The sequence below is a fragment of the Lygodium microphyllum genome, chromosome 16 (genome assembly GCF_053477565.2).
Source record: "Lygodium microphyllum isolate KBCC chromosome 16, Lygodium_microphyllum_v1.1.10, whole genome shotgun sequence".
In the NCBI taxonomy this organism is placed as follows: domain Eukaryota; kingdom Viridiplantae; phylum Streptophyta; class Polypodiopsida; order Schizaeales; family Lygodiaceae; genus Lygodium; species Lygodium microphyllum.
Genome location: NC_141150.1, coordinates 57,611,080 through 57,755,258, shown reverse-complemented (window position 1 = coordinate 57,755,258; position 144,179 = coordinate 57,611,080). Strand labels below are relative to the sequence as shown.

The 144,179-nt window shown below is 44.4% G+C and overlaps 1 protein-coding gene and 1 pseudogene across 2 annotated transcripts; one reads left to right on the top strand and one right to left on the bottom strand.

The window, feature by feature from the left end:
* Positions 1–59,614: 59,614 nt before the first annotated feature.
* On the top strand, positions 59,615–139,491 carry LOC148022866 (Sodium Bile acid symporter family). 2 transcript variants are annotated; one of them, XM_087695146.1, is made up of 8 exons: positions 59,615–60,201; positions 60,769–60,857; positions 87,121–87,214; positions 132,673–132,706; positions 132,820–132,874; positions 133,445–133,528; positions 138,407–138,694; positions 138,819–139,490. In XM_087695146.1, the coding sequence occupies exons 1-8, from the start codon at positions 59,676–59,678 to the stop codon at positions 138,984–138,986; spliced, it is 1,338 nt and encodes a 445-aa protein (XP_087551272.1). In that variant the 5' UTR covers positions 59,615–59,675; the 3' UTR covers positions 138,987–139,490. The 2 variants fall into 2 exon arrangements, with proteins under 2 accessions (XP_087551272.1, XP_087551273.1); XM_087695147.1 differs by lacking the exon at positions 59,615–60,201 and adding an exon at positions 60,582–60,666 and having other exon boundaries at positions 138,819–139,491.
* LOC148022867 (small ribosomal subunit protein eS19z pseudogene) lies at positions 87,499–88,046 on the bottom strand (annotated as a pseudogene).
* Positions 139,492–144,179: the final 4,688 nt, after the last annotated feature.

Here is a 144,179-nt window from a genome sequence, read left to right as displayed (position 1 = left end):
GGTGGGATTCCTTGACAAATAGATGGCACTCTAACTATCACTATGCAAAGAAGGTACCTCTCCTATAATACCCAAGTCTTCCACTAGATGAATAAGCCATGGGGCTTCATTACATGCCTCAATGGCTATAATATATTTATCCTTAGTGGTAGATAAAGTTGTACATGGTTACAACCAAGAGACCATGAGAGTGCACCTCCCATGAATGCAAAGATAGAACTTATTGTAGACTTCCTAGAGTCCACATTCCCTATAAAATCAACACATGCATAGCCAAGGACATATGCACCCTTCCTTTCAAATTAAGTACACATACCTCTAGTCCCATTCTTAAGTATCTCATGATACTCTTCACTTCTTCCCAATCCTCCATTTTTTAGTATCTCATGATACTCTTCACTACTTTCCAATGTTTCTTGCTAGGGTTTTCTGTAAATTTGCTAACTGCTCTTGCTACATGAGCAGTGTCTAGATGTGTAGCTACTATAGCATTAATCAAGGTACTAAAAAGAGATGCATAAGATATCTTGGCTATTTCAACTTTCTTACCATCTAACTTAAGGTTGTCCTCTTGGCAGTTTCAAATATGAAGACAATGGAACATTGATAACCTTACCTCTTCCCATATTGAAATGCTCAAGTACCTTCCCAATGTGCTCGTTTTGACATAGAAGGAGAACCTTCTTATGTCTGCCTCTCATAATCAGCATGCTAAGAATGTTACTTTCATTCATCAAGCCCTCGATGTCAAAGGATTTATGCAACATTTTCTTTAGTGCATCCACATTTATGAGTGACTTCCCAACAATAAGCATGTCATCCAAAAAAAGGATCAAGATCATAAGGCTACCATCCATAGCCTTATGTGTGCATAGATAGCAATTTGTTTCACTTTGTGTATAGCCTCGAGACCTCATAAAATTATCAAACATATGATACGATTCCTTGAGATCTTGCTTCGATTATTTTAGACTCTTATGAAGCTTATATATCATCTATTCCTCACCTTGCACAAACAATATCTTCTAGTTGTTGCATGCAAATTCCCTCATACAAATCCCCATACAAAAAAGCTAGCTTTACATCCATTTGGGCAAGTTCTATGTCTTCTTTTGCAACTAATGTAAGTGTTATACAAAGAGTGGTCAAAAGAGGTCATCAAAGTCTATACAAATTCTCTTGCCTAAAGGCCTTAGCTACCAATCTTGCCTTGAACTAATGCATCAGATAGAGACATTTTTAACTTATAAACCCATTTTCATGGTAACATATACTTGCTCTTAGGCAAAGGAACCAACACCCAAGAAGTATTCTTCTATACTCATTCTCCCACCTAAAGGCCTTGGCTATCAATCTTGCCTTGAACTAATGTATTAGATGGAGACATTTTTAACTTATAAACCCATTTGCATGGTAATGTATACCTGCTCTTAGACAAAGGAACCAACTCCCAAGAAGCATTATTAACTAAAGATTACATAGCCTTAGTCGACTTTGACTATCATCATTGATCATAGCATCATCGTAACATCAAGGCTCCATGCAATCTATCATCACCATGACATCAGAAGAGATAGATTGTGTCTCTCTAATGGTCTAGAGACTCTCACATATTATCTTAATACCTACTCAGCCTAAGCACCTTGCTATCTTGACTGATTACCTTGCTATATGTGAGGTTGGCCACCTTTCTATGGTATCCCTACCTCAACATTTTCTAGTATCCTAGCCTTGCATCATATGGGATAGGTCATACATGTTACTCATATGGTGGTTATCCATCATCGTAGAATACCACCATGTATATGTCAATAGTCTTTATGGTTGTTTATGCATCTTCTCCTTGTTGATGATGGCATCATGGTTGTGCACTATCTTTTTAGCCTTTAGATCCCATTGACAGTATCCCATCTCTCCTAAATATGCATATAGGCCTCACAATCAAACATACATAAGTGTTCATAAGAGGGTTTCTTTCCAAACCACACCTCCTTAATAAATTTTCCATCCGATGGCTTGATAGGTGATTGATTGATAAAGTGAAGCAATGTATTAATAACTTTAACTTAAAATCCATAAGTTGGACCCACATTAGATAACACACTCTGAGCTCTTTCTTTTGTAGACTTATTTATCTTTTCTGCAACCCCATTATAAGCTATCTTTTTAGGAGTAGCCAGCTCCCTCTTGATATCATGCATCTCATTAAATTTCTAGAATACATGAGAGGTATACTTCCCAAATTATCAGTTCTCAAGCACTTAAGTTTCTTTCTTGAAAGATTTTCCACATAAGCTAAGAGCTTTTGAAATGCATCAAATTTTCACCCACTCTTTTTGCAAATAGGATAAGCCCACACTTTTCTTGTAGCATGATCAATGTGTTGGGGGTAAAGGCACATGTGCCTAACCGCCATTGTATTCATTAGACTGATAGTATCTGCACACCTCTACACTACATGTGGCAGGCACCCATCACTATCACTTCATTCTTTATTCTTTCAGTGACGTTTGAATAAGGGAAGGTCAATCATACATTGTAATTGTTAGAGTTTTCACATACATTGTCTCTCTCTCTTTCTCTCTTACTCCATCAGCCATAGCTCTTGCTTTAGCTTGTGTGCTTCCACTGGAGCTCTACCTTTCAATTGGTATCAGAGTCAACCATTAGAGGAGCTTCTTCATCCTTTGCTTCAGTTCGGATTCAAAACTTCAACTTAAGGTTTCATGGCAACTAATGTTTCTTCCTCTTGAGGTATGTATTGAGTCTTTCCTTGTTTTAGCTTGCTACTCTACACTTGTCTAGGAGCTTCCCAAGGCTTAGCTGAGCCTTGTTGAGTGCTTATTGAGCTAAGAAGCAGCCATTTTATCCATTTTGACTGGATATAGAGCACGGTAAAGAAATCATGGATAACTATGGTAGCTTGATAGCAATGTTGTATTTTGGCCATAAGTTATGTGAACGTTATCAAATTTAAGTATTCTATAGCTAGAAATAAAGAGTGTGATGAGAGCTATAGATTTGGACACTCATAGAGCTGATTCTATGTAGTTTTTATTTGTGTGTTTTCACATAGAATAGAACAGTTCTAGTTTGGATAGCAAACTATAAATTCCATCATGCATATTTGATGCTTCAAGGATGCTATTTTGATGCTCGAATGGTGTGGTTATGCCTTTGGGACTGATTTGAGCTTGAAATAGCTTAGATTTCACTGTCATTTCAATGCTATAATAGCAAGGCAACAAACATTTATAAGTAAAAAGCTTATGTCTAATGTTCATTGATGCTTTATGGGATCATTAGTGGATGTACTGCTACTTCGATTGCTACGCATACTTTTCGATATGCTATGGCATGCTTTTGAGTTGAGATTTGGGCTCTGTCACATTGATATTGGTTAGGGTTACATGCCTTGCTTACTTTAGTAGCTTATACAATTACATGCTTGAAGAATCTAATGAGTTTTATGCTCCCACCAACTTATGCTTCATGTATCTTGGATACTCAGATATCATGTACTTGATGTTTTTAGCTTGTATTGCTCATTTGGCATTCAATTTTGTTCTAGTGGGAGTTACATGTGCTACTTTGGATGTTACATAGAGCTTTGGATTTATGTAGTTGAGCTTGAGCTTACTTTCTTTGAGATAGTGCAATACTTACTTCATGTACATGCTCTCTTGATATGTGTTGGATGTGGTTACCCTACAGTGGGCTAATTTGATCACTCAATTTGGACTTGGCACTTATGTTTGTCAGCGTGTTGTCAATTATATTTATATGCTTCTGAGTTATATATTGAGCTTTGCTCAGTGGATTATGCATTTGGCAATTCTCTTCTCTTTACCCTAAGATCTCCTATGTACATGATGTCTATGCCTACCATATGCATGGTTACAGACACACTACAATTGTGATAGCTTCAATGACGGTAGTTGTTTTCCTAGCATTTTTTTATTGGTTGCTCACACCTAGTTGTTGGCATATTGTTTCAGTTTATTACAGTAGCTTATCCTTCCAATTTTATGCATTGATTTATCTCTTCCATGGGAAAGAGAGAAATATTCTCCTCAAAATCAAGTATAGAGCCACCTCTCAATGAAATATAAGTATCCAAGGACTTGTATGTAGATCCAAGTCCATTTAGAGTGACTAAAACCAAGTCATCATCCTCAACTAGTGCATTAATTGAAGCTAGATCTTCTACAATCTAGTTAATCTCTGCAATATGATCACTGCTTTGATTACCATACCATACACCATGTAATCTTTGCTTCAATTATATCTTTCTTACCTATATACAAGTGCCATATATCTTTTCTATGATCTCCCATGCATCCTTACAAGTATATCTTTGCTTCAATTGTATCTTTCTTAACTATGTACAAGTGCCATATCTTTTCTATGATCTCCCGTGCATCCTTTCAAGTCCTTGCCTTCTTTGTGTGTGGAATCACGGTCTTCGATATACATATGGAGAACTAATGTAGCATATCCCTTTTTTTTATTGTCCTATCCTTGTAGGTCTTTTTCTAATATTCTGTTGGCTCATTAGGGATCTCAATTCATGCATCTTCACTTGCTATGAGGTCCCAAATATCTCTCTCCATCAAGACATGCATTTTCACATGCTATGAGGTCCCAAAGATCTCTCACCACTTCAAAAAGGGGGCCTCAAACCCTGTGGCTGAGCCAGGTACACCTCCTCCTTGAGGTCACCATTTAAGAACGTTGACATAACATCCATTTGGTAAACTGGCCACTGCAAGTACTATGCGAGGTCATTCTGGTAATTGGGGCAAATGACTCTTGAAAATCAAACCCTTCAATCTGTGAAAATCCTTATGCAACTAGTCTAGCTTTATACTTTTCTAAGGTACCATCAGCCTTATACTTTATCTTCCAGAGCCACTTGGTGCCAATAACCTTCCACTTTGCTGGCCGATGCACTAGCTCCCAAGTGTCATTCTTCATTATGCTATCATACTCGGCTTGCATAGTTGCCTTCCATGCTAGATAGGCAAGTGCTTCTTCTAAGTCAGTTGGCTCCTTTACTTCTCTCATAATCTCAGCCATCAAGGCCATATTGACTATGTGAGTAGAAGTCCTCCTTTGCTCCTCTATTCTCTGAGACCTCCTTGGTCTGTCTACCTTCTCCGATGTGGGCATAGGATTATTGTGGTCATAGAGCTACTTCACCCAACACAGCAATGGCTTTTCCGGTGGGGTGATGTCAGGTTGGTGAACTTTTTCCTCATCATCTGAAGATGATGCTTCCTCCTCCTTAAGGATAGGGACAGCTCTTGGGACATGTTCATAGTGGACTACTTCTTTGCTTGATGACAAAGTGGAAGAACTTGCCTTCTCCTCCTCCATTGTATGTAGCTACTCCTTGAACACCACATCACGGCTCGCGATGATCTTCTTTGCCTCTTGGTCATATAATTTGTAAGTCTTCTACTCATCACTATAACCCAAGAAGATACATTTTTTGCTTTATGGTTGTAAGTTGTTTCTCTTCTCATCTGGAATATGTGCATAACATTCACATCCAAAAATTCTGAAGTGTGAGACAGATGGTTTCTTACCAGTGTAATCCTCATGAGGTTTTTTCCCCTTGAGAGCCTTTGTATAGCTTCGATTTAAAATGTAGACTACAGTATTAATAGCTTCAACCCAAAAATGGTTAGGCAATCCCTTGCCCTTTAGCATGCATCTTGCCATCTCCACAATAGTGCGATTCCTGCATTCCACAACACCTGCTGAGGTGTGTGAGGCATCGTCAATTGACGCTTGATCCCTTTGCTCTTGCAAAAGTCTTCAAACTCCTTTGAGTTGAACTCACCACCACCATCTGTTCTAAATTTCTTCACACTTTTCCCTATTTCATTCTCAACAAGTGTTAGCCATTCTTTAAACTTACCAAAAGCTTGAGCCTTATCACGAAGAAAGTACACCCACATCTTCCTACTGTAGTCGTCGACAATTAACATAAAATAAGAAGATCCCCCCAAGGCCCATGTAGGCATCTTTTTGCACAAGTCGGCATGCACCAACTCTAGAGAAGCATGTGCTCTATTCTTGCTTTCTTGTGGAAATGCCTTTCTCTATTGCTTGCCCATCATACAAGATTCACATGGTTCCTTCAATTCAGTCATTGCAGGTAGGTGAGCAACCATACCTTGCTTGTGCATCTCCTTCAACACTGCAAATCCAATATGTCCAAACCTTTCATGCCAAAGCTTACTTGTACCCACTCCAACGGTGGCTGTAAGAGCACTTAGCTCATATAGGTTATTCCTTCTTTGTCCTTTGCCAACAACTTTGCCATCACTGTTAAAAATTTCTGCACCTGTCTTCTTTAACCTCACTTCATAACCCAGATCAGTTATGGCAGATTGATAACAGATTGCTCCTAATTTCGAGAACATACAACACATTTGAAAGTTTTTTGACATCACCATTTATAGCAACAAATGAAATAGTACCTATGCCCATAACAAGGCATTTTGCATCATTTCCAACCGTCACAATGATGGATTCTTGTAGAGGCTACATAGAACTTTATAGACCTTTCTTGTTGGTCATGTGATGGGAGGCCCCACTATCCAACATCCATGAGTCAATGGTAGATTCTTCTTGCGTCGAGAATCACACCTCCTCAATGGTCACCATGAATAACTCCAACTCTGCTTCAGCCGTATTGGCTGTCTCTTTTCCTTTAATTTTAAGGGTACCATTATTTTCATCTGTCTTCTTGACATGACAATCTGCGATTGCATGTCCTTTCTTCATGCGGTAGAAGCACTCTCCTTGAAACTTCTTCTTATTGCCCTTCTTCTTTTTGTCACCATCATTTTTGGTGGAGGAACCATGTTTGCCTTTTGCATTGGCAGAGAATGCAGCATCTCCATTGTTGCTTCCTTCTTGGGCTTTCAGCCTCAACTCCTCCTCCAGCAAGAATGCACAAAACTCCTCAAAACTCAAAGCTTGAGATCTCACCTGAGTATTAAGGGGAGTTACAAGTCCATCAAACTTTTGTGGACAAATCTGAAGACACCTCTGAGCTAACTCCTCGCTAGTCTTTTGTATCCCAGAACCAGCCATCTGGTTGCACAAATTCTTAATCCGAGTGATGAATGCTTCAGCTGTCTCTCCTTCACCAAACTTCTCCGTTTCTAGTTGATTCTCCAAGTTTTGAATCCTTGTTTGGTTTCACATTTCATATTGACTCCTCAGTACATTCCAAGCCTTTGATGCTTTGGTTATATGCTAAATCAAATTCAAAACACTGCCAGAACAACTTGTAATTAAGGCACACAATGCATCAGCATTCCTTTGTTTCCAAGCTCATAGAAGATCTGCATTTGGAGGAATCATCACATTAGGATTTTATGGGTTGGGGGTAGGCTGTGGTTCTACATCAGCCCCCATCACAATCTCCAAAAGCTCATAAGAATCAAGGATAGTTGTAATTTTGAACTTCCACAAGGTATAGTTTCTACCATCTAACCTTCCTTTGCTAAAGGCTAGTGGACGAATCCTCAGTGTTTCAATAGCTGGTACAACAGCACACCTCCTGCACCGCTTCCTGATGCGCCAGAACCACTAGACATTGTTCCTCTTTGCTGTTGAAGCCTTTGCCTCTTGTGCACTCTTCGATCCCTAGAGCCATGTAACTGATACAGAGATGGCTCTATCCACCCGTGCGCTTCCACAGTGAAGCTTAGATGGCGATCTAGACAGAAGATAGGTGAAGAGCTTAAGGCTAGCTAGAATAGCTCTGACTGGGTGAAAGATCGATGATCGATGGCTGTGAAGGGTTTTAGCTTTTATAGCCCATGAAGGCGGTTAGGTCGCATGACCGACCTACCATATGAGCCTCCACTAGTCGGCCAAGGAATATTCCCTTTACCGTTGGGTCCCCCGCTAGGGAGGCCGCTGGTCCCCTTGGGACCCCCTAGCCAAGGGCTGCTTCCGTGGCCCCCAGACCCCAAAATAGAGGCCCCTTTTAACTCCCTTACCCCGCAACTCAATGCAATGTGCCTCGAGTTGCTACCAACTTAGCTACTCAATCCAACCCAAAGATTAGACCCACAATGGTCACCTTTTTGCCATCCAGTCACATAGACCTTGTCTAATATACAAGTCGGGACTCAACCGATGTTCGGGCTCACATTTGTCTTCTCCTCACAATGGGGGCCTCACAACTTTGAGCACCATGGATCATTGGTGGCACCTTATGAGGGTGAGACATTGAGTATATCTAACATAAAATCGAGTCTCCTCATTCGGTAGCTTCATAACAAGATTTAACAACTACCATGGTCCAACATTAATAGCCACATGCAACTACTTATAGCTAATGGTGAAACTACTACAACAACCAATCATGCCATGTGAATTGGTTTATTGTCCCTCTTCTTTGATGTGAATGGAGGAATTGATCACATTGCCATGATGTATCTACACCTTTGAGCACTACTCTTACCATTTTATTGTACAACCATCTTAGAAGATATGGTTGACAATAGATTTGCTATGTATACACATATTTTCTTCCCAAAGTCTTCCACAAAATTGTGAGACTTTGTGAAGGAAGCAAAGCCTACATAGAACACTATGACCCCTCCCTAAGCCATAAACTTATTTTAAAAAATAAGAGAGAGAATCATACACAATCGCTACACCTAGAGGTCCTCAACTTCTGGCCCCTTTCCCCCACTACAAACCTTAGAGTATATTAAGGGTAGGACATCTTGGGCTTGCTTAAATGACCTATCACCCTAAGCATTGCATTGCACCAACCACTTTCCACCAACTGTAAAGCAATATCATCTACCACTAGCTACCTCTTTATCAAGGGGATGCGATTACCAATAACCACTCTCTAGAATACTACTAGCAAAAATCTTGTCTTAACCATAGCCTTTTCCTTAGTGTCAATGACAATCATTGCTCATCTAATAGGACCACTTCAGTGACAACCATCCTAGTATCTCATGTCCTTAGTGCAACCTATCACTTGTTGCTTTGGATGCGAGTGCCATGGGATTGGTGTGGGAGATCTCTCTTGACTGCCAAAATCCACAGACCGCCTATTGTTTCAAATGTTCCAAGCGAGCTCTAATGGCTACCTCTCACCTAGCTGACGTGCCTCCAAACCTATGAATGTAGTGAGCTTACCTTGATGCCGAAATTAGTTGCCTCCTCCTTTGCACACACTGGCAACTCCACGATCCTAGATGCTAGCTCAAGCATCCTCAAGCCTCCTCCTTCAAGCTCCATCCACCATAGCCATGCACGAGCGAGAAAAGAGAAGAGAAGAGAAAAAGAGAAGGGGGAATGGTGAAGAGCTTCACCATCTTGATCCCTCACTCCCACATGCTCACTCCCTCACCCTCTCAAACTCCCCCTCTCTATATCACACACACACACAAACAAGAGAAGAAAAGAAGACAAGGAGAGAGGTCTCTTGTTAGCCACACACCAAAGAATGAGCTTCCATTCACTTCTTGAACTTTATATACAAGCTCTAAAATCCCATGGGCACCCATCCCTTTTTACATGACCGACCTTTGTGGCAGGGTCTTTTTTCATATTTCCCTTTTCTTGCCTCATGCGTTAAGCCTACACCTGTCTATTCTTTTACAAATGGCACAAGAGGGAGCTCGGTGCTCTTTTACAAGAGTTTTTAGAGTTTTTTTAGATGCCTTCTATTTAAAATTATGTTTTTGCCTCAACTTAGCTTTTAGGGGCTACCTTTGCTCTTTTTTTATTCTTTTTCTACTTTTTACTTCATATTTCTACCATATCGAACTGAGGTTATTTCTACCATCTCGAACTGAGGTTAACATTACCACCCTTCGAGATGGCTGCCAGTCCCATGGCACTTCGAGGTCTTTGTTGTGGAAGAGTGGGGTCTAGGCCAGTGGCTGGTGGAGGGGTGATAGGGCCGCATGTGGACTCATTTGATTGGGAAGCTTTAGTAATGATTAGGATGGAGAACCCAAGGTGTGTTGAGTGGATGATGGGGGCCTTTGAAGTTGGTGGTTTGTAGCATCCTGTTGTACTTGGAAGGAGAAAGTGCTCGACCTAAGGGGAGTGTCTACCTTACCATGCGGTGCTCTGTGCTCGTGCTAGTGGAATAGGGAGTTGGGTTTAACCCTAGGTAAGCATGGGTGATGTCCCACACTTGAGGACCTTATTTGTGCAAAGGGAGGTGCGGTGTGTGTAGCTTAGGTTGACATGTCTAACCATAGGCAAGTGTTATCTCCTTAGGTATGTCCTACCCAGGGGGTCCATTAAGCGTGAAGTGGGGAGGCAAAAAAGGTTAGGGGATTAGGAACGAAGCCAACCGATTGAGGCCATCGAAGGTGCCTAGCTTGAGGACCCCTAGGTGCAGTGACTGTGAGCTATGTGCCGCAACTTGCGTTTGGACATGTCGCAGGGTCCTTTCATTGTTAGTTGTTTATATTTTTTTTAAACCTTGCTGAGGTACAAGATTCAGGCATGAGCTAATTGCTAGTTCTCATCATTAGAAGGTGGTGGTGAGGGGGATTTAATGGAGTGACTCAAAATTTTCTAGCTTTGCATGAAACCCTTAAGGTTCAACCAAACCTGGAGAGAGGTGGTGGAGAGGAATGGGTGGCTACAGCGGGTAAATTCGTTGTCACTCATATCCTCAAGAATAGCAAGGCAGAAGAAAGGTAGAAGGTTGGCTCGCATCATTTGGCAGGTCATTGCGCAGCTATCAATGGCGTTAGAGTCAAAAAAGAGTGGGGAGAGACCACGTTCTGTCGAGGTGGGGTCCTGCCTAAGCAAGATTTTTAATAGCCTAAGATAGTTGCATGTGGTAATGAATGTGGGATTGAGACAGGAGGAGAAATCAACAATAAAGCGGGTCATGGTGGCATCTAGGCTATCGAAGGTGAAAGTAAGGGCCTGGGCTAAGGTGGTAGTACAGGGGCTATATATGATAGGGAAGTCGTAATAGCCATGGGTTTTTGCATCAAACTCTACTCCTACCCTACGAGGATACTCCATAAAGGTGGGTTGTTTCTCTCAGAAGGAAGGGTATTACAAAAAGCCATCCATGAGAACACATTGTCGTCGCAGATGCGTCTCTGCCACAGTGGCTGGCACTCATATCCAGGCATGGCAGACTGAGGCACTTCAAAAACCTTATTTTGCCAGTACTCCGCATCCTCGATACCCCAAAGGATGGGATTATTCTCTCTTTCTTCCAGCCATTATTGGCTTAGCCGGATTCCGACGCTGATCACCTCGTCCACTATTTTAGGGGGAAGGACTCTATGCAGGCCATTAGAGATGAGGAAGCTGAAGTTGAAAGGTTGTTTTTCTTTTTCTTGTCTCTCCTAGACTACGAGCTCCGCATGGAAACTGGCCGGCATGTCACTTGGGCATGGTGGAAGGGGTACAGATGGTTGTGCCATAGGGTTAGTCCTTAATCTTTGTCTGGCTTCTTCTACCATTTTCCTTCTCTTCTCCCTCAAGGTGGTTTTTCTTTCCACAGATGTGTCTGTTGGCTGCCGCTACTCTTCAGAATGGGGTGAAGGGGGTTGTGGGATCACTTCTTCTTCAAATTTGCCCATGTCAAATTGCAGTTCAGCTTCACTTCCTGGGAAATCTTTCCCGTTGTACATCCTCTACAAGCCCCAGTGCATCAATCTCCTGGGGGGTTAGGCTGCCCAACAACATGTATCTACATTGTTCATCAAGGCTCAACCCAATTGCAATGGGCTGTGGGGGCATGCGTAGCCCTGCTCGAAGAGCTCTGCGTCCTATGATCGGCTTCTTCTTTACCACCTCCAGGGACTCCCCTTCCTCCACATGAGTGGAATCCATTAGAGTATTCAGGAAGACTCGTTGTTGAGTATTGAAACCCACTTGGGCTGCCTCTGCTCTGCTTTCTGCTAGGACTTTCTCTTTTTCCACGAGAGCCAGGCGATGCGCCAAGGTCTTCACTCTTTGTTCATTTTGGCCTGCCCACTCTTTGACTCTCTTTTTCATTCCTCCATACCTTCTCCTTGTCTTTGTACCAGGGCCATGAGTCTTTGTTCTTGGTCTTCCATTTCCCTGCTCATTCTCTCCTACTCCTCTCTTTCAAGACTCAGCTTTTCGGTCATGGTTTCCATTTCTATGTGGAGTTGTTCCCCTTCTTGCTTCCTTCCTTCTTCCCTTGTGGCAAACTCTTTCATGCCCCATTCGATTCAACCTATTTTTGCTACCAGATCCTCATGTTGCACGATTAGAAGCTTATACTCTCTCTACATTTTCACTAGCTCTTGATTTTCATCTACGAGCTGTTGTTGCAAGCTTTCCTCCTTTTCATCTTTGGCCTTTAGTTCCCACTTCAAATCAAGGATTTCCTTTTGTTGCATAGCCATTTGCCTTGTCTTTTCAAGTTGGAAGGCTTCCACCGACTCCTTTTCTGCTTCCAACCTGGCCACCACTATCTTTCTTTCCTCCTTTGCCTTCTCTAACTGAGAGAGCAATTCAGCAACATTTTCATCACAGTTTGCTGGTGTCATCATAGTAGTAGGGATTGGGGTGGTTGAAGCTTCCATATTTTGGCGTTTTGGATCTTGCCTAGACTTGGCATCTGTGGCCGGCCTTTTCTGCCTAGTGATCATAGTCTCCACACTCCTTCCTTGTGCTAGTTCCTTATTGATGAAGTACTGCATCCGGGCCACAAAATTGTTTACATCGGCATGTTGACCAGGATGCTTGGAGTGAAAGTGGTTGCTTCATTGGCAGGCACCAAGAGGGACAGGATGGGATGGATGGTAGCCTTACCCTTGCCTTCAATGACCATAGGTGGCATGACTTCGGGTACGCGAGTGCTTGAGCTGGGTCTGTTATCCCTGGGCAGACTTAAAGCCCCTAGGCCATCAAGTTAGCTTTGTTGTTCTATGGACCCAGCGAGTTGCTTCAACCATGTCTTCCTCCTCCTTTCTCCTCAACTCTACCTCCTTTTCCACACCTCTTCTTTCTCTCTCTTCCTATGTTTTCCTTGATTCTTTGGCCAGCTTTCCAGCTTATTCCTTCTCCTTCTTCTTCCTCTTCGCAGCCTCTCTTAGGGATTCCCTTTTGGCTCTCTCTAGATCTCAGCGTCGGGGATATCCTATATGTTGATGTCGTTGTTTGTCAAAAAATTCCCCCTCTTCATCTTTAGCATAGCATAAACATCTCTCTTATGTTCCTTCTCCACCTTAGGTTCAAGCCCCTGTGCCTTCTCCACCAAGGCCTGGTTCAATGGCACCTGCACCTGTCGAGCATTCTCCCCTCTTCCCACAGTCAACGTTGCACATTCTTGATCAGGGTTGTATGTTCTCAGAAATTCCACACACTTCGTGTGGTCAAGTTCCTATGCAAACTTCTCTAGATACTTCAAGAGGTTACACTGTTCCACTACTCTCCTTGTGGCCTCCTCCTTGGCTATCACCTTCTCAAGGTTGTGGATGCGGCGGAATTTCAATTGATTATAAGCACAATTTTCTAAGCCGATGCCGTACTGCATCCTCTCCTCCTCCGTGAAAGGGAGTCTATGAACGCAATCTTGATGCGACATCTTTCATTCCTGTCATGAGCCATCATTCCCATTAGTGCTTCCAAAATAGTTATTTGCTGAAAAGAAAGGCTTCATGTTTGTTGAATGAAAATATTTAAGCTCCAACATAAACTTTCCTTTCAGACTTTTTACCCTTTATTTCAACATTTTTGTGACATTTTTTCTCAATCGCAAATTAACGTGTTTCTTTTCTTTCTGTGTTTAAATGTCGATTGTGGTTTTCACAGCGGTGTGTTTTTTCTTATGTGTTTATGTGTTTGCTTGATTTTGATTGGTTCCGATTTGACTCACTCACCTTATCTCACTCACCTTATCCCCTCCCCTTCTGGATTTGGGGAGAATCCTTCCTAGGATTGAAGGCTAGTGAGCCAAGGCATTCAGCGTACGGGTTTGAGTGTTACTTTCGCATGAGCCAAGAATAAAAGTCTGGATTGTAGTCCAACTAAGCGTCGCGGTCCAAATCGAAGGGTCGGCTACTTACGTGTGTGATGTAAGTAAGTACATCTATCAAGACGCCATTGGAATCGATACAACTAGCAATATGTAACTCTTCCTCAATCAAGAGGTGATCAAGGTAAGGGTGTCCTTTGATGTGCTCTTCTAGGGGTCGATTACAAATAGTTGTTAACACCCTATACTGGAGAGACATAAATTGAGTCATATTCCAATGTCTTGATGGCACGTCGCTGCTCAGCATTGGTCATCATTTGGCATCCTTTGAGTTCCCAATGCAATCGAAGAGCATACCAGTTTTGTAAAAATGGGGATTTGATTTCAGCAAGCTATTGCAACTCCTTGAATTATCGATCAGTGATAGGAGAAGAGGCTCGCTTATCATATGACATAATGAGACATTGTTCGATGGCTTTCTCTGTAGATATCTTAGTGCGGAGCAAATCTACAATTGAGTGGGGTGCTTTGACAAATGAAAATTCGAGTGTGTCCCATGAACAAGGCATTGTTCGAACTTCTGGCAAAGGGCTCTTACAATGGGTCCAAGTCCAAGCTGTCATAGCTCAAAGCCAGCGACATGAATGTAGCATCTAAGCATCTGAGGCAAGCAATCATGTCATCCCCTATGTCTTCGACTAGATCTGTAGCCAATGTCAAGAATCATTTCCGCTCATAGGAGGGTCTAAGGCCTACGGCGAGTGGTTGACATTTGACAGAACTAGAGAGCTTAGCAGCAGATAGTTGCGGGCTTGGTTGTTTCGTGAGATTGTAGCTGGGTCCCTTGCACATCGGGTTGGGACAACTGGACTGTGAATGGGGCACCACTACTTGCGAATGAGGCCTCTTGAGTCTTGGTTGAGTTACGTGGTATTGGTTCAGGAGTAGCATGCTAAGATTTGGGCCGGTAGACCTAGTCGGTCTTTATGAGCATAATCAGTTGTGAGTCGATGGGCTTGGTGTCTCGAGGCTTCTGCGGATGTAGGCATTGACACGTCGTTTGGTTGGGTATGGGTATGCGGGAGGGTGGTATTTGATCAGTGCTCTTGGCTATTTTAGACTTAGGAATCCATATCTGAGCATTACCCTCATAATAACCTTGCACCTGCAATAGGGTCTTAGGAACCCATCGCGGCTTGACCACACATCACTGTTTGTAGCTTTGTTTTGGCCTCCTAGGTTTTGAGGTTAAGTTTTTAGCCTTGCGAAGGCGTGGCCGATTGCTTTTCAATGGCAGGCTCTGACGTTTAGATACCCACCTTAATTAGGGCTCATGGGCATTGATCTTGGCTTTAGCAGGTTGCTGGCATAGAGACTTGGGAGGGTGTAACAAATCACAACCCTCCTCCTTGGACTTAGCTGAATGTGTGTTTACAGGTGGCGTTGCGGGTTTGGTGGGAGTCGCGCAGCCCTTGCTGAAAGCTGCCACTATGTGGACATTTCCAATGGCTAAGTGGATATGCTGTGCAACTCATAATCGACATTGCAGTGAGCTTGCTTTTTAAAGGTTCAACCTAGAAGCAATTTGGTACCTGCATTTTCAGTGTTTTGCAACACATAAAATGTCATTGGTATGCTCTCAAACTTGATAGAAACTATGGCCCTGCATTTCCCTAGGAGTGCGTATGATCGGCTCCCCATATGGGCTTAGTTTGGCGGTAGTGGACTGTAGTTCTGGTTTGCCAATATGGGTCCAATGATCATGGGTTAAGACATTGAAGTCTGCTCCCTCATCAATCAAGGCATTGACAATGCATGTTTGCTTGGCAGTGACCATGATGCAGAGGTAGACAGGTTCTATAGTTTCCTCATCTTCATCGTCAATCTCCGTGATTGTGGCTACTCGTACTTTGACTGGAGGTTCTAACATTGGTGATTCGTGCAAAGGATGCATGGGAGGATAATACTTCTTGATACAACTGCCATTGAAGAAGCCTATGCCCTCGCTTTCCAAAGTCTCGAGTTTGACATTATCGGTTCGGTTGATGACATGAACCTTGAAGGGCCCTAGACCTTTAAACTTCATTTTCTGTTTATGCCCCTTAACGGAGTACAGGAGCACTAAGGAAGTGTGTGCCTTGGTCACTAACCAGTTCGATGGGGCAGTCAAATCATGAGATCACCTGCTTCCGTAGGAACTTGGCAGTCGTTTCCGCCTCATGCTTTCTGTAGCCCTTGCTTCTGCCCATTTCGTTAGATAGTCAATGGCTACGTTAACCCTCAAACGAACAAGGTGCAAAAGCTGGAAAATCTAAAGCAAAAGACAAGGCCAAGGCAAAAGTGAAACAGAAGACGAAGGCACGCCAATAAGAATCTAGAAACACAAGAAGTGCAGAAAAGTCCTACATCAAGGAAAAGACGCATGAGAAAAAGAGCGAGTCTATACTATTGTAAAAAAGCGCAAGACGCACCATGATTTATTTTAAGAGTGCCAAGCTCTCACTCGTGCAATTTGTAAATGTAGACAGGCGGTGAAAAGGAAGCTAGGAAGATAGGAGGACAATGGGAAAAAGGGCCGGCCATGTAAAAAAGGGGATAAGGGGATGATTGCCCAAAATTGATTTAGGGTTTTGTATATATAGTTGAAAAGTGAATGAGAAGCTCATTCTTTGGTGTGTGGCTAACAAGAGTCCTCTCTTCTTCTCTTCTTCTCTTCTTCTCTTCACCTTGCTTGTGTGTGTGCACTTGAGAGAGGGAATGTGAGAGTGTGAGGGAGTGAGTGAGTGTGTGGGAGTGAAGGATCGAGAGGGTGAAGCTCTTCACCATCTCCTCTTCTCTCTTCTCTTCTCTTCTCTTTTCTCGCGCATGCAGCTATGGTGGATGGAGCTTGGAGATGGAGGAGGCTTGAGTATGCTTGAGCTAGCATCTACGATCGTGGAGCTACCGGCATGTGCGAGAGAGGAGGCAACTGATTTCGGCATCAAGGTAAGCTCATTACACCCCTAGAGGATCGATGGTGCGTCGGCTAGGTGAGAGATAGCCATGAGAGCTCTCTTGAAATGCTTGAAACAATAAGCAATCCGTGGGTCTTGGCGGTTGAGCGTGAGCTCCCACTACATTTTGGATCCGTTTGCAACCAACGGATTCAAGCTTGAGCACTTGCGCACCTCATATTGAGCATCAAAGTAAGGGATTCATCCCCGAAATAGAGCCTGAGATAGGTAAGAAGTTTGGGTTTTCTTATCTTCAAAATAAGTAAGTATTTTGGGTTATTTTGTTGATTTGATGATTGGAAAAGATGGAGAAATCATTTCAGTTTTTTGCCTTTGATCTTTGATGCATTTAGAGTAGGTTAAGATTAGGAAATCGGATCGAAAAAGTGTAGGGTTTGATGTTGTAAAACAGGGCAAAACAAGGCACAAATCATGCAAAAATGGGAAAAAAGAGTGCTTGGGAGGTTTAATGTCGACAAGTGAGTGATTGGGGACATCAAAACCTTACTAGGGAAGGGATTTAAGAGCCAAGAGTCAAGGAAGAGCTCATTTCATACCCTGACATTGAGAAAGAGAGAGAGAGAGCTGTTGGAGATTCGATTTGATCTTGCCGCCAGGGAATCTACCGCGCGTTCCAGGTATATCAATCCCTTCCCCTTATGCCTTGGTACTGATCTGGAAAATCTTGTGTGAAAAGATTACATGTGTCGCAAGATTTGAGCAAATTAGTGTCTTCGCTGCCGTTGTCGCGCGTCGTTCGGCCTATCCGAGTGGCCGGTTCCTGGGCCAAGTCCCAAAATCCACCCTCGGTCCACTTATCTCAGTCAACTTAGCCCACTAGTCAATTCGGCCCATCCAAGCATATCACTTGGCCCACTCGCAACTTGGCCCTCGGCCAATCTACCCCATTCGGCACTCGGCGGTTCAAACCAACTCGGCGAAAAGTTCACTCAGCCATATCGAAACTCAACCCTCGATCCACATGCCTCGGCCCATCTGAATAGACCACCTCGGCCTATCCGAGTGAATCTCCTCGGCCCGTCCGAATAGACCTCCTCAGCCTGTCCAAATCAACCCATCCGAGTCACCCTGTCCGAGCTTCCCATTCGGCCCTCAGCCACGACAACTCGGCCCACAATTCCATTCGGCCCTTAGCCCCATCTAAATCCATCACTCGGTCCCTGCAATTCCGACGAGTTGGGCTGAGTTAGAATTTTTCCAAATTTTCAGGAAATTAGATAGACCGGCCGCGTAAACCTTCGTGATCCCTCCTCACGTGAAAAACTCGATTCTGGTGCAGGGAATAGGCAAATTCGTAGGATGCAACCACTTAGCAGCTCGAGTAGGCTATTGCGAGACCCATAGTCCTAGCGACATCCAACTGAGCCAAAGACCCTGAACAAACCTAAAACGGGTAAGACAACATAGTGAGAAACCCTAAAACCTAACAAGACAGCTAAAAGTGGGTCAACAAGCCTATCATGCCTAAAACAAAGTGAGAGTGCATAAGCTGCTTAAATACTTGTTTTTTGCACTCACCCTGAATTTTTGCACTTGAAATACACTTAAGGAGAGCTGAAAGCCTGATTAAGCACAAGTACATGGGAAAGAACACACACACACTGAGTAGAGATAATTTGAGGATTGGATGCAATAAGTCAACGAACTCACTCAAATAAACACCTCAAGGAACCCACCAATATATGAGAAGATCCCACGACATAGACGGACAACCAAAGCACAGAGTAGGACCAAGCAAGCGGCACTAGAGAAGTGGATCTGACCAACTTGCTCAACCTGATCGACAGCTTGGTGGAGCACTAGAACGTGATCATGACAGAGGAAACCTCAAACCATAGGCCAAATGAGAAACTCGACTTAGGATTTTTTCCAGAGGCAATTCAGCTGTGCTAGTGAGCAGCTACAATGCGCACACTAGGTATGAGCGCCGCGACAGAATGGCAAAGGCCATCATAACAGACTTGGAAGAGGAACAGAAGCTAGCCCACAAGGCGCTGCAAGGCATAATGAGATACAACCAAGACCAGCGTGCTAGGAGCTTCAGACAGAACGCAAAATTGCACAAGGTATAGCGGATGCTGAACCTAGCAGGTGGGAATCGGACGACCGACCAATCATGAGAGAGTCCTGGAAGGAGACTTGACAATGAGTGAGCTTCTCATGAAGTGACTGCTCGACAACACAGTAGTGGAGCAGAGTGCTGCAACACTAGCGACATCATTACTAGTAGGATTAGGAGCAAACCAAGGCTCTAAGGGCTAGTCTAAAATCCGAATTGTTGCAAAGCAACTCGACAAGTACCAACCCCACGATGATCCATACAGCTTTGTAGAGCAATTCGAGCAAGTCTGCGAGGCCAACAGCCTCACCGACTTGACTCAACGCTCTCAAGCATTCGGGCTTTGCTTAGGCAACAAGGGTAGGACTTGGTACACGAGTCTAGATGCCGGAGAACGAGCGGACTTTAATGGCCTCAAAAACCTCTTCATCAAGAGATTCTCCGAGCCCGGATACTCTGACAATCTGCTAGTAAGACTGATGAATGTCAAGTAGAAAGAGAAAGAGGACATCCACGACTATGTCACCCATGTGAGGATCCTCTTCAAGAGAATCCCCATGGGCAAACGACCTACCAAAAGAACGGTGTCCACCATGTTTATCAGTGGAATATGGAGGAGGAGCTGTATAAGGCATTGGTAGGCAGCTTGAGCTTGCAGTGAGACTCACTAGCTAGGGTGTTTGAAGCGGCCATTCAAGTAGAAGACCAGCTGAAAGAGCGGAGCTCCAGGAGCTCAAATTCAGAAGAGACCAACTTGTGGAGTTTAGAGAGAGCGTCAACCTCTAGTGAACGATGAGGTCCAATGGCTGAAGACAAAGGAAAAGCCATTGAGACAAACCAAGACTTGGCAGAGGTAAAAATGGAGATAGCCAAACTATAGGATATGTTGAGATGACCAATGTGCCCACACGTCTAATGCGTGTACTATGGCAGAAACCACTTGCCGGCCAAGTGTCAAGACCCTAGGTCACGACCTTGCGCTAATTGTGATAGATTCGGTCACGACTTTGTGCATTGCAGATTACCGAGAAGACTTCAGTACTCACAACCATATGGCCAGCCATATCTAGCGAGCAAACCCCAACAATTCTTCAAAAGGGGAGCTCCATTGGGCCTTCCTGTACCTAATCACGTTAAACCGGATGTTCCTAGAATGGACATAAACCCTACAAGCATACCTAGACCACCTAGTCCCTACGTGACCCATCCACTGAGTGATGCTCCAGTCCACTACGTGGAGGAGCCAAATGAGAAAGAGACTTACGTATACCCATACGTCTTGCACGACAACGAGGGCAACATAGTCCTTATGGACTATCGACTAGTACCAGTGATGGCGTTAGGAAGAGGCCGAGGTAGAGGCCTAGGAGAGCAAGCGCATGATCCAATCATATATTGGACTTGCAGTCATCCAGGGCATGTCTCATCATGTTGTCCTGAAAGGGAGTAACCAAATAGAAACAAGGCAGACCTAAGGTGCCTTGAGTGCGGAATCACTCATCTCTTCATTCACTGTCCCAAGCAAAAGCCATCCTCAAGTTCAGCCAACGTCCCATCTGTCCCATTGGGGCTATTCGGCATCGAGAACCTTGATGAGGAGGCCACATCTATCCCATTGCGTGTCATGACCCAAGCAAAAACGAAGTAGGCCAACATATCGTTGCCATGTCCTAGCAACCTCGATGTAGCCTCGATTGGGAAGAAGAGCCATAGATGGAGAAAGAAGAAACTTGAAGTTAAGATCATGCTAAAAACTGAGAGTGCCATGACTCTGCCTATTGGAAAGAAGGTGACTGACGCAGAGGCAGAAACCTCAGCTCCTAAGATGTCCAAAAAGGGAAGTGCTAAGGTAGGGGAATACCCGCATCCGAAGCGCCAACTAGAGGCTATCAAGAAAGTGAAGGAATGGGTAAAAGAGGCCCAAGAGCACCTAAAAGATGTTGAGCCCATCCTAGAGGACGAGATCAAAGATCTCTCTAGCATAAGCATGCTAGTCTCACCCCTTCGAACAAAATCGAGAGATGCGACTGCGCCGCAAGCGGTACCACTTGGGCAAAGCCTTGATGCTACAGGCCAGCAAATCAGTCAAGGCCATTGGCTAGGATAATGCGAAATAGGAGAAAGATGAGCAACCAACGACCTCCTTACCACGCTAGTGACCACCCCTGTGACGATGAGCCTGGGAGAGCTACTTAGGCAACATTCCACCCTATGGCAAGACCTGAAGCAGTGGATTGAAGGATCACGAGAGCAAGCTGCTGCAGACCTGCATGACCATGATGCAGAGACACAAATATCAAGTCTGAAGCTACACTCTGTGCCTAAGTCCTTGCACGTTAATGCTTTCTGGGAACACACCGAGATGCATGTGGTCTTACTTGTCTTAGCCATAGGTGACACAACGAGAAAGGGGATTGTAGACACAAGAATGGGGGTTTGTGTACTGAGCCATGCAGTGCTTCAAACTTGGGGAAACCCATCTATCAAGACCGCCAGGTTCAATGCCACACTAGCAAACGGTATGAGAGTGAAACCATTCGAGGTACTTAAAAATTGGTTTGTGAAAATCGGAGGTGTCCAGTTCTCGGTTGACTTTATAGTCATGAAGGGAGTGGACTACAATATCCTATTAGGCCAACATTGGATGTGCAATGCCAGAGTCATCAAAGATTGGGGTAACGGCTTAATCTTCCTTGGCAATAGAATAGAAGATGTGAGGGTAGAGATGGACACTTGGAAGACCTCATCAATCAACTTGGATGCCATCTCCGCGATACTTAAAGGTAACGCTCAAGTTAAGAAGTCATATGGGCCCTTGACCAAGTATATCCCATGCCCGGAGGATGAGCGAGACTGGATGCATGTCCTTGCTACGATCGACTTGTCATTCTCGGATCATGAGGAGGCATACAAGCAAGCCATCAAGATAGTTGGCAAGTAAAAAGACACACCCTCCATACTAGTCTGCATGATGGTAGGAACCCTTCATGGGTGACCTAAACCTGTCACATTCCAAGTGTCAAATAACAAGAGGAAACTCCAAGAGATTCTGGAGTATTTGACTGGCAAGCTAGCTGGCAATCCAGCAACAAACTTCAACCCACTCCAAGATCTGTTTGACGAACCAAGGTGGCAATGGACCAGGGTGCATGACTTAAACCTCATGTACAATTGGGCCCTAGTCCCCGATCAGAGACAAGAGATATACCAAAACCTAGGAGACAATGAGCAGTCGGACGAAGATGACTCCAATGATGAGTACAAAGACTGTCATTCTTTTAGTGACGAAAGTGAGGGTGAGATAGACATGGTGGAATGTGACACTGAGAGATGAGAAATAGAATAGATACGAGCAGACTCCAAGCCACAGAAAAAGAGTGTCTTTAAGATAGAGTGAGGGGTCATGCGCATGGATTGTGACCACACTTGGTTGGAACACATAGGAGCCATAGATTTCGAACAACCAAGCCTAACCCAACTAGGTATGACACCAGTGCTTAGAACAAAGTCACCCTTTGAGCTGTGACCACAAGGAGAAACCACCTCTTCTAGCAAAAACGGCGAGTTTGATTTTGAGTCAGAAGTAAGCTCAGATAGTGACCCAAAAATACGTAGAACCTCAGTAGGCCAATCTAGCCAACAAGGAAAAAAAGGATACACCGCAAAAACACATATGTATTGCATTCGGACTACATCTAGTCAAAGCGAAAAGCAACAACATCAAGCTACAACTATGAGGATGACTAGATATGACAGTCCTGACAATAGATGCACCTTGAGTAGCACTATACTAATGATCCAAGACATCAGTGGAGAATCCACATCTAGTCGTGCAGTTGGGAACTCAAGGGCATTTGTTAGAAGGCTTAAATTTATAAGCCAAGACCCAGAAGATGAAGACATAGTATCACCTGCTTATCTTAGGGTCAAACTCACCACAAAAAGAGAGCATAGTGTCGATGCTCTCATCGATGAAGGGGTATATTTTAATATCCTGACCTATGAAGCATGGACTCTACTAGGCCAACCAGAGCTCACACTGACTAATGCAACTATTAGTCTATACGAGGGACACCCACAAGCACTCATAAGAAAGTGCAAAATCCTTATAACTATTGAAACTAAAAGCTTGCCTAACCTATTCCATGTCCCTCCAAATAATGCTAGTTGTGGAAAAGAAACCCTCCTTGGACGACCCTTCAAAAGGGTGACCAAGTGTGAAGCCAAATATGTAGCACAAAGGATACACTTGACACTACCAAGGGTGAGGATAATCACAACCTTTCAGTAAGGGTGACCTCATCAAACCTCGAGGGAAAGATAAGGAACATTTTGGCATACCAGGAAAGTCTAGTAACAAGAGCAAGGACTTGTTGGAGGAGTTGATACAAGGATAGGTTGAACAACGAGAACCAGTGAGTGAGGCCATGCTTTAAACAAGAAGGTTAGGAGACAATGCCAAGGACGGGATTTGGACTTACAAATATTGTAAAGAAGCCCAAGCCTTATAGACGAAGGTATCGATGGAGAGCCATCACAATGCCAAGATGGATATCCTAAGCATTGCTACGTGCTCAAGGGTATTGCGTAGGTAACCAATGGATTTGGATACCAAAACCCCCTGCTAAACCTCCTCTATCTCTGAAGGCCACACCGTATCAAGAGCAAAGAAGCGTAGGAGGAAATCTAAACAAAAAGCCAAGTCTCGAGTCAAAAACATTGGAGTGACCAAGCCCCTCATGATTGAAATCAAGAAACCAAACGGGAATATGCAAAGGGTAGATCCTCAGCCTAGCGTGCTTGACAAGCAAATATTAGATGTAATTGTTGAGGATAAGAAAAAGCCACTAGTGCCTAAGGAGCCTTTGATTTCCCAAGAGGATAACATGCAACATAGGCACAACATTGCTCATGGCAAGGTTAAATGCTCAACAAAGAAAATGGCAAAATCATCTAACAACCACGAGCAAATCTTCCAGTTGTGTCAAAGCCACGTAGGAGTTCCAAGTTTCCTACACCCTCTTTCCCGAAATGGACAACACAGGAAGCACAATAGCAGTCGTCGAGTGCAGCTGCTCAATCCCAATCTCTATCTCCATCTAAGCTTCCAAATGTCCAAGAGGTGGGACATGACACCACCCACAGCTCTCGCCCCAAGGATATGCCTCTGCAATCTAATGTGACTAGATCAACTGAGGCTCGATCTGCACAAGTGAATGCTCAAAGGGCAACAAAAGACACACCCACTTCCGATCTGCCTGAGGACCTGACACTGCAATCTACTAAGAGTATCCAGTCCACTGAACTAGCCGTTACTACTTCCAATCAGGAATCACAGCAGTCACAACCTTTGGCCGTGACGATGCCCCTTGCGGAACATGTCCTTAGCAATTCAACCGTGGAAGAGGTGTCGCAACCAACATCCTTGACACCTTCAGCATTGCCAAAGCACCTAAAACCTAGGCTTGAGGAGAAACCTCTCGAAGATGTGGCCAAGGAGATGGCACATCTGACCAATCAACCTAGCAAGGCTGTTCAGCAGGTCGCAGTTAAGTCCCATGAGAACAGACCTGAGAAAGAAATGCTAAGGCCCAACCAAGCATACCAATGGGTTGACCTAGTTCAGGATCTTGAGTCTTTGAGAAAGACACTTTCATTGCCCACAAATAAGAGGAGAACACAACGAACACAATGGCAATTACAAGTCATTGTGAACACCAAGAAGATTGAGACCAAGAGCAAGGAAGAACTTGGGAATAAAGCATTGAGTCCACCCACTAAGGAACCCATTGCCATCTCCCCTAATAGCGGTGAAACCTCATAAACATCAGTGAGTTTTGATAAGTCAGATCAACCATCACCATTAGCGATTGCTTGCAACACTCAATCTATCGACAACAGAACTTGCATTGACCAATCAAGAGTGGATACAACACTGTCACAACAAGGTGACAAATCTATACCAATCGCATCCAAGGAGAACCATGACGCAATAACAACAAAGCCTCAGGAGACACATGAAAACCACGAGAACATAAGCAATCCTAGAGTTGACCAATCTTGCTCATCTAGGCGTGAGCTCCCAGCTATGCTAAAGCCTAGGAAAACTCCTAGAACCTTGCATGAGATAGCAATCGAGGAAGCCCTCATTGAACATAGAAGTGTCACAGAATACTTAACTAAGTTGGATACTAAACTCAAAGTATTCGCACGTATCTATGTCCTTACCGATATGGGTGTATTCCCCAAGAAGCACCTTGGGGAATACTTTCCATTTTCCCTATCCTGGGAAGAGCAAGAACATCTTGACGAGCACTATGATAAGCTCCTACATGAACGCATGCGACTCATCTCTGACGAGGAAGCCAACGACCTACACTTAAATGTGGCATTCAATGATGTGCTCTGCCAACCAAATCTCTTAGAGATGGAGCAACTAAAGCGACAATTGGAGGGTTAAAGTCAATTCAAAAAATGTTGGTTTGAAAACCGCGTTACAATGGCCACGAACTGGGAGCCCAAATTATGACGATCTTAGAGGAGTGATTGGCCACCCAACCTATGTGGCACTAACTTTCTTTCGAGTAATAATTGCCATTCGGGGTATGGACTTAGCCGGAACTAGCCAAGAGAACTCTCTGGATGATAAGGTTCTCACTGAGGAGGAGTTACATGTTGCCAATAGACTCGGACAAGGTACTATGCTACTCGATGTTGCAAAATATCTATTGCTATTAAGTAAGCTGCCACGAGCATTGGATGCGTGTGCCACACTCCAACACAATCCTGAGTTCTACAATTGGTTTTTATCCTCACGAAGTGACATGGATTCGTAAATATGTACATAAATAAACAATGAGTTTTGTGACCCTGTATAGATAATATCATCAACACAAGCAATGATAGTCAAGCGCAGGGAGAAGAGTTGGGTTTGATAGGCTGAGCTCCTCAGGTCCTCCTCTCACCACACATCTAGAAGTTGTGTGACCATTCCCGCCTCTAGGTGGAGGGCATGCAACCCTCATTACCGCCATAGGAAGCCCTGACCAACATCTCTGATGGCATATACGGGGCACCGTCCCGTTCTATACACTTTCCTCTTTTCGGTTTATCCTTCCAGGGGGATGAGACCTGCTCCACTCCATGACAACCAATCCACGCAACTTAGCATAAGCCAAGATCTGCTAATGGTTGGAATACACCCCACAGTCTAGGCAAGATGAACATCATCACAGGGGCCGTCCCTCTACAACAAACATTGCATGCCTCACATCACCCCTCCTCCTCATATGCGCTTGATAATCGATAGTTTAATCCCTTTCATTCAAATAATTCTATCCTACCTCAAAGCCTAACCTTGATTCACATTTTGCAAATTTCCCCACAGTAGCCATCATGGAGCACACAATGCAGCTGGAATGCAAGGAAACTCTCCTCCGTAGAAGGGAGCATAAGGCACAAGCGCCTCCACCAGAGCGATATGTGCCTACCCTTAAGAGGTACACACCAAAAAGAGGCCCTAAGAAACACCGCCCCAGACGCAGGCCAAAGACTTCCCAGGCCAGGAGAACAAAGGCTCAAGGGCATGCCCGGGGGGTGGAAACCCCGACCATGCAGGCCCTCACTAGATGCTTGGGCACCAAGTGCTCAAAAGAGGAGAAGGCAGCTAGAAACAAGAGGGAATTTGACGAATTATTTAAAAGTATTCTTGAAAAAACTACGGCCAAGGACTACACCATTTGGGTCCCGATCGATATCTTCCTCGCCCAGCCTGACAATTGACAAGAGCCCACCACGGCACAACCCCAGTCATCTGATCACCCAAATTCACCCCGCCTCATACAAATAGAATAGGCCCTATGTTGTATAAACTACTTGCCAAATGGCATATTGTCATAACTTTTTGTCCTTAAGTGGTTAAAGGGGTAGGTTCCCCCAACTGTACAAACTTCCCTTACTACTAATCCATGGCATGTCTTTAACAAGCGCCAATGATATGCATCGCAGCCAACACCATAGGACTTTGATAAAGTAATATCTTTTTGTGTTGCATCTGTTCATTCTAATTGATGCATGTGACTTGAATATACTCTCACGAAGTGTCAAGTGGATGCAGGATGACATAGGTCTCTGTACAAAAGTGTTCAATGCCCAAGTCACCGCAAGACTACCAACCTCACAAAGAGCCATGACGAAGTCACACTGCTGAAAGTGAAAATCACCCTTGCCAATCGCCCACATCGCATAGCCCAAAGCATGATCAGTGGCCACTTTCTCTTTCTGGGTTAAACTCTACACCTAGCACTCAAGGCAACTATTACCTCAATTGTACTAACATCGCACGTTACAAAGAGGTTTTGCAAAATCTCCAGTGTATCTCTCCGTCTCAACAACTGTTCCTCTAGCAACAAGGTTGGGATACAATCATTGCTATAATATCTAGTTTCGCAGCCTTTGAATCTTGACATTTCCTGATCCAATTGAAAGGCTGATAGCCTCAATGTATTACAATGGTTGTACTTATGTTATTCTTTTTTTTTTAGTAGAAAAGAAAATAAAAAAGAAAAAAGAAAAAAGTACTCACAATTACAACACGACGCCTAGCATTAGGGGAGCTTTGAGGTCTCAAAAATGCCCTGTAAGAGATCCTAGAGAGAGAAAACAATTTAAGAAATAAAATCATTTTATAGAATTTTTAAAAGGTTTATATTTTGGTAAGTTAAAATATCAAAATTCGTTAATAAGTCATTGTCGTGATATTCTCGTGGTCACATCAAACCTAGAAATCTAGGTCGCCATAAAGTTGGCAAGGTTGTCATAATGAAGATCTTACCTCTCCTCATTAAAGTGAAAAGTAATATTCAATTTGAATTTTGGTGGATACTCGATTGCCTCCCTCCATCGTTTCTCTCTTCTTTTTTTCTCCTCCTTAGTAGTCTCTTCTTTGTTTTCGTTCTTGCTTCTAATCATATCCTTAGCTATGGATCAATCATCCAATGATCTCTGTAACTCAGCTATAGATCAATCATCCAATAATCTATGTAGCTCTCATAAAAGACCTCTCTGTCATCTTCATATTGAGTTGGATAGTGAGTATGAACCAATAAGAAAGAGAACAAAATCTATCACGGTTACAGAGTCTATGAAACATATACTGAGGTTTGAAGGAACGAAGAATATTGATCTTTGGTTAGATGGAAAGCTATATCCCAAATATCCTAGCAAAAATAGCACTCCTCCTTTCTATAATAGCTCATCATTAATGAGGTTTATTGGTGATGGCTACAATGGATTTTTAGATTATACACTTAACCTTGTTGCAGAAAAGGATATCCTTGGACTAGAGAATCATCTTTTGATGAAACACAATATAGAGTTGTTGCAGAAGCTAGAGGATTATTGACAAAAAATTCATTCATTGGAAAAGCGTAGCAAAGCTTATCAACGAAAGCAAACTTTATTAGGCCTTCGAAATCGACAAAGAGCTCTTAAAAATATTGAGAATCTCAAACAAGGACGAGGAGGCTATGGTAAAAGAATCCAAGCAACAATGTATATTTTTTTTCAATTGAAAAATCTTAAATATGGCTTTATTTAAATTATTTGCATTGATTTGTGATGTTAATTTTGCTTAGATCTCTTCTACAACCAAATGCAAGTGAAAGAGATTCTTTAAAAGCAGCTTAGTTTTATTATCATCTTCTTCCTTCTGTAGTTTCAAAGGATATTTTGGAGAAGAAGAAATTTAAAAAGGCAAAGAAACAATGCTTGGAGTCATTTGTAAAGGATCATTCTTTGGATTCTGAGTTAGTATAGAAGACACTGGATAGTATTGGTATCAGTCGAGATGCTTATATGCAATTTTTCCAGCTTTTACAATCAAATATGAAGCAAGGACAGGTACACAATTACATACTTCCGAAGCCATTTGTGGTTAGGACTATCAAACAGAGAGTTAATAACAAAGTGATGGGGATTCTAGGTGAGCCTTTTCATATCAAGGCGACCTTCAAGGGCAAGAAAAAGGAGGTTACATTCAATGATTTTAACAATATTTTCCTTGACTTGCCCACCCTACAATGCTTAATGATCAAATTTTATGACTTGTCAGTAGCAGAGGCACAGGGAGTGGCTAGATTTGTGAATAAACTTGATGAAAGTGAGATTCCGAAATGTAAAAAATTGGAGAGAATCTCTATCACCTTGATGAATAGACCACTTTCGTCACGTCATTGCAATCACTCAACATCATTTAGTATTCAATCTGAATATAACATCTGGTGGCTAGGAGCATTTGAGGTAGATACTGAGAATTTTGATATATTATATTGAGTTTTTCATCAAACATCAATACCTAATGTTATTCAAAGGCAACAAGCAGGACAAGAGCTATTTTTTGAAGGATTTGGGAACTACAGATGGAGTGGCACATAGCTGGTGACCTAAAGACACTCAAATGTATGTATAATGTATCAAAGGGAACCAACTCGAGATCTCCTTGCTTATACTGCCTGTCACCAGCTGCAGAGTTAAACTCAAGCAATTGGAATAGAGCTCCCTCTAGGCACAATAAGGATCCACAGTTTAAACCAGTCTTGGAAATTCCTTTAGCGAATGCCCATATTTGTACACTTCATGCACTTTGCAGGATAATTGAAAAGCTTGTTCATCTCTATATAGGATTTGCATGGAAGCTGAAGCCATTATCAACTAGAACAGATGCTATAACAAAGGTTGAAAAAGTTCTCTCTACAATTGGTTTGCATGGTGGCAATGTTGTTATTGAACCAGATCTTCAGAAGTCTAAGGATAGTAATTGTGTCCCAAAAAAACCATCTATTGGTGGAGTGAAGGCTAGAAGGTTTCTAGGCTTTCATGGGAAACTTGGCAAGATAAACTCGAGAAATGGTGGCTCGACTATTAAATTTAATCAGTGGAAATCCCTACATAATGCAATTAAGGATCACACTGATAATGGACAAGCTCGGAATAGAAAAGCTAAAGTTTGGGAAACACTAGACAAAGTGTTTTTTTATTGTGATAAGACTGAATGGAATGATGATGATCTCAAAGACTTTAAAAACCAATTGAACCTTTTCAAAAAGGCGATGATAGAAGCTTGGGGTGATCAACACTTTACTCACTATATGGTAAGAAGTTTGTATATGTTTGTTTCTTCATTATCGAACTCATATAATGTTTTTTAATAACTTTCTTTATTTGTTGACTATGCAGCATATTCTATACAACCATGCTCCATACTTTATTTAAAAATATGGATCTCTATCTATCTGTTCAACCCAAGGTATGAAAAAATCACATTATCAAGCAAGAACAAAATATTTCAGACACACAAGACATGGAGGTGGAAGACACAAAGCCAACAGTTTATTAGAGGTCTTTCAATGGTTCTATCGACAAATCTAGCATAAATTCAAGCTTAAAGATACAACCACATCAAGCAATACAGCATCTTTAGCAAGGACTATACAAATTATTACCCAAAGAAGAAAAGATAGATATTTAAATTCTTGCGCAAAGCAAAGATTTACAGAATGGTTACAAACCAAACAAAGAGTTGGGAAAATATGGGTTTCAAAGAAACCCTTGATCTTTGGCATCTTCTAGTCTGATTGTGTTGCAGAAGAGTCCTTAGTTTCAGGCACCTCGACAAGGCCTCCAGAGGAGTCCTTAGTTTCAAGCACCTCAACAAGGCCTTCAGAGGAGTCCTTGGTTTCAGGTAGCTCGACAGGGCCTCTAGAGGAATCTTTTGTTTCATCCCACTCAATAAGACCTATGTATTTCAAAAACTCTTGTTTCCAATAGCTTGGAAGAAGCTTCAAATTCTTACTATCTCCTACATAAGAGAGCAAATAGGAGCCAAGAACTCCAAAATATCCAACTTTAGATCCATTGTATCCAAGCATGAAGCCAAAAACTCTTATGCCTTCTTCCTTCTCCACTAAAATGATCTTGTCCAAACCTCTGTTGAAAACTTGAGATCCAATTACCTTTGAGATAGCTCTCAAAGCCATCAAGACTTGGAGAGCTTGACAATCTACTATGATATATTACAATTGTTTGATTGTTTAAGTTTCTAATATAATGGCCAAGGCTTTGATTTTTCCCAAGCTTCATTGGCCTAGAGCCCTTGGCCCTTCCAAGAAAGTTGTCCCCAGATCTTCAATCTCAATCTACACAACAAACCACAACAATATAAGATATAAGATATTTATCTATAATGCATAATAAAGTCTAACATAAACTCAATGGGTAACTTCGAATTATATTTCGTACCTTAGGGTGTTGGTCTTCTTTGAGAAGACTATCATCATAAAGATTTATTGAACTCTTGGGTTTCTCATCTGATGGAGACTTCAATCTCTCTTCATACCCTACATCATCAATATGAAGTTTCTTCTGGACCTGCAAGAACTCTTCTTCTGTAGGTAGCCCCCCCTTTTCGTATTCTACGATCTGATTAATACATGTATGTAAGGCTATAGAGCTGTCTTGGAAATTCTCTCCCTCAACATCAAAACTTGCTAGTGGTTCTTGTTCATAACCTATAAAATTCGTGTCATTTTGGTCCCAACTTGCAAGGATTGCTAAGCAATAATCTTCTCTAAGATCAAAAAGATGTTGAATATCATTTAGCAACACATATCTCTTCTTGTTGATAAGATAAGTGGGAAATGTTGGAACACATGCAAGAGGACCTTCTTCATCAACCTGTGCACTTGGCTCGATCTCCTATTCTTCCACCATTGTGATATTGTCATTCTTGAACAAACCTACATCAAAACCTTGGACAAGTTGATTCTCAATATCTTCTTGGAACATCTCCTCCTTCTCTTCGACCTCCTTATCCATACTTGCAATATCCTCTAGCTTTCCCTGTTGGTCTATATCTGGAGAAGAATTTTCCATGTACTAAAGATACACAATAAATCCAACGTCCTTGTGGATCAGAAGGCATTGGTGTTGATACCTGTGGAAAGGGCAACATGTTTCTCTCTTCCTGAATTCCTCATCAATGAGGTTGAACCTGCCTAGCAAAGTTGACCTGGATGTACCGGTGGCTCCCATGACATCACTATAATGAAAAAATCCATTGACTTCTAAATCTTGCACATGTCTATCATAAAAATATATGTACTCCTTAAGTTTATCTTCAAGATCCTCCAATAACTCCTTCAAATCAAAAGGAACATTGAAAATTTCCCTGATATAGCTAAACTTGGAAGAATTTTCAGTTGTGTGTAAGAAATCAAAGAGCCTATCATCAGAAGTCTCCATTAGCTCCTCCTCATCCATTCCTTCCAGAGATAGCTTTCTCTTTGTCATCTTGACCAACAAAAGATTTATCCCTGAAAACAAAGCAGAATGGCAACAATGTCCAATAAAACATGATGGAACCATGGAAAAAGGCCCCAAAATTGCATTTTTAAAGACAAAAAATCAAAAAATGAGAAATTTTTTTAAGTGACCAATGAAACGCAAAAACAAGGTGTCCAGAGGCAAAAGCCGTGAAGAAATCGCGTTTCACCGGACACTACTTGAAAACGAAAGTTATTTCAAAATTTCACCAATGAAACGCGATAGTCAGCAAAATACCATTAAAACCAGAGACATTATTTCGCGTTTCACCGGTCAAAAGATGCAAAATAAGAAGAGAAACATGAACTATGAATTAATTCTATTAAAACACAGAAATTTATGATAAAATCCTTTCTGAAAGTGCCATGCTCCTTTTAAAACACACAAAGCACATGACATCTGTAATTTTTCAAGTTTGAAGCAGCTAATCCAAAAGGATTCAATGTGTTTTGTTTCTTACCTAGGAACTTAGGCAAACGAACTGAGATTATCTCCTTTAATGATGCATGTGTTCAGATTCTTAAGGATAAAAGAAGAGAAATGAATGACAGTATTATTCTTGCTAGCCTAAGGTATATCCACCCATAATTACTTCTACTTTTTTATATTTTTTTAACAATAAGATTTTTCTTGTTTATACTCACTATTTCTATGCCTTTTCTAGGTGTGTAATGCATGAGTTTCCTTTAGATATGCAACAAAAAATTGAGGTTCTAGATCCATCTATCTCATTCTTTATGAGGAACGAGCTTGATACAAGTTTTGTTTAGCAGTGGTTCAATCTAATTGACTTCGATACTTTGGAGCTCCTTATAATTCCATATAATGAAAAGTAAGTGATTCAATATTCTATTAGAGTTTTTGAGATTTTATCCTACTAATTTGTTGAGATATGATTGCTTTCAATTCTCATTGGAGCTTGATTGCAATAGACTGTGTGGATAAGCAATGTTTTTTAATCAACTCTATGAAAGGAAGCCATGGAAATGCTAAATTGTAAGTTATATTATCCAAGGGCTCCTTGATATTTCAATTCTTTTTTTTTTAAGTACTCTAAATTTCAATATATTTTATATATAGAGGTGCAAAAAGATTAATTGAAGAGCTAGAGAAAGGCCCCCTATGCCATCTGATTTGCTTGCAACAATGCAATATAGACAAGTTGCGGTAAGTTATTGAAACATAAGTTTATTCTATGAACTACCATCCGTAAATTTTATAGTTTTACTTTGTGTTGGTGGTTGCAGTGTCCTCATCAGGATGATAGCCATTCTTGTTGGGCTGGAGGGTGATTGCAAATGCTAGAAGAATGGTTAACTTTGTTTATCTTAATGATGATAAACATGTAAAGGTAATATGAAAGATGCTAAACTTTAAGATAGAATTTCACCCATTTGCATGATTCCTTTTTGCACTTTGCCTTAGTATCATTGCAATCGATCGTGGTAAGCACCGCACGAATGGCCATGAAAAGTACGCCATACTCATCGAGCAAACCCAATAGCTTCCAGCGAATGAAAGTGTGGTGTCAATGTGTTCAATTATGCTACATCGTGTTGTCACAATGCAAAGGATGTCTCATACATCTTCATGTGTACTTCTCCTCAACATGGACAACTTTGCTTCATCCACACATTGTTACAAGGAACTAGACCCGTGGTCTTCTTACTACATAATATCTAAGTATGCACGAGCACTCACATCATATCTGCACCAAAATATATATACAGTTTGGGTCCTCAAGTGCAGGACAATACTCTCAGCTTGCTTAGAGTTTGACCTATCTCCCAAACTAATCAAACTACATCTTATGCACGATAAGAAGACTAGCACTGCCCCCAGGGAGAGACCACATATGAGAGGTTTTCAATCGCAGGTACTAAAGACTCCATCAAATGCGTCGTCAACTCTTCATCATCACTCAATTATAACCTCTTGACCATTCCTATCATGCAAGCCCACCAAACAATCGGCCTGTGTAGAATCCCCACAAACCACCACCTATGCCAGTCCCCAATGCAATTCCCAACAACGAACAGCCCTACCCTCAACTCCAACCAACCTACCACCAGCCACCCACGCCAACAATGTGGCCCCAACAACCTTCATCTTCCCACCACCAAAAATCCTTCAAGGCAACCACAGACATCCTTACCACCCACGACTTCGGTGCATGCTAAAGCCTGCTACCTACGACTGTGAGTGCCATGGGACTGGCACTCATCTAGGAGGGGGCAATGTTAACCCTCAAACAAACAAGGTGGAAAAGCTAGAAAATCTAAAGCAGAAGACAAGACCAAGGCAAAAGTGAAACAAAAGACGAAGGCGTACCAAGAAGAATCTGGAAACACAAAAAGTGCAGAAAAGTCCTACATCAAGGAAAAGATGCGTTAAAAAAAGCGCAAGTCTATACTGTTGTAAAAAAGTGTAAGGTGCACCATGATTTATTTTAAGAGTGCCGGGCACTCACCCGTGCAATTTGTAAATGTAGACAGGCGGTGGAAAGGAAGCTAGGAAGATAAGAGAACAATGGGAAAAATGGCCTAGGCCATGGCTGGCTATGTAAAAAAGGGGATAAGGAGATGACCGCCCAAAATGGATTTAGGATTTTGTATATAAAGTTGAAAAGTGAATGAGAAGCTCATTCTTTGGTGTGTGGCTAACAAGAGTTCTCTCTTCTTCTCTTCTTCTCTTCACCTTGCTTGTGTGTGTGCTCTTAAGAGAGGGAGTGTGAGAGTGTGAGGGAGTGAGTGAGTGTGTAATAGTGAGGGATCAAGAGGGTGAAGCTCTTCACCATCTCCTCTTCTCTCTTCTCTTCTCTTTTTCTCGCACACGCGGCTATGGTGGATGGAGCTTGGAGATGGAGGAGGCTTGAGGATGCTTGAGCTAGCATCTAGGATCGTGAAGCTATCGACGTGTGCGAGAGAGAAGGCAACTGATTTCGATATCAAGATAAGCTCACTACACCCCGAGAGGATCAACGGTACGTTGGCTAGGTGAGAGATAGCCATGAGAGCTCGCTTGAAGAAACACTGAAATAATAAGTGGTCCCTGGGTCTTGGTGGTTGAGCGTGAGCTCCCACTACAGGCTACAATGATATACTTGGCTTGAGAGTATTGTGCCACAGGACTAATAGGTCCTATGAAGTCAATTTTCCACTTCTCGAAGGGTTATTGTGTAATTATCAGGGTTAGCTCCATTTGATCCTTGCGAATTGGGACCTTTGTCCATTGACACTTGTCATAGTGCTTAACGACCATGCAGCATCGCAAAAAAGCGTGGGCCACCACAGTTGAGACTATAGCACCTTGCGAGATATTGTCTCTCCGCTAAAGTATCCTCCATTGATTCTGCTGTGTGCTTCTGAGAGCACTTCATGCATCTCGTACTCGCATATGCCTCTACTCAACATTCTGTCTTGCCCTAGCCTATACAACTGACTTGCTATCAACTGATAGGGTTGGATCTTGAGGATGAGCTGTCTAAGCCAGGCTATCTCTATTGGTCATTCAGGTAGTCCATGCTCAAGCACTTGGACTATGTCATCTGCCCAATATGGCATGAAGTCGGCTCGAAATAAATCTCTCTTGCTAGACAGGCTAAGCAAGTGCGCATCTGGCAAATCATCTACGATGCCTTGTCCAGCCGTCTCTCCCATGGGAATGTGTGACATGTGGTCGGCCATGTAGTGCTATTTTCCTTTTCGTACAACCACCGAGAAGTCGAATTCTAAAAGCATAAGAAGCCATCAAGCTATGCGGCATGTAGCACAAGGTTTGTTTACTAAATATAGCAAGACTTGATGATCCACAAAGAAGGTGAAAGGAGTGGCTAACAAATAATGCAGAAATTTCTTCACGATAAATACCATGGCTAGACCTTCTCTTTCTATCATCGAGTAGTTCATCTCGGTCTCAGTGAGTTGTATGCTAGCAGAGCTCACTAGATAGTCGAGATTGTGTTCGCCAAGCTGGCACAACATTGCCCCCACAACAAATTTTGAAGCATCAACATGCACGTGGAAGGTAATGATCCAATCTAGGGCTTGTAGAATCGGTGCTGTGGTCAGAGCTTTTTTTAGTTCGTCATATCCGTGTAGGCATTCTTCAGTCCATTCGAATATAATCAATAGTTTGTACAAAGGTCTAGCAATCAATGCATAATTCAGCACAAACCGCCGATAATACCCCATATGGCCTAAGATGCATCGCACTCCCTTATAGTTGATTGGAGGTGGAAGATCAACAATGACTCTGACTTTCGAAAAGTCCGTGGCAATGCCATTTTTTGACACCACGTGCCCTAGGATGCATCTGTGCTTTACCCTGAACTGGCATTTTAAGGGATTTAGAGAGAGGCAATATAGGCGACACCGTTCAAAGACCGCTCGGAGTGTGTCTAAGTGCTCTCTCCAGGTTGAGTGAACACACAAGTTGTCTATGAAGACTTCTAACTCTTTCCTAAGCATGTCTTTAAATATAGTGGACATAAGGTATTGAAATGTGGCTGGAGCATTAGTCAACCCTAAAGGCATGACTATGTAGGTAAAGACACCCCACTCAGTGGCGAATGCAGCCTTATGCCTATCGTCAGGATGCACCTGCACTTGATTGTATCCAGAGAAGCCATCCAAAAAACTGTAGGCCTCTTTTCCTGCCACTCTCTCGAGCATGTGCTCAATGTACAACAATGAGTAGTTGTCCCTCTTAGTGGCAGCATTCACCTTCTTGTAATCGATGCACACCCTAATCTTTTCGTTTTTCTTCATTACAGTGACTATGGGTGATACCCAATCTCTGTGCTCGATTTCATAGATGAATCCTGCTCTCATCAGCTTGTCGATCTCTTCCTTGATCGCTTGAGCGTGTTTTGGATTTATAAGGTATGGTTGCTGCTTGGCCGGCATTGCATCTAGCATCATGGGTATATTATGAGTCACTACACTTAGATCTACTCCCTTGAGTTCTTCTAAGAACCAAGCAAACAAGTCTATATACTCTCGTAAGAGGACAATGAGACGTGTCTCCTCTTCCTCCGTTAGGTCATCCGCAATAAAGACAAGTCGAGGTGTCTCCCCTTCCTAGGCTAGGTTCACGTCCTTGACCTTGGCAGGTCTCTCGATGGGTTCACTTGTTTGCCCTTGACGTTTGGCACCCAACAGGATCACTACCCTATCACCCTTTTTAAACTTTGTAAATCAGTTAGGGAGATCATTTGGTTTTCGTTGTTCGTCCGCTCTTGCATCCTTAGACTGTTCTGCCCTTTCTTCTTTCAAGTGTTTGTGCCTCAGGTGGACGGCAGGTCCCCCTTGGTACGTCTAGTCTTGGAATGCCTCAGTATTTCTGGGTCACTCTCTGAACTCACTTCCAACTCGGAATCGAACTCCCCGTCTTCACTAAATGAGGTAGTCTCCCCCAGTGGTCGTAGCTCAGAGGGTGACTCTGTTCTAAGTAGTGGCGTGTTACCTGGTTGGGTTAGGCCTACTTGCTCAAGATCTATGGCTCTTATACGTTCCAACCAAGCGCGGTCACAATCCATGCGCATGACCCTTTGCTCTATCCTGAAGGTGTTCTTTCTCTGTGGTTTGGGGTTTGCTCGTATATATTCTATCACTCGTCTTTCGGTGTCGTATTCTATGATATCTATCTCATCCTCACTCTCGTCATTGAAGAAGCAACATTCCTTGCATTCGTCATCAGAAGCATCTTCATCGCTCATCATCTCCTAGGTCTTGGTATGTCTCGTGTGTTTGGTAGGGACTAGGACCCAATTGTGGGATATACTTAGTTAGGGGCCCATAGGATTCCTTGATCTGGGTATCACCCTTGATCATAGCGGAGATGGTGTCAAGGTCGACTGGCGCAGTTTTCCAAGAGTCCATTTCTACCCTTACGGCTTCTGTTCTATTGCGTAGGAAGATGAGGCCATTCCCCCAATCTTCGATCACTCTGGCAATTATAAAGTCAACTAAGAATTGGACTTCGACGATTTTCACCGGCTATTTTTTTAGCACCCCAAATGGCTTCACTTTCATTCTGTTAGCTAATGTGACATTGAACCTAGGAGTCTCGACAAGTGGGTTTCCCCAAGTCTGGAGCACTGCATGGCTCGGTACACTAACTCCCGCCCCTATGTCTACAATCCCTTTCCTTGTTGTGTTGCCTAGGGATGAGACTGGTAAGGCTGCGTGCATCTCGTTGCCTTCCCAAAAAGCATTAACGTGCAAGGATTTAGGCATGGACTGCAATGTCAAACTTGGTATCTGTGTCTCTGCATGTTGTTCTTGTAGTCCTACATCAGCAGCTTACTCTTGTGACCCTTCAACCCACAGCTTCAAGTCCTGCCATAGGATCGGATGCTCCCTAAGCAGATCTCCTAGGCTTAACATCACCGGGGTGGTCACTAGAGTGGTAAGGAGGTTGTTGGCTACTCCTCTTTCTCCTGTTCTGGATTGTCCTGGCGAGTGGCCCTGATTGGGTTGCTAACCTATAGAGTTAAGGCTTTGCCTAAGCGGTACTGCTTGTGGCACAGTCGCACCTCTTGGTTTCGGTGGGAGGGGTGAGAGTGGCGTGTTGATGCTGGAGAGATCCTCGATCTCACCTCTAAGATGGGCTCCGCGTCTTCTAGGTGTTTTTGAGTCTCATTTACCCACTCCTTCATCTTCTCGATAGCCTCTAGTTTGTGCTTCGAGTTTGGGTACTCCCCTACCTTAGCAGTTCCCTTTTCAGTAGTCTTTGGGGCTAATGTCTCTGCCTCAGCGTCAATGACTTTCTTTCCAATAGGTAGCATTGTGGCACTCTCAGTTTTGAGCGCGACTTTAGCTTCGGGTCTCTTCTTCCTTTTCTTGTGGCTCTTCTTCCCTATTGAGGTTGCGTCAAGATTGCTAGAACCTGGTAGTGACATGCCGTCCTGCTTCACTTGTGCACGGGTCATGACATGCAATGGGATAGGTGTAGCCTCCCTGTCAAGATTCTTGACAGAAACAGCCCCAATGGGATGGATGTCATGTTAGCTGAATTTGAGGATGGCTTTCGCTTTGGACAGTCAACAAAGAGATGAGTGATTCCACACTGAGGACACCTTGGGTCAGCCTTGTCTCTATTTTGTTTCTCCCTTTCAGGATAGCGTGATGAGATGTGTCCCGGGTAACTGCAAGTCCAACACATGATTGGATCTTGGGTTTGCCTTCCTAAGCCTCTACCTCGTCCCCTACCTAATGCCATCACCGGTACTGGTCGATAGTCCATAAGGACTATGTTGCCCTCATCATCATGCGAGACGTAAGGGTATACGTAAGGCTCTTCCTCATTTGGCTCTTCCATGTAGTGGATTGGAGCGTCACTCAGTGAATGTGTCACATAGGGATCAAGTGGTCTGGGTATTCCAATAGGATTTATATCCATTCTAGGAATAGTCGGATTAGCATCGTTTGGCGCAAGAAGGGCCAATGGCACTCCCCTTCCAAAGAATTGTTGTGGCCTATTCACTAGGTAAGGTTGACTATACGATTGTGAGTACGAAAGTCTTCTAGGCAACCTACAATATGTGCACTATCATGACCAAACCTTTCGCAATTAGCATAAGGTCGTGACCTGGGGTATTGACACTCAGCTACTAGCAAGTGGTTCCCACCACGGTACATGCATTGGATGTGTGATCGCGTTGGTCGTCTTAGCATTTCCTACATCTTGGCTATTTCCATTTTCATGTCAGCCAATTCCTGGTTGGTGTCCACAGCCTTTCCCTTATCTTGGGTACTTATGTATGAGCACTCGCTGGATGCTGAAGCTCTCTCCAAACTTCTAGAGTTGGTCTCTTCTTGGTTCGAGTTCCTAGATCTCCTCTCCTTCAATTGGTCATTTACTCGAATGGCCTCTTCAAACACCCTTGCTAGTGTGTCTCGCTGCAAGCTCGAGTTGCCTGCCAAGGCTTTATAAAGCTCCTCATTTTGTATTCCACTAATGAATACCATCGACATTGCTCTTTCGGTCAGTCGTTTGCCCATCGGGATTCTCTTGAAGAGACTCCTTACGTGGGTCACATAGTTGCGAATGTCCTCTTTTTCCTTCTGCTTGATGTTCATAAGTCGTACTAGTAGGTTGTCTAAGTATCCAGGCTCAGAAAATCTGTTAATGAAGAGGTTTTTGAGTCCATTGAAGTTTGCTCACTCTGCGGCATCTAGACTTGTGTACCAAGTCCACAACCCTTGTCGCCTAAGCAAAGCCCAAATGCTTGAGAGCATTGAGTCAAGTCGGTGAGATTGTTGGCCACGCTGACCTGCTTGAACTGCTCTATAAAGCTGTACGGATCATCTTGGGGCTAGCACTTATCAAGCTGCTTAGTAATGACTGGTATCTAAGGCTGGCTCTTAGAGCCTTGGTTCACCCCTAACCCTGCTTGTAGTGGTGTGGCTAATGCTACAACACTCTACTCTGCTACTGTGTTGTCTAGCAATCACTTCATGAGAATCTCACTTAGCATCAAGTCTCCTTCTAGCTCTCTCTCATGGTCAATTCGATTCCTTCCTGCTAGGTCCAGTACTTGCTGTATCTCTCTCATCTTTGCGTTCTACCTCAGGCTCCTAGTTTGCTGGTCTCGGTTATATTCCACTATGCCTTGCAGTGCTTTATGGGCTAGTTTCCTTTCCTCCTCTAGGTCAGCTATGATGGCTTCTGTCATTCTATTACAGTGCTCATACTGAGCGTGAGAATCATAGCTACTCACCAAACTGCTGCATCGCTTCTGGGAAAGCTCCTAAGTTGAATTCCTTGTTCAGCCTACGGTCTAAGCTTTCTTCTAACATGGTTGTCTTCTCGTGCTCCACCAAGCTATTGATAAGGTTAAGGAGGTCGAGTAGATCCACATCTCTATTGCTATTCGCTTAGTCCTACACTAGGCTCCGATTGCCCATCTATGTCTTAGGATCTTCTCTTATTGGTGGGTTCCTTCACGTTCTTTTATATGATTGAGCTTCTTAATTATTGCACACAATCCTCAAGTTACCTCCACTTAGCGAGTGTGTTCTTTTTCGTGCATTTGTGTGCTCAATCAAACTTTCGATTGTTCTTAGGTGTACTTCAAGTGTTGGAAGTCAAGGTGAGTGCGAAGAGCAAGTGTCTAAGCGGCTTGCACACTCTCGTCTCGTCTTAGGCCTGATAGGCTTGTTCGATCAATTTCTGGCCATCTTGGTAGGTTTTAGGGTTTCTTGTTGCGCCATCTTACTCAATTTAGGTTCGCTTGGGGTCTATGTCTCCACTAGCTACCATTAAGGCACTGACTCTCTCGACAAACTACTCAAGCTGCTAAGTACTCGCGTCTTGCGAATTTGTCTATTCCTTGCACCAAAATCGAGTTATGGGTGTAGGGATGGCTCACAAAGGTTGGCACCATTGAGATCTAGCTGGATTTGGTGCAAACTTCCACAAAATTTTCAAAAGTTTGACTCGGCCCACTCGTCCGAATTGCAGGGGCTGATTGGTAGACTTGGACAGCCCAAGGGCCGAATAGGAACATCGGCCGAACTTATAGCTCGAATGGCCAAACAAATGTGGCCGAGGGCCGAGTCACATTAGTGGGTCATGTCGATTGTTCGAACGGGCCAAGTCACAAAGGGCCGAGTGGGTTGGTCTGAGTCAAGTAGGCCGAGGGCCAAATATCGATTTTGTCAGAATGGTTGACTCAGACGGGCCGAGCGATACATGTCCGAGTCGAGTGGTCTGAGTGGTCCGAGGACTGAGTGGCCGAGTGGTCCGATCCTGGGACTCAACCCAAATCCAAGCCACTTGGACAGGCCGAGTCACGCACGATGACGACTGCACTGAGGATGATCTTGTTGAATACGATGATACACGCAATCATCAAGCATGCCGACTTCCAAATCACAACAAATACATAGTAGGAAGGTTCTGATATACCTAAATTGTGCGAAGAACTCCCTGATGGCAAGATTGAACCAAATCACTAATGGAAACTTTCTCCCTCTCTCACCCTCTCTCTCTCACTGCTAGGGTAAAAGATGAGCTCGTCTATGGTCTCCTGGCCCTTAAACCCCTTCCGAGCAAGGTCTTAATATCCCCAATCACTCCCTTGTTGGGATTAATCATTCCAAGCACTCTTTTTTTCCATTTACCCCGATTTGTGCATGTTTTACCCTGTTTTACAGCAGTAAACCCTACACCTCTCCAATCTGATTTCTTAATCCTAACCTACGCTAAATGCAACAAGAATCAAAAGCAAATAATTGAAGTGATTTTCCCTTCTTTCCCAATCATTGAACAACCAAAACAATAAAAATACTTACTTGTATGGAAGATCAAAAGCCCCAACTTCCTACCTATCTCAAGCTCCAGTTCGGAGATGAATCCTTTACTTCGATGCTCGATATGAGGCACGTATGTGCTCAAGCTTGAATTCGATGGTCCCGATAGCAACGGAACCAAAATGTGGGAGATCTCTCTCGACCGCCAAGACCCACAGACCGCTTATTGTTTCAAGCATTCCAAGCAAGCTCTAATGGCTACCTCTCACCTAGCCGACGCGCCTCCAAACCTATGAATGTAGTGAGCTTACCTCAATGCTGAAATGAGTTGCCTCCTTCTTCACACACACCGGCATCTCCACGATCCTAGATGCTAGATCAAGCATCCTCAAGCTTCCTCCTTCAAGCTCCATCCACCATAGCCGTGCGCGAGTGAGAAAAGAGAAGAGAAGAGAAGAAGAGAAGGGGGAATGGTGAAGAGCTTCACCCTCTTGATCCCTCACTCCCATGTGCTCACTCCCTCACCCTTTCAATCTCCCTATCTCTATATTACAAACACATACAAACAAGAGAAGAGAAGAAGACAAGGAAACAAGTCTCTTGTTAGCTACGCACCAAAGAATGAGCTTCCATTCACTTTTTGAACTTTATATACAAGCCCTAAAATCCCATGGGCACCCATTCCTTTTTACGTGACCAACTTTTGTGGCAAGGTCCTTTTTCCTATTTCCATTTTCTTGCCTCATGCCTTAAGCCTACACCCATCTATTCTTTTACAAATGGCACAAGAGGGAGCCTGGAGCTCTTTTACAAGAGTTTTTAGAGTTTTTTGAGGTGCCTTCTATTTAAAATTGCGCTTTTGCCTCAGCTTAGCTTTTAGAGGCCGCCTCTGCGCCTTTGCTCTTTTTCTGGTCTTTTTTCACTTTTTGCTTCATATTTCTGCCATCTCGAACTGAGGTTAACAATTGGCACTTTTGACGAGGAGGGGGCTAATATTAATACTCAATAGAAAAAAGCAACTCTCAAAGCTCCACGTCTAATTTTTCTACAAACTTTGTATGTTATCAAAATTATAATTATAATTATTGGAAAATAAGATAATGATTTAATTTATTATTGTGAATCTTCAATATTATTTAATTATCGCATATATGTAACTTGCGTGGATAGGTCTACATGTGACACTAGTTGCTCATGCTTAGTAGTTAAATGGGAGGGACTAATGTGATTTGTGCTTGGTGCAACAGATTATAAAGTGAAGATATTATTCTTCAAAGAGCACTTTGGTGTGCAAGGGATATTTTTTTATTGGATACTCGAGTAGCATAAAATTATTATATTTTTTATGCATGCTCTTTAGCATGATGGTTATATGCACACAAGTGATAGTGATTATTTGTGGGATAAATTATAAAAGCCTAGAATTGTTATTTTATTGATGTGTGTCTTGAATAGATTATGATTAATGTTTTTAGATCTTATTTTTAGGAAAGATAGGCTACTTTTGAGAATGAATTTGAAAGAAGAACCATACAAGGAAGAGAAATGTATGGTCTATTTTGAGATGTCTTTTGTACTTTGAACACAAAGATAATAAAATCAAATAAATACATGCACGGGAAATGTACTCACCCATGCATGGGGGGAAAATTGTACCCAATTGGTCTCTCATGCATCCTTATCTCTCAACTCTATTCTCTTAGAATTAGCAGTTCTTTCAAATTTTTTAAAATCTATGGTGAGTTCTTGCAACATTGATATCAAAGCATAATGATCGGTTTATGTGTCACTATCAAGGTCAATAACAAGATCAAGGCATCCATCCATCATCAAGGTCTCCTCCATCTTCGCCATCAAACGTCATTGAAGAGTCTGCGGGATAAAGCTTTTATACAGTGGTTTCTTATCTTGGGCATGGGCAATGTCAATTTCCCTCTTTCAATGTGAAATAGACCTTACCAAAGATTCCTTTCACAAGCTTTTTTTCTCGCTTAGTCAAGTTTTCTTCAAATCCACCCATAAGTGGTTTTCCATCACTAATGTGGTTTTTGACAAGGAGAGAAAGGGTCAAGTATGTCCATAGAGGAGTTGTGCTATTGACATGGCACCTCTCAAACCACTATGGGCATTTCTTATTGCTTGAGTTCAACCACCAAGCTATTGACATCAACATGCACATCATCTAGGCATGGAACTTTCACAATTCGCATGGGGAGTAGCCACCATTTTTCTATACTAGGCTATAATGCCAATTGAACCATAAAGAAAAGCTTAGCTTTTTAATCTATAAAGCTTTGTTTTTTTTTAACTTTAAAAAAGGCAACACAATCTAGAAGAGGCTGTTTATGAGAGGGAGGTCCATAATGTAAAACTCATTTTCCATTGAGCACCTCTTACATTGTCTTCTTGCATCCTCAAGGCACAGTTCCTACACAGAACCTTGGCAATTATTTCTTAGCACGTAGGAAGATCTCTTCAAGATCATGTTTCCATGCAGTAAAGAACTAACAATAACCAACAACCACAACCTTGTTCACACACAGAGAATCTCATTTTTCATAGGCTATCTTAAAGGTTGTTCCTGCTCATATTTTTCCCCTTTCACTCAGGGTTCAACTATGAAGAATTATTTTCTAAGAACTTCATCGACAAATTGTGTTCAAGAACATTGTGGGAAGGCACTAAAGCATGGAAAAATTACTTGCTTGAGTTGGAATGATTGACTAAAACATGACAATTGACCACTCATATCCTACTTGCAGAGAAGGTGAGACGAAAAGCCTAGTTTGGCAAGCATGCCAAGCAATGCTCTTTCAATAGGGAAACCTTGTCCTACTTTGTAATTTTACTTATGTATGCACTTTTGTAGTGTTGGTATATTAGGATGTAATTGCAAAACATGCTGATGCCATGAGGCATATTCGACGGTGAATTCCATGAGTTTTTTATTCCACGGTGGATTTCGTGAGGTTTTACAGTGGATTTCGTAAAACTATATTTATTTGTCGGGCCTCGTACACAATGTGGATTCCTTGTGCGAGAAGTTGACGAGGACGCCTGTCCTTTTAGGGTATCAAATTAATTAATGTGCACATGGGTGATTTTGCAAAATACATATTTAAATTAATGGACATTTATGAGTTTAGAGTGCACTCTTATTAAATGAAGGTTAGGACAGAGTTCCAACCTATTTATTTATTTTATAGCTGAAGACTGCTAGGTGTTCGCTTTTGATAGTTTAAGTTTATTATTTTCTAACAATTGTGAATGCTTCAGTTGATGTGTAGAGCAGGTAACGGTGGCGTTGGGAAGCACCGGGTGATGGCGTGTATTCAAATTACCTAGAAGAAATTATTATTTTTGATGGGCGCGTGCCTTATTATTAAAGGCATGGCACTGATATTTATTTGGAATCACTTATTTATTGAAGCACTTGACAAATATTTATTATTTTGTATGCACATAGACATTCATTTTAAATATTTCATTATTGGACATTGTATTTGGACACAACCTGACTTTTGGGATGCCCAACCACTTTATTCTTTATTTGGGAAAAAGCAAACACAAAAGCCAAAGCATGCTAAATTGTAAATTTGGTTATTTTTTAGCTTGGAGATTAATAAATTTATAAATACATACCTTATGGAGCACTCACACAAGGCATAGGGGAAGATTGTACCCAATTTGTCTTTTTGCTTCATGTTGTGCAAAACCTTCTTTTTACTTTATGAGTTTTAGTAGAGTTCTTTATTCTTGGGAACCTTCAAGGGTTCACTATGCGTGCATACATCATCAGACTTGCGCAGCAGTGGTATCAGAGCGAAGCTGAGATCAAGAGCTTCCAATCGCTTACAATCTCGCACGAAGGCGAAGCTCCTGGAACGAACGGGCTCTACAGGCAGTCATGCGATGAGTCTTGCGACGAATCGTTAATACCAGCGTGTTCTTGGTCGTGAAGAACCCCCTAATGTGTTGTCAGATCATGAAGGACCACTATCTACAGAGGTAGAGAACCACTCGGGAAGCTCCTTCATAAAAATATTTTTTTCTCAAAGAAGCAGATAAGAAATTTTCATTAAGTTTGAGATTACAAAGATTAATAAAGCTTTAAGAGAAAAGTTTAAGCCCCAAATTCAATTATTAATAGTGGGAGTATGTACTGATCGTTGCTGAATTTGACATTGACATCCTCTTGTCCTACGCACTGCCAAAACGATTTGATTTAAGCTTTTTTCTTAAAAGCCTACGCTTAAGGTTTTTAAGCTTTTCTAAAGCTTCAAAATTTCAATCTTAAACCTTCCCATAGCAGTTGTTTACATGGAGCTAATCTCGTGAACCTGTTTCTAATCTTCAACAAGCCTTTGTTCGTACCTGCACCTTGGTAGAGTTGATTTCCAGTAAGTAGACTATCACCGCAATCTATTTTCCACTTGGAAGAATATCTTCATCAATTGCCGTACCCGCAAAAGAAGCAATATCGCAAAAAGTAAAATTTTTTTTTAAGCAAGCCTTGTAAACCCAAACTTTAGCTACTCTCATCCCTCTAATAATATTTCGAGTGCGTGAGATTGTTTGAGATTTTGCAGAATATTCGATCAAACCATGGAAGATTTTATGGCCAAGATGATTTTTTGGAACCAACGATGGAGCAAAAATTAGACCTAATTATGATGCAACTTCAAGAGAAATAAAGAGCACGTCAAAATTTGCAAGTTCAACTGGCTACTCTTCAATGATCCACTGTTGATTAAGATGGAGCACAACCTGAAGATGTTATTTGACGTACGATCGATGCGACACTCAAAGCACAATCTCTCAGGAAAGAAGCCAAGATAAGTAAAAGAAATTTTAAATTCTATACTTTTAATGGGCAACGTGACGGAAAAAGTGTTCTCGCTTTTATCAGTCAGTTTGATTATTATTTCCATGAGGAGCAGTATGTTGAAAAAGATAAACTCAAATGTGTCACTAACCATCTAGTAGATAGAGCATCATTATGATGGACTATTGTCCACAAGAGTATTGATTGTCTTACTACTTGGGAGGCCTTTCAAAATAAATTTTTGCATAATTTTCTTCCACCTCAATTCCATGAAAAAGCAATCAAACAGTGGGATCTTCTGCAACAAAGAGATCGTGAATCCATTCCGCAATACACTGAGCGTTTCTGGAGTGCCTTACTGTAACTTTGAATGCTTGAATATGTTCCTAAGGCAATCCATAAGCACAAGTATATATCCAGTTTGCTTGGTCACTTCTATGCGAAAGTGAACATATTCAAGCCAAAGACTTTGGAGGATGCGATTTCTTTGGCCCATGATGCTGAAGACAAAATTGGTGGACGAGAAAAGTGATTGCAATAATTTCCAACTAACGGTAAAATTGGTACAAAGCAATTCAATTCTAACTTTTGAAGATTCAATCAAAATCTCTTTGTTCCTTCTTTTTTCTGTAAATCTTGGACTCAACCTCTTCTTTTACCATCAAACACAAATTCAAATCCTAAGCCTTCTCTCCAATCAAATCCCAACATATCCAAACTTCTAGCCATTACCAATAATGTTTCCAAAGCAAAGTATGTAGTTTGCTACAAGTGCCATCAATCTGAACACTTAGCAATAAACTATCAATCCAAGAAGCCAATTGTTCAAATCAATAACTTGGGAGCAAGTGAAGACAAAGACCATGAAGCTATGATAGATTTTATTAAAGATGATGAAGATATCGGTGATGCTTCAGATACTTTACCAGGTATGCCAAATCCTCATTCATCATTAACAATAAAATGTCTTGTAGATGGTCACAAAAAGATTATTTTGCATGATGATGGAAGCACACATGATTTTATTTCTGTAAAGTTGGTCAAAGAATTGAATTTACATACTGTTCCAACTCATCATCACATAAAAATTATATTCTTAGGTACTAAATATAATGGTACACAAGAATTTCATGATATAGAAATTAAAATTGGCAAATATGTTGAGCGCAGAAATTTCTTAGTTGTGCCTTTGCAAGCTAATGACATTATTTTAGGAATGCCTTGATGTCACAAATATAATCCCGACATAAATTATTCCACACATTCCATGAAAATTCATTCTAATGGAAAACAAATTATATTACATGAAACACACACCTTTGATAATTTTTCATTGCTTAGTCACACACATGCTAAACATGCATTGAGAAAATATAACAAATTATACTTAATATGGGGAAATGAAACTAAAGCTAAGGAAAATCAGATGCATCCTAGGCACACACAAATTCTTTCACAATTTAAAGATTGTTTTGTTGCTGATTTACCCCCTGGTTTACAACCTACACGTCCTAAAGACCATAAAATAGACTTAATCCTAGGTTCTCAATCACATGTAAAGTACCTTATAGACACAATTAGATTGAACAGAAAGAAATCCAAGCCCAAGTTCAAGAACTATTAACTCGAGGACTTATTAGGCTCGGTAGTTCTCCTTTTGGTGCACTTGTCATATTAGTTAAGAAGAAAAATAATGCCTATAGGATGTGCATTGACTATCTTACCCTAAATAAGATCACTGTTAAGAATATATATGCGATCCCTAGGGTAGACGACCTCATGGATAAACTACAAGGAGCCACTATTTTTAATAAGATAGATCTTAAATCTAGATATCATCAAGTATGATTAGATACACCTGACATTTTCAAGACTACATTTAGAACTCAATTTGGTCATTATGAATTCCTTATTATGTCTTTTGGTTTGACTAATGTACCAGCTACATTTAGTTGTATGATGAATCGAATATTTTTGAAGTATTAGCATTGTGTAATTGTTTTCTTTGATGACATATTGGTTTTCAATAAGAATGAGAATGAGCAGTATGAACATTAATCTTTGGTTTTTTAATTATTGAAAGAGAATCAATTATATGCTAACCTTAACAAGAGTGAATTTTTCCAAACCCAAATTGAATGCTTAGGTCATATTGTTTCTTCCGATGGTATTCAAGTTGATCCTAAAAAGATAGAAGCAATTTTGAATTGGCCAAATCCTAAAAATGTGCATGAGTTACATTCTTTCTTAGGTCTTGCTAGCTTTTACAAAAAATTTGTAAGAAATTTTTCATTGTTTGCATTGGTCTCATAATCAACAAAAGCCTTTTGATTTATTGAAACATGCTTTAACACATGCACATGTTTTGCAATTACCTGATTTGAATCGATCATTCTTTCTAGTAGTCACTGATGCTAGAGAATCAGGAATAGGAGCTGTCCTTATGCAAGATTCACATCCCATAGCCTATTCGAGTTGCAAACTTAAACCCTCTAAACTGAAGTATTCTACCTATGATAAGAAATTGTTAGTTGTAGTACAAGCCTTACATCAATGGAAACACTATCTAATGGGATCTAAATTCATGATCAAAACTAACCAACAAAGTATCAAACATCTTCTTAGTCAGCCATAAATTTCTGACCGTCATATTAAATGGGTTGCTTTTATTCAAAGTTTTCATCCACTTATCCAATATCAACCCGGAAGAGAGAATGTTGTTGCTGATGCATTAAGTAGAAGACCAAGTATCCATAATATTTCTGTTATATCTTTTGATTCCCTTATCATTGTGAAAGACACCTATGACCATGATCCCAGTTTTTAAACTGATTGAAATAAATTAGCTACTAATAACTAGATTCCAATTGATTCTTTGTCTTACTCTGATGGATTTATGTTTTATGAGAAAAGATTGTGTGTCACTGTTCCATTTAGATCATTTGTGTTGTACGAAATTCATTGTCTCCCATATCAACGCCATAGATGTATTATTTCTACTTTACGTACATTGGTTGAAGATTTTTACTGGCCACAAATGGAATTTGATGTTTCTAACTTTGTTTCTGAATGTTTAATTTGTCAAAGAGTCAAGCGACACCATGGTAAGCAATATGGTTTGTTAATGCCTTTACCAATTCCTGAACAACCATGGGAACAGATTTCAATGGATTTTATAACTGGTTTGCCTAACACACAAGCTAATCATAATATGATTTGGACTACTGTAGATCGATTTAACAAACATACGTATTTTCTTCCATGCAAGAAAACATTAACTACATCTCAAGCTGCTCAATTGTTTTTGAAGATTGTTTTCATTAACCATGGTTTGCCACAAGTTATTATTTCATATCATGATTCTAGATTTTGTAATAATTTTTGGACTACTTTGTTTGATAATTTAGGTACTAAGATTGATTTCTCATTTGCATTTTCATCCTAAAACCAATGGGCAAACAAAAGCTACTAACAATACAATTCTAGATCTTTTGTGTGCATACACAATCTCAAAACTACAAACATGGGATACACACTTGCATCTACTTCAATTTGCATACAATAATACACCACACACATCCACACAAAAAGCACATTTTGAAATCATTTATGGACATAGATTGCCTACACCTGTTATATCATAGTCAAACAAAGTTAAAGCTGCTAATGATATTGCCAATATGTATGCTACTATTTTTACTGAAGTTAAAGACATGATTGTGAAAGGCCAACAATCATACACTATACAAGCTAACAAGAAAATAAAAACCATGAGTTTCAAAGTTGATGATTGCGTTTGGTTACTCATTGAAAAGATAAGATTGCACAGTGTTGAGAAACACCATGTTGATAAATTAGCACCTAGATTTTATAGATCTTTCAAAATCATTCACAAAATCAATGACAATGTATTTAAATTAGAACCACCTCCACATTGAAAAATCCACAATACTTTTCATATCAGTTTACTACGACCTTTTAGAGGCCAATTACCCCCATTCACCTTGTATATGAAAACCCTCCTTTGTTAGAAGAAGAAACTGGAATACTTGAACCTCAAACTATTCTAGATACACACTTTATGACCACCAAAACTGACCATAGATACTCTAGACATTTGGTTAAGTTAAAAAATCATCTTGTTGAAGAGGCCCAATGGATGCACGCCCGCGACCTAAGTACTTACCTTTCACTGCTCGCTCCACATTGAACTAATAGCAATTGAGGACAATTGCTATCCCACCCCAGGGGTATAATGCCATGAGTCATATTCCATGGTGGATTCCATGAGACCAATGTGGATTCTGTGAGGTTTTATTCCATGGTGGATTCCGTGAGGTTTTACAGTGGATTTCGTAAAACTATATTTATTTGTCGAGCTCGTACACAATGTGGATTCCTTGTGCGAGAAGTTGACGGGGACGTCTATCCTTTTCGAGTGTCAGATTAATTTAATATGCACGTGGGTGATTCCATAAAATACATATTTAAATTAATGGACATTTATGAGTTTAGAGTGCACTCGTATTAAATGAAAGTTAGGACAGAGTTCTAACCTATTTATTTATTTTGTAACTGAAGACTACTAAATATTTACTTTTATTGATTTAATTTTATTATTTTCTAACAATTGTGAATGCCTTAGTTGATGTGTAGAGCCGGTAGCGGTGGCGTTGGGAAGCACCGGGTGATGGGGTGTATTCAAATTACTTAGAAGAAATTATCATTTTTTATGGGCGTGCACCTTATCATTAAAGTGTGGCGCTAATATTTATTTAGGCGCGCTTATTTATTGAAGCTCTTGACAAACATTTATTATTTTATATGTGCATAGGTACTCGATTTAAATATTTAATTATTGAACATTGTATTTGGGCACAACCTGACTTTTGGAATGCCCAACCGCTTTATTCTTTATTTGGGCAAAAGCAAACACAAAAGCCAAAGCATACTAAATTGTAATTTGGGCTATTTTTGAGCTTGAAGATTAATAAATTTATAAATACATACCTTATGGAGCGCTCACACAAGGCATAGAGGGAGATTGTACCCAATTTGTCTTTTTGCTTCATGTCGTGCAAAATCTTCTTCTTACTTTATAAGTTTTAGTAGAGTTCTTTATTCTTGAGGACCTTCAAGCATTCACTACACGCACATACAGCATCCGATTTGCACACCACATGCACATAAAGAATGAGGTACATGAATGTATATATGCATGTGAAAGTAACAATGCGATATTCTTTTTGCCCTAATATTAACTACTAAAAGTGTCAAAGACAATGGATCTCATACAAACCCTTGATCCTTACAAAATTAAGAGGATTGCGAAAAATGGATACATAACGTCAATTTGTATCAGAGACTAAGGAAATGAGGATAAGAGAGATCAAGAGAAAAAGAGAGAGAGACAAAGATTGCAATGGGAAAAAGAAAAAGAGAGGGAGAGAGTGTGTGTGTTTGTGACTGTGAGAGAAAGAGAGAGAGATGTGTGTGTGTGTGTGCGTGCGCGCGCGCGTGGAAAAGAGAGGGGGAGAGGGAGAGAGAGTGTGTGTGTCTTTGTGAGTGACACAAAATGAGAGAGAGAGAGAGAGAGAGAGAGAGAGAGTTAATTAACATGGGTGGGGACAATGGTGATGGAAGCAGTGGAGATGGCGACAATGGAGGTGGTAGTGGCAACGACGATGGAGGTAGTGGCAACGGTGGTGGAGGTAGTGATGGAGGAGGAGGTGGTGGTGGTGGTAGTGGTGGAGATGGTGGTGGTAGTGGAGAAGCAATAGCGGTACTTGATATATGCCTAGGAAAAGAGGAGGAATAAGTGGACTATGTAGAATAAGAAATTGAGGTTGCCCAAAAAAGCTTTCTTAAATGCTTGCTCAAAAAGCTCACTGTTCACATGCACTTGAGAATTTGGGTGAGTTTAGGGACTTTTTTAGTATTGAGCTGATCAAATGTGCAGATGGTTTATGGTTGTCCCAAAGACAACGTGGCTTATTTATGTTATACAAGTATGGTATGATGGCATATAAGCCTCTTTTAGTGCCATTGGAACAAAATGTAAAGTTGATTATTGATGTTGGGAATGAGATAGAAGACCCTACTATGTTCTGGAAGATAGTAGGAAGTTCAATCTATATGACTATCACAAGGCCAGACTATGTTATTGGACTTGTGAGTCAGTTTATGCAAGTACTTAAGAAGCCTCATTTGAATGCAAACATATACATATTGAGGTATGTGAATTCCACCTCGCATTATGGATCTTTAAATGAGGTAGATAAGGATATACTAGTGTTTGGGTACAAAGATGTAGATTAGGCTAGTAGCAAGTCTTATCAAAAATCTACTAATGGATTCATGTTTTTCCTAAGGGCAATGCAGCAATTACTTGGAGTAGCAAAAATCAACCAATGGTTGCTTTATCAAGTACAAAGGCTGAGTATAGAGGTGCTATTATCGTAGCATGTGAGGTGGTATGGTTGTAAAAATTATTGGGTAATTTGGATGTGCATAGAGATGATCTAGTTATCATTTATTACAATAGCATGAGTAGTATACAGTTGGCTAGGAACTAGTGTTCTATGCTAGGACAAAACACATTGAGGTGCATTATCATTTTGTAAGGGAGAAGGGATTTGAAAGTGAGATGACTTATGTCAACACACAGAACCAAGTAGCTGACATTTTCACAAAGGCATTGGGTGTAAAGAAGCTTTGAGAATTTCAAAGCTCACTTGGAGTTATAGAGATGCAATTGAGCTTAAGGGGGATGTGAGATGGCAAGATCAACATGTATGGATATTGATGATGGACCACTTGGTTAGATAGTATGCACTTCTATACTTAGCACATCGATGGTCATTATGATCCTCACATTACCAATGAATTGCCACTTATTATCTTTGGTTAGTTACACCTACTTATAACTGGTATAGTTATAGCACCAATCGATTAGTATAGTGAGTTATACATTGTTTAACTTAGTAGACCACTTTTCCTTTATATTGAACGTTATCTGTACTTTTTGTACATTCTATTGTGTGAGGAAGAAAGAAAAAAAGTCAACAAGACAATGTTTTTGCCTCCATCTTTCTTCTTGTGTTCTTGAATGAGCTTTCTCTTGTGTGTATTGTGTATATTCAACATAGTAGCTAAAGTAAAACTCCCCACCACACAATTTGTGACAGAGGAATAGTTTGACAGGAAGCAAAAGATAGTATGATTGACATATGGGCATTTGTGCATTCTACCTTAGTACACTTTGATGTGCCAATCTCTAACAAGCATAGTCAATGCTCTAGACTAGCAGTGGAGGGAGACTTAGGATGTCTTGTTTGATCAGTGGAGGTGGTGGTTGTGATGGATGCCTTGGGGAGCCATAGAATTTCTCAACTCCTTGTTTTAGGGGTGGTTCTAGGGGATGTTGTTGAGATACAAATGTTGTGACCCCATGACCGGTTGCTAGTCCTTGCTTCCATGTTGGTTCTAGAGAGGGTGGCTTAGGTGCATGCTACAAAGACACTAATGTTGTGTTCCCCTTATGTTAGTCAAGTGAACACTTATCACCTCTAGGATTTGCTACACCTATAGGCGCATCCACTCTCATGACGCCAAATTTTACTCAATTGTCTACGGGTGGCACTCCTATGGGCGCTACTCCAAGAAGTGACACCCCTGTAGGCACATAAGATATATAGGGATCTCCTCGTTATGCCCAAGAGCATAGTTGCAGGTGGAAGAGGACACACCTTAGATGCACCTCACCAGGGTGCAGGTACTTAGTGGATGTTAAAATCGATGTTGTACTCATGAATCATGAGGGGAGGAGGGTGCTTGCACATATGAGGGAGTTGTACCAACCAGTTTTTAGGCACAACATACTAGATCATTGGGATGAGTATATCAAAGGCAAGCAAGGATTATGTGATAGCATCCTTACACAAAGATTTATCAATATCTACAATAGTTGATTGATTCTCCACTAGATAGATGATGGATTGTATGTGTGCCTATATGTCACAAAGATAGTCAAATACTTACAGTCAAGGTAGTCAAGAGTGGTGTACCAAAGTCCGAGTGGTTTGACCCAAAGGATTGGAGGAGACTCGTGGGCAAGGCTCTAGACTCTCCTAGGTGATGGTAGCAGTTGTAGCGAGAGACAGCAAGAACATGACTAAAGACAAGAGTTATGCACTTATTTGGAAAATAGTGGTCACATGACTTATTTGGAGGTATTTGTAAGTTTTCTATTAGTTATGCTCACTTTCTTATTTTATATACTATTTTTACTAATAACCTTATTTCTAACAATCCTACTTTGTCTTTTTTATTATAGCACTCCATTACAAATCACAACCGTGCAAGGTTGAAGACTCGATATGCAGAAAGACGCGGTCTTATTATACTTATCAAAAGATTATGTGCATGGTGATTTGGTAGGTCATGCCTCTTTCATGTTTTAAGTTTTTAGTTATTGTGATACATTGTGCACTCTAGATTAATCTTTGGTTGTTTATATTGCAGAGTCCACTCACCAACAATTCGTTGCATCAAGACGAGCTCTTAGATAATAAGGAGTTGTAGCAACCACTTGGATTCATGGGGTGTATATCCCTCTCTTTTTTAGCACTATGCTCCATACAGACTCTTTTTATGCCAGGAATAATTTTTTGCATAAATAATTGTCACTTCGAATGTCGATATGGGACCTATATATTATAATGATATCATTTATGAGATCTAAAGGCTAAAAAGATAGTGCATAATAATGGTATAATCTTCAATTATTAGAATATATATAAACTGTCCATAAAGACCATTGAGATGTGCAAGATGGTATTCTTGGAGAATGGTTATCCACCATATGAGAAGCATATATGACCTATTCCACATGACTTGCGGCTAGGAGAGCCAGTAAATGTTAAAGTGGGGGTGCCATAGCCAAGTGGCCAACCTCACATACAAAAGTATAAACATTTGAGACAACCAAATGCTTAGATTGTGCAAGCATTGAGATGATCCATAAGAGTCTCTAGACCACCACAGAGATACACTTCATCTATTGATTATGTCATGTGTAGAGAGCCTTTACATTATGATGGTGCTATGACCAAGGATGATAGTCTTTGATCAAGAAGGCTACTTAGAAGTTGGTTCCTTTGCCTAAGGGTAACCATGCATTACCATGAAAATGGGTTTATAAGCTGAAAATCTCTTCACAAAATACATTTCCTAAGTATACATAACAAGCTAGGTAATCAAGGGGTATAAACTAGAGAAATATACATACTTTGATAAGATCTTCTCACCAATAATCAAGATAATACCCTTTGTATCATGCTTGCATTGGTTGCCAAGAAAGACATGGATCTTGTCCAAATGGATGCTAAGACAACTTTCTTATATGAGGATAGCTATTGGTTGTTGTGCAAGGCAAGGAATAGTTGTTATGTAAGCTCCACAAGAGCTTATATGGATTGAAGCAAGCTTTCAAGAAATGGTATCATAAGTTCAATGCTTTCATGAGGTCTTAATGCTATACAAGGAGTGAGATAGATTATTATCTATACACATGAAATGCTATGGATGGTATCCTCATGCTCTTGATCCTTTATATGGATGACATGCTTATTGTCGAGAAGTTGCTATTTGAGATGGATGCATTGAACAAAAGCTTACATGAAACTTTTGATATAAAGGACTTGAGGAATGCAATGCATATCCTTGGCATGTGGATTATGAGAGACAAATATAAACATGTTCTCTTCCTATCTCAAAATGAGTACATTGGAAAGGTACTTGAGTATTTCAATATGAAGAGGGTAAAGGCTATCAATGTTCCTTCCATTGTCCCCATATATGAAGCTTAGCTAAGATGATATCCTTGAGTTAATGTGGAGAAAGATGAAATGGTCAAGATACCTTATGCATCCCCAATCAATAGCTTAGTGTATGCTATTGTAGCTACATATTTAGACATTGCTTATGCAGTGGGAGTGCAATGGAAGTGGTCAGCACGTTTATGGCAAACCCTAGCAAGAAGCATTGGAAAGTTGTAAAGAGTATGGTGAAATACTTAAATGGAACTATAATTATGTGTTTTTACTTTCCTTGGCTATGGAGGTGTTGATTTTGTAGAGAATGCAGACTCTAAGAAGTCTATGATATATAATGTCTTCACATTCACAGGTGGTGTAGTGTCATGGGTCTCTTAATTGCAACTATGTATAAGGTTGTATACTACTAAGGACAAATATATTGCATCCACTAAGGTATGCAAGGGAGCTATATGGATTACCCATTCAGTGGGACATTTGGGTATTGTAGAAGAGGTATCCAATTTGCATAGTGATAGTCAGAGTACGACATCCAATTGGCACAAAATCTTGTCTTTTGTATGAAGTGAAGTGTAGTGTTGACTATATTGATAAGCATATTCACTTGCTATTTCAAAGAGAAAGGATTGTCTAATATTTTCATTTTGAAATTTTATTGGAAAGAAAAAAGAAAGATTTTTTTTTTCTCTATCAGCTACAACTTTAGTTAGCAATGTTGAGATGCCGAGCTCCACATGAGCTAGCATCCACTACACACCTTGGTGATGTATTAGGATTTTACTTCTTCACATATTAGGTGACCAACATAAATGATATAGTAGTGATGGTATAATGAGACTACACTCACATAGTCCACTCTTGGTTATGGCACATTCATGGTGCCACCTCATCTATCCTTAGCATGTTTACACTTAGTGACCGCATGCACAAACATTTTAGTGCTTTCACATTAGCCTTTTATCATGTTGTTTACCAAGTCATGTTGTGTGAGAATGAGAAATAAGAAGAAGAATAAGATTTTAGCTCTACTTCTCTATGTGCTCAAGTCTCCGTTGTGTGTGTTCTCTTGGTTACTTCACCTCTCTATCGTCTTGTCAGTTTACATGGTATCAAAGCTATCCCATGGATATGTGGAGCTGGATTAAAGACTAAGATGAATGTAACAAGGTGCAAATGTAAGCAAGCAAGCAACGAGTAATAAGCTTTTTTATCTTGTTCAATTTGCCTTGGACTTTAGTTGAAGGAAGCTCCTCTAGTAGGGCTATAGTCTTTTGATTGTAGTAAAACTTAGTGAGCATAAAGAGCAACGTATATACTAAAGATTAGTCCCTCAAGGTTATTCTACAGTGATTTTTTCCACCTGAGACTATTTTGGCCTTGTGAGCTCATTGAAAGCAATTTCTAAGTATATTGTAATTTTGGCTATATTTGTTATTTTCACATGTAAATGTTGCTGATTCTAAGTATGTAAAGTTTCACTTGTTTGCTAGGTTGCCATTTACATCTGCAAATGCAGCAAGTTTGATCATGTTTTCTATTTACAAGTGCAAAGGATATACATTCTGAATATGTAAGATTTCAATTATTTTTTAGGTTAGATACAAAGGGCATCTACATATAGATTGTAGATCACAATTTTTGATGTGTAATTAGTGAAAAAGGTTGCATGTTTTGGTTGCAGTGCACCTAATATTGACTTGGTTTTATAGATTGCAGTTTTGCAAGGTTGTTTATCTTACTAAATGTCTAACACTTTCAACCAAATTGACAATGAGAAGCTTAATAAGAATAATTATCCTACATGGAAGTTCAAGATGATAAACTTTTACAAAGCAAAGGCGTATGAAATTGGATTAAACAAGGCATGGCAATGGCACTTGAAGTTCCTCTGTGAAATAACTATGCATTAAAGATTAAGAGTATTATAGGAGGTCTTTAATTTATCAATGTAATTGTTGATGATGATGACATGCGTGCATGTTTAGATGGACTTGAAGATAAGTATGAGAGCTTTAGGTCATTTATGGATACCAAGGATGATATCATTGACTTTGTAGATTTAATTTATGAATACCAAGGATGATATCATTGACTTTGTAAATTTAATTTCTATTTATAATGTGGAAATAAGAAATAGTGGGAATTTGCCAAACTTGTGGCTCTTTGTTTAATTTTAATAATAAATAATTGTATTAATTACGAACAAATACAAGTAGAAGGTCGCAAGATGGCTGTAGTCTCTAGTCCATGGTGCATAAAAAAATACAAAGTCAGGGCAAAGGAACAGAGGAGATTGCCATATGCCAAGCAAGTAGATGATCTCTCGCCAAAGATATTGGCATGCATTAGAACGTCAAGCTGAACTTGTGACTGACTCTCTCTCTCTCGAGCGAGCGCGCCAGCCTCCCGCAATGGTGGCTCCCCATGCAGTCAGCTCGTCTGTCTCTCCTCCTCCTTCTTCACCGCTCTTCTCTGATCCCCTCCATCGCCAAGCTGGTACATTGTCCCTATCGAGGCAACTATCCACTCGCGACGTATGCCATCCAAACCTCTCGCGCAATTCTCTCTCTCTCTGCTCTCACAGCTCTTCTTCTCCTCGCCTGCTGCGGCGAGCTAGGGCTTCTGCGGCCTCCCCCCCCTCCGACGGTGAAATTCCGGATGGCGCGAGCTCCGAGCTTGGAGATGCAGATGGCGCCTGGTGGCTGCCTCTGTTGGAGCTCCTTTCAACCGCATTTCCCGTCTGGGTGGCCCTTGGCTGTGCGATGGGCATTGCAAAGCCCCAGGCATTTTATTGGATCAAAGGAGGCTGGCAGGTCTTGGGCCTTGCCATCACCATGTTGGGTATGTGTCCTTGTATTTACTCACAAGAAGTTTTTGGTATTTTCCCATGTGAGAAAGGGGCAGTTTTCCCTTGCTTTTCTTTATAATGTTCAACATCATTAGCATCACGAGCTTCTGCCCTTGCTTTTCTTTATAATGTTCAACATCATTAGCATCACGAGCTTCTGCCCTGGAGGCACCCCATTGCCCCTTCCCCCAACTGCACCTATCTAGGTATGCGATCCCTCCCTTGCAAAAGCTCATGATGTTGTCATAATTCACAATGTGGTGGGCTGGCAGCCCCTTGCCTCCCGCTGCATCTAGCTAGGTATACAGTCCCTCGTTCAACTTCACAATGTGGATTTATAATGAACTTATCTAAAACTTCTTGTGAGTAAAGGGGGAGGGGGGAGGAACCTTGACCCTTGTTAACAAAAAGTTAGCGCCCAATCAAGGAAACGTATGCGGACTCCTACGTATGGCAGGGTAAACAAATCACTGATCTTTGTGTGACAAGGAGCCAGATAGCTCCGATTGCTTCCAATTTCAGTCTTAATTGCCAATATTTTCTTTGGGCTGCATGTGTAGGCATGGGAATGACGCTCTCGGTCAAGGATTTTGGAGCTGCTTTTGCAATGCCAAAGGAGCTACTAGCCGGTGTCATCCTTCAGTACACGGTAACTGAAATAATAACTTTAGCCAACCTCAGTTATCAACCAAAGAACTGTTTAAATACATTTAAGTTTAAATCACTGCAGTAAGTGAACATTATCCCAACTTGCTACCTCAGCCAAGACTTGGCAAACAGCTCAACTTAGCAAGAAAAAGAAAACTAAACGAGTTCATTATCGAAATCCTTCTCTTAGAGATCTCTCTTTGTAAGGTCAAAAGTCCAAAAGTTTTGTTTGATCACAAGTGTCAGATGCGTTTCATTAGAGATCTCTCTTTGTAAGGTCAAAAGTCACAAGTGTCAGATGCGTTTCATTATTGGCACATTGAGAATAATCCACATCCTGAAAGTAAGAATATGATTGGCTAGATGTACTATTGCTATATTCAACATGCACAAATTGTGACTTTTAGGAGTGACATGTGTTCTTTATTGGTTGATGGGAAGCTCACTATTGCGTTGTCTATGGATGCCATTAGCAATTGGTCAAACTTGTAAAGCTGTAGCAAAATAGGAGGTTTTATAATCAATTATGTGAATATGTGAATGCAATTGACATCCCGTTTTAGGCTTTCTACTGTAGCAAAGCTCTTTGAGTGGGACCATGTTCTCAGATGTATATCATCATCATGCTAGGGGCTGACTTAGACCAGCCGTGTATCATTCAGATATCTATCAGCGTTGTTCCTTCAGTTTAGTGCGTTCCTTTTTTCTCCTTCTCTTTCACTCCATTGTTAATTTCCATTTTGCACTCTCACATGGTTTCATTTGCTTTGGTTGGAGGAGGTGTTCACTGTAGAGGAGCCTTCTTCTTGCTTGTGGATGGACACCTCCTGGACAGGCAGACAGTGTGGCCAGGGTCGATGCCAGTTTTAGGCAGGCTGGGCAGGGTAGCATTGCAGGCAGTATCAGACATATTGGGCAGCATGTGGGCAGGCAGATCGTGGGCAGCAGGGTAGGTCTGACCAGGGCAGGCCACATTGCCATGTGGCAGTTTGGCTGGCATGCCCTAGTCAGCTGATTTTGGGCAGGCTGACTTGCACATTTTCCAGCCCCTTTTGCAGCTTATTTATAGGTGCTTGCATACTAGTCATAGTCAATTAGTTGTACACAGAGTGTGTGAGGTTCTGGCTGTCAGCATATACGCGTAACCTTTTGTACATATTGTGCCCAATTTATTCACCTTCAGTGCTCAGCATTCTTAGTGTTCTTTTGTTTCTTTCTCTCTCTCCTCTTTGTGCTCATCATCTATGATCACTCCATGCATATGCTTCTGCATCCTTCCACTCTAACGTGGCATTAGAGCAATGTTAGGGATGTCAGAAAAAATGACGGGATGGTATGCACTCATACCATATCAAAGAGAGATTAGGGTTTGCAGGGAGAAACACAAGGATATGGCAAACAGTGAGAGAAGATAGTGAAGGGAGCGAAACACAATCTTCTAGGTAGTAGGGTATAGAAAGTGTTGAATGGTGAAGAATAGTTGTATAGGGAGCGCAAAGTAGTCCTTAGGCGCCATTAGAGTTGAGGAAGAAGAAAATTTGCAACCACTAGCTTTGGACGATGTAGGATAGTAGGGTGGCCTGCAGGAAGCTGAAAACGCAACCTCAAGATGATCACTAGCTGAAATACAGGTCAACCCTTGTCCAAAAGCCACGTGTTGTTGGACAAGGGAACAGTTGTAAAAATGCTGAGTGAAGAGAAGAATGATGGATGAAAAGAGCGATTTGATAGATGTGAATGAGAACGTGTGAGTCTGTGCCATATTTATAGGCACTAGGCAGTCTCGGGTGGCACCCCAAAATGTGTGCGCCTACCCCTTTTTGGGGTCGTAAGTTTGAAACCAAAAGGAATTAAGGAAAAGAAATGAACATAATGAATGCATTTTTCAACAAGGGATTGATCAACCGTGGAAAGACCTGAAGTGGAGGAATTGGTGCAACACAAAGGCTGCATTTTTAGTGTGTGGGTGGGAGTGCAAGGGCTGCACATCAATACATGGCTGGAATGAGCGGAGATGCATGCACTGGAGACTTGTTTGTTGTTTGTTTTTGCAAGAACAATTGTGAAAGTGTGGAAAAAACTATGTTTTGAGGTTTTCAGAAAAGATTTGAGCTTTTATCACCCTCATTGATCAAGTCCTTTAGTGAATGGGTGAAGTAAGTCCTAGTCGGCTACCTTTTTGGAGCGAGAGGGGGGACTACCCAGCACATGCGAAGTCCGGCATGGCACAACATAGCGACAACCGCGCCACCACACCTTCACCCCAACATTGCAATAACTTGGGATCGCACCTACAAAGCTTGGCATACAAAGCCATAGCTCATCCAGAAGTTTCTCTTGGATGAAGTGGTACTGGATCTCTATGTGCTTCGTCCGGGCATGAAAAACAGGGTTCCTTGCCAAGGCAATGCAACTCTCATTGTCACATCGCAGCAATGTAGGACGAGTCTGGGGGCACCCAAGCTCCTCCAATAATCTCCGAAGCCACACAACCTCGCACGTGGTGGAAGACGCGGCCCGATACTCCGCCTCAGTAGACGAAAGGGCTACCGTGGGCTGCTTTTTGCTACTCCATGAAATAACACCTGCACCCAAAGTAAAACAGTAACCTGTAGTAGACCGCCTGTGGTCCACATCACCGGCCCAATCCGAGTCGCTCCAACCTGCAAGTACAAGATCTGACCCATCTGTCCCTGCGGGGTAATGGATCCCTAAATCAGACGTCCCCCTCAGATACCGAAGTATCCTCTGAGCAGCCTGCCAATGCACCATCTTAGGTTCACTCATGAACCCTGCCAAGAGCCCAACAGCAAAACATAGATCAACCCTGGTGTTGAGAACCCAAATCAAAGACCCAATCAACTGTCGATAGCGGGACGCATCCGCCAAAGGAGAAGCGGAATGGGAAGTGGCCTTCCAATTCGGATCCATAGGAGTAGATAGGGCCCGACAATCCTCCATCTCAAAAGACACTAAGAGCTCCTGTACATATCTCTGTTGAGAGATAAAGATCCCCCTCTGAGACTGATAAATCTCATGGCCCAAAAAGAAATGGAGTAGACCCAAGTCCGTCATCTCGAACGTCCGATGTAAAGCTGACTTCGTCTCTTGGACCTGCTGTGCATCATCACCTGTGACAATCAAATCATCAACATATAAGACAAACAACACACAACCATCCTCGGAAGTGTGAACATACAGCTGCGGATCGGCCTTGGACCGCCGATATCCCAACTGAGATTGGAGGAACGAATCAATCTTCTCGTTCCATGCACGCGGAGCCTGCTTGAGGCCATACAAGGCCTTCTTCAACCTGTAGACTTTCCCATCTAAAGATCCAAAGCCAGGAGGCTGCTCAACATAGATCTCCTCCTTCAAATCACCATTGAGGAAGGCCAACTTCACATCCAACTGATAAACAGGCCATCTCCTATGGCCAGCCAAAGCAAGAACAGCTCTAATGGTCGCCATACGAGCTGTGGGGGCAAAAGTGTCATGACAGTCAATCCCGGGGCGCTGTGCAAAACCTTTAGCAACAAGGCGAGCCTTGTGCTTATCCAAAGTACCATCGCTGAGGTATTTGGTCTTGAAGACCCACTTGACTCCAATCACCTTCTTCTTCGGGGGGGCGAGGCACGAGTGACCAAGTGCCATTCCTCTCAATAGTCTCCAACTCGGCTTCCATAGCTTTCTTCCATGGGGCGGACTGTAAAGCCTCCTTCACGGAGGTGGGCTCTCGATCCTGCATAACACGGGTCATCAAACAATAGTTGGAGCAAACAAGCTCCGTAGAATGTGCCTGGTGCCTCCGTGACCGCCGCGGACCATCCTGCGGTCCCCACTCCTCAGGATCCCCCTCGATCCCTGAATCACGGAGTGTGTCACGGGCCCAGCGAGGAGGAGGCCGAACCTCCCCTCGTCGTTCTCCATCAGCAGAAGACTTTGGAATATCCACCGGTAGTAACTCCTCAGAGGTGTCCGATGGAACAGTAGACTCTGTGTCAGAAACAGAATCATAATCAAAAGGCACGGGCTCCAGTGGAATTGTAGAAGGAGCCCAACTCTCCCCTGGATCTCCAAGAACGGGATGCTCCTCACCCGTTGAAGTAGCCGGAACCTCCACAAACCGCACATCACGGCTAGTGTACACATCCCGCTTGACGGGATCATACAGTCGGTAGCCTTGGGACTGGGAGCTGTAGCCAACAAATACCTGTTTTCGGGAAGCTGCTTCAAATTTATCACGGTGAGCCTTGGGAATGTGAACATAGGCATCACACCCAAAGACCCGAAAGTAAGAAACATCTGGCTTCATCCCAAAATAAGCCTCAAATGGGGTCATCCCTTCCACGGCCGAAGTAGGGGATCGATTAAGGATGTGAACTGCAGTAGCCACAGCCTCGGCCCACAGAACCTGAGGGGTCTGTCGGTGCTCCATCATGGTGCGCGCCATCTTGATCACACTGCGGTTCTTCCGTTCAAGAATACCATTTTCTTGAGGAGTGTTGGTATTGGCAAACTCCTGGTGAATTCCTCTATCTACACAAAACCGAGCAAACTCATTAGAAACAAATTCACCTCCCTTGTCGGATCGCAAGGTCTTCAACTTCCGGCGCGATCGGTTCTCCTCAAAGAGAAGCCAATCCTTGAAGTGCGAGAAAGCTTCTGACTTTAGTGCCAAAAAATAGGCCCATGTCATCCTGCTGTAGTCATCCACGATCAGCATGAAGTAGAGCTTCCACGCAGGGACTCATTCCTCATAGGGCCACATAGATCCGTAGATACTAGCTCCATCGGTGTAGTAGACCGCCGCGAAGCTGTGTGGGGAATGGCATCCCTATGCTGCTTCCCCTGTATGCAGGAGACACATGGCTGCTGGCTCACCACTATATTCGGCAACCCTCGAACAAGCTGTCCACGTGACGCCCTCCGAAGATAGTCATAGTTTAGGTGACCAAACCGAGCATGCCATAACTCTGACTGTGACTGAGCGGTAAGAAGAAGAGTAGAGAGGGCAGTGGAAGACTTCAGTTTGTAAATGCCGTTCTCCTCATATCCGGATGAGAGAACCTTCCTCGATCCACGATCAAGGACACGCACCGTAGTACTGTCAAACTCCACCAAAAGGCCAAGGGAGCAAATCTTATGAACTGAAAGAAGATGGTACCCTAGTCCTGGTACATGCAAAACCTCTGAGGTATGGGTACCACCTCGACCATCGGGAATAAGTTGCATCTTACCCCGACCTGCAATAGATACTGAAGAGCTGTCTCCAATGAGAATCTGCCCACGTGAGGGTCGCAACTGGGCAACACCATCTGATGAAGGAGTCATGTGCCGTGAGGCACCACTATCAACAATCCACTCTCGAGCCTGGGGAGCCATCATCGCAGCATCAGAAGCATTCGGTGAAGCGTCCTCAATGACAGCTAGATGAAGAAATGCAGCTGATGAGGGTGCAACCACCGCTCCAGAATCCTTGGTGTCCTTCTTCTTGGTGTCCTTCGTGTCTTTGTCAGGGCAATCCTTCTTCCAATGGCCAATCTTTCCACAAATATGGCATGTGGAGTCTTTGTCCTTGTCCTTCTCCTTGTCCTTCTTAGACTTGTTATCCCCCTTCTTCTTCTTTTGGTCCTTCCCCTTCTTCTGAGAGGCTTGACCTGTCAGTGCCTCCGACTTGGAAGCATTCTGTCCCTTTAACTGTTCCTCTTGGTCCAAGACCATAGGAACCAACTCTTCCCACCGAAGAGTAGACTCTCGCCCCGAAGCAATAAGGGCAGAGTAAAATGTATCAAATCGTGGCGGCAACTGGGACAATAGTGTGATCGCCATGTCTTCGGAGGAAATCGGCTTCCCCGCATTCTGAACCTGCATCTGTAGCTGCCTTAGCTTGTTAATATGCTCCCGTAGCGAAGAAGACTTATTTACGGACAAGGTCCGCATCTATACCTCCAAAGAAACCCGCTTCATTAGGGTCATCCGATTGTACATCTGATCAAGCTCCAGCCATATCTCCCGAGCCACCGTCAGGTGCTCGATGTGAGCGATCACGGCTGTAGTGCATGATAGAAAGAGAAAGGATCGAATCCTGGCATTCAGTTTGTCCCAATGAGACTGGGCCTTGGCCAGCTCCGCACGAGCATCGGAAGAGAGTTTGGACTCATCTCTTACCGAGGGCCGGTCAATCTCCTCCTGTACCAACTCCGCCAAATCATAGGACTCAAGGATGGCCAACATCATGACGCGCCAAATGCGGTAGTTGTCGCCGTCGAGCTTCTGATCTGCAGGAAGAGCCGGTAATACAGGCACCTTCCGGTCCATAATCGCCTGGAACTCCAAGTCAATCTCTGTAGACATCTTCACCTGCAATGCCCTCACAAACGCAAAAGCAGCCCCCTCTGACTGGGAAAACTCAGCCTACTAAGGCTCTTCCGCGTCCTGAACCTTCTTCACCCGCCGGAGGCGATGAAAAAGCAAAACCTGCACTTGTAGGCTGAAAACTCAAACTTCCTCCGCGTCAAACAGCAGTAAACAGCAGCAAATCCACCACCTGTACTCCTTTCCTGTGCGCCCACACTCGTTTCAGCCTTGTTCCAAGGCGCAGCCCTCCTGTCTGCCCTTAAACGCAAAAAACGCAAATTTGTGTCGCGATGGAAACTCCTCTTCAGGTTGATTCTGCACTCAGTCAGCCCTCAAACACTGCTCTGATACCATGTCAGAGTGCAGCGGTGCGGAAGCGTAGGACTGAGAGAGAGAGAACGCAGAGAAAGAAGAGAGAGAAAGAGACAGTGGACGATGAAGATCTGCTGTATAAAGAGTGCTGAATACAAAGATATGCAGATATATACACGGGCGCAGTGCGCTGGACTGCGTGTCTCCACCTCGACGATGCAACCTGCTGTCCACCTCGAAGTCCGCTGCAGTCTGCACTGTTTGCTGTCTGAAATCTGCGAACAGAGACGGAATCTGCGCGTGTCACCGGTCTGTAATCTGCGAGCAGAGAAGTGTATCAGACTGCTGAAAGTGTCGGGTATAAATAGCCGAAAAACGGGGCAAAAGAGGGCGCCAGAAATGCCCAGTCGGCTGCATTAAATGCAGCCGACTGCCTACTGCAGGTCGGACTGCCACGTGGCAGTCCGACTATGCAGTCCGACTGCACCAGGCCACCTGCTGCCCTGATCTGATCTGATCTCTAACACAACTTGCCATTTCACATTGAAGGTGTAGTCTTGGTGTATGGCACCTCTTTGGCTCTTCTTAGCTTCATGTGGAGTTGAAGTTCTTTGGGGAGAATGGACTAAGTCATCACACTTCGACTAGATTTGGGGTAGTGGAAGAAGAGGTATCACACTCTCTTGTCTAAGTTTGCTCCTTTGCCTTTTTCTACTTGCTCATCCTTCTTTCTAACTTTCTTCTTCTTGTCTTCTTCTACTTGTTTCTTTTTATCTTGCTCTATCATTTCTTTCTCTTCCATCTTCATCCTAGCTAACTCTACTTGCTCTTCTATCTTTTTTCTTCTCTTTGCTTGTCTTCTCTTTTCTTCTATATTCACTATGGCTCCATCTAGCAATTTTTTCTGTTCTTCTTTCCTATCATCTCCTTCTATCTCTTCCCATATTCTTATGATTCTCTCCTTCAACTATCTTTCTAGTCTATTATTATGGAACTTGGTTGGGCTAGTTTCTTGTTAGGGTTCGGGTTGTTGGGAACAAGGTGTTCCAAGATCGGGATCAAGCTCATCCTCTCCCTTCTCTTCTTCTTTGAGTTGTCAGGGATGAGGTATTCTAAGATCACGATGGAGCTCATAGTCTCCCTTCTCTTTTTCTTTGCATGACTCTTCTACTTCTTCTAACTCTTCTATCTTCTCTTTTTCTTTTTCTTGTACTTCACCTATCTCCACTTTAAAGCTTGTCGGGGTTTCACCCTTGCACAATGAAGTTTTGGCTCGGTGTAGAGGATTCCCTGCCCAAGGTGCTTTCACCCTACCATCTTCATGTTCTAAGTCTATCTCCTCATGTATATTCTCGTCATCCTCATCATCAAAGGCATCCTTTGTCTCAAAGGAGGGTGCTATCCTAGTCTCACCCTCAATCTCAATAGGTGGTGTTTCTTGATTGGTATTGGGCATCCCCTCCTCCTCAAACTCTTATCTCTTCCAACACTGGTTCTTCTTCAAGTTGGGCTGCAATTTGTGGGTGTGAGGGCTCATCCTTCTCACATGTCCACCTATCTTTATCTTCTTTATTGTAGCCTAACTCCTTCATGATGTTTTCTAACTTTGAGCATTTGAAGGTGGCTCAGGAGATATGGTTGGAGCTTGATCAGATGTATAATCGTATGACCGTCATGAAGTGAGTTTCTTTGGAAGTGTAGATGCGGACCATGAGTGTCAACAAGTCATCTTCTATGCGGGAGCATATTAACAAGTTGAGGCAGCTTCAGATGTAGGTACAAAATGCAGGGAAGGTGCTCACTTCTAAAGACATGGTGATAACTCTTCTTTCATAGCTACCGCCCCGTTTCAGTGGTTTTTATTCCGCCTTGATTGCTTTAGGGTGGTTTGAGACTCTTTGGTGGGAAGAGTTGGTTCTTATGGTCTTGGACCAAGAGCAGTAATTGAAAGGGACCAATGCTTTTAAATGTGAGGCTTTGGTTGGTCAACCCTATCAGAAGAAGGGGAAGGACCGAAAGAAGAAGAAGAAGGACAAATCCAAGAAGGACAAAGAAAAGGAGTCTACTTGTTACATCTATAGCAAAATAGGTCACTAGAAGAAGGATTTCCCTGACAAGGAGAAGAAAGACAAGGAGAAGAAGGAGAAATCTTCAAAGGATTCCGGAGGGGTGGTTTCTAATGAGCTTACTCGTTTTTGTGCAGATCGTGGTATTCATTAGGAGTTTGCCAATACAAACACCCCTCAGGAGAATGGCATATTGGAGTAGAAGAATTGTAGTGTGATCGAGATGGCCTATACCATGACAGAGTATCGTCAGACACCTCAGTGTCTATGGGCTGAGGCTGTGGCTACTGCAGTTCACATCCTTAATCGTTCCCTTCCTTCCGTTGTTGGTATGATCCCCTATGAGGCGTACTTTGGTCTAAGCCAGATGTTTCTTATTTTAGGGTTTTTGGGTGTGAACATAGGCATCACATCCTGAAGACAGAGCATGACAAATTTGAAGTAGCTTCCAAAAGACAGGTGTTTGTGGGCTATAGCTCGTAGTCTTAAGGCTACCAATTGTATGATCCCGTTAAGTGGGATGTCTATACAAGCCGTGATGTTAGGTTCATGGACATGCCAGCCTCAGAGGGGGGTGAGGAACACCCTCTTCTCGAAGATCCCGGTGATAAAGTGAATGTAGAGAATCAGAGTTTTGTTGGCACCGATAAACCAACCCAAAATCTTTATGCCTTTCAAATACTTCAAAACTCGTTTAGTTGGAGTCCAATGTTTAAGGCATGGAGAACTAAGATGTTGTCCAAGAAAATTTGCAGCAAAAAGAATGTCAAGGTGAGAATTTAAGCCAACAAATTGAAGACATTCAACAAGATTAGCATAAGGTTGATGTAATGATAATTGCCCATCATTTTGTAGAAAGTGAAGAGTTTTTGGTAGAGCTCACAAGACAAGGAGTACTAATACGATGTGCAGAACCCAAACCAAACTTTAAATAATATCTTCAATGAACTTTGTTTGCGCAGTAATAAAACACCCTTTTCTCGATAGTGTTGAATCTGAACACCAAGACATGAGTGTATGTCTCCAAGATCGACCATGTCAAATGCAGAAGATAAAATCTTCTTTACTTGTTGGAGGAAGTTGAGATTGTTAGAATCAAGTATGGTATTATCCACATATAGAGTAAGAATAACAAAACTATCATTGTAGTGCTTGACATATAAGTTAGGATTGGAAGAACAAGAGATAAAACCTTGTTTTGTAAGGAAGAGATTAATCTTTTGATACCAAGCTCGTGAAGATTGTTTGAGACCATAGAGTGCCCGATGAAGTCTGCAAGCAAGATTTTCCTTGTTTGACTACAAATCCCTGTGGTTGCTCCATGTATATCTCTTCCTTTAAATCACCATTAAGAAAAACAGTTCTCACATCCATTTGGTGAACCTCCAAATCAAACTCAACAGCAAAAACTAACAAGACTCGAATATTGGTAATACGGACAACAGGTAATTAAGTTTCTTGATAATCAACTCCTGCAATTTGTGAGAAATCTTTGGCAACTAGCCTTGCTTTGAATTTGTCAAATGTTCCATCTGCTTTTGTTTTAGTCTTATAAACCCACTTGCATTTAAGAGCAGTACATCCAGGTCGTAGCTTAGTTAGAATCCATGTACCTTTAGAGAGGAGATTCATACTTAGCTTCCATGGCATCTTGCCATTGTTCCTTTTGTAGGGATAACATGGCATCACTATAAGAGACAGGGTCTTCACAAATATTGAGAGCATTCTCAAGAATATCAACATCATAAACATGACAAGTACAATGCTCATTATCAATTGGAAGATCAACATAAAGATCAATACCAAGGTCATCATCAATAATAATAGGTGTAGGTTGTGAATCCTGATTTGAAGAGTCAATATTATCTTGTAAAGGAGGTTCATCATCATATAGAAAAGGAAAAGAAGTGAGCAATGACTTTGTATCATCAACGTTCTCTAGTGACTACGTCCGCCCAACATCCTCCTGAGACCATGTGCTGCCCATAAGTTGCTAATTGAAAATAGCATCGCGACTTGTGAAAGTTTTCTGCGAGTCTCTTTGGGTACATAAATATAAGCAATACATTCAAAAGTTTGAAAATATGAAACAGGGGGAGTTTTACTTGTCCAATTAGTAATTGGTATTTTATTAGAAGGAGCAGTTATAGGAATATGATTTTGCACAAATACTACTATTAAGACTGCTGCAGCCTAGAAACATCGAGATAAGCTAGAATGAATGAGCATACATCTCATGGTATTGAGAATAGTCTTGTTTTTACGTTTAGGAGTATCATTCTATTGAGGAGAGCAGGGAACCGTATATTCATGATGAATACCCTGATCATTACAATAATCATCAAAATCATTTGAAATGTATTCTCCATCATTATCACTACAAAGTTTCTTGATGCGACGACGAGTATGAAGTTCTGTAGCTTTTTGATATTACTTAAAAGATAATAAAACTTCTGATTTGTGTCGCAAGAGAAAAACAGTGGTGTGTCTTGATAAGTCATCAATAAATGTCATGAAATACCGATATTGAGATTTTGATAGGAAAAGGTCCACAAGTATCAGTGTAAATACCTTGCCACCAATATCTTTCTTTGATCTTTGCAAAAGTACCCCTAACACCTCTATGACCAAGCCATAAGCTTTCATGAAATTCTTGCATAACATTTACTTGTAAAGCTCTGTCACCCAAAACTCGCAATGGCATACCCTGTTTCTTTTTAGCATGTTTGCATAAGTATCCATCTTTTAAGAAAAACCCATAGGCTTTCCTCTTGATCTTCTTAAACTCCTAATCTGACCATTCATCTCTCTTTGTTAATGTACTGAGGTATTGACCAATTCTCAGCTACTCTCCTGTATATTTGTTTTCCAGAAACACTTCTACACAAGATGCAAAACATCTAAAGTGTCTTCTCTTTGTTGTCCAAGCTTCTGTTAATGCTGTAGCAACACCTTGCATTGCTAAATTCACTCTTGCAACATCATTTTCAGCCACGAGAAAGTCATCTTCTTCCTCCTCATCCATCATCCCATCTTCATTCTCATAGTGTGCCCGAGATAATATGTCTACCACTGGGTTATCTCTTCCTGCAATATGCTGAAATTCAGGGTTCAAAGAATTGATGTATGTAATCCATCGGAGAATAGCAATGTCCGGGGTAGCACAACTAGTAATCATACCCAATATCGGCAAACAATCGGTCTCAATGACTACATGAGCATCCATAAAATACTCCTTATCATATTTAAGGGCTGTCACAATTCCCCATAATCCTCTTTTTACATGTGGATATCTTCTCTGCCGTTCAGTCAATACTTTAGCACCAAAGCGAAATCAATAATAAAAAGAGATCCATCACGAACATGAAGTTTCCTTTCTGGAGAGATAGAATAACTTACAGAATTTACTTCTTTAGTAGTGTTGTCATGTGTAGCAGCATATGCTCTATTATGATCTAAATCAAAACGCCTCTTGAAACATAGGTACGGTACGATAAAATACGGTACTAAATGGTACCTTAAGATTTTATAAGGTACGGTACGATATTAGTACGAAAAAAAAAGTTAACTTCATTATTTTGAACTATAGATGATAGAACAGATGTTTACAATCTAAATAGCAATGCTATTGGAGTATATAAGATGAATACTTGAGGGTACCACGCCAAAACCTCTATGGCATATGCCGCATGCGCAACATGCGCTACAACTTACAAGTACATACATAGGAGTGGATACATCATACACGAATGATCATACAGATAAGAGGCATATATGCTTGAGAGAGAAGGTTGAGAGAGAGAGAGAGAGAGAGAGAGAGAGAGAGAGAGAGAGGCAGTGGATTTCCCTTCTACCTCTAAAGCAGGTCGCCAGAATTCGTTTGCAGTATTGGCTGATTTTCTGGATGAGGGTGTCCTGGATGCTCTCGCGGAAAAGGTGAAATCGAGGCAGCAGGCGCCTCGTTCCTGACTTCCTTCTTTGAGGATACATGAAGATCGCCACGTGGAATGTGCGAGGCATTTGCTCTCGCCATAAGCAACATGCCATGTGGACCGTCTTGCATGAGAACCAGTGGGATGTATTGTGTGCAGTTGAGCACAAAAGTCACGGTGAAGCAGGAAAAGTGATGGACTGTCATGGATTCCGTCTGTTTTATGCAGGGACCCATGCTACGCACTATTCGGGCGTGCTGATGATTGTCCATGAGAAATATCAGCCTGTCCTTGTTAAAAATGATGTGCAGGGCCGCTTTCTGGTGATCGAAGTCTTATTTGAAGGAGAGATTTTATGGCTGTTGGGCCTCTATGCTCCGAATGATCCCGCATCCCGACGGGATCTTTGGTCCACTTTGCAGGGCTCCATGTCACTCGGCCGAAGGGGGTTTTTGATGGGAGATTTCAATATGTGTGTTGACTCTTCTCAGTCCACTTCAGGGCATTCGGTAATGGATACGCCGGAAAGCCGGGTGTGGAGTTCCTTTGCTTTGCACGTACTCAAGCAAGATCTTTGGTCGTGGCTTCACCCTTCTTTTTCAGGGTTTACTTTTCATTCCGCACAATATGCAACTACCTGGTCGCGACTGGACAGAATGTATATCATGCAGGGGGATGATTTTCTTCCCGAGATGCTGGAAATGAAGGTCTTGCAGCAATATGCGTTGTCAGACCATTTTCCCCTCCAGCTTGAGATGCGGGCACAATCTATTGCACCTTTTGTGCAATTGCTGGATAGGCTCCCTTTACGTTTCAACTCCTCTTATTTGAAGCATTCAATTTTCCAGGGCTATATGCAGCAGTTGATTGAGAGGTTCTTATTGGACTTCGCCTCTGAGGGCTTGCCTTCATTTGCACGGCTGCTCTCTAATGTGCAGCGGGTTGCTCGACAGTATGGGATCCATCATGCCTCGCTTTGTCGCCGACGTCGACATGCAGCAGAAGACTTACTGGCTTTGGTCCGTTCCTTGCTTCTGGATTCCCCAGATGATGATTTTCTGCTGTCACTGGAGAGGCGTTTGGCCCATCTTATTCAAGTATTTCAGTTGAAATCTTACCAACAGGCCAAGCTGCACAACTTGACTGACACATTGCAAGATAGTGCCTGCCCGTCTCATAAGTTCTTTCGCGCCTTGCATGCGTCTCCGGCTCGCGAAAATATGACCAGACTCCAGGATTCGGAAGGTCGAATGGTCACTGATCCGCAGACCATTGTCACTATGTGCAGAAATTATTTTATGGAACTTCTTGGTTCTTCTTCCTCGCCTTCTAGCCCGGTTACGCATGCCCGCTCGGTCTTCTATCATCTGGTCCGCCAGCAGGTTCCAGTTGATATGCAAGCCACTTTGGAGGCGGATATTTGCGAGGAGGAGGTTATGGATGTTTTGTTGCACCTGCCGAAGGATAAAAGTCCTGGCTGGGATGGTCTCACTAATGAATTCTTTCAGACCTCCGCCACGCAGTTGGTGAAGCCATTGGTGGTCATGTTTCAGCAGGTTTGGGAAACAGGGGTCATGCCCTCCTCATGGAAAGAAGGCCTTATCAAACTAATTCAAAAGGTCCCTTCGCCGTCAAAGCTGCAACACTGGTGACCAATCTCTTTGATGGGCTCCATGTATAAAATCTACTCCAAAGTGCTGGCGAATCGGCTCCACACGCACCTTCCAGCTATTGTGCATCCTCTTTAATATGGTTTCATTAAGGGCCGCAACATTCTGCATAATATCTTAAATGTGCAAATGGCTATTGATTATGCGCGGCACTCCGGTCAGGAAGTGATATTGATTCAATTGGACTTGGAAAAGGCGTTTGATTATGTTGGACTGGTCTTTCATTGCAGATCTCATGTCTGCTATGGGCTTTGGTACCCGGATGTCCCGATTGATCTACACCATTAGTGCTGCGGCTTCCTCTAGAGTTATGCTTAATGGTGGGGTTACAGAGCCATTTGTCCTTGCACGCTCGGTCAGACAGGGTTGTCCTTTGAGCCCTCTCTTCTTTGCCCTGGCGACTCACCCGGTCCTTTCAATGTTATCCTCCATGGCAGCCTCTGCTCAGCTGGCCGGCCTGTCTCTTCCGTTGGGTCAGCACTTCGTTAGTCAATCTTTGGCTGATGACACCTTTATGATTTTGCAGGCGGACAGGGACAACATTCGAAGGGCATTAGATGTCTGGACACTCTTTGGTCAGGCCTCAGGGCTTCGCATCAATGCCTTTAAGTCAGCCATTCTCAGTTGTACGGAGCCTGATTTACAGTCATTAGGCTGGCAAGGCTAGGTGGTTTCCCGTGGCTCCATTGTCAGGCATCTTGGATACCCATTGGGGGTGGATGTACGGCCAAAAGACCTGCTGGAGTGGATTTCACAAAAACTGGCGGCGAAGTTTATGTATTGGAAGTCGCAAGCGTGGCCATTCCATGTCCGCCTCAAAGTGGCCCAGACAATCATGCTACCAATGCTAACGTATTTTCTGCCTTTGTTGCCATGGACGCCTACTACTTTGAAGGCTCTCACTCATCCCATCCGTTTCATGCTATGGAAGAAGGATTCACTGCAGGCAGGCATTTCGTGGATTTCATGGTCACATGCATGTACCCCTAAGCGCATGGGTGGTGGAGCTATTTTGGATGCACAAACTCATATGCTAGCTCTCCGTTGGTCCCTTTTTCGTGCCATGTGTGTGGATCATCACCCGTGGACCATCATAGCCCGTTATTTTCTTGAGGACAGCGGGCTCCGCCATGGTAACACACGGCTTCGGGCCTCCTGGTGGCATGTCCTTAATGCTGACTCTCGTTTTTCCAGTCCCTCTTCCTCTTTGTTACTGCACTTGGTCGGCTCTTGGAAAGTGGTGCTCCAAAAGGCCGGTTGGCACCCAGTAGGGGACCGCTTGCAGACTAATTCCTTTCAGCTGGAATTGTTGGCAGTATCGAGACTCCTTTCATGGGAAGATAAACATCAGCTCAGACCAAGATTTAACCGCATGGCCCGTTTAGGTGTGACGTCGGTTGCGGATGCTACCCTTGCCACTCGCAATGTCCTCGTATCGTTTCGGACTGCTAGGCGACTCTTCAAGATCCCGCGTGGATACCGTGATTTATGGGAAAAGCTTTCGTCGGAGCTTCAGGGTAGGCAACCCTTTCCTGCCCTGGCCATGGATCGCCCTTGGCAGGACTGGGACCTTGCAGGCCAGCTGAGTCTGGAAAAGGCCTCTACTAATCAGGTGTATCATCTTCTCATTCAAGATCACCAATGGCTGGGTGAGAAAGCTAATACTGTTTGGGGACTGCGGAAATCGCTGTCATGGTGGCAGACAACGCTGATGGAGGGCTGGCTGAATAAGACACCTTTCAAATGCAAGGTCTTTCTTTGGCGGGTGATGATTTGTGGTCTTCCTCTGGCCTCGGCCCTTGCCAAGCGTCGCATCTCGAATGGCAATTGTTTCTTCTGTACCACACCGGCGGAATCGGCCCGACATCGTTTTCTCTCTTGCCCGCTCGCCAAGAATATCTGGTCACTCTTGTCGCACATTTGGCGCGCGGTGGTGGGGTCCTCGCTAACTCCTTTCGACTGGGTTTTTGTGCGCCCGAAGTATCCCACACCGCCACAGTTGCATGTGAAGATCTTATTTCATTTTTTCAGATATTGGGGATGCTGGCACATTTGGACCACGCGCAATGCTTTTCTCTTTGATTCGGCCTCTAATGTACCGCGACATATTGCCAGGCTTAAAGGGCTCTTGCATTGGCAGCTAGATCTCATCCGACACTTCGACTTGCTCCCTCCGGAGGATTTGCATCCGTGGCATATGGCAATTGCCTCTGGGTCGTTGCCATGATTGGTGTAACTTTTTTAGTGCATTACTATGGGGATTCCCCACACGTTGGCCTAGGGCCCTCGTGTCTCTTGTAATCAGAAAAAAGAGAGAGAGAAAGAGAGAGAGAACCTCTTCACATGATGGCTTTGTGTCATCATGTATCTTGTAATCAAGTAATCTTGTATTTTTTTCGTAATTAATACAATTACCTTTTACGAAAAAAAAAGAGAGAGAGAGAGAGAGAAGAAAGAAAGAAAGAAAGAAAGAAAGTTATATTGACGTCTACAACAAGCCAAGTTGGCCTATGAGACCAAAATGTTGCATACAAAATGTCTGGGAGGTTTCAAAAGTCCCAGTGAAGCTAACGTTTATGCTATGTTGAACTAAATTGAGTAGGTACAAAATGATATCTAGACTAGATACAATCTAGAGGTACTCCCAGTGCGGTGTGGAACTGCTCCTGGGGTGTTCATCCTAGGATGTCCCGCATGGGTCGGTCTAGCATGGAGAGACTAAAGCGGCGGGGCAGGGCCCTCCGATGGCGGCGTAGTATCCCTTGTATCTTCGACATGTGTCTTCTGCGGGGATGGGGGCCGGCGGGGCGTGGGCGCCAGGCTTTGCCTCTCGCTGTGGCTATTTCTAAGGTGGTCCCCCGGGGTCGGGAGGCCGGTTGGGCTGGTGGGGGCTCGGTGGTGGGGAGGGTAGCTGGTATTTGGTAGAATTCGTTGAGTGTGCGTTGGTTAGAGAGAGAGATGAAATGACATGAGATGCTTGATTAACGTCTACAAGAGACCAAAATGACCTGTGAGACCACCAGTTACCAAACAAACCATCAAAGGTTTTGGTAAAAGATTTATGAATTTTGTTATGGTTTTGTTTGGCATTGCTAAGGCTAAAGTAGCTATCGATGGTACATTCACTAATTCGTGTATTCTCAGAAGGTACATTAGGCCAAGCTATGCTCTGGCCTAGTTTTATTAGCAATGTGTACTAATGCTTTGGGTTGGGTGGTGCAAAATGAGTTGTGAACAAAGGTAAAATCAATAGGATTAAGCTACTTGATGATTCTCAAATGGTGCTGAATTTATTTATTGATGATGCTAACATATTGTGAAAAATGATGGGACATCAATTAGAAACATTTGGAACTGCTTGAATACCTTATGTATGGCCTTTGGCTCTAGGATAAATCATAACAAAACATGTATGAGGAGTCTAATCAAGCTTCCACCCCTTTCTTGGTTGATCGATCAAGGCTACAAAATCACCACCACCACCACAACAACAACAGTCAACAACCCAAACCACCACCACCAACAACAACCACGCATAAAAAAAAGAAAAAAAAAGAACTTGTTCTTTGGTACGAATTCGTACGGTACGGTACAATACGAACCGTCTAGTACAAACCAGTTCGTACTATGTACGAGTGCAACTATGATTACTAGCAGTAGCAAGTTGATTGATAATGTTCTTGAATGATTCGATATGTGTTGTCCTAGAAGTTCCGATGCTGCATTGTAACTCAGTGAGCTGACTACGAAGATAAAGTATTTCTGTAATAGATTTCTTCTTAAAAAACTGCTATCAAATACTCCCATTTAGCTTGTGAGGTTGAAAGATTACATATATCAAGCATAAGAGATTCTTGAAGAGCACAAAGAACATACTCGTTATAAATAATTTGCCATTCTTCAAAGATAGGTCATTCAGTTACAAGGGTATTATCATGAGCCTGATCAATTGGTTGAGGTGGACATTCATAATTACTAAGAATAATATCATGCAAGTCATCACCTTCAAGAATTAGCAATATCTTTACTTTCAACCGAAGTAATCCTTGTCCTTGAAAGTAAGGAACAGAACGTTGTCCAAAAGGAAATCTGTAATATTTCCGTAATGAAATATTAGTGACCCTAGACCCCGCACACCACGCGCAAAAAGCGGTTCAAAATAATCTCCCGCATCGATAAATGCTGGTGGCTAAGTACTCCCTCCATACGCATTAATAAACTCCAGCTCTATGTCGTGTATGAAAGACCGTGGCTTGAAACCGCAAGCCCACACGGGAACACCCTTCACGGGAAAAGCAAAAGGGATAATAAATAAATTTGTGCAATTTTTTTATTAATAACCCCCTCCCCCTCAGCCGATGCATGGCGGGGAGAGGGAGTGTGGGAAGAATATGAGCTAAGTGGAGCAGAGAGGAGCATGGGGAGGGGATCATGCCACCCTCCACGTGTGTGGCTACCCCCCCCTTCAAAGCCTTTAAGAATCCCCCCAAGCTAGAGGGAGGGGAGAGAGAGAGGAAGGATCGTGTAGGCCGCTGCCGCCATTATCGCCAGGACCGCCACGTCACGGGCTGCTGCCGCTGGGCTGCCACGCCCCCCTGCCATCATCGCCATCATCATTGCCATCATCATCATAATCATCATCCTCTTCCTCTCCTTCATCGTCATCCTCATCATCCTCTCCATCATTTTCTCTCTCCACGTCATCCACTGTGGACAGAAGCTTAGAAGCTTCTTTGGAAGCTTCCATTAAAGGCTTCCATAAGCCTTGTTTACACGTGCCTTCTCCGGTTTCTAAAAACCGGTTTTGTAAGTCCCAGTTTTTGGGCGGGGAAAGAAATTATTAACCTAATAGGCAGTTTCAGAGATCGGGAAAAAGGGCAAGGAGAATTCGCGGAGTCCAAGTCCACTAGTCATCGATGGCTCCAAAGCAAAAGTCGCGAGGTGCACATGCGGGAGCTTCCAACCCGAGTTCACGCGTGGACAACGTTCCGAGTCCTAATGCCCAAGTTCCATTAATAAACCCGCATGGAAATAATGCATTTAAGCATGTTTAATTTTCGTAGGGAAGTTATAAATGCATTTATTCATCCGATTTACAAGATTTAGCTGCATGTCGTGCATTTGAAATTGTTTGCACTTCCATGGTCAAGTTGCAATCGTCTTGAACGAATAATGCATAACTTAGAAGATGATATCGTACTAAGAAGGATAGAGCTTATGTCGCATGATGCACTTATGAAGTAAATTCATGGTCGTGGTTTATATAGAGGATATTCTTAGACGCCCATTGAATGTTGTCCAAAATAGTCGCAATGCATGGAAAGGAATTTATGAATTTGTAAATTGCATGCGATGATAGTTCATTTTGAGACGGGTTAAGTGCTAAAGGAAGGATTAATTTAATGTTGGACTCATGGTATTCGCTCATGCATGGAGTCCTTTTGCCAAATTTCGAACGCATCTTCATAAAAAATATTAAAGCCTTAATTTTGTTGCATCAACGTAGGTTTTATACGAGATAGCTCGGAATGTCAATCATTATAGTTTAGGCAAGGAAAAGTAACGATCATTGTAGAACTTATAGCTGCATAGAAGGAAAAAGTCTATGAATCGCATATTTGCATGGAATGTTATATCTTGCAATTATTTACATCTTTTAGGAAAAGTATTTTGCATCTCTAAGGAAAGATCACCTCTTGTCGCAAGACAAGTGGATCAATTAGGTAAATCGCTTGTAATGGTGTAACTCAAATGATGATCACCTCAATGCGCTAGGTAGAGCTAAGCCGCGATAAAATTCTGCTTAGTATCGCACTCGGGAAACCGACTTAGTATTTCCGACCTCAAAGGTCCTACCCACATTCATGGAATGTTAGGGTTAGTTAAACGCCCATGCAAGAACGATCTAGGGTTCTTACCCTAAGGATCAATTGGCCATATACTAGACTTCCGCAAGGAAATTAGGAACCCTAGGGCCAAGACGTTATCGGCCTAGTAGGGTTAGGGTTGGGTTGGGTCAAGAGGACTCCCAAACCCTATGTCTTGACCAAAGGTATTCTTGACCAAGGAATACCGTGTGATGGGAGAAATAATCCCACAAGTTAGGCGCGACACTTATCTCGTGCAACAAGTTGCAACGTCGCACGGTTTTGTGACTAAATCACAAAACAGTATTGCCACTCCTTAGAACAAGGTTGGCGAGTTCCAAGTGCAAGTCTAACTTGCAAGAGGATGAGTGGTCATCTTGCTACATCACCCTTCCTTGGGCTGATTTGCCAAGTTAGGGAAATTATGAATTGCCTAGCAAGCAATTGACCAATCAAGTTAGGGCGATGAGGTTGCCCAGGATTTATTGTCTTTAATTTAAGGAAACGTAAGGTGGAAACAATTTGGGTTAACTGGGTATAAACCCTAACCCAAGGATAAAAGGGTAAACAAGCAACTTAGCTTATGAAACCCTTGGGATCTTGCCAAGTCGCAATTGATCCCGGATAGAATGCTGGATGCATTCGGAGAGAAGGATTCACACCTTAGCAGTTGGCCGTACAAACGACCATTGGAATGCTTGTGTTTGTACACTTAGGAGCACTGTTTGTACTTCTTGCTCAAGGAATTAATGCTGGAAAAATAATTAATACTTCACGTTGAAGGCCTAGAGGGAGAGGCAGCATCAGTTACCCTCGATTGTCTATCCAAGGGGGTTGTTAGCCGTGCCGGGTACGTGGACCGAACCCGCCGCGAGAGGTCTCTCCGTGGGTGTTACTTGGTGCAGGAGGATGCTTGGATGCTTGGGTGCCAGGGGGAGGATGCTTGGGTGCCAGGGGTGACTCGAGATTGGATCTCGAGGCCCGTATACTAGTCTACGGGCGGAAACTTGGAATAGCGATCCTTGAGGATTGCTAGAATTGCCTTCGGGCGGATTATGGAATAGGCTTCGGGTTGGATTATATGATGTATTCCAAAGACTGATAATAAGATCAATTGTTGAAAAGGAACTTGCTTGACATTGTTTTTCTATGTCAATGCTTAAGTTACGTGAAGGAACCGGTGATTAATTGGTTAATTAAGGAAGCTGTTTTTGCTTGTCAAACTAAATGTGGTAGGTAACTAGATAACTAAAGCATCCTGAGGAAAGTGCGGTGGATGTGACCATGGGTCCGTCCTACGGAAGGGTGGTCCCGGTTGGCCGGGAACTTTTCTCAACGGAATTGATAGCAAGGTAACGATGACCTAGAATCTAGAAAGCTAGAGTCCCGATTTATACTGTTTTAGGGGAACGGAATGGGACTATGCCTTATGGGCAGAGAGGTCGAGCTTCGCATCCCTCTCGTTTTCCATTCTCCTTGGTTAGTTTAGAAACAGTGAAAATTATTGAATTAATCAGATTATTGAATTAATCAAGAAACCCTGATTCAGGTCAATTCTAAGTGGGAATGGCCAGAATGCTTCCGCTTCGTAGCAAACTCAGGAGGACCTAGATCACAAACCCCGTGACATTCCGTGGGAGTGCCGGGCGGCGCTTTCTGAACTCTCTTCCCGATGGGCTGCTAAGACATGTTCTACAAGTGGACAGGTGGACACGTTACAAAATCCGTTGACAATTATATAATTTGACATAGTTGACTAAGAGAATACGTACAATATGAGATCATAGAATCTGCACACCATATACGAAATGATGAGATGAAAGTGCAGCACAACAAATCGTACGCAAAAGCTATTTTGTGAGGAAAGACGTTTAGTTCAAAAAGCATACTTCAAAATAAAGAGACCCAAGATAAATGAAATGTGGGCAAGAATAAAGTGACCCAAAATAGACAAAACATGTGAGAAGAAATCGGTTCAACATAGACGAGAAATATGAACAATGCTCAAAACGTTATTGCTTTACTTTTTGGCGAAGAATAGATGACGATCCGGCTAATTTTGACAGAAATGCAGAAACGCAAGAGTGAGTAATTGTGACGAAACCTATGTCGTAGAAGTGTGCACAAAAAGCTATTGTCCTGTTCGTTTTTCTGTTTCAAGTCCATTTTACTTGAACTGACATAACTTTTGACATAGACAACCAAATTGAGCATGGATTTGATAGGAAGAAAGCTTGTGAGTCCTAGCACATCATAAAAACCAGTTTTCTTGAGAAAGGCGTTTCCTTAAGAGGTTTTCAAATAGAAACTTTTAGGATATCCAAGCAAGGCATATCTACAATTCAACATATCTACAATCTAAATGATGATCAATGATAATCGAGTGAACTTCTTCTATGCTTAAAATTCATAACATGCTCATAACATACATAGTACATCAAAATTAAGCATTAAAAAAACATGAATCAAGAATAGAAGAGATACTACATAGGTAAATTTCCTAATTGTCTTCTTTAAGGAATTGATTACAGTCAATCGTGATAGCTCTGATACCATGTTGAAATGTAGAGAGAGAAGATATGTAGAGACGCGATAGAGAGAGAGGAGACACAGCATATACACTCCCAAAGACTATATCATATTGATCACAATCTACATATATATAGGTGAGACCTAGTCTAGATAGGTAAGCTATATATAGCTCCAAGACCAAATTCTCTACAGACAAAGTATCGGCATGCTGAATAAGATCAAGCTGCCATTGAAGAAGTCCTTTAAGCTTGGCCACATAATTTATGCATTGCCCATGACCCAAATATGCCAACAGCCCTAGAATTTGAGAAAGTGAAATAGAATCGTCATGTGAGGTTGTAGTGGATCATGATGCTTAGGCTTACCAAAAACCCAATCAAAAGGATGCATCTTGGCGCCTACCACGACATGCCAAATGTAAGAAAGGAGAAGCCAAATTTTCGAGACAAAAGGACAAGAGAGAAATTGGTGATGGGAAGATTCCATTGCAGTAGTACAGACAAAATAGTTGCTATTGGAAATACCCTAGCGACGAAGAGTTGAAGCTAGGGAAAGACCACCCACCAACATGTGCCAAATGAATACCTTGCATTTGAACGGTGTCTTGTTATGCCATCCTCCCATGATTGTGAGCTTTCACTAGGCTTTAGTTTTGTGCAGTCCCCAAAGTGCACTAGCTTTAATGGTCAACCATGAATGATCTTTGATCATGAGGTGGTAAATCTGATTAACTGAGGAAGATTGGAGACTCAAGCGGCCTGCAAGGTTCCAATCCTGCCAGGGAGAGGCAGAAATCTAGGATAGGAAAAGGTCGGCAGGTTTGTAAAAGCCCGGAGACCTTGCCCCAAAGGGCGCCGCAGCCATGAGGGACCTGGAAAACCTGCCTAATTGTGCGAAAAGACACGAGTGTGTATCGAGGCAGGATAGTGGCATCAGCCACTGAGGCCAGAGCCATGCAATTAAACTTAGGTTTGTCCTCTGATTTGTCCTCCGATGAGAGTAGACGAGAAACTGTGAGAATTTCCATTGGAAAGAATTAGTGGCCAATCTATCCTCGGTCGGGGTGCCATTGTACCTTACAAAGCACCATTTTCCATCAACATACCAAGTGATTGAGAAGTACTAAAGTAGATGTAGAGAAGTGAGTGTCAACATTAAGGACATGCCACCAAGAACCTTGAATCTTCGTATTACCTTGCAAAAGGCCGTGATCTTGAAGAAAATAATGGGCAATAACTATCTAGGGTTGTTGACCAACACACATGAACTCCAAAGCGAGTAGTAAAAGGCTATCATATGGGTATGCACATCCAAAACAGCCCCACTCCCCATGGATTTCGGTGTACAAACACGATTCCAAGATATCCATGATATACCAGCATGCACTGAGTCTTTCTTCCATAGCATAAAGCGGAGTGCCAGGTGATATCCATCTGAGCCACATTAGTCTAGGGCAGCAATGGCAAAAAGTAAGTGAGCATGGGAAGTAGAATGATCTGTGCCACTTTTAAGACATACACGAAAGGGACAAGCTTGTGATTTCCAATAAACAAATTTGGCTTCTAATTTGTGCGAGATCCATTTGAGCAAGTGTTTGGGCTGCACATCGACACCTAAGGGATAACCAAGATGCCTCATGATATCTCCTTGGGGAACAAGCACACCCTGCCATCCCAAATTTGACAAATTGGAGCTCGTGGAAGCAATGGCAAAAAGTAAGTGAGCATGGGAAGCAGAATGATCTGTGCCACTTTTAAGACATACACGAAAGGGACGAGCTTGTGATTTCCAATAAACAAATTTGGCTTCTAATTTGTGCGAGATCCATTTGAGCAAGTGTTTGGGCTGCACATCGACACCTAAGGGATAACCAAGATGCCTCATGATATCTCCTTGGGGAACAAGCACACCCTGCCATCCCAAATCTGACAAATTGGAGCTCGTGGAAGCAATAAGGGATGATTTGGCGGCATTAATAGGGAGACCCGATGCATGTCCAAATAGATCCCAAACATCCAAGGCTTTGTGAAGTTAGTGGCATAGGGCATCTTTATTTCCTAGCATAAATATATCTCCAAGCTTGTTTCAGAGTTTGATATGCCAAGATGCAAGCCCATAATATGCCCCTTGCGAAGAACCCTGTGTTTCATGCTCTTGCAAGGCACATAGAAGCTATGTACTATTTTGTACGGCAGCGGATTGTGGATTCCGAGTTAGTGGTGACCTCAACAATAAGGGAAAATAAAAGTTGTGGCAGCCATAAGGGTCAAATGCAAAGGGTAAGACAGCCCCATCTTTTGACTTCTGTGTCAGTAGGGACGATTGTAAGAAGAAGAAATGATGTAATTATTGCTGAAAAAATTGCATGTCTCAGAGAAATGCCAAAAGTGCATCATAGCCTGTGAAAAGAATAAGCAATCAGACATGACTATTGCTGAAAATACAGCCAATGAGAAGGATGCAGATTCCAAAAGCACATATGGCTTATGTGGATATATGCCCAATTTATGTATTTGTTGCTAGATGCTCAGATGATACTTCATTACACATGCAATGACTATCAGTGGCTGAAGCCAAAGATACATGTTATTTGTGCTTCCAAGCGCATTACCTCATTTCACGGGTTGTTTGTCTCATTGCGGGATGCATGCAAGGGGGGTCTGTCATTTGTGGCAATGATGCTTCTTATGCAATCGATGGCATGGGTGAAATTCCTGTTATTGTAGTAAGTGTGAGTACAATAATGTTTAAGGTTGTATTGCATGTGCCTGGAATAAAGAAGAATCTGCTTTCAGTCTCAGCCATTGCATGTGCCAGTTTTCACAGGCAAGTTGTGCAATGGACTCTATTGTAGGGCTGATCTATGTCTTTGCGTCGACTAGGAGAACTGTAGCTCTTGTTTGCGAGCATTCAATTTGCTGAATTTACTGTGAATGTTGCAATTTAAGGTTTACTGCCCTTTGAGTTATCAAAGGTCAGTTTCATTGTCTTACCTAACATAAATACTTATATAGACCTAGGACTCCCTGCATCTAAAGTGAGCTTCTCAGACTGTGTAATACAATTTACATTCAAAGTCTGAACGGGGACTAGAGGTCTTACATACATCACCTTAGTGATGTTAAGGGATATCAAAGAAGGTCAATTTCACTTTGTCTTACATAACATGAATACTTGTGTAGACCTCGGACTCCCTGTATGTAAAGCAAGCTTCTCAGACTGTGTGATACAATTGACATTTTTAATTCAGAGTGTTAATGGAGTATAACTGTCTTACATACATCACCTTAGTGATGTTAAGGGATATCAAAGAAGCTCATTGGTTAGCTACTCCAACAATCAATGTTTTCAACTTGTGCTAGTTTTCTGAATACATACAACATAAGAGCTCTATTTAGTTGTAGAAGCATGGTTCTGTTCTTAATTATGTAGCTACCATGAAAGAGTTTTTCAATAGAAAAGACTTGAGTGCACAAATGAACTTGCAGAGTCAGCTGGTTTGGTGATATATACATGTTTTTGCAGGTCATGCCGACTGCTGGAGCACTTATTAGTCGATTGATGCAATTGCCAGCCTACTATGCTGCTGGTTTAGTTCTTGTGTCTTGCTGTCCTGGAGGTTCTCTCTCTGTCTTTTTTTTTGAACAAGAGACAATCCTGATATTTCTTAAAGACTCAGACAAATGTTCAAAGAGTTAACATGAAAGCAATTAAGCATTCATCAAACCATGTTACAAGAGCCTTAGAATATATACTCTTAGACTACTCAAAATCTCTCAACAACTGAACTGGAGGTTCATCTAGTTTGCTCCTTGACTAGCCCTCAACACAGACTTCCAAAAAAAATGTTGACCCAAAATCCCTATAGGGGCCCATTTGCTGGAAAAGCCATTAACTAACAGCATGACAGCCTTCCAGTCAATTCAGCAGTAAAGCAGCAGGTACAGCAATACGTCCAGCTACTTGATCCAAGTCCCGTTGACCATTAGATGTAATTCTTCGTCCCCCTTTTGGGTCTTTCTCAACAATGTCGATTCAAGCTGCTTTAGCACGTCTCTAGCTATTGACCCACTGCTCTTACCAAAATGAGAAGGTCTGCTTCCAGTCCCCTTCCTACCTCCATAAATCTTTCGGAAAGCCCCAACTCCTACACCCCCTCGAAGGTAGATCTTATGAGCCATTGATGCTGCTCGCACATAGTACCAATCAGGATCATAGGGTGCAAGTTCCTTAAAGGTAGCTGTTTTAACTATGTCAACCCAGGCAGGCACCTCAATCTTGCCAGAGCGCTTGAGATGTGCAGCGTAAGCGCGGACGAACTCGTGAGACGACACGTCCTTCACTGTCTTGGCTGTCGCCATGGCCACCGTGAACTACCGGCGCACCAGATAGGGCAAGATGGAGAGCTCCCTGCGCGCCTGAGCCTGAGATACACTTACGCCTCGCTGCTGCCAAAGTTCTCTCTCTGTCTCTCTCTTTTTTTTTCGTAAATCCGTCTCTCTCTCTCTGTCTGTCTCTGTCTCTTTCATTATCCTGTATTGTATACCTTTGTAGTTTCTCTTGGCACTGCATATCACCATCACAGGTCACATCTTTCCATCACAGATGACATCTCAATATGTCACACTTTGATACTCAGTGGTGATCATCATTGTACATGGTTATGTCTCATAGGCCGATTTTGGCCTCACTAGTCCTCTCTCTCTCTCTCTGGCCTTTATAGCCCAAGCTTTGTTTTGCTAATTTTTTGTTTCTCTATTGTTGTGATCCTATAAACTTGTTGTGATTGTTTAGCTGTATTTTCGGCATGTCCAACTTTTTCCAGGGCACCCAACTGTTTTACACATATTGTGCACATTGATACACAAGTGGTGCCCGTCATTATCTATTTATGCTACTCAGATGTATCGTACAGATTGGTCAGTTAGTACATTAGTTAGTTGAGACTTTGTTGTGCATATTCATCTCTCTCCACATCTTTGTGAACTAAGTCTTAGTGAGTGTTCTTGCTTTTAGTCTGTCTCATGAAATCAGAGTACGTGTGCATCCTCTTCTGTTTGTAAGTGAGAAAAAGTCCAGCAAGATTGACACACAAATTACCTAGCTATAAGAAGTGTCTCAAAGAGTACCAAGAGAATTCACTAAAATAGAGTGCCGCTCTTTATGATGGCCTCCTAACTCAATAGCTATAACTTTCCAGGGCTATCCTACCCCAACGGATAGGCTTGCATTACATAGGATTCTTAGCCCAATGGTGGTTATGTTTCTATAATAATCAAGCAAACACTAATCTAATTATCTTCAAAGAATTGCTAAATAACCCCACATAGAAATGGACAATAAGACATGGAGGAGATACCAAGCAAACAAATAATTATGTGACATTGCATGCCCTTTAGGCAGCAATGACAAGAACAACGATAGGCTTTTGTGATGTGGAGCTGAAGTCTTGGTGAAGTCAACACTGAAGGCAGGCAACATCCAATACACTTGCAAGTGTGCTATTGGTGATGATAGTTCGGCTTTTTCCCACATGCATGTATTTTCTCAGACAATGCCAGTTAATCCATCAACTTGATCCCGTATTGTACTCAGCAAGACAAGTTATACAATAAGTCACTTTGGACCAGACAAGAATTATGCAATTTGCAACTTCTGTGATTTTGGTGACCTATTACTAAGATGACATATGTGACTTGTGTGACTGAGATAACTTGATAAATAAAGAAGGTGGATGTTTGGCATGTGGCATCCACACAATTCAGTTTTGTGGCATTTTGAGGTGACTTATCCATGGTTTCATGAGAGGAGTATTTGTGTAGAGTTTGTTAAGTTTTTTGGAGGGTCCACTTAGTGTAGCAAAAGGGAAGCTGCTTGAGAGATTTGGAGGAGCAAGACAGCACTGTAGGAGCCAGAGGAGCTCCAATGTGATAGTTTTGTTAGATATGATCAATGCCCCACCCTCATTAGGTGCTACCAATGATCCATGGTGCTCAAAGTTGTAAGGCCCCCATTATGAGGAGAAGCCAAATGTGAGCCCGGACATTGGTTGAGTCCTGACTTGTATATCAGATGAGGTCTATGTGACCGGATGGCAAAAAGGTGACTGTTGTGGGTCTAATCTTTGGGTTAGACGGAGTGGTTAAGCTGGTAGCAACTCGAGGCACATTGCATTGAGTTGCGTGGTAAGGGAGTTAAAAGGGGCCCCTATTGTGGGGTCCGGGGGCAGCGCCCCCGGCCCGATGGTAAAGGGAATATTCCCTGGAATATTCCCTGGCCGACTAGTGGAGGCTCATATGGTAGGTCGGTCAGCAGGCCGACCTAACGACCTTCGCGGGCTATAAAAGCTAAACCCCTTCGCAGCCATCTCACACTCATCTTTCACCCAGTCAGAGTTGTTGTTCCAGCTAGCCTTAAGCTCTTCACCTATCTTCTGTCTAGATCGCCATCTAAGCTTCACACAGTGGAAGCGCACGGGTGGACAGAGCCATCTTTGTATCAGTTGTTTGGAGTTAAAGAATTTTACTGATTCTCCTCTTATCTGTTGTGTACTCTCTATCTCTTTCTCAGATTCTGTTCGCTGCGCCGTGTAATATTTTACATGGTATCAGAGCCCAGGAGGCTCTAGAGATCGGAGAGAGTGCAAGAGGCAAAGGCTTCAACAGCAAAGAGAAACGATGTCGACTCCGGGAAGCAGTTCTGGCGCATCAGGAAGCGGTGCAGGAGGTGGTGCTGCTGTACCGGCTATTCAAACACTGAGGATTCGTCCACCAACCTTCAGCGAAGGCAAGTTAGATGGTACAAACTACACCTTGTGGAAGTTCAAAATTACTACTATCCTTGATTCTTATGAGCTTCTGGAGACTGTGCTGGGGACTGACGCAGAACCACAGCCTACCCCCGACCCATCAAATCCTAGTGTGATGATTCCTCCGAATGCAGATCTTCTACGAGCTTGGAAACGAAGGAATGCAGATGCATTGTGTGCCTTAGTTACAAGCTGTTCTGACAGTGTTTTGACTCTGATTCAGCATACAACCAAAGCGTCAGAGGCTTGGAATGTACTAAGGAGTCAATATGAAACACGAAACCAAACAAGGATTCAAAACTTGGAGAATCAACTAGCAGCGGAGAAGTTTGCTGAAGGAGAGACGGTTGAAGCATTCATCACTCGGATTAAGAATCTGCGCGACCAGATGGCTGGCGCTGGGATACAAAAGACTAGCGAAGAGCTAGCTCGGAGGTGTCTTCGGATTTGTCCACAAAAGTTTGATGGACTAGTAACTGCCCTTAATACTCAGGTGAGACCTCAAGCTTTGACTTTTGAGGAGTTTTGTGCATTATTAATGGAGGAGGAGTTGAGGCTGAAAGCCCGAGAAGGAAGCAACAATGGAGATGCTGCATTCTCTGCCAATGCAAAAGGCAAAGGTGTTTTCTCCACCAAAAATGATGGTGACAAAAAGAAGAAGGGCGGCAAGAAGAAGTTTCAAGGAGAGTGCTTCTACTGTAAGAAGAAAGGACATGCAATTGCAGATTGTCGTGTCAAGAAGGCAGATGAAAAGAATGGTACCCTTAAAAGTAAAGGGAAAGAGACAGCCAATACGGCTGAAGCAGAGTTGGAATTATTCATGGCGACCATTGAGGAAGTGTGCTCCTCGGCGCAAGAAGAATCTACCACTGACTCTTGGGTGTTGGATAGTGGGGCCTCCCGTCACATGACCAACAAGAAAGGTCTATACAGTTCTATGCAGCCTCTACAAGAATCCATCACTGTGACGGTTGGAAATGATGCTAAATGCCCTGCTGCGGGCACAGGTACTATTTCTTTTGTTGCTGCAAATGGTGAAGTCAAAAAGCTTTCAAATGTGTTGTATGTTCCCGAAATCAGAAGAAATCTCTTATCAGTTGCTGCCATAACTGATCTTGGTCATGAAGTGAGGTTCAAGAAGACAGGTGCAGAAATTATTGATAGTGCTGGCACAATTGTTGGCAAAGGAGAAAGGAGGAACAACCTGTATGAGCTAAGTGCTCTTACAGCCACCGCTGGAGTGGGCACAAGTAAGCTTTGGCATGAAAGGTTTGGACACATCGGATTTGCAGTATTGAAGGAGATGCAAAAGCAAGGTATGGTTGCTCACCTACCTACAATAACTGAATTGAAGGAACCATGTGAAGCTTGTATGATGGGCAAGCAACAGAGAAAGGCATTTCCACAAGAAAGCAAGAATAGAGCACATGCTCCTCTAGAGTTGGTGCATGCTGACTTGTGTGGTAAGATGCCTACACAGGCCTTGGGGGGATCTTCTTATTTTATGTTGATTGTCGACGACTACAGTAGGAAGATGTGGGTGTACTTCCTTCGTGATAAGGCTCAAGCTTTTGGTAAGTTTAAAGAATGGCTAATACTTGTTGAGAATGAAACAGGGAAAAGTGTGAAGAAATTTAGAATAGATGGTGGTGGTGAGTTCAACTCAAAGGAGTTTGAAGGCTTTTGCAAGAGCAAAGGGATCAAGCGTCAATTGACGACGCCTCACACACCTCAGCAGAATGGTGTTGTGGAACGCAGGAATCGTACCATTGTGGAGATGGCAAGATGCATGCTAAAGGGCAAGGGATTGCCTAACCATTTTTGGGCTGAAGCTGTTAATACTGCAGTCTACATTCTAAATCGGAGCTACATAAAGGCTCTCAAGGGAAAAACACCTCATGAGGCTTACACTGGTAAGAAACCATCTGTTTCACATTTCAGAATTTTTGGATGTGAATGTTATGCACATGTTCCAGATGAGAAGAGAAACAAGTTACAACCAAAAAGCAGAAAATGTATCTTCTTGGGTTATAGTGATGAGCAGAAGGCTTACAAGTTATATGACCAAGAGGCAAAGAAGATCATCGCGAGCCGTGATGTGGTGTTCAAGGAGGAGCCGCATACAGTGGAGGAGGAGAAGGCAAGGTCTTCCACTTTATCATCAAGCGAAGAAGTAGTCCACTATGAACCTGTCCCGAGAGCTATCCCTATCCTTAAGGAGGAGGAAGCATCATCTTCAGATGATGAGGAAAAAGTTCACCAACCTGACATCACCCCACCGGAAAAGCCATTGCCGCGCTGGGTGAAGCAGCTCTATGACCACAATAATCCTATGCCTGCATCTGTTGAGGAGAAGGCAGACGGACCAAGGAGGTCTCAGAGAATAGAGGAGCAAAGGAGGGCTTCTGCTCACATAGTCAACATGGCCTTGATGGTTGAGATTATGAGAGAAGTAAAGGAGCCAACTGACTTAGAAGAAGCACTTGCAGATCCATCATGGAAGGCTGCTATGCAGGCGGAGTATGACAGCATAATGAAGAATGACACTTGGGAGCTAGTGGATCAGCCAGCAAAGTGGAAGATTATTGGCACCAAGTGGATCTGGAAGGTAAAGTACAAGGCTGATGGTACCTTAGAAAAGTACAAAGCTAGACTGGTTGCCCAAGGATTTTCACAAGTTGAAGGGTTTGATTTTCAAGAGTCATTTGCCCCAACTGCCAAAATGACCACTATTCGCACGGTACTTGCAGTGGCTGCCCACAAGAAGTGGCCAGTGTACCAAATGGATGTTAAGTCAGCGTTCTTAAATGGTGACCTCAAGGAGGAGGTGTACGTGGCTCAGCCACCAGGGTTTGAGGCCCCCCATTCTGAGAACAAAGTGTGTAAACTGAAGAAGGCATTGTATGGGCTGAAACAAGCCCCCAGAGCATGGTACCAGCGGATAGATAGGTTCTTTTTAAACCTAAACTTCAAAAGATGTGCCTCAGATGCTAACTTGTATGTTTACAGGGATGGTAAAAAGTCTGCAGTGATTGTCCTATATGTGGACGACCTTCTTATTACAGGTGACTATGAAGATATGATCAACCAAACTCGAAAGGCTTTGAGTTTTGAGTTTGAAATGACAGACTTGGGCTTGCTGCACTATTGTTTGGGGATTGAAGTCTGGCAAGAGCCAGGAAAGATCTTCATCTCTCAGAAGAAGTATGCATGGGAGATCTTGAAGGCATTTGGCATGACCGAGTGCAAGGAGATAGCTACACCTATGGAGGTGAATGTAAAGTTATCCGTTGAGGATACATCAGCACTAGCAGACATTGGGAGGTATAGGAGGTTGGTCGGCAGTCTAATCTACTTGTGTAACACCAGACCAGATATCAGTTTTGCTGTTGGTGTTTTGAGCAGGTTCTCAAACAAACCTCATGAGAGTCATTGGAAGGCTGGGATGCGGGTGCTCAGATACTTGAAGAAAACTCTTGACTATGGTATCACATACAGTTTCGGAACTTCTCTTGTGGGGAACTGTGACTCAGATTGGGCAGGAGACATTGATTCCAGGAAGTCAGTTTCTGGTTATTGCTTCTCTTTGGGTTCATGAATTTTCTCTTGGATTAGTAAGAAGCAACCAACAGTGGCATTGTCTTCTACCGAAGCAGAGTACAAGGCAGCTTGTTTTGCTGCATGTGAGGCCGTATGGTTGAGAAGGATTCTATGGCATATGGGAGTGCAGGATGAAGAACCAACTGTGCTGAGATGTGACAATCAGAGTTGCATCGCCATTGCCAAAAATCCAGTGTTTCATGCACGCACCAAACATATAGAGATCCAGTATCACTATGTGCGTGATTTGATGGAGGATGGGATAGTGGAATTGGTCTACTGTCCAACAGAGGAGAATGGAGCAGATATCTTCACCAAAGCACTTACGAAGGATCTGCTTCAAGTTCATCTTCAGAGACTCGGCATTGGGCCGAGGAGATAGTTCACCTATGGGTGGACATTGAGGGGGGGTGTTAGATATGATCAATGCCCCACCCTCATTAGGTGCTACCAATGATCCATGGTGCTCAAAGTTGTAAGGCCCCCATTATGAGGAGAAGCCAAATGTGAGCCCGGACATTGGTTGAGTCCTGACTTGTATATCAGATGAGGTCTATGTGACCGGATGGCAAAAAGGTGACTGTTGTGGGTCTAATCTTTGGGTTAGACGGAGTGGTTAAGCTGGTAGCAACTCGAGGCACATTGCATTGAGTTGCGTGGTAAGGGAGTTAAAAGGGGCCCCTATTGTGGGGTCCGGGGGCAGCGCCCCCGGCCCGATGGTAAAGGGAATATTCCCTGGAATATTCCCTGGCCGACTAGTGGAGGCTCATATGGTAGGTCGGTCAGCAGGCCGACCTAACGACCTTCGCGGGCTATAAAAGCTAAACCCCTTCGCAGCCATCTCACACTCATCTTTCACCCAGTCAGAGTTGTTGTTCCAGCTAGCCTTAAGCTCTTCACCTATCTTCTGTCTAGATCGCCATCTAAGCTTCACACAGTGGAAGCGCACGGGTGGACAGAGCCATCTTTGTATCAGTTGTTTGGAGTTAAAGAATTTTACTGATTCTCCTCTTATCTGTTGTGTACTCTCTATCTCTTTCTCAGATTCTGTTCGCTGCGCCGTGTAATATTTTACAAGTTTGAGTCATTTGCACATTGCGATAGCTAAGAGAGGGTAACACAGTAGTAGAGGAGCTGCATCTTTATGGATGGGATAGTTTGAGTTTGTTCTAGGTTGTGGCAATATTCTAGAGGCAACTAGACTTGGACCAAGTGAGCCATTGCGCATGGTCAAGATCTGGAGGCTCGTGAGGATGGGCTCTGCTGGTTTTTGAAGCAGATACCCTGCTCCCTTAGAGGTGGAAAATTTGTTCGTGTGGAAGTGGTGTATGTTTGTATATGGTAGCCCCCCATTTGTAGAGACTGTATGTGATGATATGATTACAGGAACACTGATATACATGTATATCTTTGAGGCCACTTTATAATTTTTTTTCAGATGCAGGGGGTGCAATTCAGATGGGGAGAAATTGCCTCTAGTTTAGAAGAGAAGGCATTGCTTTTGTTGAGGTGCCTATTTCTAGTCACCATCAAATATAGATGTTATGTGGAATATATTAAAGATTGTATTTGGTAGTCACATGCTAGTACAAGATGATATTGCTCATGATGATTTGGAGATTGATTCATTGGTTGAGGCCAGTCGTATCAGTCATATGTTTGGGGCTGTTGGCACCTGTGATCTGATGTCTTCATCTCTTTGGGGTGGGGCCTTTTGGCTTGGACTAAGAGCATGCTTCTCATAGTCTTCTTTAACACTTTTTGGGATGGAGAGGGGGTGTTAAGAACCTAGGAAGGGGCATGAATTTGTGACATTTTTCTGACATTGTTTTGGCTCTCGAAATAGTCCCAAAAAGGACTATCGAGTTAAACACAAGATCTAGAACTTTGGTAGGCCAATTGGCCCAGAAAACTCTATAAAAGGGGATCAGTATCATTGCCATTTTCATCCCTATCCATCTCACATTAGTACTTGCTCTCCTACCTCTCCCTATTGATATCATCATCATTTCCATCATAGCTTCTTGGTGCTGTTGTTCAACTAGTCTTGGTCTCTCCCTACCATCACCAGCCCTCCAGCTGCTGTGTCCAACTGTGTTTTGCTTTTTTCTTGCCATCCTCTACATCCATGGGATGTCGCCATACTATACATTGCTGTGTTTTCTTCTAGCCTACAATTCCAATCAGTTTTATTTTGTGAAGGGTCACTATTTATGTGAGAAACAGTTGGCAAAGGCTTAGGCAACTGGGACTGATTAGAGGGAATACCGATTTGTTTTGTTGCTTGATAGGTCACTGTCTGTAGAAGACGTGGGATGAATTTGGAAGAAGATGCATTAATGAGGACTGATTTACTGCCATAAATCATGGTTTTTCAGCATTGTTTTGATGCTGAATTACTTAGGGATTACATGGCTTTTTCAAATGTCGAAGATGTGGTATGGAGTGTGTGATTGCTAGGGGACTTCTTATAGCAACCTTTGGATGGCTGCCAAATCTTGTTGCAAGGCCCTCTCCTCCTAACCTTGCTGCCTCGCATGGAGAGCTGCTTAGTGACAAATCTTACTTGGCTCTCCCGAGGCTTGTGCCACCTCTGCAACCCCTCCATGCTGCACCCAATTCCTAATCCAGAGCTATCTAATTTGTCTCCGCATCTCCTTGCACTGGTAGGCTGAATTTGGGATGTGGCATGAGCTGGGGTCAAGGGCTGAAGCAAGTGCATCTAGAGAGAGGAGGATTGAAGCATGGTTTGACAATATGGTCCTTGCCAACTGTCTAGTTTGCCCTCCTCATGAATTGTCCACTCCCCCACATAGAGCTTGCCTAGCCACTCTAGGAGAATGCCACCTAATTGCTTGTAGCCCCACGAGAAGTCTAATGAGCTAATGTGTTTGCATAAAATTGGGACTCCCTCGAGACATCACAAGCTCCTACTATGAAGATCAAAGCCTATGAGGCCTCTTGCTCATCATTTGCTATGTCGTGGAAGTCTATACCTCTATTGATGATCCTCAAAGGTCTCCAAGTTGTTGAGATATCCTCAAGGAATCCAAGAGTCCACATCAGGCAATCCATCCACAATCTCCATCGAAAAACTAGCATGTGCTTAGACCTTTGTAGATGCACGGACATTGAGGATTCCAATGCATGAAGCCCAATATCTAGCTTCACCCATAAGGGTCTATTGCAATGATTTTTACTTCTTGAATCATTGCATGCGCTTCCAAGTGCCATGCTTCAGGTGAGCCTTTGAGATCTAATAAAATCAATCGGCCTAGGCTAGGAGCCACTAGATCACATCCAGTGGTAGGCGTCAGTATGATGTGGTGTAAATATGGATGCGGAGGTGAGGAAGGTCGACACTAGATCACCAATTGATCTCCATCATGCATGTGGGCCATTGCTCTGAGAGTAGCTTTATCCCTACCTCTCTCAGTCATTATGAAACATGCTTCGTCACTTGGTCTCATATGACCTCCACTTTAGCCTCTAACCATTCGCCAGAGTGGGAAGCTTGGAGGAAGGAGTAGTTCAGCGCATCTGGAGGGGCCAATGTGCACCTTACATTCCGTGACTTCCACCTCTAGTGAAAGTGGAAACTCCTCATGACCCGCAACTTTCTTGCATGGCCAAGGCCCACATCGATAGAAGTCGTGTGGCAAACACTAGGCATGGTGGGGAAAGATACGATGTACTCTTGAGGTAGGGGTGCTACCTTTGGGGGGGACAAGGGCTACTTGGCTATTGCTGATTGGAAGACATCGGGGTGTGGGGCTTGTCACTACCTATATGGGAGGGCCAAGGGTTTTGGTCGGGGGATGGGAGGGAGTTGTGTTAGAGGTGTGAAGTGTTTGGGGATAGTCCATTGCTGTGGATGTTGTGAAGGGTTGGGGGAGGAGGTGAAGGTGGTGGTGAGAGAGGGAGGGGGGGGAGGGGACTATTGCTGTATGGGCCCCATTGGCAGGGGTGTCCAATGGGAACGTTTGCCCTCGGCTTAGGGCTGTTGGGGCCCTAGTTCCCCTACCTCAGCATTGTTGAACTCTAGTGAAGTTGTCCTCATCCATTGATGGGTGTGTCTTTAATTGATGGACAGTTTCTTATTGAGAGGCCTTAACCCCGAATCATGTGTACTCGAGGGCATGGTGTTGGAAAGCATGGCATTTGAGGCATTGCCCAGGCTGTCCTGTGACTATGACATGCTGACTGAAATGTGTTCTTCCTACCTCAAATCTCCAAAACTTGAGGTATTTCCTTGATGTTTGTTATTGCCACATGCACCTTTGGCATCCTTGCTTTTGTTGCCACATTAGGAAACAAGGTCGAGAGCACTTGCCAAAGAGCTGCTTGAAGTCCTCCACCAGGGGGTGTACTCAATTGTGAGACTTGGGAAGAGGATTGTGAAAGGATGTCTGGGGAAGCAGTGGAGAAGCCCAAAATTTGAGACAGCGAACCCACTATACCATGGAACTATGAAAATAACTCCCGTAGTAGACACAATTGGAGAGCTGTTGGTAAGCTCTTGTGCTGCATCCATTGAGGCGAGATGTAGCATGATTATGCCTTGGCCCATCAGCACCACCATTGCTATCCGTGAGGTACTGATGTGCAAGGTACAAAGCCAATCCTGAAGCCATGCTTTGGAGGGGGAGTGATCCATGACCTGTCCAAAGATGACAATCTCCTCCATTTCCTTCATTGTAGTGCAAACTGTTTGAAGCTATTCTTGGGGAGGACAACTTGTGAGGCATGTGACTAGGGGGTACCTGAAGAGTGCCAACATTGGACAAGTGGTTTCCATTGTGTGTGTTCTCTGAAGACCACTTGGGTGAGGTGTTGAATGTCCAGTGGAATGTTGCTGCAAAGGGAGGAAGCAGCTGATAATGAGCTTCTTATTCAGTTGAGAGAGAAAGAGGGGGGGTAGGGAGAGGCAAATTGGGGGGGAAGAGGTGCTGGCTGGGGCAGCTGGAGGGTTGGCAGGCTGGAAATGTAGACCAGGAAGGTCTGGGCAGCATGGGGTGGAGCAAAGGCGGTGGCAGGAGGTCTAGTGGGTGGGCAACAACAAGGTAGGTGGTAGGATGGCCGATGTGTGCAGTGGCAACAAGTTAGTCTTTAGAGCCTGTTCTAATGCACTCCCTGCATTCATTAATTGTACCTGAAGCATTGCATTTGCATCATCTTTCTTGTATGACTTAGAAGTTCCACTAAAAGGAGACACATTCGTATGTATACCATTGGTTGCATTAGTGCGCTGCTGTCCAACCTGGACATAACCTTCAACTGAACTTGCACCATGCAAGGACTGCTGCTCAGCAGAGGAGAATAAATTGTCTCGTTCCCTTTGACACATCTCTGCTGAAAGGCTCCAATATTGGGCATGGATAGACCAGAATAAGACCATCTTGACCAAATTGATAAGCCTGGCCCTCTTGATCCAATAGAAGGGAGAACTAACTAAGTCTTAGCATCACCACGCTCCCTGCCCATTGCGTCGCGACTGCTGCCCCTGCCCCCGCCTATACCCTCGTGCTAACCTCCGCCTAGCACCCGCCCCGCGTGCTCCTGCCCATAGCCTGCCTGTACCCTCGTGTCAAACTCCGCTTGGCGCCTGCCCCGCCTGCTTCTGCCTGTAGCCCGCCCTGCCTGCTCCTGCCCGCCTCGCTTGCTCCTGCCCACCCCACCTACTCGCGCCCTGCTTGATCATCCCCGCCCCACCTGCTCCTGCCCAGCCCCCTCGCGTTGCCAACCCCCCGTGCCACCCCCGCCTTACCCAATCCCGCCTTGTCCCCCCCCCCCAGCAAGGCTCTGCACCCGCCCTGCTGACCCCCCCGTGCGCTGCCCCGCCTCCTTTGCCTTGCGGCCCCAGCCCTGGCCCCGTCCGGCAAGACCCACCACTTGCGCAAAAAACAACAATTCCCCCTCCTCGCTAGTTGCTCCCTTCCTTTGTAGCAACTTTCTCCCCCCGGTAGCATAGCAATGTGATTGGTAGGTTCTTAACAGGGACGCGCAATGGAAACCTCTAGTTAGACGCCGGTGCATTCTGTGAGTGCCCCTTAGTCAAACAGCTTGTGCATTGTCCTCTCTAAGGAACAACCCTTAGCTGTCCGTGCCATAGAGCTGGAGCTAAAAGAAACGACGATTTTGGCTAGGTTGTAGGACACCTTATCTAGGGCCTAGCTTCGGGCCTGGCTGCACTCCACCCTGCGCAGATCGCGGAGGCGGTTCTCACAGGTCAAGGGATCTTCATGGTACAACTCACCTCGGCAAGCACAACCGGTGAGCTATTGGATAGCTCACCCTCTGCTTCCACGAAGGGGGTCATATATATGGTTCCCTAGTACAGTGGCTTCATAATGGAGGCATTCGCGTTCCATAACAGGTTCCTTAGACATCCAATCACCCTACTCTTCCCCGGATTGGCGGTAGAGTACTCGCTAGTTAGTGGAGGACCTTGGACAGCTCTTCGGCATTGTCCTTCCTGCCTCCTTCGTGGATGTGGTGACAGTTGCAGGAGTCCCAAAGGTACGGGTGGCAGTGAAAGATACAAAGAATATACCACAGTTCCTAGAGATTGAGGCAGGCGGACACTCTTTCAGGTAGCAGGTTATTGTGACTGGGCAGCCAAAGCAGTGCTTGCGTTGCCATGACGTTGGGCATCAAGCAGCAGATTGCACGTGCTTCGGAGCCAAGGCAGCTTCACCGACAGGTCCACAGGTGGACACTGATGGTTTTACACGGGTCCAGAGACGACAGAGAGGGAGATGGCAGGGGGGCCGCAGTCAGCCCCTAAGTCACAGCCACAATAGCAGGGAGCAGGAGGGTGAGCATCCCCCCTCGGTGGAGTGCCTTGCAACCCCCCCCTCCTTGGCCCATGTGGCAGGACCAACAACCCCCACATCCTTTCTCCCCCCAAAACCCCCCCCCCCCCCCCACACACACACACACGCCTTGTGCCTTCGACCACCCAACCATCCATCGACCCTCCCCCTCCCCACCATCTCCCCTGCTGATCAGCCCCCCTGATCCCCACCCAGTAGAGGTGACCCCCCTCTCCCCGCCTCCCCCCCTACCCATCTCCCCCCTCCCCACAGGAGGTGAGGAGCCCCATACGTCGACCTCCTCCACTCACCAGCAGCCTAGCCCCCCCCCTCCCCACACAGCCACCAGCTCATCTGTCCATGCCGCTTGTCACACCTTTCCGAGATAGGCGAAGCTGCCACCACAGGAGTTTTTCTCAGTGGCCCGTGGTCCTACATGAGAGTTACGGAGTGCGGAGATTCCCACTACCTCTGGAGGTATGGATCTTCGTGGTACGCAAGTCAAGGAGCGGCAAGGTTAATCTACTAGCACCACCGGATGGACCAAACTATGCTTTCTTCTTGCAGACCTGTCATACAGGAGACTAGACAATTATACAAATAGAGGAGGAGGTAAAGAGTCAGGTGGCAGACCACATCTTCTAGTGGATGGGAGAAGGAGAACTAGCACTTTTCACCCAATAGTGGCCAGGTTGCACGATGGACATTAATTGGTGGGCTGGTGTTGAGGTCCCACTCTTTCGAGCCACTTCGCAGTGGAGAGCTCCAATGGATGTGATCGAGTGGTCCCTGGCACAGGCGGCCCGTTTCTACCAGTGTACAGTCATGTCTCTCAACCTGGCTGATAGATGCACTTGATGGTACCACCAGGTGTATCTATCATCCCCATGGTCCGCCCGAGGGCTACCATGGGGGGATGGAGCTTACCGTCCAGGCCTGTAGCAAAGCGTATCCGCATGCCCCATAGCTCTTTTTTTTCGTTAGCAGCTTCCACACCGAACAGATGCCTGTTCGGACAATCACAGGTTTCTCTATGAGTTTACATCTTGCATCTTGGAATGTGAACAGCCTCCACTACAGTGGGTCACGTGGTTCGAGGAAGTTGATTGCTCGGCATGAGTTGCAGTCTGCCCTTGCTGGACAGATCAACATCTTACTTTTGCAGGAGCACAAGCTCACTCTTTCCCAGGCCCATCGGGTAGGGAAGGTACTCCTAGGCAGTTCACACACTTACTGGGAGCACGCCATCGGTACCCAGGGTAGGAGTGGAGGTGTATGCACCTCTATTGGCTCGAGCCTCATCGCTTGTGTACGTGACCACGGGACGATTGTGGCAGGGAGGGTTCTATGGATCAGACTAGATATTGGGGACTCATGCCTTGGAGTCCTCACTGTCTATACCCCTACTGAGGTTAGGGCACGCAACAGGTTCTGGGTGATCGCAGCAGGACTCCCAGAGGTGGACTCATGGATTGTTGGAGGAGACTTCAACAACTTGGAGGCCTTAGAGGACCAACAGGGCAAAGGTAGAAACTACTAGGGTATGATTGGGGAGGAGCAAGAGGCATGGGAGGTCTTCTTACTAGCAGTAGGAGCACGGGATGCTTGGAGAGACCCAGCTTTCCATAGGAGGGAGAGGTCGCTGGACTTCTCTTGGGGATACAAGCAGCTAGGCGGAGTTTTGCTGAAGCGGCTGGACAGGTTTTATGTGGGAGAGTGGGGATACTCTCGCGGAGGCCAGGTAGGGCAGTTGGCTGGCACCACTTTGTCTGATCACTACCTGATTCTCTTGACACTTGATCCCCCAGCCTCTACTCTAGACACACGATCCTATTGCATCCCTGACTCGATCTACAGGAGGGAGAAGGTGAAAAGATAGATTGTGCAGCTCTGGACTAGGGAGTGGGACAGGAGGGATCGGATCGTAGAGGAGATTGTAGAGGTCCTAGCCAAGTCGCGCAGTATTTGCTAGGAGGCAACCCTACAGGCTAGCCAACAGAGCTGGGAGGAGGAGAGAGCACTTCAGCGAGACCTAGCAGCCAGGCAGAGACTACTCCAGGAGGCACTAGGGAATTCCACTCCACACACAGGAAGTGCGCGTACGAGTAACCCCCGTCGGCCTCGAGGACAGGTGCTCGGAGTTTTCCTTCCGCACCTCAGCAGCCTTTTGGGTGCACAAGGGGGACACGATGTGCATGGAGTTTTTCTAGGTGCATTAGTCTCGCACCTCAGGAGAGTAGATACGCGGCTTCCGGGATCAGTATGGGAGGATTTCTCTCTAGCCCAGAGATGAGGTGATGGAGATTGCCACTGACTACTAGAGACACCTTTTCTAGCAGGAGATAGCCGTAGCCAGAGGACAATGTCAGACAACAAGTCTGGGACCATATCCTGTCCCTTGTCACAGAGATGGGACGCTTCCTCCTAGACCTCTTCACAGAAAAGGAACTAGAGGAGGCTTATGCACAGGACGGGCAGAAATGCCTAGGAGAGGATGGTCTTTCTAAGGCCTTCTTCACTACCTACTGGGAGGTGGTGAAGGAGCCCCTACTATTGGCCTTTCAGGAGATTTTCAACTCTGGACGGATGCCAGGGAGTGTATCGACAACTCTTATTAGTCTCCTCCCCAAAGGGGGACACCGGTTGGAGCTATCCTAGTGGAGGTCGATCACCCTGCTGTCAGTGGCCTATAAGGCACTGGCCAAGATGATTGGTAGGCGACTCTGCCGTGTGTTTCCAGACATCATTCATGACACACAGACATGTTTTGTCTAGGATAGGAGCATCCTAGACAATGTCTTCACCTTCTTTGAGGCGACAGAGTGGGCCCAGCACAATGGTCAGGGATTGGTTGTACTACTCCTGGATTTTGAGAAAGCTTATGACAAGGTTGACTGGGACTTCTTAGAGGGCACCATGGTGAGATTGGGTTTCCCCCAGGCATGGATCCGTGGGGTCTCCGCACTCTACAGATTGGTTACTAGCATGGTTCTCATAGGTGGTAGGGGGGGGGGGGGGGGGGAGTTTTGTCTGGAGAGATCAGTCTGGTAGGGGCGTCCTCTGGCCCCGTATTTGTTTCTACTCTTTGCAGAGGCGATGTCTCACTGCGGGTTACGTGGCCTCTGACTTCCGGTGAGAGAGGAGACGGAGTTGTTAGACTGAGAGTATGCAGATGACACAACACTCTACATAGAGGACGATGAGCTGATGTTAGAGAGAGTGAGACTAGCTCTCGAGGTGTTTTGCACTGCAGCGGGAGCGAAAATCAATTGGCGAAAGTCGCTTGGTTTCCTTACAGATCTGGACTCTAGCAAAGAGTGGGTTGTCCACTTGGGATTTAGATGGGTGTGCAGAGGGCTAGAGCATCAGTTACCTAGGGTTCTAGGTGGGACTCCACATTACTCCTGCCCACTTGGGATTCAGATGGGTGTGTAGAGGGCAGACCGCATCCGTTACCTAGGGTTCCAGGTGGGACTCGACATCACTCCTGCCCAGCAGTTTCTTCCAGTCCTCAACTGTATTCGGCAGAAGATGACCTACTAGAGCACTGTCCGCCTTTCCCTAGCGGGTCGAGCCTTGGTGGTCAACCAGGTCCTCTTAGCGACAGCTTGGTACATCGCCTCGTGCGTTGGTGCTTTTCCTCGTCCTGTGTAGTTCAGCTTCGCCTCCTAGTGCGGATTTTTCTCTGGGCCGGGTCAGATGGCTCTAGGGACTCTCGGGTCAAGGTGGCGTGGGCAACCATCATCCGGCATTGGTCAGAGGGAGGGCTTGGGATCATAGATCGAGAGTATTAGAGCGTGGTCCTTTTGGCCATGATAAGACTCGTTATAGTGGGTCAAACTTTACCACTTGGTCGAACTTGATGAGACATGTCCTTGACAGAGAGTATTAGAGCCTGGTCCTTTTGGCCATGATAAGACTCGTTATAATGGGTCAAACTTTACCACTTGGTCAAACTTGATGAGACATGTCCTTGACTCCTAGAACCTATGGGATCTTGTGCAGGGGTTGGAATCCCAACCCGATCTCGCACTTGTTCCGTACGAGGTTGTCCGCTCATTGATGGCTAGGAATGCCTGATGCAAGGCTTATTGCCCGAGTTTCATTTTCAGCTTCAGCATTTTGACTTAGCATCAGAGCGATGGGCACACTTGACTGACCGCTATGCGGCTCATGATAGGACCCGTTGTATAAATCTTGACCATGAGATCCAACTCTTTAAAATCACTGACCGAGATGACTTGAAAGTCAAGTTGGCTGAGTATTGGCGACTTCTTGCTGAATTGTCCACTACGGGGACTCCCAAGTCCTCTGACGATCAAATCACATTGTTTCTGAACAAACTCCCCAAGAAATACTTCAACTTTGTGGAAGGTATAGTTTCAAAGCCTACCATGCCTACTTTCTATGAATTCGAGTGTTAGGTGTTGCGCTACGCACGGTTGTTTGATCAATTTCATATAAACTCTTCCTTAGAGGGGGCTCTTGTTGCTCAGCAAAGGCTAGAGGCAGAGCACCCAAATTGAAGTCTCAAACCCGCGCCCCTCAGTTGGGCAACCCCTAACAGGGGAGGCAGGGTGATGGCAAGGGCGGTTTAAAGGTCAGACTCATACTGCCATTGCTTAGCCATCTCAGTCGACAACGTTCTTAACTTTAGAGGGCTTTTCTGACTGGTTTGTAGAGGCCCACATCGTCTCCATAGAGACAACAAATGCGAGTCTCGTCCACATCTGTGAGTTGCCTCCCAACGAGGTTACTGCAGCCCACTCTTCACAACTGAGCACTTCAGCTCTCCTGTTGGGTTGGGTGTCCACAGTGAGGCGCCACCTAGATAGCTGGCACCCTCCCTCCGGGCGCCACCCTAGATAGTTCTTGTCTATTTATAGGTTGCCTCTGTCACTCATTCGACATGGTTCTTCAATCTGTCAATCTTCTGACACTCTCTCCTTCCATTACCTTTACCTCCTACCATCAGACGCCGGCCTCCATCTTTGGAGCTGTGGTTTGGTGGCAGCCTACCTCATCTTCTGTTGATGCTTCATCTCCACAGTTTTGGTGGTAGCTCCATCATCTTGTACTCCCTCACCCACGTTGTTGGCATCGTGTTGTAGCGCGTTGATAGCTCCACCCACCCGCCGTGACATAGTCCCTTGCTGAGCCCCCGGTGATCATGTAAATGCTTTCTAGCTATGAATATGACGTAAAGTCCTCAAGATGGGCCCTTGTGCCAAACTCGTGTCATGTTATGTTCCGTGTCACGTTCCATGTCGCGTTCCGTGACGTGTTGGGGTGCTCCGTGACGTGTTGAGGGTCGAAATGGCAAAGTTATGAAATGGGTCTAGTGCTGCCCTGGGGCCTAGACGGGGTCCCTAGGGGGTCCCGAGCGGGTCTCTGAGGGTTGGACCATCACACTTGCTATCAGGTGTCAACCATCACATTGTGTTTGGCAGCTTGGTGGAGTTCTTCTGCATAGCTGGCGGCCTGTCTCCATCATAGGCGTCAGCATCCATCATCATCAGAGGCAGTTGTACCTTGCGTTTTGGTTCTTGGTTGCTTCTCCACTCATCAAGGGTCACACCACAGTTGGTGTTTTCACTCTCAGGGGCTGTCTTTATCTGCGTTTCTAGCATCTGGCTCATCCTCACCACTTGGTGTCACTCCCAGTAGCTGGTGTCAGCTCTTCAGGTTTGTGTTTGCAGACGGAGGCTTCATCGGCTGTCTCCCTACTCATAGATACCACTCTTCATTCTTGCATTTGCAGATTCAGATCCTCCCTCTTCAACAACAGTCTCCCTGCTCTAGGCGACTCCTCCCCATCCTATGTTTGTAGACTCAGTGGCTTCTTTTGCTATCTTGCATTCTAGGGCATCCATCCTGCTATGCCACCCTTGTATTAGATTCACATCATCAGCATGATTCATCTTTCATCTTCTTTTTGAGTTTCTTTTCTCTCTTAGTATTTGCTGTACACACAATGTTTTCCCCGCAAACCCTGCTGTCTCTGTGGTCACTCGATCATTTTGACATGGTATCAGAGCCGGAGGTGCTCAGAGCCACAAAGATCCTCCTTATTAGAGAAGATAAAGACTTGTGGCGGGTTTGGCAACAACATCTGATTTCTTTATTGTTTCTGCTATGCATTGAGATATATCCTTCTTCTCCCTCTCTCCCACCCTTCCTTATCTAGTTTACCACACCGCTACCATGGCTTCCCCCCGACAGATTGCCCTTCTACTGGGTGCTACTAGTGCGGCAAGAATGGTCATCCCACCGAAGATTGTCGACATTGACCTTTGCTCCCCACCCCTCCGGAGTGTATGCGTCTTCCACTAGGCACTCCTTGTGCTACCTCTCCTTTCTAGGCCACAGAGTTTGTTCTACATCAGTTGTCAAAGTCTTATGCTCAAGGCAATAAGGCGCATCCCACGCGCACTAAGTCTTTTTGAGCACACAGAGGCTCTAAGACCTTACGAGGTGATAAGCCCTCTTGGAGACCACTACACGGCATGGAGGTTTTTCCCATCTACCTCCGGATTCAGTGGCTTCAACGGCCCACATCTCCTCCACCGTCCACTCCATTAAGAGCCCATGACTGTTCCCCACCCTTGGCTCAGCTTGAGCCTCCTTCCCAACCCTCTTCTACTCAGGTTCGAGAGGATACCTTTGGGTGTTCTTGAGCTTCTGCTCCTTCCGAGCCCCAGATACCTTCCTCTGCATGACCGGCGGTGCTTCCTTTTTCATCTGATGCTTTGGAGTCCGTGAGCCATGAGCGGTTGGATTCCCTTTCTATCTTAGTTGGGATTTAGAGGGGGATTTTTTTTACTTCTCTCTTAGAGGGGGACTTTCCGTTCTTCGGCTTCGGAGGGGGCTCCTACTTCTACTCCTTCAGATTCAAAGGGGGACCTTACCTACCATGAAGTTCTTCCATCGTCATCTTTCACTTCCGAGGTTTGGCTCTCTTTCGTGCAGTTTTTCCTCTATTGATACCCAGGATCTAGAGGATCTATCTAGTTTGGAGCCCCTGGATCTTGAGTAGTGACTTGGTGACTAGGCCTTCGTATTCCTTCGAATATGGAGTCACGGAGCTAGTGGCTTCTCTCTCGAGGTTGACTTTCGAGTTCTACAACTCATCCTGTCTCTCCTGACTATCTTCATAGATCTCCTTTCAGGTGGAATTCTCAGATTACAGGGTGGATCTTCTTCTCTCTTCTCACTCATCTTTTGTGCTTCTTTTTGGGCCTGAGAGGGGGCGTTGAGAAACCCTTCACACAGTTTGTGTTCTGCATTTTGCATTTTGCATTTAGGGTTTCACAGTGGATGCCCAACCCCAAAAAGGGGTTGGGCGACTACAGTGGGGCACCACCTAGATAGTTGCCGCCCTCCCTCTCTGGGCACCACCCTAGACAGTTCTTGTCTATTTATAGGCTGCCTCTGTCACTCATTCGATATAGTTGATCCTTCAATCCATCACTTCCACTCTCTCCATCAGTCTTCTGACATTCTCTCCTTCCATTACCTTCACCTTCTACCATCAGATGCCAGCCTCCACCATCTTTGGAGCTGCATTTTGGTGGCAGCTTACCTCATCTTCTGTTGATGCTTAATCTCCATAGTTTTGGTGGTAGCTCCATCATCTTGGCGTCAGTCTTCTCCTGCTGTGGCAACTTCATCCACCTATTAGGTGTCAACCATCACATTGCGTTTGGCAGCTTGGTGGAGTTCTTTTGCATAGCTAGCGGCCTTTCTCCATCATAGGTGTCAGCATCCATCATCATCAGAGGCAGTTGTACCTTGCGTTTTGGTTCTTGGTTGCTTCTCCACTCATCACGGGTCACTCCACGGCTGGCGTTTTCACTCTCAGGGGCTGTCTTTATCTGCGTTTCTAGTATCTGACTCATCCTCTCCACTTGGTGTCACTCCCAGTAGCTGGTGTCAGCTCTTCAGGTTTGTGTTTGCAGACGGAGGCTTCATCGGCTGTCTTCCTGCTCATAGGTACCACTCTTCATTCCTCCGTTTGCAGATTCAGAGGCTCCTCACCCTTCAACGGCAGTCTCCTTGCTCCAGGCGGCCTCCCCATCCTGTGTTTGTAGACTCAGAGGCTTCTTTGGCTATCTTCTTTCACTCCGGTGCATCCATTGTGCTACGCCACCCTTGTATCAGATTCACTTCATCAACATGATTCATCTTTCATATTCTTTTTGAGTTTCTTTTCTCTCTCAATGTTTGCCATACACACACAATGTTTTTCCCGCAAACCCTATTGTCTCTGTGGTCACTCAATCATTTTGATAGGGTTCTACACCCATTCTTTTTGATAGTTGGAGTGCTATTGCAGTGGCATGAAGTCTTGTGTTTCATGTTGACATGAAACATATTGGGGTGCATTACCATTATATTAGAGAGAGATGCTATGCAGGAGAGATCATTGTGATGAATGTTCCTACACAGGAAAATGTTGCAGACATTTTCACCAAGGCACTATCTCGTGAGAAGTTTGAGGCTTTTCACAAGTCCTTAAACTTGCTACCCTTTGGCGATTGATCATTCCTATACTTTACCACAGTGGCATTGTAGGGGGGTGTTAGGATTTGCCAATTCTATGGGGATTGCCCAATCTTTTAGTCTTTAGTTCCTTTTTAGTTCCCAGTGCCAACACAACTGAAGTTATAAGTTGTGTCACCACTCTTAGAGTCAGTGTCAATTAACTCTAGTCGAGTTAGAGCTAGGTCTATCTTAGACCTATCTTGTACCTTTCATTCTCATTTTTTCAGTTTAGCAAGTACACTCTACTCTTTTGCTTCAACACACTCTCATTGTCTCTCTTTTCTCTCCTCCATAGGTGGTTGTAATTTTCCAACAATGTTGGGGTGAGCTATTCGCCATGTGTATCTTGCATCCAAGGTAAACACAACATAGATATGTGATTTCTAGCAAGCCTTTACGATGGGCAAAGGAGCCCATGGAGCTTGTTTCTATAGATTTGTGTGGATCAATGAGGACAAAGTTCCTTAAGGGGGATCTATACTTTATGTTGATTGTGGATGATTACAACAGGATGACATTGGCATATTTTTTGGCATTCATGCTTCCAAATGACAAACGTTTGTTGGCTATAGCTCTTAGTCATGGGGATATAGGATTTATGATCCCATCTTTGGGATGTTTGTACGAGTTGAGATGTGCATTTTGTTGAGTTTTTGGGGTGCAAAGGGGATTGATGGGAACTCTATTCTTGGAGATCAAGATGATAGTTGGGCATTTGAGCTAGTGCTTGTGGGGGCCTATGCCTCTTGAGAGTCCACCTATAAATGAGGAGATTGCTTGTCCATCAAATCCCCACTGGGGGATGTTCTAGAGCCTTCGATAGAGGTAGAATAGTAGGGGGAGTATTGGCTTCCTCCTTCTCTTCGGGCTTGTGGGACACCATGTATAGGGATTGAAGGGCTTTCCAAAGAGTAGTAGTTGCAGGATGACTAGTGGAGATGTAATATTTCTGTTGAAAAAATACTACGAGCCCGCGTGAGTCTTATGCAAAGACAATTCCGGCATTGAAGATACGAATGGTGCGATCTTTATGTTGTACACAACATGACCCTCCACTGGCAAAAATCGAGACTAAGGTTTAAAGAAACCCGCATATCTTCGTATGAACCTCCTCTTGGGAGGAGGTCAAGAGGATAATGTTATATTCATTGCAAAATTTTTTAATCCTCTTCCTCCCAGCCAAAGTGTGGCTGAGGGAAGAGGAGGGGGCTATAATGAAAAGTCGTGAGGTGGAAGAAGAGACTGCATGCCGGCCACCACGTGGGAGGTAGGCCTTACCCCCATCTTCCTATAAAAACCCTCGCTATGGGGTAGAGGTGAGTAGTATAGTAAGGCTGATAGGAAGGAGGGAGGGCTTGAAAAAAAAAAGGGAACCGAGAGGCTGACAGACGTGAGAGAGGGAGGAGAGCTATGTTACGCCGTGAGAGGGAGGAGTTGCCGCTTGGGAGCCGCTGTTGCCAGTCAGAACGCTGCCTTCCGTAGAGTACCCGACTGCTGCATATGCCGCTGAGGCCAAGTTGCGCCGCCACGTTTCCCCTTCATGACCACACGTCCCCCAGAAGCTTCCTGGAAGCTTCTTGGAAGCTTCTAAGGGGGAGGGCTCTCCAAGCACCCCTTCCCGTGGAATTTCCCATACAAGTCCCTTTTGGGCCATTTACCCCGGGTTTCTCCAAAACCCCTTTTTCCTTGCATCTTTGGGAATTAAGCCCTTTCTCCCCTTGGTTTTCCCAAAAGCCACCTAGCCCGGGTTTTTAAGCCCTTTTCATAGCATTTCCTCAAGGCTTTTTAACCCCCGTTTCCTTTTAAATCCTCCCCTTGCATTCCACAAAGCCATTTTTAACTCCTTCCGTGGATTTCCCCCACACAAGTTCTTTAAAGCCTCCCATGGCATTTCCACTCAAGCCGTATTAGCAAGTTTTAAACCCTTTTTTCATTGGTTCTCCTTAAGTTCACTCTAACCGCCGGATTTAAAATCATCCTTCCTATTGCAACTCCCACAAGCCTATTTTTCTAGCCGGTTAAAAGGTCTTTCCCTTTTTAACCCTCCGAAAGCCCAAATTTCTTTTTCCTCTTAAGCTTTGTAGTAGAAGCCTATAAGGCCTTCCAAAGCCCAATTCCACAAGACGATACATTGGTTAAGGAAGCCGAATCTCAAAAGGAATTGCGCGTGCGAGGGAGACGGGCCAAGATCATAAGTCTGCGGCCAAGGCAAGAAGGTCGAATTCACGATGGCCCCTAAAAAGGCACAAGGCGCAACCGCAGGAGGTTCATCTCCTAACATTCATGTGGACATTTCATCGAATCCACAAGTCCAGGTTTTCTTCCTAATTTTGGTTTACGTCTAAATATTGCAATTATGCATGGATAATTTATGGAATTAGGATGCACTTTTGGCTATTTTAAAGGAAATAACTCACAATCGAATTTGTATTTTTCAAAGATCTAATGAAAGAAGGACATAAGATGTCTATGCATTCTTAGCAAGTTGTTTTTATGCATTGCAAAGTAACGAATTTAGATCAACTAATGATCATCTTTTCAAAGTCGAAATTATTGTTGTACACTTTGATTATGCATGGAAAGATAAAATCGCATGTTGCATTATTAAACATCTCTTTCTTCGCAAGGATTCATTAAAGAAGATTGCTAACAACCGTAGGAATTTGTAAGGCATGGAAATGGTTCTAGGGCTGCATGAAGTAGATTAAGCTCTAGTCAATTGGCATAAATCTCAATCAACTACGTAAGTAGTTATGAAAGGTTGTGTAATGCTCATTCAGCGTACGAAAAATTCATTCAGAAATGAAATTAGGAAAAGGCTGCATGGTTCGTTTTAACATAAACCCTAAAAGCTTAGCAGCATGAATCATGAATACATCAATGGAAATTATGCCGTAACTTAACATACGCCTTGATCTTAAAAAAAAAGAAGAAGTTAAGGTTTGTAAATCTAATCATACGTAGGCAATGAATCGTGTATGGAATCATAATGCAACTAGTTTTTCTTCTCTTTGATCAAGACAATATCTTCATAAATAGACAAGTATATTGTTTTACCCTAAACACCTGAACCACAAAGGACTCGCTTAGGAATGGTTAAATCGATGCAACATATCCGAAGTGCTAACTAGGATTTAGCACGTTGGGGATGTGACCTAGACACACTCATTGCCAAGACGAAACTCTCGTATCCCTAAAGACCTGCCCATATTCATGGAATGTAGGGACAATAGGACATACTTGTAAGAAACGAGCTAGGGTTTCTAGCCTAAGGATTGCTCGCTGAAGAGATGAAACTCGGTTTGAGATGGAACCCTAGGACCGACGATGTCGGCCTAGTGCAATCAGGTTCGGATTGGATATGAAGACATCCTAACCCTGTTTCCTATCTAATCATGATTCCGTGATTAGAAGACACCGTTCGATGGGTAAAATAGTCCCATGGTTTAGATGCGACACTTGTGCAACAAGTTGCAGAGTCGCATGATCTTGTGGTTTGACCACAAGAGAATGGCCAATTCCTTGGAATAAGATTGACAGATTCTTGCGCAAGTTTATCTTGCAAGAGGATGAGTAGTCGTCCTGATATAGCACCTTTCTTGGGAAAGGTGACCAAGATAAGGGGATTAGATAATTGCTTGGAAGCAAAAGACCAATCAGTAATTTCGGAATAACATATTTACTGCTAATAGAACTTAAGGTATTGGTTAAGTTGGGTTAATAGGATACGGCCCTAACCCAAGGACATAAGGGTTAACAAACAAACCCTTGGGGATCTTGCCAAGTCGCAATTGATCCCGGATCGAGTGCTGGATGCATTCGGAGAGAAGGATTCACTCCTTAGCAGTTGGCCAAATTAACGACCACTGGATATGATTGTGCTTGTAACAGTTTAAAGAGCACTGTTTGCTTTGTTTGCTCAAGGAATTAAAGGATGAAAAGATATCTAATGCTTCAGGTTGAAGGCCTAAAGAGAGAGGCAGCCTTAGTTACCCCCGACTGTCTGTTTGACCCTAACCAAGGGGGTTGTTAACCGCGCCAGGAAGGTGGACCGAACCCGCCGCGAGAGGTCTCTCCGTTGAGCGCTACTTTGAGCAGGAGGACGCTTGGGTGCCAGGGGGGCTCTGGCCATAAATCCCTCGCCTTCCGGGCCCTGCACAAGAGGCCAACGTGACTCGGGATTGGATCTCGAGGCCTGCATACTAGTCTACGGGTGGAATCTTAGATTAGTAATCCCTGCGGATTGCTGGATAGCCTTTGGGCGGATTATCGATAAGCCTACGGGCTGGACTTTATAAATGTATTCCAAAGATAAATATGATAGCCTGTTGAAAAGGAACTTGTTTGACACTGTTTTTCTATGTCGAGTGCTATGATTACATGAAAGAACCGGTGTCTAACGGGCTAATTAAGGAAGCTGCTTGATGCATGTCCAACTAAATGTGGTAGGTAATTAGACAACTAAAACAACCTGAGGAAAGTGCGGTGGATGTGGCCATGGGTCCGTCCTACGGATGGGTGGTCCCGGTTGGCCGGGAACTTTTCTCAATCATAATGGACAGCAAGATGATCGTTTCAGAGGACATGAACAGCAAGGGTGCTGACCTAGAGTCTAGGTTATAATAATCTCGGTTTACGCTGTTTTAGGGGAACGGAATGGGACTATGCCTTATGGCAGAGAGGTCGAGCCTTGCATCCCTCTCGTTTCCCATTCTCCTTGAACCAAGTGTAGCGTGAATCCGCTTCGGCCCTGGCGTTTCTGCGTAAAGTAGTTCGCTTGGGGTTTGACGCTAGTTGCCGTTTAGGAAATGGCCATTAGGGGAGACCCTGATTCAGGTCGGTCCTAAGTGGGAACGGCCAGAATACTTCTGCTACGTGGCAGACGCGGAAAGTCCTAGATCGCAAACCCCGTAACATTCCATGGGAGTGCCGGGCGGAGCTTTCCAGATCTTCTTTCCGATGGACTGCTAAAACGTGTCCTGAAGAGAATAGGTGGACACGTTACAAGAGATCACAAAGGAATTAGGCACACTCCACCAAGGTTGTTTGTACCAACTATGGTTTGATGACCTGTGCCTGTACCAACTATGGTTTGATGACCTGTGCCATGTAGGATAGGGAGTTGACATCAGTAATGGAGGTATTACAATCTAATCATTGGCAGAAGGCCATGGAGCAAGAGTTGGGAGTCTATGAACTTGAATGGCACTTGGTACCTTGTGTTGCCTTGGCCCATTTATTAGAAGGTGATTTGAGTCAAGTGGGTCTTTAAGACCAAGTGTCTCATTGATGGCACCCTCGACAAGCACAAGGCACGATTGGTTGCCAAAGGCTTTGCACATTAACTAGGTGTTGACTTCCATGATACTTTTGTCCCCATAGCTTGTATGGTTACTATTCAGATTGGATGCCAAGTCCGTGTTCTTGAATGGTGACTTAAAGGAGGAGATTTATATTGAGCAATGCCTTGACTTTTTTCCTTAGATGGTAAGGTATATAGGTTAAAGTCAGCCTCTTTAAAGATGGCTTTGGACCACTAGACTAGTTTTGAAGATTAAAGATGCATGGGCTCTACTTACTAGAGTTCAGGTGTCATAGAGAGGTCTTGTGACGAAAGAGCCATAGCATACATTTTTAAAGCCAGCATGACCTTGGCACATACTACCAGAGTGCCTATTGTCAGAATGCAACGAATGCAGAAGTGTGTGATTGGAATGGAAGAACATAAACATGGAGAGAAGAGGGAGAGAGAAAAGAGATAGTGGAATGTAGAAATCTGCAGTGAATGAATGCTGAAATTAAGAAGGCAGATATATGACACGGGATGCCAAATGTATCTCTGCCAGACAATCTCTCCCATTTGAAAAGACAAATGAAAAAGACCGGAGAGGGGCGTGGCATAAATAGGCCAAAAAATGAATTAAAAAACAGTAGGTCGACCAATAAAAATTGGCTGACCAGCCATAGAACTAGCCGACAGTGCAGAACTGCAGCAAATCAGCTGCACGCTGCCATGTGGCACTGTTTGGGGACTGTCCGTATTACCTGCCTTGCCCAGTATGTACCGTACTGCTGACACTGCTGAACAAAACCATGAGAAGACTGCTGAAAACTGTTTGACCTGCATAGGAAAATGCATGACTGTGCCCGAGAGTGCTAACTACACAATTGTACACTGCCAATGCCTGTCCAAGGGATGATTGAATCTCTTACACCCCCTCTCAGATCTTGGACGTGGCATAAAACTTAGGGATTTGGAATGCTATTGAAGAATGCCTTGAGGAAGAGCCTTTGTAAACAAATTTGCCAAGTTAGTCTCTGTCTTGCAGTAAATAACATCAATTGTCTCATCCAATATCTTCTCCCGAATGAAATGATAGTGCATCTCAATGTGCTTTGACCTAGCATGGAATATGGGATTCCATGCCAAAGCCATGCAACTCTCATTGTTGTAATGCAGTGTAGTAGGACCTATTTGAGGATAGCCAAACTCTCCTAACAACCACCGAAGCCACATTGTCTCACATGTGGTAGAAGACATCCCTCGATACTCCACCTCTATGGATGATAGGGCAACTATGGGTTGCTTCTTAATACTCCAAGAGATAGCACTTGCACCCAAAGTGAAGCAATATCTTGTTAATGACCTCCAGTGCTCAACATCTCCAACCCCCAATTTGAATCCATCCAACCGTGTAGAACCAAGGATAAATCTCTTGTTCTTGTTGGATAATAGATACTTAGGTCAGGGCTCCATCTTAAGAATTGCAAAATCCTCATTGCAGCCTTCTAATGAACCAACTTGGGTTCACTCACGAATCCCGCAAGCAAATCTATAGGAAAACACAAATCAATCCAAGTGTCTAAAAGCCATATCAATGACCCAATCAACTACTCATAGTAGGTAGCATCCAAATGTTCAAAAGCCTATCTACCCAAGTGTTTAAAAGCCATATCAATGACCCAATCAACTGCTTGTAGCGGACAGCATCCACAACCGGTAAGTCTGCATGGGCCATAGCCTTCGAGTAGAAATGGCCTTACGCCCCTCCATCTCAAAAGTAGTCAAAAACTCTTGCACATACTGCTACTGGGAGATGAAAATCCCCCTTGGAGTTTGCTAAATATCATGACCTAGAATGAAGTAGAGAAGGCCCATATCTATCGTCCTGAACATCTCGTCTAGTGCCTTCTTTGTCTGCTTGACCTTTTGGACATGGTTATTTGTCAAGATGAGATCATCCACATAAAGCACGAACAACACGTGCCCTCCAATTGAGGTGTGGAGTTTGGACATACAATTGGGGATTAGTAGAAGAATGTGAATACCCTAACATCTCTTGGAGGAACGAGTCTATCTTCTCGTTTCAAGCATGTGAAGAACATTTGAGACTGTAAAGAGCCTTCTTCAACATGTGTACTTTGCCATTGGATGAGGAAAACCTAGGAGGCTACTCAATGTAGATCTCCTCCTTCAAATCACCATTAAGAAAGGGATACTTCACATCAAGTTGATAAACTAGCCATCTCCTATGGTTGGCTAAGGCAAGAACCACCCTAATGGTAGCTGTCCGAGTGGTAGGTGCAAAGGTATCATGGAAATCCACCCCTGGCCTTTGCGTGAATCCCTTAGCAACGATTTGTGCCTTGTGCTTATCTAGAGTGCCATTGCTATGATACTTGGTCTTAAAGACCCACTTGACTCCAATCAACTTTCTATGAACAGGCCAAGGCACAAGATCCCAAGTGCCATTTTGCTCAATCGCCTCGAACTCTTGTTCCATAGCCTTCTTCTAGTGTTGTGATTGCAAAGCCTCCTTCATAGAGGTGGGCTCCCTATCCTGTATGGCATAGGACATCAAACAATAGTTAGTACAAACAAGCTCAATGGAGTGTGCTTGGTTCCTCTGAGATTGCTGTAGGCCACCATCCTATGGCTACTACTTAATCCTTGCATCATGGAGTGTATCATGTGCCCAACGAGGAGGCCAATAATCCCCTCACCACTTTGCCTCTATTGAGTCTGGGGAACATCCACCGCTACTGACTCAATGGTTGAATCCAGTCGTGAAGCAATCTCCGCCTCCACTGATGGTGGAGCCTCAAGAGGCATAGGCTCCAAAGGCACTGGCTTAGGTGCCCAATTGTTAATTGGATCTCCAAGAATGGCACGATCAACACTCCCCTCTGCAGTTGGAAACTCCATGTAGATCTCGGAAGACATTGTCACCTGAATAACATGCACAAAAACAAGGGCAGCCCCTGCTGTCTCTGAAGACTGGATCGGAAGAAAATGAACACGGAGGGAAGAGGGAGAGAGAAAAGAGACGGTAGAACACAGAAATCTATAGTGAATGAATGCTGACATGAAGAAGGCTGATATGTACACAGGTGGTCAAATTTATCTCCTCTGGACGATCTCTCTCCCACCTGAAAAGACAAGTGAAAAAGACCAGAGAGGGATCGGGCATAAATAGCCCAGAAAATGAGTAAAAAAATAGCAGGTCGGCTAGTAAAAACTGGTCAACAGCCATAAAACTACCCAATGTGCAGAACTGCAGTGAATCAGCTGCGTGCTGCCACGTGGCACTGTCTGGGGACTGTCTGTACAACTCACCCTACCTGGTGCATACTGTACCGCCCAAATGCTGAACAAAACCATCAGAAGACTGCTGAAAACTGTTCGAGCTGCATAAGAAAATGCGTAACTGTGCCTGAGAGGGCTATCTGTACAACAGCACACTGCCAATGCCCATCGGGGATGACTGAATCTTTTTTTTTTTGCAAATAAAATGTGGTTGATTATATTACTCAAAAAACTGATTACAACGGAGTGCTCATGCTCAATAGACTAGCTGGAGCTGATGCAGAAACACAAATACATCATGTATACAAGCCTCTCAAGGCGGTTTGGGGGGGATGGGGGCAAGAAACCATGGAGGGGGGGTGTATCGCCATCTGGGGCTGCGTGCTTGCATCACGAAAAACAGGTCCTGGCCACCCCAGGTATTCATGAGATGACAACAGAGCTCCTGATGAGCCTTGGACTCGCCCTGCACCTGATCCCAACTGTTGCGGAGGGAGTGGATGATGGAGGTCTAGAGCTCTGCTAAGGTCACCTGTGCTGGAAGTCTCTCTCCGCCGAAAGTCTCTTGACACCGCGTCCCATATCTCAGAATGGTTTGTTGTGGGCTCCAGCACCTGGCGGATGGGTAGAGTCTCCAAACCGACCACTGCGCACGACCCTGCCTCAATGATGAATATTTTGTCCCGCATCCCGGTCTCATACAGAAGGTGACGGCCCTCGCTGACTGCGTGCCAGCAGAAAGCTCCCCATGAGATACATCCAAGGGTGGGTGCTATACGACGAAGGATGCGGCATACTCCTCTCCACATGAGTTGCGCCTCCTCACATGACCAAAGGCAATGCTTTGGGGTTTCTAGAGGCTGCTGTGTGCAACGCTTACAACCTCCCTCCTTCTGCATCTGGGCAAGCCAACTTCCCACCGCCAAGCCTCCATGTGCCACCAGCCACAAGAAATACGATACCCTCCTTGGCCTCCAGCTATCCCATAGGCGGCGCCAGAAGGTCCGTTAGAAGGGCTTCGTGATGCTGTGCTCCGCCGAGTGCTTGCTACGTGATGGTGCCCAATCCATATCCTCCTGCATCAGTACGTGTCTGCCAATCCTGGCAGTGTACTTCAGGAACCTCGGTGGTTTCTTGGCGACTGTAGTGGTCGGCCATAGCCACTCTCTTGGATCCCACTCCAGCTCATCAAGTGGTATGCCCTCCCAGATCCAAAGGTGCCACTCCTTGAGCTCCTTCCAAAAAACATAGGGGTCTAGTTGCCATGTCTTCCCCTGAAGGCCCACCACCCGAATCCTTCTCCACAAAAGGGCAGCTATCCCCTCATCTTGCTGCCCTCTACCAAGGGCCAGATGCCCCCTCTCCTGAACGGTGAAGAAAGTCCCTTGCGGGGCGCTGCCCACTCTACTTGCTACCTGTAGGGGGATGCCTGCTGGTGAAAACCTGGCGGTCCATACCTCCCCGGGCTCTATCGGCACTCGTATCGGGGGAGCAAGCTACTTCGAAGGTATTGCTGCATCTATCTCCCTTCGCCTCAACTCCACTCCTCTCCGGCAGCTTGATACTCATTGCAACACCTCCTCGTTTGCCATCCTGTACACCTCCCGCCATCCTGATGGTACGAGCCGGGCCGGCCTCCCAACCAGCCCACTGGATGTGGGGGCGCTCGCCAATATGTGCCCCTTCCCGATGTTTGACTTGGGGGTTTCAGATCACCGGTTGACGGTCTATCTCCTCCTGGCAGCGTGCGGGGCTCTGGATTAGGGCCTTATGGAGGCCCTGCCACACGCGGAGTAAGCTGTGTAGGAAAGGTGATCTGGGCTGACGTGAAGATCCATCTCAGGGACAGCCTCCACTCACTGCCAAGCCTCGGTCTACAATCGTGAAGACCCTCCTGCAATAGGACCTTCCAAGTCTGCCCTCCCATCGTGAGGCCACGGACAATTAGCTGGCCCAAGAGGACCATACTATGAAACTCTGGGTCTATGATTTCAAGCCCTCCATCTTGTGCCCATACTGTGAAACTCTGGGTCTATGATCCCAAGCCCTCCCTTTGACCGGTGCCGCATGATGGTCGCTCACGTCACCTTGCCTCGGGAATCCCTGGAGCCGTCTAACCCGAACCAAATGAAGTTCCGCACTAGGCGGCAAAGCTATACTACGCAGGATGAGGAGAAGCACCAACATGAGACGATGTACCAGGCCGTCGCTAGGAGGACCTGGTTAATCACTAGGGCTCGGCCGGCTAGTGAGAGGCGAGCCATGCTCCAGTAGGTCAGCTTCCTCTAAATAGAATCAAGGACAAGAAGAAACTACTGGGCGGGAGTGATGTCAAGTTCCACCTGGAACCCTAGGTACCGGATGGTTTGCCCTCTGCTCACCCATCTAAATCCTAGGTGGACACCCCACTCCGTGCTAGAGTCCGGGTCTGTGAGGAAACCAACCGACTTTCACCAGTTGATTTTCGCTCCTGTTGCAGAACAAAACATCTCAAGAGCGAGCCTCACTCTCTCCAGCATCAACTTATCGTCCTCTATGTAGAGTGTTGTATCATCTGCATACTCTAGCAACTCAGTCTCCTCTCTCACGGGAAGTCGGAGGCCGCGTAATCCTCTCACATGGGACCTGAGGAAGGGAGACATCGCCTTTGCAAAGAGTAGGAACAGGTACGGGATCAGGGGGCAGCCCTGCCGGACCAATCTCTCTAGTTGAAACTCCTCCCCTCGCCTACCATCTATGAGAACCCTGCTGGTGGCCGATCTGTAAAGTGCTGCAACCCTGCGAATCCAAGCCTAGGGGAAACCCAAGGTCACCATGGTGTCCTCTAGGAAATCCCAGTCCACCTTATCATAAGCTTTCTCGAAATCCAAGAGTAGTACGACCAGTCTTGGCCCACTGTGTTGAGCTCACTCTGTTGTCTCAAAGAAGGTAAATACATTGTCCAGGATACTCCTATCCTGGACAAAGCCTGTTTGTGTGTCATGGATGATGTCTGGCAGCACGAGGCGTAGTCGCCTACCAATCATCTTTGCCAGTGTCTTATAGGCCATTGACAATAAGGTGATCGGTATCCACTGGGAAAGCTCCAATCGGTCTCCCCCTTTGGGGAGAAGATTGATGAGGCCTGCCGAAAGGCTCCCTGGCATCTGTTCTGAAGTGAAAATCTCTTGGAAGGCCATTAGTAGGGGGTCCTTCACCACTTCCTAGTAGGTAGTTAAGAAGGCCTTAGAGAGGCCATCCTCTCCTAAGCATTTCTGCCTGTCCTATGTATGGAAAGCCTCCTCTAGTTCCTTCTCTGTGAATGGGGCTAGGAGGAAGCGTCCCATCTCCTTTGTGACAAGGGATGGAATGTGATCCTAGACCTGCTGCCTACATCGATGTTCTCTAGCTGAGGCTGTCTCCTGCTTGAAAAGGCATCTGTAGTAATCAGTGGCAATCTCCATCACCTCGTCTGGGCTAGAATGAGTCCTTCAATACCTATCTCGAAGGTTGCGTATCTGCTCTCCTGAGGTGCGAGGCTGGTGCACGTGGAAAAACTCCCTACACATTGTGTTCCCCTTCCGCGCCCAAAAAGCTGCTGAGGTGCGGAAAGAGAACTTAGAGGACCTGTCCTCTAGGCCAGCAATGGCTGCTTGCGCTCGCACCTCCTGTGCGTGGAGGGTGGGATCCCTTGGTGCCTCCTGTAGTAATCTCTGCGTGGCTACAAGGTCCCGCTGAAGTGCTCTCTCCTCCTCCCAGCTCTGCTGCTTGGCCTGTATGGCTGCCTCTTGGCAGATTCTGCTCGACTTGGCTAGGACCTCTGCAACCTCCTCTGCGATCCAGTCCCTCTTGCCCCACTCCCTAGTCCAGAGTTGCTCTATTTGTCTCGTCACCTCCTCCCTCCTATAGATGGAGTCAGGGATCCTACAGGATCGAGTGTCTAGGGCAGATGGTGGAGGATCTAGTGTCAGGAGAACCGGGCAATGATCAGACAATGTGGTGCTCGCCAATTGCCCAATTTGGCCTCCACGAGAGTCTCTCCACTCTCCCACATAAAACTTGTCCAACTCCTCCAGCAGGACTCCACCTAGCCGCCTGTATCTCCAAGAGAAGTCCAACGACCTCTTCCTCCTGTGGAAGGCAGGGTCTGTCAAGGCATCACATGCACCTACTGGTAATAGAAATACCTCCCATGCCTCTTGCTCCTCCCTGGTCATGCCCTGATAGTTTCTGCCTCTGCCCTGCTGGTCCTCCAAAGCCTCTAGGTTGTTGAAGTCTCCTCCAATGATCCAGGAGTCCAACTTTTGGAGTCCATCTGCGATCTTCACCCAGAACCTAGTGCGTGCCCTAGCCTCTGTAGGGGCATAGACGTTGAGGACTCCAAGGTACGAGTCCCCAATATCCAGTCTGATCCATAGAACCCTCCCTGCCACTATCGTCCCGTGGTCTCGTACACAGGTGGTGAGACTCGGGCCAATAGAGGTGCATACACCTCCACTCCTGCCGTGGGCACCTATGGTGTGCTCTCAGTACGTGTGCGAGCTGCTCGAGAGTACCTTTTCTACCTGTTGGGCCTGGGAGGGAGTGAGCTTGTGCTCCTGTAGAAGTAAAATGTCAATCCATCCAGCAAGGGCAGGCTGCAACTCCTGCCGAACAATCAACTTCTTGGAACCACGTGCCCCATTGTAGTGGAGACTATTCACATTTGAGGATGCAAGGTGTAAGCTCTTGGGAAAACTTGCGACTAACCAAACAGATATCTGTTCAGTGTGGAGGTTGCTGATGAGGACGAGAAACTATGGGCATGCAGGTACGCTTTGCCGCAGGTCTGGACGGCGAACTCTAGTCCCCCATGGTGGCCCTCGGCCGACGGACCATAGGGGTGATAGATGCTCGAGGTGGTACTATCAATGCATCTATTAGCCATGCTGAGAGTCGTTACTCTGTGCACTGGTAGAAACGGGCCGCCTGTGCCAGGGGCCACTCGATCACATCCCTCGGAGCCCTCCACTGTGGAGGGGCTCGAAAGATAATGGTCAAGTGTGGGACCTCAGCACCAGCCCACCAGTTAATGTCCATTATGCAACTAGGGCACTGCTGTGCAAACGGTGCTAGTCCTTCTTCTCCCATCCACTTGGAGATGTGGTCCACCACCTGACTCTTCAACTCCTCTATCTGTGTCATCGTCCAATCCCTTGAGTGAGAGGATTGAAAGAAGAAAGAGTAGTTTTGTCCATCCGATGGTGCTAGTAGATGGACCTTGCCCCTCCTTGACTTGTGAACCACGAAGATCCCCACCTCTAGAGGTAGTGGGAACTATCCGCGCTCTGCAACTCTCAGGTAGGACCATGGGTCACTGCGGAAGAACTCCTGTGGCAACAACTGTGCCTATCTTGGGAAGGTGTGACGGGCGGCAGGGGGAGATGAGCTGGTGGCATTGTGGGAGGGGGAAGACTGTTGGTGCGAGGAGGATGTAGGCGTGTGTGGCTCATCACCTCCTGTGGGAGGAGCGGGAGTGGGTCTGGGGGGGATCACCTGAAACGGGTGCGGATCAGGGGGGGTGCTCGGCAAGGGAGATGGTGGGGGGAAAGAGGGTCGAGGGATGGTTGGAAGTATGTGGTGCGTTGTGGGGGGGGCTGTCAGATGGGAGAGGATCGAGGTGCAGCTGAAGTACAGTAGACAGTGTGAGAGTGAGAGACAGAGTTGAGCACGACACCCAATGCAATAGTACTGAATAGAGTGTTAGCTGAAAGTACAAATGATAACCCTTATACCTTAGAGTTATAAGGGGCTGTTCACACCCGAACACAGTAAGTGCCCGTAAGTGTGCACCACAAGCACATACAAAATAGTACACATAATCTGGGGGAAAAAACCTCTCCTACCGAGAGTAAAAAGTGCCCCAGTGTCCTAGTGATCACCCGCACACTCCCATATGAGCGTAGGCGTAAGTAAGGCGTGTGAGATACCCAACAAACCCCCCTGGAGTGAAGAGTGATCAAGTGTACAAGGATCATCCGCCACCAAAGGGCGTCAAATTCAAAGCATCGCGAAATGCTTCAAATTTGTCTCGTGGAAGAGCTTTGGTGAAGATGTCTGCCACATTGCTGGTGGTAGGACAGTAGACAAGGCTGATATCACCTGCATGTAGCCTCTCTCTGACAAAGTGGTAGTGAATCTCTATGTGTTTCGTGCGAGCATGAAACACAGGGTTCCGTGCCACTGCAATGGCACTCTGATTGTCAGTATATAAAGGAGTAGGCTCCGTAACAGATACATCCAAATCAGCAAGTAAACGTCTAAGCCATACGCACTCAACTGCAGTAGTGAAGGCTGCCTTGTACTCAGCTTCACATGACGACGTGGCAACAGTGGATTGTTTCTTGCTAAGCCAAGAAATGCATGACGAGCCAAGAAAGAAACAATTGCCACTAGTGGAGTGACGAGTATCAAAATCACCAGCCCAATCAGAGTCACTGTAAGCATGTAACTGCAGTGGTCCCCCCTTGGCATAAAGCAATCCAAGAGCTCTAGTACCCTGCAAGTAACGAAACACACGCTTCACAGCTTGCCAATGCGACATACGAGGCTGATGCATGTACCTGCTCAAAACTGAAACGGCAAACTGTATGTCTGGCCGAGTGTGGCATAGATAGATGAGACATCCCACTGCTGGAGCATAAGTATGGATATCAAACAAATCACTGTCATCATGTAATGACAGTTTGAGCCCAGGTTCCATGGGTGTACAAACTGGCTTGCAATCCTGTAAGCCAAACTTCTCAAGAAGTTGCCCAATGTACCTTGACTGACATAATCCAATGCCTCTAGCATCATGTACAAACTGGATGCCCAAGTAATAGTGCAAAATACCCAAGTCAGACATGTCAAAAGTTTGCTGTAAATTATTTTTGAATGCTGAAATCTGATCAGCATGTGTTCCAGTGAGCAAAAGGTCATCTACATATAGACACAAAATCAGCATGGATCCCCCCTCTTTATGTACATAAAGGGTAGACTCAGATGGGCTGTTTACAAACCCCTGACTAAGCAAGAAGGCATCTATCTTTGCGTACCAAGCTCGTGGAGCTTGTTTCAAACCATATAGAGCTTTTTTCAGCTTGCATACTAAATTTTCTGAGCCTTCAACTGCAAAACCAATGGGCTGCTGTACATACACTTCTTCCTGAAGTTCCCCATGTAAGAATGCAGTCTTTATATCCAGCTGATGCACTTTCCAACCAAAATGTGCAGCCAAGGCAATCATAGACCGAATGGTCGTCATACGGGAGGTAGGAGCAAAGGTCTCCTCATAGTCAATGCCCTTTTTCTGTGCGTAGCCTTTAGCTACCAGCCGTGCCTTGTACTTATCTATGGATCCATCTGCATTCCTTTTCAATTTGTAGACCCATTTCGTACCAATGGCACGCTTGCCAACTGGCAAAGACACCAAATCCCAAGTATGATTCTTATGAATAGAATCCAATTCAGCTTGCATGGCTGCCATCCAATGCACACTATGTCGTGCATCCTCAAAACATTCAGGCTCCTCATTATCATGAGTACATGCTGCCATAACAAACTCCATGGAATGTGCTGAATCATGCAGTCGAGTTTGCCTTCGAGTACGACCAGCCAAGGGTGTTTCCAAATGACTATCTCTCATAGTCTGCGTGTACCATCTAGGCACCTGTCTTGCTTCCTGACTGTGTACAAGTTCCTGCTGAATTTCAGTTTCAGCAATGTGCTGATTTACTGCATGTTCCATAGGAGCAGCTGGCTGAACATTAGGTTCATTTGCTGAAGTACCAGCTGAATCACCAAATGTGATGGGCAGCAGCCCTTCAAAGACATCACGGGCAGCCTGATATGTATCAAAACCAGCCAAGGATAATTCTGATTTTTCATCAAATACAACATCCCTGCTGACAAAAACCTTCTTGGTCACGGGATCATAGAGTCTGTAGCCTTTGCTTTCGCTGCTATATCCCATAAAGATGCATTTTACAGCCTTGTTGTCCAACTTCTTTCGAAGTACCTGTGGAATATGGGCATATGCAAGACACCCAAAAGTACGGAAGTGGCCAACAGAAGGTTTGCGGATGTGCCAAGCCTCAAAAGGTGTGACGGTTTTCAAGGCCTTGGTAGGGCATCTGTTCAAAATGTGGCAAGCGCTCATGACGGCTTCCATCCAAAAACTATGAGGCAAACTCTTTGCCTTCAGCATACATCTGGCCATCTCCATGAGTGACCGATTTTTCCTCTCTGCTACCCCATTCTGCTGTGGAGTATATGCAGTAGTGTACTGATGGATAATGCCCTTCTGCTGCAAATAAGAATTCAGCATAGAGGACATGTATTCCCCCCCTCGGTCCGAACGGAGAGTCTTAATCTTGCAACCAGACTGAGTTTCCACAAGTGCACTGAAAGCCAAAAATGCATCATACACTTCTGACTTCTTTTTCAAGCAGTAGACCCAGCAAAAACGTGTAAAGTCATCAATAAATGTTACAAAATAGTAACAACCACCCAATGACTGTGTCTGCATGGGCCCACAAACATCCGAATGCACAAGCTGCAATCTGGCTGTTGCTCTAAAAGCAACATCACGGGGAAAAGAGAAACGATGCATTTTCCCCAAAATGCAACCCTCGCATAAATGCTCAGGAGGTCTCTCCAAGAGAGGTAATCCATCCAACATCTTAGTACGCTGTAATAGCATCAAGCTGCCATAGTTTACATGCCCCAAACGAGCATGCCATAACTCTGCCTCTAACATAGCAGGAGTAAGAGTGGATGTCAAATATGCAGACTGATCTACCGAAAGAGCATCCAACTCATATAACCCATGACACAGAGAACCTGTCAAGACCAATGTCATGTGTTCCTTGTCACGGACCATGCAACGGTCATCATCAAAGGTGACCTGCAAACCACAACGTGCCATAGAAGAAATGGAAAGCAGATTCTTCTTAATGCCAGGCACATACAAAGCATCCTGTAGGCGGAGAATAGAGCCATCAATGGCTGTAAGCTGAATCTCCCCAATACCACGAACAGGGTATGATGCATTATTAGCACACTGAACAGACTTCCCAACGGGAGGTGCACCAAGAGAAGCAAACAAATCTCTACGAGATGTGATATGCCGTGAAGCACCACTGTCAAAGAACCAAGTGTCAGCATCCTCTGTAGAGCTAAATGCTCTATCAGCCCAAGAGACATCATAACTACAAGTGTAAAAACAATAGTCCCTGTCTGCAACAAAGGACGCGGACTCACTAGCAGTGGAAGGAGCTGCAGAAACAGACATCCCTGACTCCTTCTTCTTCTCTTTGGCGATGCGCTTCCTGCACTCAGTGATGTAGTGGCCAGGCTTCTTGCAGTAATGGCATTTTCCTTTCTTGGCTTGCGTGCCCCCCTGTTTCTGACTTGTCTGTGAAGTGTTACTACTACCAGAACTCTGCGAAGCATTTTTCCCTTGGCTGTTTTTACCCTTCTGCCTTGACATAAAAGCCTGCTCAGAGGCTATACCATCCACACCACTGTTCCGTCTAGTTTGTTCCTCCTCTAGAAGCAAACTGACAAGCTGAATGAAAGTGATGGGCTCTTTCGAAATCCTCATAGTGAGGTTCAAGGCAGTATGAAAAGCCAAGTAAGAGGGAGGCAGTGAATTCAATGTTGTAGAAATCAGCTGCGCATCTGAGTAGTACTCATCCACATTCATGAGTTGCTCCCGCAAGTCTTGAATTTTGTTGAGATGATCCTGCATAGAATCACCCTCATTCATCTTTAGAGTCTCTAGCTCTTTCTTCAAGAAAGAGATGCGAGTCTCATTCTTTCCTGCAAACATCTGCTCCAATATCAACCAAGCTTCTTGTGAAGAAGCTGCTGAACGAATATGAGGAATGATAGAACGCTGAACTGCCAATGCAATCAGCGACATAGCCTGTGCATCCCGTGTATCCCAAGTTTTCTGAGCTGCAGTTCTTGGGGGAAGTGGCTGAGCGGGGTGAGGTGGAGGGGGCTGAGGTTGCCCTCTTGCACGTCCTCCTGGAGGAGGAGTAGCGGGAGCCACAACTCCCGGTCGTGCTTCCTCTCCACTGACATAATCCCACAAATTTTTGGCCACTAATACATTCTTCATCATGAAAGACCAAAGGGAATAATTGTTCCCATCCAATCGGTCTTCCTTGGACACATAGGTGAATACATCTCCTCCCTGATTTGCCATTATTTCCCAAAAGGTAATAGAGCAATGTCAATGCAGTACGGGCTGGAAATCTGCAAATTTCCAGAAATTGCAGCAAACACAAGTCTGCAATTAATGTGCAAAGGGTACTCTGTCAAAAAAAACTGTCACTGATGCACGCTTCCCAAGGTGCAATTAGTGCTCAGCAGCACTAAAACATCAAAAGCCCCAAAATTTTCTGCCCAAAATTTCTGTCACAAATGTCTGTTACAAAAGCCCCAAAATGTGCATTCAATGTGTCATAGACAGACACAGCACGTTTCCCAATGCTGAAAACTGAACCTGCTGTTCAGCACGTTTCCCAATGCTGAACCTGAACCTGTTGCACGAACTCCTGTGTAAAAGAAAAGTGCAGAATGTTACCTCTGCGTGTTGACGACGGGCACGATTCCCGAGGTAATGACTGCTGGGTACAGTCGGACTGACGCACAGGTACAGGCGTGCAGGTCCAGTGACACGCGCAGGCAGGACTGGGCGCGCGCTGGGCTGAGGAGGCGGCACCCAGGACTGGCTGGTGGAGACAGGTGGCGCGCTGGCAGCTGGAGCTGACGGCACAGGCTAGCTCAGCGCAGGGAGGCTGCGCAGGCAGACTGACAGGCGAAGGGGCACTCTGGGCAGACACAGGGCAGAGGACTTGCTGGGCAGGGGTGGCAGCACGCAGGTACAGGTGGCGCTCTGATTGTTGGAGCTGCACGCTGGGCAGAGGAGTCGTCTGGTGCTGCGCGCTGACGGACTGACAGGCGCAGGCAGGACTGGGCAGGAACAGGCGGCTGGGGCAGAACTGGCGGTGGCTGCAGACTGCAGACTGAAGACTGCTCTGAGCTGAGCTCTGATACCAAATGTCAGATGGGAGAGGATCGAGGTGCAGCTGAAGTACAGTAGACAGTGTGAGAGTGAGAGACAGAGTTGAGCACGACACCCAATGCAATAGTACTGAATAGAGTGTTAGCTGAAAGTACAAATGATAACCCTTATACCTTAGAGTTATAAGGGGCTGTTCACACCCGAACACAGTAAGTGCCCGTAAGTGTGCACCACAAGCACATACAAAATAGTACACATAATCTGGGGGAAAAAACCTCTCCTACCGAGAGTAAAAAGTGCCCCAGTGTCCTAGTGATCACCCGCACACTCCCATATGAGCGTAGGCGTAAGTAAGGCGTGTGAGATACCCAACAGGGGCTGTGGGCCAGGGTCAGTGGGGGGAGCCTGGGAGGTGGGGGAGGGTGGGTGTGGGGGACTGCGGTCCTGTCGGGTGTGACGGGCAGGGGGGGGGGGGTGCGGAGTGCTCTGCCGAGGGGGCGTCGCTTGCCCTCTTGCGCCCTGCTGTCGAGGCTGCGATTGAGGTGCTGGCTGTGGCTCCCCCCTTGCCGTCTCCCTCTCTATCGTCTCTGGACCTGTGTGAAGCCGATGGCGTCCACCTGTGGGCCCGTTGCCGGAGCCACCTTGGCCCCGAAACGTGTACAATCTGCTGCCTGATGTCCAAAGTCGTGGTAGCGCAGACACTGCCTTGGTTGCCCAGTCACAATGACCTGTTGCCTACCTCCAGCCTCAATCTCCAGGAACTTTGGTATGCTTTTTGTATCTTTCATGGCCACTCGTACCTTTGGGACTCTTGCATCTATCACTGCATCCACAAAGGAAGCAGGGGAGAACTGTGTCAAAAAGCCGTCCAAAGTCCTCCACTAACTGGCGGTACTCTATCGCCAGTCTGGGAAAAAGTAGGGTGACTGGTTGTCTGAGAAAACTGTTGTGGATCACAAATGACTCCACTGTGAAGCCGCTATACCAGGGAACCATGTAGATGACCCCCTTCATAGAGGCATAGGGCGAGCTTTCCACCAACTCACGGGTTGCATTCGCAGAGGTGAGTTGAACCATGAAGATCCCTCGGCCCATGAGCACTGCCTCCAAGATCTGCGCTGTACCAATGCGAAGCGTGGACTGGAGCCAATCCCGCAGCTGGGCCCTTGATGGGGAATGTCCAACGACCTGACCAAAGATCGCTGTTTCTTTCAGCTCCAACTCTGTGGCCCGGACGGCCAAGAGCTGTTCCTCAGAGAGGATGATGTGCAAGGTGTTTGACTAGGGGGCACTCGTAGAATGCACCGGCGTCTGACCAGAGGTTTCCATTGTGCGTCCCAGCTGAGGACCTACCACTCACGCTATGTTGTCGGACGGGGGGGGGGGATGTTGCTGCAGAGGAAGGGAGCAATTGGAGGGGAAGAGGACCGATGGCGAGGAGGGGGGGGGTGGGGAATGCTTGTTTACATGGTGGGGGAGGTGTTGGACACTGCTGTAGTCCAGCTTGTAGCAAGGCGAATGATTGTGTTAAGCCTATCGGACATTGCCGTGGGCCACATTACGGGAAAGGCCGGGGGGGGGGGGGTGGGGGGGAGGTGGTGGAGGCGGGGGGGGGAAGTGTGGAGGGGCGGGGAACCAGATCCTCAGGCGGGAGGACAAGTCATGGGTTCGGGTTGGGGGGGGGGGGGGGGGGAGGCAGGTTTCCAGGTGGGGGCAGCAGTGGCGTGTTTGCGGCAGGGGAGGCAAGGCGTGTAGGGAGGGGTAGGGGTAGAAGGCGTGGTGTTGAGCAGGAACTGACGGGGGGGTCGCGCTGGGGGGAGACGGGGGATAGGCGGCATAGAAGGCGGGGGGGGGGGGATGGCGGGGAGCTGGCAGTGCACGCCACGGGACAGTGGGGGGGCGCACTGGAGATGTCGGGGGCGATAGAGCAACGACGCGTTGGTAGGAGCTTTGCCAAATGGACAGACTTACTTAGGCCAAATTGGATGACTGAATCTCTGACACCCATTACCCCCTAAATGAGTTAAACACCCCATAGGCCACCTTGAGGAGATAAACCCTGCTTATAAGACATTTCGATCAACATTTATTAGGAAAAGCAAAGTTTTTAGAGACAACAAAGTTGAGCACAAAGCGTTTAAATTGTGAGAAGAGGTTTAGCTTCATGTATATTTGTTTTGTGTTGTTTCTTAATACTTGTGTTCTACAAAACCTACATATGTATATAAACCGTATGAGACCTCATGTCTCTGAACTGTTGTCTGAACAAGTGGATAGATCTTGTAGTGTTGGGTCAAGTAAGGGACTGTCTTAAGCCCGGGAGGTGAATTGACCTTGGGAGCACCTGAGTTGCTAGCATCAGCAGTTTCCTTAGAAAGTTGTGGGCTATGACAGGATCTCCTCCATTTGTTTCTCAAATTTCATTGTCTCATCCAGTTTTGACATGAGTTAGGAGAAGATTGTAAATTAAGATAAATGTTTCAACACTTCCCTATTGAGGACAGCTTGAGAAGACAGGGAATGCTCGTTTGGTGACAAGTCATTGTGCTCCCAACAAGGCACATGCTGGAAGGTTGAACAGAGAGGTGTGACAAGCACTGACTAAGAGCCTCAGGAAATGGGAGCAGCAACTAACTGTTGGAATCAAAATTCTGTCACATAAGTAGAGACCTGCATGAACGGTGTTATGACTGCCCTACTGTCTCCAACATGGACTCAGTGAAATCGAGTTCTTCCTGAAGATGAAGAGACCAATGGCTGGACAATAAGACCATGTGCGCCTTTACAATGCTTCTAGAGTGGCATTCCTGATTGAATTTTTGAATCTATATGCTGCAAATTCATGCATACCCTCCAGAAATACATAGGATAGCTTGCAAGCCTCCTCCCAGTTCATCATCTCAATGGAACACATTTCAGCAGATCTGAAACATGAATTTTGTTTCACTGCTGACATGCTGCAGTAGATTACGTTTTGTCTTCATGAAACACTATTAATTTTCATAGTTTGAAAATGCAAATTTAAGGAAGGTAGTCACAAATGCTTTAGCTGGTATTAAAGAATGGGTGGTAGATGGTATGAATTTATGTCAAAAGCCCTTCCAATCACACGTTTAGAGAAAGACAGGACATATTTTGTTGTCACAATCAAGGAGGCACATGTTTGGAAGTGTGGATTCTTTTAATAATGCAAAGCAAGAAGAGAGGAACCACCATACAACTACAGAGAAGGGACTCCAATTGCTGAGGTTGAGTTTGAGATCTGGCTTCAAATGAGTGACAATATGTTGATCTTGGATCTTTGTTTCTCAATACACAGTCTTTCAGGTTTAGCCATTCTTCTAGCCTTTTTTCAAATGATCTTTTTAACTCTTCTGAAAACAGAAGGCGAGAGGAGTCCATTATGGTCTCATAACTTCTAGTGGCTGTGTGGTAAAAGATTCCATTATGGTTTCATAACTTATACTAGTCTGATATGTCATCTAAATGAAGTTCACACACTGCTTTCCATATATTTTGAAGCACTGGTGAATAAATCAAGGATGTTGATTTGTGAAATATCATTGCGTACTTAGGGAAGAAGCAACAGTTCTGTGGACCAAAGTGCTAATAATCTATGGCTTGCTCTTTATTAAGTCACAATTTCGATGAGCACTCCATCTGAGAGAATTGTTCGACATGCCTGCAGGAACAGCAAGTAACATAGTAACCTACCTTGCTCGGTTAGTATCTGGTACTGAGTTTTTGCCTATTTTCTTTCTGAAGTTGATTGTTCCAGTCATTTACTGTTGCCAATTGAGGCTGTCTTAATTTGATGCTGGAAGTTCATTTACAGAGGAAACGTGGCACTGTCAGTTATGATGACCACTGCAAGTACCTTTTTGGCTGTGGTAGGTTTTGATTTCTTTGCAGATTGAGCAACTATCAGTACCTTGAAACACCATTGGAGCAGTTTTAGTTGTTTATGGTCTCATTTGTCATACTAACCATATTTTCTGCTTTTCACATTACAAATGAAGTGCCTAGTGAAAATAGAATGCATGAGTCTCAATTTCATTCATTTAAGTTGCTGTAGCTTCAAGATGCTGTCACTGGCTTCTCTTTTCTTTGGCTGGTCAAAGTCTTGGATATAGAACCTCCTTAAGATCAAGTGCTTAGTGAAAGTAGAAATCTTGGATATAGAACTCCCTTATTGTTAGACAAGACTTGCCATTTTTTATTGCATTGTATTTACTGCCTTTTAATGAATCAGCTCATAATTGATGCAATCGGACTTAAACTTATTTGTTATGATAATGAATGTCATAGCATTTGGATATACATTTAGGAAACTGTAATAGGACATATGGAACTTATTGTATTATTATGAGGATGCAGTAACATTTAGGATCTATGCCATTTATTTACACTAACACATAAACATGATGGGAATGACATGATTAATTTGGGTTCCTGACCAGGCTATGACACCATTTTTGACAGCAAAACTAGCAGGGCAATATGTTGCTGTTGATGCCAGTGCTCTTTTCACATCTACTATTCAGGTGTGACGAAGAAAATCTCATCCAGCATATTGATCAAAATTCATTGTGAAGTTTGAACTCAGACGTTGTGCTTTTCTGTCTTACCTTTTATCTTCTGATTGTTGACCTCGTTTTTTAATGGAAAGAAAGTTTGATTAAAACATATTAGTGAGCAACATTAGTAAGGTAAATACATAACAAAGATGAAACATAGGGATAGACATTTCCCAACATTAGTAAGGTAAATACATAACAAAGATGAAACATAAGGATAGGCATCCCCAAGCTGGCCTCCTTCTAGAGGTGGTTAGCAAATCATTTACAGAATCTCGGGATGGAAAAGGATGTGTGGATTCGTGGTATGTTGTTGTTGTGTAACCACACATTTGAAATTAGCCTTACTTCTCGGCAAGGGTGGTAAAGACCTGATTATATACTAATTACAGCAAGCACAAAATTCAAATAAACTGAAACACAAATGTTACCATAATCTTGGACAATGGACTTGTTGTTGGTCCTAAAACAGGCACAAAGGTTGAAGTACACAGACTGAGGCTGATCTCCTTCGATCTTCAATACATTAATTTCCCCCTTGGTTTGCTTGGGGATTGGCCTTCAATTTGCTCCTTGGATGACAAATTTTATTGAAACTAGCCTTCCTTCTCGGATAGGGTGGTTTAACCTGATTAAGCACTTAATTACAGCAATTAGCAAATGAACATAAATGGAAATGCTCACTTTACCTTCATAAACTTGGATAGTGGACACCCTGTTGGCCCCAAAACTGGTGCCCCTTTCGGTATTTCTTTAATTTCAATTGCTGATGGATAAATTACAAGCCAAGATTTCACAATCTCCTTGGCTGATTCAAAAGCCCCTTGCTGTTCCAATAATCAGCAAAGCATTCGGGCAAATTGCCCCTTGATTTTCACCTAGGACTTGCTCTAATGGAACCCCAACTGGTCAAATGTTGCCCCAAATTCACAATAGATGGGCCGGCATCTGAAATCCTCACAATTCCACAAATTTTCGGTGCTGATTTCAGTGTACAATGCCTTTGACTGATGGCACGGGTCCCAAGGTGGCTGCTAAAACCTAATTACTGCTATAATTTAGGGTTTATAGCAGTAAACTCTTTGCTGTCCACCAAATTTGGCTGTACTCTGCTACCCATGGCTGAAAATCTCTGAGAATACTTGAGTATAGATTGGAGATGAGAGAATGCTGTAGAAAGAGAGAAAATCAGCTGAAATGTATCTTTTGATTCGTAGCTCTGATGACAAATCTGATGGCACCAATAGCTTCAAAAGGGGGGTAAAACACTAACTTAGCTAGCGAGCCCTCCTCTCCTACCGCCGCCTCTCTTGAGGCGGAAGAGAACCTATTGCCCCCTGTCCTGTCGCGGCGCGCGATCAATCGTCGTCGCCTCTCAGAGCCAAATCTGATCACCTCCTCTCCCTTCACCAAGCTCCCAATTGCTGCTGTTCAGCTTCCACCACCCCCCAATAGCCTTCTCCCTAGTTGCATGGGAAAGTTTTGCCACCCAAGTGGCAGCCTTCCTAATGCATTTTCAATCATTAAATTACTTTTTCAGAACTAATATTAATTCTGAAAATTAATTTCAACCATTTTGACCCTGCCCAAAATTAAACATGCCCATCTGGAATGAAATTGGCTAGGCCATTTGCAACTTGGAGCGGTTCCCAACCTCTGTTGACCCTTAGACTAGCATTAATTAATTAATTAATGCTAGTCCCTGGTGTCACCACTGACACTTAATGGCCAAACAATTGTCCTAGGGTCCAACCTGGCACCAACTGACCACCAAAATCTAGTTGGCATAACTTAACATAACTTTTGCCTTTAACACCCACTGCGTCCTTGGGGTCCTTGGCCCGTTCCCATGAAATAACTGCCATGTGTATCACATGTGCTAAACAACCTTGCACATTTGATTAGTTACTTAATCAAATGTTACTAGCAAGATTAAAGCATCTTAAAATTTCACGTCCCCGTGACATTTACTTACTGGCTGGCCTCTTAAAATCTTCTGAAATCCCCAAATTTCAATTTCTTTATTTCAAGTACTAGGCCTTGAATTCTGAGCATTCTTCCAAGGGTGGCTGGAAAGTCCTAATTTTGGTTGATGAGCAGCATAAATTCTTTAGTTGCACCTTATGGAACTGAATTTGGTTGAGATCTCTTGAGGGAAGTTGTGAATTGGTTGAGAGAATAGAGAGGAAGATGGGGAGAGAGAAATTTCAGAGTTTCATCGCCGTATGGAAACTGAAAAATGGAACAGCCCAAGTTCATGATGGTTTAGTAGGAGAACACTTCACACACGCTTGTGAGAGCACCACCGTTGGCTCACATCTTTAATAGGGTAGTCTATGAGGGATTTCCAACCAGTTGGTTGGACCATACTATTCTACCGCTCTTTAAGAGTGGAGATTCTGTGCTACTCAGTAACTATTGAACTATCATGATTGGACACATGTTGGCCAAAATATGTGGCTCTATTGTGGAACAAGCATTGAGTGAATGGGTTGAGATGCATGGCCTGAGATCAAAAGTCCAGGCTAGCTTTATGAGGGGATATACAACTCTAAACCATATCTTTACATTGAGGGCAATCATTGAAGAAGGCAAGGCATTCAAGGAAAAGATCTACTGCTATTTTGTGGACTTTTCCAAGGCCTTGGACATAGTGCCACATGCTAGACTATGATAAAAATGCTAGATATTGATGTGCCCATAGAGATATAGTGGAGTATCTATGCCTTGTAATGAGACAATGACAGGCAGAGTATGGACACTTGAGTGCATCTTTGTACATTCAATAGCACCATTGGGGTGAAACAAGGGTGCCCACTTTCACTGACACTATTTGGACTGTACATAGATGAAATTTCAGAATATGTGGATAGAAGTGGTGGGGCTGGCTAGAGTGTTGATACCATTATTGCTTTACGCAGACAATATTGTACTTATATTTGACTCACTTGAGGGGCTAAATAGACACTTGGATGCATTAGCAGCTTTTTGCAGAGACAGGGACCTGAAGGTGAATCTTGGGAAAACTAAAGTTATGGTATTTAACACCTCAACTGCTTGGGTGATGAGAGCTGAGCACTAGTTTACTTTCGATTGAGAGCCAGTGGAGATGGTTAGGTAGCATGTTTATTTGGGGGTCACATTGAAGGAACCACAGTTCTCTTAGAGAGAGACATCAGAGGCTCGTTCAGCAAAAGCACATGTAGCCTTAGGTGCATTGGAGAGGCAATGTGCTCACATATAGATTCATGAACCAGGCACCAAATTGTGGCTTTTTGATACCTTGGTTATACCCACACTCCTATATGGGGCAGCTATTTGGGGTTCGAGTCTTCCATACGAGGAGACAGCCTTTGGGAGACCAGGATGAACCAGAGTAGGAATACTATGACGAGTGGGAGCATATGGAAAGACCACTAGTCATGATGATCTCATGCATGATACGAGTGAAAAGCTTGACCCCACATGAGATTATCAGAGCTGAGTTGGGAGTTTCATCCATGGTGGTTGAGGCCTTGGTCCAGGTAGTGACTTTCATACATAGACTATGGGAGTTCCCCCAGGATAGATACCCATGTCTAGCCCTGGCCTCTTCTAGACAACTAGCAACAGATGGTGATAGACATTGTTGGTATGTTTAGATGAGTACATCGATGAGTTTACATGGGCTGCAGATTGACAAACTACCTCTCTTTGACTATAGCATGGATTGCCCTGCACTTACCCTAAGCTGATTAGAGCTGAACCATGTGATTAGAGTAGACATACTGAAGTTAGGTACGGAGAAGACTTGGATTGAACCCCCCTTCCCCCATGGCATGAGGATGGCACACTACCAGACCCACTTCCTTCAAGTATTTGAGGATGGTTTCATCACCCGACCCAATTACATGGATACACAGCTGCCTAATGGATTGCGTTCAGTTATCGGTCAAATCCTCACCTCATCCCACCACCTGAGGATTGAGACATGCAGATGGGAGGGCATATAGGCAGAGGAATGCATATTCCCACTATGCAACAGAGAGCTAGAGATAGAGGAACAGTACATCTACCAATGCACGGTATATTATAATATATGGGGCAGATACCGCTGTCTGTTTTGAGAGGGTTTTGGACCCTTCAGACAAATTGTGTAGTTTGAGGATTAGAGATCCTTGAGTTTCTTCCTCTTGGAGCTTCAGAGATGCAGAGCAGCTATTCTATAGAGTAGGAGGCTCCCACAGTTCGGCTTACATAGATAGAGAGCAGTCACTGACTTTTTCACTGCTACACGACCGAGTATGGCACATACCACCACTACTGCCACACAGCCTACAGGAGTACATCATTGGACCTCATCTTCTGTAGGTGTCCCTTAGAGTAGTGGCACTTAGCCGGTCTAGGCGCCCATGTCCACTCAGACAAAGGCCTAGACATCCACACCACAGACAAAATAGAGCCATCATTGAGCGCCACAGGAGACAGATGCTGAGATGCCTCAACCATGCAGAGATACATCTCCTTAGAGGACAGACATCTCATTGATGGAGAGTTTCCTTTTTCTGCTTTTACTTTTAGATCATCGACATGTTTTCTTTTTATAGGACACTATTTCATTTTTCAGTATTATAGGCATGTTTTTCATCCTTCTTCGTTCCAAATGAGAAACACACCATCATTGTATGTATTGCTTTGGTCTCATAGGTCACATTGGCCTTTTAGAGACATTAATATACTCTTTCTTTCTTTCTCTCTTTCATATCATATTGTATTCATTTTGGGTACCTACATTTCTTAGGTGAAAATTAATTAGTGGATTCTTACTACAGTTGTGATTGTGATTCTTCTTGATGACTTTTGCAGGTTGTACTTTTGCCAGTGCTGTCAGGAGTAGCCATGGCTCACTATTTCCCTAAGTTGGTCAACAGGATCTCTCCTTTTGCTCCTCTAGTAGCAATCATAACTGTTGCTGCACTGTGTGCTAGTGCAGTTGCTCAGAATGCTGCAGCAATATTGTCTTCAGGAGGTCAGGTGATTGGTGCAGTCCTTGCTTTACATGCTGCAGGGTTTCTTTTTGGATACTTGCTTTCGAGGATTGCAGGTTTTCAAGAGTCCACAGCACGTACCATCTCCATAGAAGTTGGGATGCAGGTACTCTCCTTTTCAAATTGAGTTTTCTGGTAGCACTACAACTGGCTGCCAGTGTAAATTCCATGAGTTATGTGGTTTGTCTACCAGTTTGAGAACTGACTTGGAACCACCTGTCATGACACAGAATTCGGTTCTAGGGGTTGTCCTTGCAAATCAGCACTTTAGCAACCCCTTGACAGCAGTGCCATGTGCAATCTCCAGTGTATGCCATTCAGTTGTAGGAAGCTTACTGGCAGCGCTTTGGCGGGTCTTTGGAAGGAATGATGTGGGCAGTGAATCAGTAGTGCTCTGAGTAGAAGTTCCGGTATCTTCCATGTCTGCAGGACACTCCATTGGAATGCTCTGTGGATTTCTATTTTGATTTGAGGTAAAGTACTTAAAGTAGAGGTAGTGATCAGTCTGGTAGCACCAATTCTTGGTTCATACACGAAGGTATATGTTTTCTAGCATCAGATTATAAAAGCTGTTAAGCTTTCCCACACATCCATTTTATTCCTCTGAGAAAGCACATGCAAAATTAGCTGGTTGTTTCAGGCATCCTCTATCAAAAAGGCTCAAGTTAAGTTTTCCCAGTCTTCCATTTTGTTCTTCTGGAAAGCACAGGCAAATCAGTTGGCCACTTTGTTGTCATTATCAACTAGTTCTGAATAAAACAGTTTGGCCTGCCTATAAAAAATTATTAGTAAGTATGTTGGTTTTGTGTGTGTGTATACGTGCACGCGCGCGCGCGTGTGTGGACATATCTTCATTCAATATCTACAATAAAAGATCACACAACACTTGGCTTTGAAGGATAACTCTATATTATTTTTTGAACGGGAAAATCTAAACATACTTTTCATTGCACTAATTTAAGAAGCGCACCTTTAAAATTTTTCAAAATGCAACCCTTCTTTTGAAGGGTAAAAATTTTAACACCCATTTTTGAAGGGTAAAATCCCTTAAGAAGGGTTTGGGAGTATGCTTGGAAAAGATATTAATAGGCTATAAGAGAGTTGATGGTTGACCAATCGAATCCTCATTTTGAGACGTATGTTTCATAGAATAAATCACCTCTTTCATTGTCCTCATATTTTCCCATCAATTCAAATCTCGCTTTTAATTTATTCATTCCTACTCTTTTGAGCCAAGTATTTCATTAACTCAAAAAGCCTTGCTCTTTTCTACATTGTGTCATTGTATGTGCTAAGCATTTCTAGATTTAGTAGTTCAAACTTATCGAAAAATAACAATATGCCCTCGCCTGATTAGGATGCAATTACATGGGTGCTGCAGAGTCAAGAGAAGGAGGAGCTTTGTGGGGAGCTGAGCAGGAAATGTGTCTGACAGAGGCCACTATTGACGCTTAGGGAAGCTAGTGCTCTATCTTGCATGTAGGGTAAGAGGGCAAGAGATGAGCAATAGGTGTCTCAGGGGGTATTCCCAACGTTCTGAGGACTAATGAAAGCTCACACATGGACTTAGACAGCTGTGTCTCTCATGCAATAGAAGTGGTGGACTTACAAAAGGTTGCACAAGCTATGGTTTTTGACATGGAGAAGGTAAAATGAGAGCAAGTGCAAGACCCTACCAAGGAAAGTGAAGTGATGGCGTGTAGACATACCATATCAGAGAGACAATAGGGTTTGCAAGGAGAAACACAGAGTGTACTGCAAACATTGAGAGGAAAAGACTTAGAAACTTAGAAGAAGAAAATGAAAGATGAGCACAGAATCATGCAAAATAAATCATGCTGATACAATGGAGAAAAAGCTTGAAGATGACTACACTGTCCTGGCTAATCAGATGGTAGTATTAGTAGGAAATCTACGCAGTGAAGGGAGCAAAACACAATTCTCTAGGCAATAGGGTATTGAATGTTAGTGCTGAATGGTGAAGGACAGTTGTAGGGGGAGTGGAATGCGGCCCTTAGATGCTGTTGGAGAGAAGAAGATGATGATCAACAACCACTAAGCTCCAGATCAATAGGGCGGCCTGCCTCAGGGTAAAACACAGTAGTAGAGGGCCTCCCAGCTGCGAAACGGCATGCAGGGGCAGTAGACTCCTTGTCAGAGCTGAATTGGATGGTGGATAGGGGCTGCACTATAAAATGTAGGTACAAACTGGTTGCTTGCTAGCAAGAAGCAGTTGTCGGCATGGAGAGGATGGTCACCAGCCAGCCTGGGGAGAGTGGACAGCTGGGTAACCTGATCTTCCCCAAAACGTAGCCTAATGGAGTGGAGATAGGGCACCTTGTAGTAGGGAAGAAGATCCATGAACTGTAATGTCCTTGTCAGGGGTGTGAACAATAGCGAAGAGGCTGAGGAGAGAAGAGATGAATGACTGATGAATGAATGACAATGTCTGTAGAATGAGAGGAGTCGATGACCTATTTATAGGCACACATAGTCTTGAGTGGCACCCCAAAATGTGGGCACCCAGTCCTTTTTGGAGGCTGCTAGTGTGAAATTGGAATGAATTAATGAAAAGAGATGCAATAAATGAATGGGTTTCTCAACACCCCCTCTTAGGTCCAAAAAGGAGCCGAGAGAGAGAGAGAGAGAGAGAGAGAGAGAGAGAGAGGAAAAACGATGCGTCGCCTGCGCCACGTCGTCGTCGTTTGCAGCCCCGTCGCCGTTGCCCGCAGGCCCGTCGCGTGCATTTGGAGACCGGTCGGCTGCGTCTCCCGCCTTGCTGTCGCCCGCCTGACTTGTGGGCTCTGCGCCTGGTTGTCGCTCGTCCGCCTTGTCTGTTAGGGTTCCTGCCGTCGCCGTCGGACCTGGGCCTTGTGGACCATCGCCTGATCCATGCCCTGCTGCGCTTCTGCCGCCAACTGTCCAGCCCTGCCGTCGTCTGCCAGCCCTGCGTTTCGTCCTCCTGCACCTGCACTGTTAGGGTTGTGCCCTGCCACACGCATTATCGGGACAGGCCACGGCTGAGGCCAACAGGCAACACACAGGTTCCATCGGCTGTGCTTGCAGAATATGCCCCTGGACAGCGCCTTTGTACAGGAGAGAGGAGAGAGAGAGAGAGAGAGAGAGAGAGAGAGAGAGAGAGAGAGAGAGAGAGAGAGAGAGAGAGAGAGAGAGAGAGAGAGAGAGAGAGAGAGAGAGGACGCGGGCGTCTCCCTGTGGAGGCGCAGAACTCGCCTTCGACGCCCATGCCTGCCAGTGCTCCGTCCTGTTCTGCCTGTCATCGCGCTGACCAAGAGAGAGAGAGAGAACCAGCGGGTCCTGCTCGTTGACGGTGCCCGTCCGTCCTATCCGCCATCTGACCTGCTCGCCCTCAGGCCTGTGCGTCGGTCCTGTTCGCCGTCAGACACGCCCGTCGCCTGCCCCGTCGCCTGTCCTGTCGCTCGCCTCTGACGACTGCCTGCCCTGTCGCCTGTCAGCCGCCATCGCCTGACAGACGCCCTCGCCTGCCAGACCTGTCCACCCTCGCCTATCGGACGCCGCCCTCGCCTCTCAGATGCTGCCCTCGCCAGTCAGCTGCCATGGTGGTCGCCCCAGGTAACACATTGTTTGTGGCAGCGTCTCGCAGGGCGGACTGATCTTTTCTTCCCCTCAGCGAGAGGCAGCATCCTTTGTTCGTGCCTGAGCCTGCGCCTCTGGGTTCTGCGACCTGCACACGGAGACAGTGCAGCCTTGCCTTTCCACAGACACAAAGAGAGAGAGAGAGAGAGAGAGAGAGAGAGAGAGAGAGAGAGAGAGAGAGAGAGAAGACAGTTGTATGGCTGGCCTGGACATGGATTTTCTAGACCGGACGGTGGCAGCCCTTGGCCCTGATTCCGATACAGAGGAGCCGGAGGATATGGTGCCGTGCACGGAGGAGATGCCTCCGGGTTCTGAACTGCCGCCTGCGGGCAAACGCTCCAAGCATACTTCTGACGAGCCAATGGGTCCTCAGGAACGTTTCTATGCGTAGGTTGCCTTTGATCCTGTGGATTCGCAGGAGATTGACTGGGAGCATTTGCTGGACTTTGCCAATACTCTGCTTGGCGATTATGTCCAGCATAATAATGAAACTTTTTCTGACGCGGGAACTGATGATGTGCTGGAAGCCACGGTGGACCCGAAATCAGTCTTGCGGTCCTTCTCGGTGTTTTATGACCGTGCAGTTATACTTTTCTTCACTGGCAGGATCCCAGTGCTTTCACATATTCGCCAGTGGATGCACCATTTATTGCAAGGGGAGTGTGTTGAGGAGATCTTCCTTGGGCCTCGCGGCTTTTATGAGGTGCTGTTGAAATCGGAAACACATCGAGCTGAGCTCCTGTCCAAGTTGCCATTATTCTTTGATCGCCGCTTGGTCCATGTTGTACCATGGCGCCCTATGGCCGACTTCCAGCGTCTGCTTCAACGAGAATGCCCGGTGTGGGTGGAAGTGGAAAATTGTCCGGCGGTCTATTGGCCATTGTTGAAGGATGCGATGGCAGTTGTGGGAACAGTGCTGGTTCCCCCAAGCCTCAGGGCTATGAATCGAAACCGTTTATGCATGTTATGGGACACGGCCAGGAAAAGGCCTGCGTGGCTTCGCCTCAATTGTTCTGGCATGCATCCTTTGCATTTTCGCTTGAAATGGGGCAACTTTGCAGGACACTGCTTTTCATGTGGTAAATTGGGGCATTTTATGGCCGAATGCCCTGAAAGGCAACCATCTTCCGAGGATGCGCAGGTTGTGCTGCCTAAGGATGACATGGTGCTTGATGCCCCGACACAGGAGGCCCTTCAGCCACCTAATGTCGTGGATAAAGGCAAACAACAGGTCCTGGGTTTGGATTCCCGTAGCACTGATTGGATTGAGGCACGTCAAAAAAAAGGTAAAAAGTTGGATGCAGGCCTGGCGGATCCTGGGCCTAATGCTTCATAGGATTCCGTGTGCACATATATGTGCAGGAAAGAAATGTTCGCTTCACAGCAGGCTGTGCGTACTATGGCCCCGTCTGCCCCCCGTAATCAGTCTACGAGGAAAGTCTATACAGACGGCCCCAAGGGCCCACCTGCTAAGCTGGCGTTTGATACAAAAGGTAATGTGATTACACCCTGGGATCGGCGTTATCCCCGCCCCACTCCCAAGGCAGTGGATTTTCCTTCTACCTCTAAAGCAGGTCGCCAGAATTCGTTTGCAGTATTGGCTGATTTTCTGGATGAGGGTGTCCTAGATGCTCTCGCGGAAAAGGTGAAATCGAGGCAACAGGCGCCTCGTTCCTGACTTCCTTTTTTTTGAAGATATATGAAGATAGCCACGTGGAATGTGCGAGGCATTTGCTCTCACCATAAGCAACATGCCATGTGGACTGTCTTGCATGAGAACTAGTGGGATGTATTGTGTGCTGTTGAGCACAAAAGTCACGGTGAAGCAGGAAAAGTTGTGGATTGTCATGGATTCCGTCTGTTTTATGCAGGGACACATGCTACGCACTATTCGGGCGTGCTGATGATTGTCCATGAGAAATACCAGCCTGTTCTTGTTAAAAATGATGTGCAGGGCCGCTTTCTGGTAATCG

Excerpts from the sequence above, each read along its gene's own strand:
- LOC148022866 (XM_087695146.1), top strand. The coding sequence starts at position 59,676 with ATGATCTCTCGCCAAAGATATTGGCATGCATTAGAACGTCAAGCTGAA. Across the intron at positions 132,707-132,819 it reads ATAGTAACCTACCTTGCTCG|AGGAAACGTGGCACTGTCAG; the intron begins GTTAGTATCTGG and ends GTTCATTTACAG. Across the intron at positions 138,695-138,818 it reads CCATAGAAGTTGGGATGCAG|AATTCGGTTCTAGGGGTTGT; the intron begins GTACTCTCCTTT and ends GTCATGACACAG.